Source organism: Xiphophorus hellerii, chromosome 3, assembly GCF_003331165.1.
Source record: "Xiphophorus hellerii strain 12219 chromosome 3, Xiphophorus_hellerii-4.1, whole genome shotgun sequence".
NCBI lineage: Eukaryota > Metazoa > Chordata > Actinopteri > Cyprinodontiformes > Poeciliidae > Xiphophorus > Xiphophorus hellerii.
Window position 1 is genome coordinate 22,754,624 of NC_045674.1, and position 121,896 is coordinate 22,876,519.

General features: G+C 37.9%; 3 protein-coding genes and 1 non-coding gene across 4 annotated transcripts; 3 read left to right on the forward strand and 1 right to left on the reverse strand.

Moving 5' to 3' along the window:
* The first annotated feature begins 36,571 nt into the window (after positions 1–36,571).
* On the forward strand, positions 36,572–84,958 carry adamts16 (ADAM metallopeptidase with thrombospondin type 1 motif, 16). Its single transcript, XM_032559626.1, has 24 exons — positions 36,572–37,141; positions 37,290–37,377; positions 41,603–41,961; positions 49,213–49,633; positions 50,491–50,693; positions 51,891–51,974; positions 52,408–52,567; positions 56,045–56,150; positions 56,612–56,749; positions 59,594–59,747; positions 62,887–62,982; positions 64,495–64,643; positions 66,245–66,417; positions 66,533–66,663; positions 66,980–67,103; positions 68,441–68,685; positions 68,767–68,908; positions 70,190–70,316; positions 81,588–81,792; positions 82,142–82,336; positions 82,466–82,522; positions 82,636–82,851; positions 83,241–83,388; positions 83,474–84,958. Exons 1-24 carry the CDS (start codon positions 37,052–37,054, stop codon positions 83,587–83,589), a joined length of 3,927 nt encoding a protein of 1,308 aa, XP_032415517.1. The 5' UTR covers positions 36,572–37,051; the 3' UTR covers positions 83,590–84,958.
* Positions 84,959–88,697: 3,739 nt separating this feature from the next.
* Positions 88,698–88,769, reverse strand: trnae-cuc (transfer RNA glutamic acid (anticodon CUC)). Its single transcript has one exon. It is a non-coding gene; the product is annotated as a tRNA-Glu (tRNA).
* A 559-nt stretch (positions 88,770–89,328) lies between these two features.
* ice1 (KIAA0947-like (H. sapiens)) lies at positions 89,329–99,288 on the forward strand. The gene is made up of 20 exons (XM_032559417.1): positions 89,329–89,551; positions 89,701–89,759; positions 90,262–90,373; positions 90,487–90,563; positions 91,049–91,086; positions 91,169–91,251; positions 91,351–91,427; positions 91,544–91,581; positions 91,726–91,808; positions 91,902–91,938; positions 92,124–92,174; positions 92,282–92,365; positions 92,462–92,817; positions 92,977–95,352; positions 96,384–96,552; positions 96,738–96,898; positions 97,265–97,455; positions 98,089–98,189; positions 98,297–98,395; positions 98,532–99,288. The coding sequence occupies exons 1-20, from the start codon at positions 89,462–89,464 to the stop codon at positions 98,711–98,713; spliced, it is 4,464 nt and encodes a 1,487-aa protein (XP_032415308.1). The 5' UTR covers positions 89,329–89,461; the 3' UTR covers positions 98,714–99,288.
* A 1,016-nt stretch (positions 99,289–100,304) lies between these two features.
* LOC116717768 (terminal nucleotidyltransferase 4A-like) lies at positions 100,305–109,831 on the forward strand. Its single transcript, XM_032559365.1, has 11 exons — positions 100,305–101,309; positions 101,436–101,559; positions 102,198–102,244; positions 102,581–102,701; positions 102,828–102,935; positions 103,014–103,142; positions 105,250–105,463; positions 105,879–106,002; positions 106,094–106,197; positions 106,349–106,530; positions 107,518–109,831. Exons 1-11 carry the CDS (start codon positions 100,633–100,635, stop codon positions 108,097–108,099), a joined length of 2,412 nt encoding a protein of 803 aa, XP_032415256.1. The 5' UTR covers positions 100,305–100,632; the 3' UTR covers positions 108,100–109,831.
* Positions 109,832–121,896: the final 12,065 nt, after the last annotated feature.

Sequence of the window (121,896 nt, forward strand, 5' to 3'; positions counted from 1 at the left end):
GTGTCAACACCCTAGATATCTGTACATACTTAGCCTTGGAATCAAAGCTAAGGTGGCAGCACCAGCTCACTACTTCGCCTTGTATATTCACAGAAGTGACATCGCTGCACGGTAAACTAAAGCATCTCTCAACTTTTACCCTGGGGAAGGCATAGACATGATTATGTACCACTTTGTTCTTTACAAAACATGATCATACAGTGGATCTTGTTAGAACACTGAAAGGGTGTGGTCGGGCAGCTTGTGGGAACAGATCAGAAAAACCCCTTACATTTACGTTTATTTGTCATTATTACTGGTGATGCAGTTATTACTGGGTTTGACAAGATTAGAAAATGAAAGTCTTTAGATTTCTTTTCCTGTTAAAAACTAATAACGGTCTATTTTATTTATCCATCCATCCATTTTCTGTACACCCTTGTCCCTAGTGGGGTCAGGAGGGCTGCTGCTGTCTATCTCCAGCTAACGTTACGGGCGAGAGGCGGGGTTCACCCTGGACAGGTCGCCAGTCTGTCACAGGGTAACACAGAGACAGACAGGACAAACAACCATGCACACACACACACACTCTCACCTAGGGAGAATTTAGAAAGACCAATTAACCTGACAGTCATGTTTTTGGACTGTGGGAGGAAGCCGGAGTACCCGGAGAGAACTCATGCATGCACAGGGAGAACATGCAAACTCCGTGCAGAAATACGCCAGGCCGGGAATCAAACCCAGGACCTTCTTGCTGCTACCAACTGTGCCACTGTGCAGCCCCCATTTTATTTATTTTCACTGTAAAATGGTTGAACAATGCGTGACACAATCAGAATCAATAAATGACTGATGACAGTTATGGATTAAGTAATGTAGGTGCACCATATGTTTTCTACAATGAGAATCTATTGTCCTTACTGTAGCAACTAAGGTAAAGCTGTCAAAAACCGTTGGTGTTCATGGTGACGAAGCGTGGATTATTAATATCCAGTCTTTAAGTAATCACACCCTACAGAGAAAGAGTCATATCTTCTTCACCTGACTTTTCAAATTGGTAGACTATCCGAAGCAACAGGATCATTCGGGAAACATTTCACGAGAAAAGAGCTTACTTATTCCAGGCAATGGCCCTTCAGCTTTCTCTTTTTTTTTTTAGATTAAAGAAAAAATAAATTTTAGCAGGATTCTGGCTCTAGTTAGCGAGTTTGTTTTACCAGAACTTTACTTATCCAATAAAAAAGTCAGAGTCAGCGTAATAGACTGCCTTTATGCCTACATTTTGAGTCATGTACTTCCACATTTTGTGCATGCTACAGCAAATCCCTCAAATAACATTTGATATAAAGACATAAAACAACTGTTTCAGCCTGCACTGCACGCTGCTGAAATGCTATACCGATTCACTGACACTGATAGACTATTGCCTGATAAGAAATGGTGACTATTTCCCAATATGCCTAGAGGTTTCCATGCTTCCTTCTGTTACATAACAAAAGTTGATGTTGAAAATTAGTTTTTGTAAATTGCTTAAGTTAGACTCTTCCCACCCTGATGGCAAGTTTAAATGTTTTGAAATCCTTCTAGTGAAATGCTAAAGAAGGTTTGGGTGTGACAAGTGTTTTCTGCCTGTTTGAAGAATAAAATGGCACAGGACTCTCTTCCGCTACCTGTTGCTAACCACTCCTGCTAAGTTTCACTGAAAGAGGGCCACACATGTTCCTAGCTTACAAGAAAAATGCATTTGGCAGTTTGGAAATATTTCCAGCCAGGAACAACACAGACTGTCATGGATTGGAGGACCACCCGTCACATGAAGTTAAGGCTGTTTTGAAACTGCAGTTGGCAAACCACAAGTGGTATGACTGTAAAGCAGCTAAATGCAGGCTCTATCCGGGCAGACAGCCCAACTAATTAAACAGCTTGTTATACAAGTGTTACTGGCTAAAAAGCAGAATTACAACAATGACTAAAATTCTGTGTAAAAAGCAGTTGGAAGCTACTAGAACATTTAGCAGATGTTAACGTTCTTCCTCATCGATGACTTAAAATATGAGTGGCAAAAATACTATACCTAAGATTATGAAATGATCCATTGATATTTTTCAATACTCTGGACAATTCTTGCTTTAGTCTTTTAAGCAATAGCAATCATCATCATATTTTGTTTTAAATATTTATTTTTAGGATGTACGCTTATTATATATTGCTTTGAATACAAATTGTATAAGCATAGTAGATGACGTAGAACATAATATTACAAATGTGCATGCATTGTAATTTTCACTATCCTTAAACGGATGCATTAGCATATGAAACATGAAATGTTCTTTCCTGTGTGTTGGCACTTTTTAATTGATCTTAGTGCTGTTACTTCAGATGATCCAGAAGAAAAACCTTGGATCAATCCCTTGCCTATTTTCAAAAGGCAGCTTCAGTACTAAATGGTTTCAATATTACAATGACTTGCCGCAATGGTTTTGCAGTTTAAACGTTGTTATAATTCAATATGAGATGCTTAAATGACTAACTATTTTTACAGTTATAGTGCTTGTGGCGTTATAAAACTCAGATATACAATAAATGTATCCATAAAATGTAAGACAAATTTCCATTTACATTATCATGCACATATGTTAAGATATTTACTCTTATAATGTAATGTGCATTTTTACATAAAAGAAAACAACAACATAAAATTACAGCCACCACTAAAGTTGCAGCCTGGAAGCTGGATCTTTAGAAGTTCTCTTAATCAAAGTGGAGTTGTGAGGCTAATCAAAGGGCTCTAAATAACTCCATCTCCCAACACATGCCATAGGAGGATTAAAAATCCACTAGTCAGAACTGGGTTTCTTCGATCTGGGGGCTGCTAGCGCCTAATGAGAACTCCCAGAAGCTCCAGATCACAGCTGAGCTGCTGGGCACAGCATGCTCAGGCCCCTCTTTAAATCCTAAAGAGATCCTATCAGGACAAGATGAAAATAGATATTGCCCTCTCTGGGTGTCAGATGATTAAAAGAACGGCAGGGGATTATAGAGACTAGTTTGGATGTTAGTTCTCCAATGGGAGGAAAAACAGACTACAGATGCAGTGTTCTTGTGTCTATGTATTACATGGTTTCAAACGTACAGCTAGAACCACAGGTAAATGTAAACAGAGAGCCTCATTATGGAGACTTAGAGGATCAAAATTGAGTTCACTTTGACAATATAAGGCTTAATGAATTGTTGTCTGACATTCAAACGTTAATGGCTTTTATTCTGTCAAAGGACATATGTCTGTACTGTCACATAATGACCACTGGAAACACTATGTGAAACCATTCAACTAAAAGATAATAAACAATCCACACAACCAAGTCATTTAGTCCTTTGCAGGACTTTCTGAAACATGGCTGCTTGCTGGAGAGGTAAGTTTAATATTTAGTTTAGGTGTATGGAACAAAACCTTTAGGACACTCAACCACCAGGACAGGAATTCGAGACTCTTGGTTTTTGATAAAAGTACATTAATGTTTTAGACTGAATTCTAATAACTGAGTCTAATAATTCTAAATTAGACAAAATCCAATTAAGAATACGTGAGAAGACTTAAAAATGGATGTCCACAGACAGACAGACAGACCCTTATATCTGATTGAATTTGAGCTATTTTGAAAAGGCACAAATTTCACTTCCTAGATGTGCAAAACTGGTTGGGACGTAACGAATTAAAGACTTGCCTCTGTAATTGCTGAAAGGCTAGTTTTACAAATTGTGACATAGGTGGTCAGAAATTGAGGTCAAATTTGTGACTGTTGCCTATGTTTACCTACTCTGAATGTAATACATGGCTGCCACTTAGATCATGCTATTTTCAATCCAAACAAACTCATTACATATAAAGTAGCTGAAAGCAATATCTCTTTTTTTTTAACATATTTCAATGTCTTCAAAAGCTTAGTTCTAAGCAACGTTTAATCAACAATGCATGTTTCTTTAATTGCTAATATTTTAACCTTTTTTAAAATAAATATATGGATTAATAAAAACAATCAGCCTTTCATTTATCCACATGCTAGCAACCGAACTACCTGTCTGTCTTTTTTAACGTGGACGATCTTTATGCTCTAACTAGACCAACACAGATCTGACAAGGTTGTGTGCACCTGTCATGTCCGACTCTCCCATAACTTTAAAATGTTCATGTCTGGGCCTGGCAGGTCATTATAATAAATGAGGTGGGCTCAGTGGACAGCCATGCCTCGTTCCTTCTCCCTAATGGGAGGGAAGAAATCTGCAAACCAATATTTTTACATTGACGGATCCTGAGAGGCTTATGGAAACTTGTTAAAGTGGACAATTAGAATTACGGGGGCGGGGTATGTCTCTCCTGCCCAGTCACATGAAATGTCCCTTGTTATTTTAATAATTTAGACAGCAGCTAATTTCTACAGCCCATCTATGTCAAGGTAATGTGCAGCTCGCATGTCCTAGATGTGTCACTTTGAACTTGGTCAGCGCCGCTTCAGGAGTGCCACAGACAGCTTCCGAGGAGAGAGAAACAGCTAGGCGTGTATTTTTTTTATTATTTTTTTTTCAATTAAAGTGAGCGTGTCAAGATGGAAAATATATGAAAGAAAGTGGGAATGTTCTTTGAATTGTGTGGTGTATCATCTGTGGTGATGCATTTTTCTGCCCTGTAGATTTACTTTGGTTTGTAGCCTTTTCTTGGTTTGGCAGGAAACATATTCAATGCTCGGCACCACTGCTGTCATTCACCAATAATAAGTTGAACTGAGCACGGAGAAGGCGTAACTTGTGTGAAATTCTGGCCCATGTCTGAGGCACATTCTGCCCTCAGTGCTTACACAGCTCAACAACAGACCTACACACATACCTTGATGCTCAAGTCTAAGGCTGTTAGACCCTCCACTCACATCTGAAGTGGCTTAGCACGAGTGCAAATCTCTCCAAACCAGACCCTAAGGACTCTATTTCATACTCCCAGCGTCTCTCTGCCTCTTCCTCTCCAAATATCCCTGACCTAGACGTCTGTGCTCCTTTTATCCACATTCCCATGGAAACTCATTTAGCCTAGCTAGAGGGAAAAGGGAGCCCTGGGTTCAATTGGCTGGATTTACACTTGAGATATTATTCATTACATTAGCTGCCATGCTGATCTCTTGCTCGGATGTTCTCTCCCTCTCCTCTGCTCTCCCTCTCTATCTCTCGCTCTCATTGTCTGGTGCCAAGGCTTCTCAATAATTTCCCTGTCTTAAAATTCATGGACTTCTCCTCGATACGTACCTACATCCCGTTTTCTCCGGCCGTCACCCTCTCTTTCCTATTGCCACATGGAAATTGCATTGTTAAATGTCAAGAGCAATATTTTCAAGGGCAAATTAAAGAGATGGCACAAAGCTGCCGCATAATCAAGTAAACTCGTCTTAGATTTTTTATTTATTTATTTATTTTTTTGAATTCCTGCCAGTGACGGTACGGTATGCAAATACAGAGATATCTTTTCTTTAAAAAATAAATAAATAATAAGTATAATTGAATTGTCGACGCTTGTTAAAACAATTCAACATGGTGTCCAGACAATGTAAACAGGAGTGGATTTTTTTTTATCTTCAGATGGCAATGTGTGGCTTTCAGTTCCACAGTATGTAATGGCTAATTGTCCTTGCTACTGCAAATTTTATGGTGCTTAAGCTTATTATATAATTGCTTGCCAGAGCCTCTTTCCTGCGGTGAGCAGAACCATAATGAGTTTGCTTCTGTGTTGTGTGTGTCTGGGTGTGTGTGTCTGTGTGTGTGTGCACACATATCAAAGGCAAACGTATGAGTCCTCTAATCCACATTTGTACGAAATCCTTATCCACTATCCATTCCACTATCTCAGCTGGCAGTGCATTTAATTGTCTAGCATTTCTGATGTTCTTCAGTGCTTAACGTCACATATGATGTCAGTATGCAATATATTGGAAATTTGACATCTATGGTTAAATAAACAATAATTTCTTGAACTTCAAACATTACTGGTAAATATTTAATGCCTATTGCTCTGTGTGCAAGCAGATGCAAAATCTTTTAGAAAAAAGCATTTAAAGGGTTGTAGCAGTTTCTGTTTTCAACAAACTGCGTAGAGCTAGTGACCAAGACAGTGCAACTCATCTGGTGGGAATGTAGGGCATACAAAGGACTAAGGTGATTTACAGTCTTTACCTGGAAGTAGACTGTAAAATGAAAATGAAAACCAGATGAAAACCTCAATCCATGACTCGTATGTAACGATGAGTCGAGAAATTGGTTACTTTTCAGAAACTGTTAAGTTTATGCTTTACCAATTCTGATTAGAGATTGGCAAGTCTAAAATTTAAAACATGCAGCTTATTTTCAATTGATTAACCCACAATATCTAAGCTTTAAAAGTTTGGCATTTACAACAACACTCTTTGGTGTGGAAGTTACGAAAGAAGGAATAAGGCTGAATCACGCTTATATCAGTATTTTTTTGTCCTTTTGAATATTTTGTTGGACAAAACAGTTTTTTTTAATTGATCTTATTGAAATCTTTTTTTTTTTTTTGCAATTCTAAATTTTGAGACATGTAAGGTTTACAACTATGTTGTAAAGGACTACACAACATGTGCTGTACTTTTACATTTGGATGGTAGTTGTGCAGTTTCCTCTGACCTGTAACCTTAAGGACTTAACCATATGTGTAGAGTTTTAGAGATTTTTTAAAATTTACAAAACGCTTTTGCTTGATTGGAAGTAGAAGGAAAGAGTACTGTTGTTGATATTCCCTAAGGTGTCCTGTACATTACTATTTTGATTTATTTTATTAATATTCTTAGTACAGCATCCATCCATCCATCCATTTTCTAACACCTTTGTCCCTAGTGGGGTCAGGAGGGGTGCTGGTGCCTATCTTTACCTAATGTTTCGGGCGAGAGGAGAGGTACACCCTGGTCAGGTCACCAGTCTGTCGCAGAGACAGACAGGACAAACAACCATGCACACACACTCATACCTAGGGAGAATTTAGAGAGAGACCAATTAACCTAGCAGTCTGTGGGACTGTGAGAGGAAGCCGGAGTACCCGGAGAGAACTCACGCATGCACAGGGAGAACATGCAAACTCCGTGCAGAAAGATCCCAGGCGGGAATCAAACCCAGGACCTTCTTGCTGCAAGGCAACTGCGCCACTGTGCAACCTAGCACAGCATCAAAATAAAAATAGTTTACTAAGTGCTGTAAAAGTCAATAAATTGAAACTGTTCATAAGAGTAACTTATGTTTTGACGTTCATGAATTAAAAATTACATTTTTAAGCTCACTGGTGGGGTACTGCAAAGCTGATTAGCATATTTATTATATGCCAGACCTTTCTTACAACACTTTGGAAACTGTACTGAAAATGTAATCCAAGGCCTTTATGTATAAAATAATAAGCAAAAAGGAAAAGTCTTCAAATCTGGCTTATTTTCATTCATCCATGTTGTGCCACTAACGCTCTTAATGTATTTAATAGGCATAACCTTAAAAACACAAGATTAAATCAATGTTAAAGCAATCATCTGCCCTTCTTAATTTACAATTTGCCTTGAAAATTATCTGTAAAGGAGCAGCAGGTATTTATTTATTATTCCTTCAAAGTGGCAGTTTTTATCTGTCCGTAAGTAAAAGAAGATCCAAATCATACATGTGTTTGGTGCATTTCTGTGTAGTCTTGGCGAGACATGCATAGTCTCTCTCACACAGAAACACATGCAGGTGTATTGGGTTTTTCTGGGCTTAAATGTGTTTTGTTTGCAAGTGCCCTTTCACACATCGCAAGTGCACATGCTTCATTGCCACAGAGAGAGAGCTGGGGGGGTGGATCCATCTTTTCCAGTCCATTTTTTGGGGATAATGACGACCATTTCTTCTTCTCAGTGACTGATGACAGGCAGAACTAACCGCTAATGGCATGCCAGTGCAGGAGCGTGCCACTTATGTTATTTTTCCTGACAAGGCTCAGGGGAAGACTTTATTTTTTTGACACTTGACCATGCAAATTCACTCTCGCTACATTATTCCACATTTACAACCCTCCTCCTCCCATTCCCGTGCGTCTCCATTCACCTTACCCCACCCATCACTTTCCCTCACAATTGCGCAGTGGTTGCCGATGGTAAAAAGCAAACCTTTTATACTTGATTTTTTATTTATTTTTTTTTTTTACTCATACTTCTCAAGCAAATGAGCAGATCGAATGCAATAGGATGCGATACATATGATTCTCCCAGGAGCAGTCGAGGAGAATATAAAAGCCACCAAATAATTCATAGACATGGGAAAGTTCAAATTGGTTTTCGTTTATTGCGATTCTTTTGCTTTGTGACATGCATGTTATAGAAACCTTACAGACTGTAGGAAACTACTAAGATGGTTGGATGGCTTTATGAGTTAGAAAACCTATTAAAAGAACATTGAAACAGCAAAAAACACAGACACAGTTTGGATTTTATGGCGTTTTGGGTTATTAGTACGTTAGTCGAACCTTTATTTCAAATATCAAGAGAGCATCTATTTCCCGCCGCATGACAACAACTAAATTAACTATGCATTTATTCCAGCAACTTTAGATCTTTGCAGGGGATCTAAAAAGAGGATCTGTCCTAACTAAGTGATTTTAGTTTTTCATCCAGTTACATCAGTGTATTGCTTAAAATGTTTGCACATTTGTGTATTCGTACCCTTTGAGATGCCGTTTGTTTGTTCGTCCCCATCAGAGCTGGGGTTCTGTATATGATGGGGAGGGGAGAGCTGTATAAGAGAGAAAGGCAGGAGGCTGGAGGGTCTTGGTGGGTCAGCACACCCGCTGTGGTTACAAGCACTCTGGGACAGGTAATGTTCTCTGAGCTGACAGGAATCTCCCTCACAACTCCAAAACCCGGCCCACCTTCTCTCTCCTTCCCCTTTAGCTCGAGCTTAGATAGATTGCCCTTGTAACGGGGGCTAATAACGTGCCACGAAAAGCATTTTAATAGGTAGGGGAGGTGGGAAGGCTTTGATAGGTTTTCCAGGATGCAACAAAAGTCATGCAGAGAAAGACATGTTATGGCCATGAAGATGAGCAACGGACTCGCACGTTGATGTGCATATGCATTCCTGCATAGCCAAAGTCTAAAACAAATGCATGTGTGTACGTGTCAATGCACACAGCCACACAAACTCGGCCTGTCGGTTTGTTTAACCATATTATTGCAGCTGGCAGGGGGTCTCTGGCCCGCTGCTGTTCTCCAAAGACAGCCTGGAATGTGTCACGGGGGGGGAAAAAATGAGGAACGAGGGAATGGAAGAAGGGAAAGAAAGAGGAAATGGAGGAGGAGGTAGACTGCCAGCTGACAATGAAATAAAGCCCATTAGAGAGAAGTAAAATAACACAGGGAAGGAAGTGACAGCAGGCCTGTTTCACATACAGCTTTACTGTCTTTAACTACTGTCAGCTCCACCGGGTGACAGCAGCTGCCATCTATCACACATGAAACAGGGGGATACACATGCACATAGGTACAAAAATATAAACCTGCAGACAAACATTTCAGGATTGCAGCTTGAGCTAATAAATAAACACACAAACAACACATCGATGCATATCGACTGAGGGGAAAAGTTGGTATTCTGAGAAACAATAATGTTTTCGAGCAAGTTATCAGACTTATAAAATTTTATCAAATAATGTGGCTGAGCTTCAGATTCAACAGCAAGGCTAATATGATGGCATTGTTTCATTTTTTTTTTTTTTTACAACCTGTAGCTGTGAGAGAGCTTCACTGATTCAGAAATGTTAACAGCCTGTTAAACCCTTTCACAGGCATACAGATATTTTTTGCCTGGAAAATACACTGACTACTTTTGCAATTTGCTTTGCAAATCACACCAACAACCCGGACTGATAAAACTTTTTAAAACTAAATAGTTTTTAAACTTAACATATGATTTTGACTCAGTTTCACTAAAAATCTAAATGAATGATTTAGTCTGTCACTTGGTGTTGCTTCTAAGACAAGAACTATTATGTATCCCATCTTTAGAGGACTGATCTCTTTCAAAAATAATGATTGGAACGTGCAAAATTATACTCACTGTGGCTTCAGGAAAAGAGTAGTCATTCCATTCTACAGCTTGTGAGTTTGGTCCCAGCCTTCTGCGTTACATGTCAGTGTGCCTTTTAGGTAAGATCAACAGTTTCACACACCACCATTGATATGTGTCATGACAACAGTTGTGTCAGTGACACAGAGCCTTTAACATTTGTTATTATTCTGGTCTTACTCAAGAGACGTCCCGTGAAGTTTCAAACTACATGCGACATCTGTGGGTAACGACTTCTTGCTTGCAAAATAACATCACTGAGATGGGTGCAAAGAAATTTTTTTCCAAGAAATCTACAAAAGATTGACAATTCTGTTTGGTCATGGCATGGATAATTGCAATGATCTGAGGCTGGAACTTGCACAATAAAACGAATGTCATGTAAAGGCAGATTTCACTAATGTCCTTGTCATCGTGGTCATTCAAATGCACATTTTAAAGAGACACGGGGAGGTGCTGTCAGGAAAAATGGACTTTTAAATGGTATAGACAGAAGTCCTGTCAGGCCAGGTCTCACTAATATCTTGAAATATTAATGTGTACCTCCATCAATGCATGAGTGAAGGATATTCTAATAGATGCTCAATTATTCATATCCACAAATAAAAATCTGCTTACTTAGATTAGGACCTTAAAATCCCTTCGTTGATGGCTTACAAGGACAGCCCAGTAAATGTATGTGTGCAAAGTTTGTGGTGTTCAGCTGTACCTGCGCATTAATTTTAGTCCACAAGCCGAGACAGACACGTGTCATGACTAAAAGCCTGACTGTCAGATTTATGTTCATTTTTTATTCACAGAAGACAACTTTCTGAACTCTCAAGGGTTTGCAACACTTCACTCTTCCATGCTTCATTAACAGGAAGGGAATATGTTGGTTTAGCACACATGGAGCATATCTCTATGTATACTACAGATATCTGTTTGCTCCAGTGACTATTTACTTTTCTTTCTTCTTTTCTTTTACTTCCAGTTTTTAATCACACCACTTTCATTCACTCCTTGTTGGTTCCTTCTGTCATTCCTGATGTTTCCTCGCTGGTATTTCCCCTGGATTTGTGTTTTTGTTCTTCTCTGACTCCCTACATTCCCTGACTTTTGTAAATTTTCATTTTTGTCATTAAACACATTCAAGAGGATCCAGGCTCCCAGCTTCTGTCTGCATTTTGAGTCCATTACCAAACACTTCATGACTCAGATAGCAAAAAATAAATAAAAATAAATAATAACGGTCCAACACACTTTGAAAACTTTCAGCCAGTTTCAGCATTTTTGTTTTAAAATATGTGGAACGTACAGATATTAACAATTGACAACTATGAAGATCCTCTTCTCAAGTGTCCAGAAAAATGAACAACAGGAGTCTAGAAAATATTTGAAATTTTGAATTTGTGTTGTCGAACAATTGTCGAACAATAATACTATGTTTAAAATTAAGAACTGGTTGTTACTGCTTCATAATATTTTACTTTTGACAGAATCAGAACATTTCCATGATGTTCTTTGATAATTACAGAAAAAACAAAGGGTGAACATTTAAAAACTCCCAGTGAGGCAATCCCTAAAATTATGTGAGGCCGTTTTTACTCATAATGAAGTCCTCAGTTGCGGAGAGCAGCCACAACCACGTGCATGACTGCGCGCACACTTGTATATCTTTGAATGGCAATCCCAAACTGTGTGGTTAATTAGGAACACATCTAAATAGAGAAAAGATTTTCTAACAAAGGCTTGAGATACAAGCAGAATGAAAAGGAGAAGAAGAGGAAGATATACAGATCATTTCTCCTTTGGTGCCGTTTCCATCTTAATAACACAGCAGGGCGAGAGATGGGCCTGCTGTGCCCTCCTGTGGCCAAACCAGTGAAATATTACCTGTCCCAGTTCCCTTCCTGCAACTAATTGCAGCAACTCTGGATGCCATTAATCTGGAGAAGTGCATAATGGAGAGTGATTTTGATTGCACTGGAAAACAAAAGTCTATTCTGTCCAGCTTTTTATTATATTATATTATATTATATTATATTATATTATATTATATTATATTATATTATATTACTTAGTAATTAAAAACATGCTGGTTTAAAAAGATACAAAGACAGGATGATTTTTAAAAGAAGGACTAAAGGAAATAAAAAGACCCTGACTGCGACTGGATGCGTCACTACTGCAACAAAAATTTAAAAAAATGCCTTATTTAGTTGTACTCAAACAAAACCTTCATCAATAATGCAACAATAAAAATTACGCTACTATAAGCTGATGACATTTTTTTGTCTTATGTTTGAATTAGTGAGCCATTCAACAATCAAACCAATGTGTAATATATTATCTTGGAGACAATCAAAACATCTCAACAATTGTCAATAAAAAGCACAAAATAAGGCTCTCTGTCCTAACAAGTCATTTAGATGCTCACCTAATCCTAAAGACAGCCAACCAGCCAGTCATCCGTCCAGTCAGCCTGCCACTCATGAGGTTAGTCAGCGAACATGCCTGCACATCAACCAGTCATTTAATTTACTTTCGCACAGCCACTGAAGTGGCAGCCAGTCTAAACTTCAGATATCCAGTCAGTCACTCAGCCACCCACACAGGAAACCAGTTAACCTCTCCTGATGAGTCAACTACTCCATCAGTATTACCAATACTCCACCTGTCAGTTTAGCACTGTATACATTTAGCAAGGCTGGAGAGCACACATGACCTTTCTTTCTTCCGCTGTCGAGGAGCTAAATCATTAATATTACCATGGTAACCACAGTGGGCCAATTCACACACCACGAACACAATAAGACAGAACCATTAAAGGGGTGGACTGATCGCATAAACATTTGTGCATATACACAGAGGCGAATCACACACAAACAAACACACACACATTATGACATGTGCCCATCTCCTCTATTTTGCCCTTGGAGAATCTAAATGCTAAATGTATGTGCATATTTTTTCATAGCAAGAGACATATTAGAATTTTTCCAGCGACCCCACTACCCCCTCTCCACATTTGCTGTCTCCCTTACGGAGGACATGAAAGAGTCTGAAGTGCATAATGCTGCAGGAATTAAGGGATTCCTTGGTGGCTCCGGGTACCAGGGGCTATCGTAATGACGAGAGGGCTCAAGCATTTTGTATCCCCCTCTTTTTACTGCACACTGTCTCTGCTGGGCTGACAGTTTGCTTGAATTTCTTTTTTTTTTTTTTCCCAGGGTTTACGCATCATTAAATATTCATCTTGAGGTAGAGACACATATTTTAACACTTAAAGAGATCGATGTTTGTTTTTGTTTAGTAAAAATTGTTATAAACATACCCATAACTTTGTGTACAGCTAGTCTGTTACTATGCAAATTAAGATCTGAAGACCATCGTTAAAGATGCTAATGTCATTTCCTTTACATTTTGTTGCTGTATTCTAACACATGTACTGGCAGACGGAATAAAAAGCAAACAGCCAAAAAAGACCCACTTTCCCCAGTGAGCTAAGATGATGTCACTCCTCTCTTTTATCACTCCTCCTCCAATGATGTCTATTGATCTGGGTCAAAGGTAGCAGAGGCAAATTGACTGAGAAACACTAGCCTGGTCAAAGAGGAAGGGTTCCCACAAGACCTGCTTACTCATGTTTGCGTTATATAGATCTTTCTCTCCATCAGGGCCCACTTAGTGTTCCACCATCGCTGTCAAATATTATATTCCAGACAGAAGGATGTCTTCTTGTTTTTGAGTCTTGTTTTTGTTTTTTTATTTGTATGTAATTTGTTTACTAGTATTCTTTGTGTGCTCATCATCTCATTTATTTAGTTTATTTGAGAAAGGTGCAGTAAAATTGTGGACTTAAATAAGAAGACAAATTATAATATGTAGAATTTTTTTAATGAATTTATTTCATACTAGGAGCAGTAAAACTATGTCTTCTGTCTGCTGACCATTGGAAACTGAAAGGTTTGATGTGTGGAGCTCAAAAACCATCATGACTGATGGTCTACGTCTTTACCAAAATGTGCCCACTAGAGGGAGAGATTGAACCTTTTACAGTTTCTATCTGCACCATTTCTTTATTTCTTTATTTGAATGGGGACAAGTGATAAGTAGAAACAAACACTGAACACTAATATTTTTAGCCTTACCTAGTTTGCAATACACGTCCCCAAGTAGGGAGACATGTATAGTTTTAAACCAATTTAAAAACAATAAAACAACATAGCAAGATAAATAACATAAATCCTAAATTACCTTAAAACACACCCTCCCATAAGTCTTGGTCAGAACATTTTTCATAATATTCTTTACAATCAATCTTATTTCTTTAATGTTGGCATACAAAACCATTCACAAGTATCTACAGTAAAATCGCATCTTCGATGATCTCTTTTAGACCGTATAATGACATCCTAAAAGTAATGCAGTTTCTTGCATTACTTACTGTATATTTGTAGACCCAACAAAAGATCTGAATTATAACCAGTCCAACAATCATTGCGTAGAAAGAGATACACTTTAGGTTTTTAGATATCTTTACTTTTCCTGTCACTGTGCTACAGTGAATAGTCGCACAAAATTCCACGTAACATAAACATAGCATCACAGGAACATAGAAAAGTGTGTAACTGAACTCAGGCATAATGAAAGCTTATACAACAGAGTACAGTCCAATTACATTTAGTAGCACAACTGCTCACTCAGATAAACCCACAAAGAGGAAAATAAAAATGGAAGTGACTCAGTGAATTAAGAATAAGTTTTAGAATGAAAGAAGAAAATCCCCCCATCGAAGTGCTAATCCTCCTTGTTGTTATCACTGTTAATTGAAAGACTCAGCGCTATAATACGGTTCCCTGCTGTGAGATTCATTAGACAGAGCAGAGCCTGGCGCAACGCATAAACACTTCCAAGAAAAGGAAGGCTGTTCTTTCTTCACATTTAATAAAGTAGGAAGGCTTCTACTTCTTGTAGAAGTGTTTGTTTGAAATCAATGATCAGTTCATGTGTGACTGCTTTATCCTTTCAAAGAACGGAATCAAAATTGATAGGGACAAAATGTAAAAAGAAAAACAGAAAGATTAAATAATTTTATGTTAAATTAGATTTTTTTGACCATTGCAGATTTTTAAAATGTCCGGACAGACTAAATCTTCCCAGATCAGTGTTTTTTTTTGTTTGTTTGTTTGTTTTTTAAATGTCAGAATTACCTTTTGGAGAACTTTTGATGACATTCTATAAATTCAGATGATTACATAAAGTAAGATTGCAATGTCTTTAAACAATTTAGGAAAGGCCAGATGGTGATGTAAGCTACTGACTCACAGCATTTGTTATGTACAGATGCATATCAAATCCACAGTTATCTTGTGGCATATCACAAAGAAAATCATCCAAAATACCACAGAAAGAACTGTTGACCACCAGCAGCAGGCTGAAGAGATTGCTGTTGGTTGCACAGCGGGTTGGAAAGCTTAGGATGCTGACCTGATGTCAAAAAGGGTCGCAATGAGGAAACATCTGCTCAAAAAAATGTTGCAAATTCTGCAGAATGTCCTAAGAATAGACAGCGCGGAGAGCTGGGATAAAAGTAATTTTGCTGTAGAAGTCCAGTTCAGATTGTTTGATACATATCACCTGAGATCACTTGTGTCTCATTCAGGAGTTTGCTCTCTCTCTCAGAGTTGACTGTGAATATATACTTTATTCACTGATATTAATAAAGGAATCGGGTCAACTTTCTGGTGAAAAATATTATTTCTAACACAGTAGATCATCATAGTTGAAAGTGGCAACTAAGTGGCTTAGGGGTCAAAACATTTAAATATAGAGGCCACTGACAAGAAATTCTCCAAATCTTAATCCAATTGAGACTTCATTGGAGCTTTCCAGAAACTTGGTGTATTTCTTAAATGAAGCTTTTAAAAGTATGCAGTGTTTATTATCTAACACCATTGAACTATCTGGTAAAAAGGACCTGGAGACCTGCAAGCAATAAATTTTGTAAAAAAAACTAAACTTCTGTTAGTCTCAAAACACTTGGCTATTATTTTTTATTATTTTTGTTGTTCCTTCACTTGGTTTTGTAGAGCGCTTTACTCGTGTGTCATTTGTACATTCATTGTTAGATGTGATCCTTCACCAAATAAATTTTTTTGTCTTAAAGTAAGTGCTATTTTTTAAGCCCTTAGTTTTGCTGTCTGGATTAATTCATATGGATGCAGTCCAGCAAGCTCTTTACAACACTGATTAGAAAAATCTTCCACTTCCAAATCCACCACAGCAGACTTTCTGGTTGAACTGTAAACAAACCTTCCTAAAAAAGATGGCAGAATAACTGTCTACATATTTTAACTTTAATGGTCTGAGAAAGGCTGTGCTGATATCTTTACCGAGGCTTACGTTTCTGGTGGTGCAGCTTTGAGCATATCTGTGAGGATCCTTATATGACTCTAGGGGACTCTGAGTGTAAGAACAAACCCTAACCAGCTGTTCACAGGATCTGTAGCAGAAATGGAAGGCATTTTTCTCAGTCATTTTCACCACATGAACAGAGCACATGTCACACCCAGAGAGTAAAATGCAGACATTCCTCACATCAAGCTTGAATAGTAACCTGGACTGCTTTTTTTTTCTTGACAGATATGCATTTGCCCCACTGATTGCACGTAAACAAGGTGGGGTATTTAATGCCCTGCTAAATTTGGTATATTTCATACAATATTATGTTTGTTTTTTTATCTGTATATATTATTATGTTATCACTAAAGTACTATTAGTGTTATTGACGCACTGCAATGAGAAGACGTTCTAAAATGGGAGGAGACGTAAGGCTTATCATTTTTCAAAGTGTTTGCACCCTCTAGTGGCCACAGAGCGTATAGTTACAAAGTAACGCTGTGCAAAGAAAAACATATAAAAATGATTTAACTGATCAGCAGCCAGTGGCGGGTTGCAACCTGCTATGAAATTAGCTCAGACACTGAAATCTTATCAGTTATGCATGAACAACAATGTGATTTAATGCCAAAGTGGAATTATTCTAAGTGTTTCAAGTTTACACCACAGGCAGATCATGCATTATCACTGATCTCTAAATTGTGTGAACAAATAGAATGCATTTTCTGTGCAGCCTTGCCCAACATCAGGTGTTGGTCATCCGTCTTGTCAGTTTTTCTTTTTTTTGTTGTTTTTTTTTTAAGTACAGCAGCTCCTATTATCCTACAATCAGAGAATCAAATTTTCTCCTTTGAAAACAAAATTACAGAGCCCACTCTCCCCCCTCCCCAACATTTTCAGTCAATGTGGAATGTGGCCTTGGCTCTAGAAGTCAGTGTGTTTCTGTGACTGTGTGTGAGTGTACGTGCATGAACATGGATGTCCCCGAGTCCATGCCTTTTACTTTAAACCCCGACACAGAATAAAAGGATGTCAGTCTTCAAACATTTGGCAAAGACCCAAGATGTGTTAGCATCCTAATTAGACCAATTGAAATGCAGCCTTGGATATCACGTAAAGGTTTCCACTTGTTTCACAAAGGCTGTTTGTCAAGGAGGAAAAGGCATTTATTCCACTATTCTGTTGTAGTTTCCATTCAGTCAGACTACAGTTTAAACAGTCTATTGATGAACAGCGTAGCTTTACAACATACTAAACAACATGCATAATGCACTCATCAAACAGATTTAATGTTGCTCAAATAGCGTAAATGGCTGAATGCTTTGAAATTGTGCTTTACTGAACAAACCCAGGAAGTAAACGACAGCAGACATTCATGTACAAGACTGTTCATGTTTGCTTTTCAGATTTAAAATGAATCAAATCTGATATCTTGAATATTTTTTTTGTCAACTTTTAAACATCATGAAATAACAAGGAATAAACTAATGATTATTATTTGGTTTCCTTTAGTTTATTATATAGCCTACTTCTTAGAAATCTTTTGTTCCACACACTCATTTAAACATCTGGTGGGGACTTAGTTGTTTCCCATAAGAAAGCAATAAAAAGCATTTCTCTTACACAAAGATTTGTTGTTTTTTTTTGTTTTTTTCATTTTGTATCTGCTCAAAAATAAACTGAACACTGGATGTTTAATGAAAAAAAAAAATGTTTTGTGTAGTAAAGGAATCTGCAGATATGAAATATCAAAGGCACTTTTATGTTTTTTCTTATTAATAGAAAGGCATACAAATAATTTTTGGAGCTGGGTGAGATGGGGCACGATTTTATATTTTTTTGGTCATACGGAACATTGAAGTAAAAATTGTTTCTATTAAAAATGTTTACTTTCTCTTGTCAACCTGATCTAATTCTGAAATGTGTGTATCCTGGAATTTTGTTGCAGAACAATGCAGAAATAAGATATCAGCTTTGGTTTTCAAGTTGAGAAAATGTGAGCATTTATTGTGTTTTTACAACACTCTCCCAATGTGCCCAGCCGTATTGCCTTCAGTGATGTATAAATGTACATGGCTGTAAAGAGGGAAAAAAAACAACATTACAGGCTTGCCTCTTTTAGTCTTTGATTTCTGGCCACCATTTGAACATCCATCCAAGCATATCCAGTTGATCCTTGAAAGTTTGCATAAGGCCTGGGGCTGCCCTTCACTGGTCTAGTGTAGATATACAGGAGACAGGCTACACCCTGGTCAGATAACCAGGTCATCGCAATGCAACACAAACACATCGGACTAACAACCATCCACATCAAGTTTCAGACTGCTTGGTTTTGGATGGAGAAAGAAAGTCAAAGTGCCAGAAGAGAACCCATGCATGTGCAAGGAGAAAGTGTGAGCTCCACACAAACAAGACCAAAGGCCAAAACTTGAATGGGTGCCTTCACTTAGATGCTTTGATATGACCATAATCAGGCTATTCCTGCTCTAAAAACCTCCCGTGTAGATAAACTAAAACAGTTTTGCAAGAATGCGTGACCCAGAATTCTTCCACAGAGATATATATAAAGAAAAAAAAAACTCATTGCAAGCTATCTCAAACTTTTGGAGCCAGTTGTTACTGCCAAGAGCAACTGCTCTATTTCCCCCCTTAAGAAATCAAATGATCATTTGAAAACTGCATTTTATTTGTTAGCCCTAGCCATGGGCGGAGACCACAACAGAACTTCACACAGAGAACAAAAGTCTTGTAAAAAGTCTGAATCCCCAAATTAACCCAAACAGTATTAACCTATTTTCATGACAGCTTCCAAAAAGGAGGAGTCACAGCTGGAATTCCCATGATGTAAGAGAGCTGCAAACCGCAGGTTTTTGCTTGCAGCACTCCACAGGCTGCACGGGGGAGAACACACCTATGAAGGAGGTCTTGATCTGGAAACTGGCAGTTTGAGCTCTTGTTGAACAAATATGGTCATTGACTCCCCAAGATAAGACGGTGTCCCTAATTAAGTTAACAAAGCATGTTTTCCATGACAAAGAATGGAAAACATGCTTTGTCTGGCAAAATTCAGCCGGTCATTGGACCGGTTGTATTTTGCATGTTTTTTTATACAACAGAAGAGTTCACGGGAAAAGGTTGTGTCAGGTCAGAGGAAATCAGTTTATGATTAGACCCGGAGGAAGCTGGATTTGAGGCTATTGGTGAATCCCCTTCCTCAATCATTACCCAGTATAAAATATGTCTGAATAGTTATTGTAAACATGTTAAATTGTGTCTGTTATTCTAGCTGCTAATGTTAAAGCTAAAAGCTCTGCTAATGCTGAGACAGTATCCGTGTAAGTTCTGCTGTGCTTAATGCGCAGCTTGCTCTGGACCATAGTCCATCAGACTATTCAATCAGTCACTGTGATGACAAGCTAACATAAGATTAGGTATCAATAGTTAAAAAAAAAGTTATTTATTTCTATCTCAGCAAATTCATTTCTGGTTATTTTGACACCTAGCAACTGTTATTTTTGTTAGCTTTCAGAGCTAATGTGGCTTTGTTCCAATTCTTCAAACAAACCTTAGTTCTTAAACATGAACTGTGATTTCACCGCATCATTTTAGTGACCATTGGTTTCAGCTTTATTCTTGCTTGTGCTTCTTATTCATTTCATTTGAACTTAGGTTAGTTGAACTTTCAACTAACTTAGTTGCATGTTACTGAATGTAACTTGATAAATTAACTTCTTGACTGAAGCTTCATTAATCACGCTTTTAATGTCTGTCAGTATTTTTGTTGTTGTTGTTCAAAGACCACAACTTCTGAAGAGGGTGGAAATAATGGTATGTGTCTGCATCCCAGAAATAAAGAGAAATGCTACTGAACGTCTGTCCAAGTCAACTAGGAGACTATTACACCTAAAGAGTGAATTATCAATAATATCACTACCGAAGAGGTGCATCAATTGAAATTGTTAGTTGTCCTTCAATGGGCTGAAATATCTAAAATCCTTTGAGTTCTTTACTATCAAAAAGTATAATTTTTTAATCTTGGTTTTCTCTTTTTCAAGCAAACATGTCTTAACAGACTTACTTAGAACCTAAACTACTTCGAGTAAAGGTGGACATAATGAAATTCTTGATAAAGATCTTGATCAATTCAAACAGCAGTTTGAGGTGCAGAGTTGCAGCCGTCTCTTAGTTTGATTTATCTATAAAAACATATTCAATCTCTGTTGCCATTAAACATTGACAAGACCATTGCAGTTATATTTCATTCTTGTCCTTTTTAAGGTAAGAATGAGGAATGTTTACATCTTTCACTTACTTTTTTTGATATATTTTAGGACAGGTGATGTACATCTTTAATGAGAAATTGTCGTTCTGTGGATAGACTTATGCAGACATGCCAACCAGTTGCATTTGTGGCAAAACCCCCATGAGTTCTTAAGAAAACATTTTTGTCTCAGTCACATGTTTCACCTTTGAAGTTGGCAAATATTGGAAAATTGCCATCTCATTCTCTGAAATCCAATGCAGTGTATAATTTAATCTTGTGAACTGATTGTCTCATTACACCCCAACAGTGATGTGGAAATTATGAACATATTTGGATTTTTGCCACGGGTCCTAGGATCAACAGCCAGGTTCCAACTGTTTTTAAAAAAAACATTATTATATGCTGCTTATTTCTCTTTGTCAGAGAAGAAAAAAAATACTCTCCAAAACAACAAAAACATAAACACAATCATATCCACATATGATTATAACATACCCAAACATACCCACATGTCCACTGGGTTTACTTCTGACTCCATTGACTGTTTACTCATTTCCTTTTATGTGCTTTGTGTACATAAGCAAAAAAGATCATTATTTACCAAATGATAACATGATACTATGCCATGGAGTGTGTTTCAGTTCAAAATGCAGTGATGCTACCATCCACCACATTGGATGATAGGATTCAGTAAACTTATTTAAAAATGCCCTGGCTTCTTAACCTCAGCTACAATAATATAATATCCGGTATTACTGAGATTACCGGTTTAATCTTGTTTATCATCTTGCCCTAGGGTAAAAGTGCTGCTAACTGCGCCACTAAGGAGCCTTTACTATAGTGACATACAAATTACACTTTTGCTTTAAAAATTTTTTTTCGGTTGATGTCATATCTCTTCACATAAAAAATTAAACTAGAAAAGATCATACTTTTACATGTGATACAATAAGCAGGTAAATACCCAGGTGTACTCAAAGTTCCTGAAACATTCAGACCCACAGCTGATGATATATAAATTACGCAGCTTCCCTAAAACCATACACACCAAGTGCCATTGTCTTCTTAGGTTACTGGCAACTGCAGGGTTTATATTCTTTCCATAGTGGTAAATTAAAACCATGACAAAGCAGTTCTTACTCCTATTTAATTGAACAAGGGCTGATATGTTCTTGCAAACTCATAGGCGGACCAGCTGCTACCAAAGGAGTCTGTTTCAAGTGGCAGAGATTAGTGAAAACCAGTTGTCAGTGGAAAATGAGAGTCATGGGAACAAAAAAAAAAAAACATACATGTGTACGAAATAGCCTTCAATTATCAATTGGCAGCTGAGTTCTCTCTTGATATGATAATAGTGCAAGTGAAACCCTTTTGCATCAGCGCAGTGCTCTGTATATGTTTGGCTTTGCAAAAAAAACTATTCTCAATTCTGCATTTAACTACAGAGGTGAAACAGTTAAAATAAACGGTTCTGATGGGAAATCTCTCTGTAATGGATGGTTTTTGATCAATTGATTTTTACATAAATACTTGAAAATCCTCAGATTCTAAAGCACAGGGCACTCTCTATTTTCTAGACATTTACGGAAGACAGATTTATAGCCTGTCGTCCCAGCAGCGCTCTTCCTCTTTATTTCAAACTGTATTAAAATGTCCCATTTTCTCCCCCTTTCACTTCCCTCTGAATCTGCAGAGTTCTTTAATGTGGAGTCTGCTGTAGAATGCTGATCGCACAAGGAGACAAATCCTTGACATTTACAGATAATGGTCCTTTATTTGCCCTAGTAATATGGAAAGAGCTTTGGAAATTGCCCATTCAGAAACAGCTTTTAAACAAAAATACTTTTTTGGAAAGCAAATGGACGCTGATTCAGTTTAATGCCTGATAATCTAAGGCTCAAGAAAACACTTTTTTCCTTCTTTTGTGTTGGTTATGGTAAATATGTGGGGCAGGAAAATAATGAGGTTGTTTATATTTCCCCTTGTTTACCAATTGTTTTCCAAGCAATCCGTTCTAGGCAACACTTTGTGGGTCCAGCTAATGGTCTGATGTGACTTCATGCGTAAAGTAGTCGCAGTTTTGAAGAACAGCAACAAAACAAAACTGAAACACATTTTCAAAAGCTATTTTTCATAATCTCTCATGATCCGTTGGACTCAGTTTGCCTATTTTGACTATTTGGGTCCATCTTGTGATTCCTGCCTCTCGACACCTGTTTTCCATCTGCTAATTTACTCACCTGTGTTGCATTCAGTAATAAATGTCACAGTGTTATACAACAATAATGCAATAATGTAATGGTCTTTTGTGTCTGCGCTGACACCAAGTGCGGTAAACTTTCAAATCATTTTATGCTTCTTTGCTTCTTTCACATCAGGTCTGCCTACTTGCATGATGAAGCTTATCCTGATTTACTGATACTGGTAAAAAAACAAAACAGCCCCTTGTCTTATGCTGTTTGCTTCGTACAGAGGATCTGGGCTCTCAGCTGTTGAGACGGCTGCTTCCTGGAGGCGTGGACTGTGTTGAGGTTTTAAATTTGACCCAATTTCTAACTTTTGCCCATGTCATATGTAACATGCCAGTTCGATGCTAAGAAGCTCACTGGAAATTGCCTCCTCCACTGAAAGAAAGACATGCCAATCCGAACGAGGGAGCTGTTAATTTTAATTCAATATTAAGAAGTCCAACATGGACTGAGTGGCTTTGTTCACCTCTTCCACCATCGTTGCTAAAACTATAATTCTAAATCGACACAGAAAATCAATGTCATATGTTCTCCTTCTGTTTGCTGATTGGCAGAGAATCTACCAGAGACAATCCAAGTCAGGGTGAGAAAGCACAGACTGTGATGTAAGCGAGAATTTCTTTCTGGGCGGCATTGGACAGGATAGCAATAGCCAGGCTATAGATATAGAAATAATATAGAATAGAATAATTTAGAATAAAGCCAATAGTGGTGCATTTAGTTGACTGTTGTTGGTTTGATTAATCCTGTAGTCTGTGATCACTGAACAGGCGCATTTGCCGTCTTCACACAGTTTTGATCGAGATGTACAGTGAATGAAGAGGATCAACATGTGACATGACTTTTTTTAAGCCATCGTCTGGAATAAAAATCTTTGTCAGTCTGCCTGGTAAAACATTTATTTAATTTGGGCACATTATCTAATTATAACTGAGTGATTGTAGGCATTAAATTTAATTTGATGTAGATAAGCAGCCAGCATTACCCATTTTGTCTCCAGTCAGAGAGGTTTTGTTACTTTCTCCATTGTACGGTATGAAATTCTGTACTCTGAGACGTTTATAATAAGATCATTAATATAATTGTTCTTATAACAAAGTGGTAGACTTTGGTTAGTTGAGACATGGCTACCGCAGAATGACTTCACTTTTTACAGGTAAATGGAACGTCAGATGTCAATTATATCTGATTCAGCCAAACAGTCTCCATATTTATCTCCAGGACTCTATTAAATAACACCATTACAAGCCAAAAATGACTGACAGCTCTAAGCTTGTAGTCTAGGAGCAGTGCAGAGATGCCTCAAGCATTTTTCCTTATGCATGCCTCCCTAAGCAAAAGCAGATCTAGGCACTTCCCATTTTATCCCCACAGCATACATATAGTAGGACTGGGTCTAAGAGCAACAGCAAGTGTTAACAATATGTTTAAAGGTTCTACGTAGAAACTGTGATTAAGAGGAAGGATGTGCAATGAAAAACTAAAACGCTCCAAGAACTGGTTAAAGGAAACACAGATCAAAAGCTTAAGCAATAAATTACATGACATCTGTATGTAAGCGTTTTCCCTCCTAAACCTTGCCCCCCCCCTCCGAAAAACCATCTGAATATCAGATCTGTTTCGCTTGCCAGCATCAGACCTGTCATCTTTTATCTTTGACCCAGATCAGAGGACGGAATGTGGTTTTAACTAGTGTAGACATGGATATGTAAACTCCCTGCACTGTGGGGTCACAGGGCAGACCGCATTCCAAAGGAACCCCTTAATATTGAAAGCAGAAATATATTCACCGTGGATTTATGGGAGATACTTTTTTTACTGTCCATTGTCATATTTCAAATCTCAAACGCTTATAAAAGCGGTCTTCTCCTTTTTGAGAAAGATCCTAAAAAAATTATAAACACAAGCACCTATAAGAGTTGTTACATCAAATTTTTAGCTTCTCTAACAGAATATAAGTACTTTGACATATTTCTGGGACTTCACAGAAATGTTTGCTTTTATTTTAGAGACACATTTTCCCACCAACAGGTTTCTGTTAGCGGATAGTAACCCGACAGATATTTTCTGGTTCACTGACCTCGCCACGCTGGCAGCCATTGCAATGTCTGCCGACCTGCGTCTCAGTATCTTTGAACATTGCAACCAAAATAGAACTTCCCTCCTGCAACAAATGGTCACCTATTCTGTCACTGATGAGAACACATGCTGACAGAGGTGGTGACCTGTGATGATTGTCCGTTGCACAGAGAGTGTTGGTGTTTTCTCTTTGTGTGTGTGTGTGTGCCTGGCTGTGTCAGATGAGTGACCCAAAAGAGATTGTTTGTAGAGTCTGGATGAGCAACTGCAAAGGAAGTACGTTGTACTTGGAGCTTTTCCACTGTGAAGGTTTTTGCAGGTTAAAGTCCAAAGTGACAGTCGTAACATATTCTCTAGCAAATAGAGAATAGAAAATGAAAAACACACAAGCTTTGATGTGTTTTGTGGAGATTTCATGTCAGTTCAGCACAAATTACATAATGATGAAGTGGAGGGAAAAAGGACATGTAGTGAAAATGTTTTACAAATAATAACCTGCATCTGATTTATATCCACCCCCCTGAGCCAAAACTTTGACTTCTTAACTTTTGTTGCAATGCCAGTGGCAAGTCTATAGATTTTAGTGTCTACATTTGAAAATCTAGAGACTGCATTCTTTTTTGCTAAATAGTTAAAACTCAGATTTAATAGAGATAATCCAAGTCTTAAAATACATTCTAAATTAAATGTGGTTCTATATTTATGATGATTGTCCTGCTGGCAGGTGAACCACCTCGAAGGTCTAAAATCATCCTCACCTTTCAACAAGGCTTCTTCCAGGATTACCCAGAACTTATAGGTTTACAGGTAAGCCCAGAAAGAAGGTTTACCTGGAACCTTCTTCCATCACAGCATGATGCTGCATCATGCATGATGCTTTCCCCCATCATGCTGTGGGGAAAAGCATCAGGTTTGTGCAACGTTCATGGTGATTTGCAGTTTGCACATCGACCTAAGATCTCATCTGACCACATCACCTTCTTGCCCTTCTTCCCTATTAGTCATTCAGTAAAACTTAGAGACATCTTTTTACAGAGAGACTTGACAAAACACTTTCAAGGTTACAGGTTAAAACCAAAAGTCATCCAGCTATGAAATATTTTTCCAACATCATTTAGTTTTTGTGGCTTTGCTACTAGGTCTCTTATTCATTGACAGTTCCTCACTGTGAAATCTTTGCTTAATTGCCTGGAAGTAATTCGAACTAAAACAAAAACAAAAAAAAAACAAGCCCTTTTAGCAAATTCTGTCTGATCAAAACCCAATCCTTTGACTTTAGAAACAAATAAATGGTTGTGGATATTTAACAAGCGGGGAGGCTCAAAGGAATCATTATTCAGTTGCAGGATAATTTCCTTGAGAGCTATGCCACCGTGTAGCAGAGCAGAACGTTTGTGCCAGTTCAGAGTGAGTCAGTGTGTAACAATGGGAATGTTCGTCTATAACTCCCAAAACATTTCTTTGATAGTCCTAAATTCAGCGGGGGTTTTTTTTGTTTGTTTGTTTTTTTAAAGACCTGCAGGTAAATACAAACTTCACATTTAGAAAGACAATTACTTCTGAGTCACATATTGATGGCGTGTCTCTGTGTGTGGCTGAGTGTCTTCCTGGGTGGTCTGAAAATGTTCTGTTCTTTGATTTCCACTGGTGGCAGAGTTGGATTGCTGGTTTGGTGACTATGGGCGAATTGATGTCTGTCAGTATTTTGTGCCAACAAAATTTTAATCCATTTGAGCAAATACAGTGCAGCTTTGAATAGTCTGGTGGCGTGACTCATTCCTCCTCATGTACTCTGAATGTGTTCTCCTAATGAAAGGGAGCAATTGTTATAGGCTATTACCATTGCCATTTTGACAGTGATCAGCAAAGATGTCCTAATCTAATGATAGATATTGAATTATGGCCCCAAACAAGGTATTTCTCAATGACCAGTGATAGAATGCCTGACTAAACGCAACACCCAAGTACTATTTTGTTTTTTATCAGCTGGACCATATGGTCTCCTTTTGTGCAAAGATTTCTTAACTTTTAAACATAGTGTATTTTTATGTGAATGACTTGCTAGACCATTAACATTATTTTCTTCACTTAACTAAGATAGGTCCCTAACTTTTCTCTTTTTGTCACTTTCACTGACATGAAAAAACATACTTGCTGCTATAAATCAGTCTTTGTCATTTGACATGTTCAAAGCACTGGGGAGAGAAAAGAAAGTTAAAACTTTCAAAGCAAAGTGTTTAAAGGCGTTCATTTATGTACTCACAAGTTTGTTGTTATTCTACTGCTTCTCAAAGGTACTAAATTTTAATGCATCTATTGTACATGTCCCTGACTTTACTAATCATTTGTAGAAGGAGCAAAATATTGGTACAATGGAAGTGTTTACCAGATTGGAGAAGGCTTTGAAACTTTAACAAAGTCTAAATTAGTGTGAATCTCACTGGGTGAGTTTTGAAAGTCATCAATAAAGGATTGAGGCCTCCCTAAAATCCTTTCTACAATGCTTGCTTACCAATATATTTTTTCCTTAATAAAGAAAAAGCTGTGTAAATATACATTTTATCCCATAAAGAGTCTATTAGTTAATGCATTAAAAATAATTTATTAAAAAAAGAGACTGTGGTTTTTGTACAAGACACGCATTTTGCAATTGCCGTCCTTCTCAGCAGGGCATTTTAAATGCATGAGGTTTGAACTAAATGAGGAGGTTTATGCTTTCCCTCATCTGTCCTCCATCAGATCCCGCTCCACACGTCCCTTGGACACTAGTGGACTGTATGGTCCAAGATTCTTGTCCAAAATATTAATTCCCACGTGGCAAAAATCTCCTACTGGCTTGTACACATGCAAAAGTTCGAGTGCAGAGACGAATACTCTCCTTCGGTTCTGGCACAGTAAAATAGACCCACTGTACAGCACAGGAGGAGAGACTGGCATTTGCATACCCAGTGAACAGACACTGCAGTTAGCCTGCGTTTTTGCATGGTTTGGGCAAAGCTTCCGGAGTTACAGACTAATGCAAATACTTCTCGATACCTACGCACTCAGTATCGCTTCAAGTTAAGATTTTGATGATTCCCAGTTTGGGAGGAAAAAAAAACTTTGGCTAGACTGCCATCTCTGATAAAATATTTGCACTTTTTGCCTGCCCAAGATAAAAGCAGCTTCATATAACAGGGCTGCTTACAAAATAGAGAGGTGGTGAACTTTAGCAAGCCTGCACCCCTGCAGAGTGTCATAAGACTAGCCACTTTGTTTTCATGATCCATCCCTCCAGAGATGCTCTTTCTGCCCCACTGATCACACATACAGCTGACTTCCAATAATTAGCACAATTTCTCTGTCCTTCATTTTATATTTTGGGCAAATCTGCAAGAGAGAAAAGCCTGAGTAGGTAGCAGGGTTTTCACAGGCAGCTTTTGAGCAAAAACATTTTTATTTACATGCAAGCAACTTTTTGCCTTCTCATTCATTATAACAAAAGTAAAAGAAATATATCTGTTTCATTTGATAGCTCGCATCTTCGTGAAGAAATTTGCCTTCAGCCATATACACACTATATGTCACATGCTTACAGTGAAGACAGTGTTTTCCTGGTAAAACTGTTGCTAAAAATAAACACACAGATAATTGGGACTAATTACCTAAAACCTAATTACTACTTGGAAAGAGAATGAACATCACAATGATTGCTGCTATTAATCAGATTAATCAGGACAAATGTCAACTTGCATCCCACTTTGAACTATAACTACTTATGGGGTCAAGCAGGGTCATGACAAGACCTCCCACATTGCAACACTTTGTGAACCAACCAATGTTGAGAGCTGACATCAGCACAATAGTTTTACTAATCAGTCATTATTATGGAGGACTAAATCCTGAGTCTGAGTGTCCCGAATGTTGTCCAATGTTAATACAACAGCAACACGTCTAAATTCCCAGTTGTCACTGAGGTGTTGAGAGGCATAAACAGATACAAGGTTTGCAAAGACTAAAGACTCTGTCGTGCACAATACATTGTTTTGTTTATTTATTTCTCTAATTGCTCCAGTCATTCCTGAAAGCCTAACATTTATGCACAATAGCACTAGATATACCTTGGTTCTACAAAGATAATAGTATGTGCACATGATTATGGCAACATTATGGAAAACTCTAGTAGCAAAAGAAGAAAAACATCCCATATCCCCCACAAGACAAGGTATCAGTGTTGGGATTGTAAATCCCGGATTTAAAGGAAATTGGCAAATGTGAGGTCCTTAAAGCCTTCTAAGAAATGAAATTACATTTAAGGACAATCTCTTTGTGACATTGCTTTTATGCTTAGAATTTTAAAGTTGATAAACTACTGATACATGAGTACCTACAGTTTCATACCTCTGGATTTGTTTGTGCATACATCAGTTGAACACCATGCAAGAGATGGTGTATGAACCCCAGTTCTTTTTTGTCAGAAAATCTTTTGAACCTGTTGTGTTAATCCATATCTTTTCTAACTGATCTGGGTTACAATAGTCATCCACTTGTCAATCCAAACTCTCAAACAACTGAAGTAATTGTGTTTGTGATTGAATAATTGGTGCCATGGCAAATACATTAAGATCATTTTATGTGTGTTGGGAAAAGAAAATATAAATTAAAATGAGAAAAAGTGAAACAAAGCAAACTAGGTGTAAGCACAGCTGGCTTATGGGACCACTAAACTGAACTGGAAACTGACCAGAGGATCTGGAAGCAGCTTATGGAAAACTGGAGTTTAAATTTGATGAAGGGTAATCAGGTAAGTGGATGCAGGTGTTCCTGAAGGAAACAGGGAGAGGTGGTGACTGACAATACATAAGAAACAAAGGGGTAAAAAACAAATTATGAGAACCTATGGAGGTTACTGATAATCTGAACAAAAACAAAATCTAAACAATAAATTCAATTCAAGGACCAGGGAATCCAAACAACTCAAAAATAGATATATATATTGTAAAAATATTGTACTCTTGCTATTGGACCTTTTTGTTTGTCTTCTTCTGGACTTTAATTCCCATTGTTGTTTTTTTTTTTTTTTTTTTTTGCATAATTTGTTATTGAATGAAATCAGTGTTTGTCTTCTGAAAAAAAAAACAAAAAAAAAAAACATTGCCAAACTTGGGCATCTGCAAGTATTTATGTAGGAACTGATTTACTAAGAGTTGATATGTCCAATGTGTATAGGTTAAACTAGATAAGGTTAAGATAAAAGCTCTAAACATGTCCGTGTTCTTTAACAGACTGCTGAGTTTTTCAAAGACTAAGCAAGCCCACAGTCATGAGCAAAGCTGGAAGCCACCACCTCCTCTCGTTTCACTCTCACCTTCATATTCCTTTCTTGCCTCCCTTCATGTTTGCTCCTTGTCAGCTCCCATTAGCCTCCCCTCTGTGATGCTCAGAAAGGAATTTCAGAGCTGCTGTCAGCTGCACACAGACACATTTAAAGACCAAAACTCTTAAGCATAAAAATACATGCATGAACACCCCGTCAAACTCACACACACACAAATCACGAGAGCGCATTAACTGAGGGTGTATGCACTCATGCACACACACGCAGACACACAAGTTCTCTAGATGATAGTATTAGCTAGCTAAATAGATGACTCAAAGCACCTAGAAGAAGCCAAAACAGAAAAGTGTAGTAAAACTACATAAACATGTCAAATCTTACAATAGATGAGTAGGAGAAGACCCTACCAGGTGCCACTGAGAACTCACATGGACTGTCCATTCCTGGTAAATAATAGACGTATGGTCCAAATAACTACAATTAATTTCACCTGAAACATTTGGATACTAGAGTCATAATAGAGTATAAACAATTTGAAAACATGAATAAATGTCTTCCACAGTCACCAGATCTCAATCCCATAGAGCAATGTTAGGAAAGTACAAAATGTCCTTCAAGGAATCTAGTGATATACAACTTACAAATCAAATCAAGCCCAGAACTAGCAAGGTGTACATAATAATGAGTCCCGTAAAAGTATTTGGGAGAACACAGTTCAGGTTAGAACTTTTCATACTATGTACCTGACCCACCAGAAAATACCTACTCTTGAATGAACTTCCTTTCTGAATCAGTGCCTTGCCTGTGTACATCCCAGATGATATTGAAGACAGACATTCTGGCAAATTGCCAAGCTGATAGAGACAAGCGGCCAGAAGAATAAGCAGTCGGACCAACAGAGAGGCTTTTACAGGAGCTGTCCAGTTCAGAGGTCAAAAACATTCCCAGCACATCCAGTAGTTCAATCTACTGGATGTGCTACGCTCACTTCAGCATCTTTTATTTATTTCTTTATCTCGTGATTTGATCTAACCCAACACCCCCATAAACTTCTGTACGCCCCAAAGCAAAGTTCTGAGACAGTTAAAAAGTTCAAATGGTTGGCTACGGCCCAATCAGCTGTCTTGGATTTGCAAAACAAATAGGAAAAACTGGCTCATGCAGAGCACTGAGGGTATTGCTTCACGACGTCACGTCACACCAGTTGCTCCATAGATACATAGTAAGTGTTGCACTACAGCTAGCGCACATGTGTGCCTGGCGTGTGCTATGTCAGAGAAGAAGGGATGCTTTACAGTGTGAGCCGCTGCTGACACTGTAAAAGCCCAAATTTCCTGAGTCTCCAAACATATGGTTAAAATTTGTTTTTTTATTGTGGTATTTTATCACTGATTGAATCCAGTATTTGGCAAACTTAGGCAATGTTTTTTTTTTTTTTTTCATACATATCAGTTGTACAGGCTTAGAACATATCATTCTGAGAATGTCAATGCTTTCATACTTACTTATCATTTCACTTATTTTAGAAGAGCTTTAGTCATAAAAAGGCTAGCTGTTTGGCTTTGATATCTCCATCATATCCTTCATCTGCCTTCTATATAAATTTTTCATTGTGCTGTGATACAATTGGTCATATATTTTACAATCACTAGGTTGAGTGTCAAAGTCAACTTGTGGTTGACTACTTGTGGTTTTTTTTATAAATATTTAATGTTCAGTGGAATTAAATATTTGATTGGTAGTTGCTTGTGTTTGTAATAAATTATCTCTTTACAAACATGAAATAGTTGCTTGTCTTTGTCATATTGTTTGACTTTGTTTTGGGTTATTTTGGTTAGAGCTGTCTTGTTCCTGTTTTCCTTTAGTTCATTTCTTCTTAGTGTTTCTGGTTATTTTTTATTTCTTATAGTTATTCTTTGTTACTTTAGTTTTACTAAGTTTCTTTAGTCTGGTTATTCTTTAGTTTTAGAACTATTTCCTGATCCCCGGTGTACTCTGTCTTGTCCCCTGTGCCACTTTCTCTCTCCCTATCATCAGGCTGCCTCCTGCTCCCTCCACCTGCACCTGCAATCTGGCTCATCAGCCTAACTCTTTTGTTCAGCATTCAACCTCTTCAGTATTTAAGCTTCTCATTTCGAGTCACTACTCACCAGATCCTTTTGTTTACTTCCGTCCCTTCCTCGTTCTACCTCGTGCTTCCTTGCCGGTTTCCTACATGTATATTTTGTAGTTTTTGTTGCATTTTCATTCAAATTCTCCCACACCTGCTCAACTCCTCCGTCATCTGCATTTGTTCAGTACATTCACAAATAATCACACATAAGCAGCCTTTTTTTTTAACAAACAGGTTGCTTTGGAACACAGTTGATTGCTATTTACTTTATTTATTGTATTTTTATTTAAAAATATATGCTATGCTATCAGAGTTTACCCAACCTTTTTTTCCAATGACTAATGGGATAAAATCTAAATCCTCTCCAGCATTAAGGATTAGATCTGATGGACACAAAATAAAATGGGGAGAAAATGTTAAAGTCCTCATAAATGAAACAACATAATAAAATGTTGGTCCATATTCAATGACAAAAGTCCATTTCATAAGTTGTCTATCAGGTACAGAGTCATAATGGAGTTAAGCTCTGCTGACTTGTGTTTGTAGCAGAACCAGATTCTTTTCACCTTGATGCACATATTCAGATTTACAGCTAAAAGGAACTCATCAACAAAACCTAATCCACATTTATTTCTGCTGCCGCACAGCAAACATTCTCATCTGGTTTTCTTTTATAGAGAGTAAAATGCTCAAGAATCATTCCACGGCCCTTTGGCTCCCACACTCTGAGCACTTCTATGAATGATTGTGGGGAGTTAGGAGACGTTGGCATGCTGCCTATCAGTGCAGCTGTGGAATACAGCTGAGACGAGGAGAATGACGAGAAGATTAAACGGGGTCAAATGTTACATTTTAGGCTTTAAACCCTTGCAAATTACTAATTACCTGCTTCAGGGTGTAACTTTCACATCAACTTTGGGTTACAAGTTCCAGATTACCAAGTTCAAGTTCAGATATTTCCTTGTAAGCATTGAGAAGAATTATTTCCAAATGATCTAGTGGAACAAAAGTAACAAATTCATTCAATTGCAATGCTATTGTGTTTTCCAGGCACGTAGTGATATTTTATAGCACAATCAATAAACTATGTTACCTTCAGTTGTTATAAAAAAATGCTGTGTATATGAAACATGACCTAAAAGAAATTTGACTTTGCAATTTGACAACTTAAGATTGGCTTCTGTCTCTTTAAGAAGCTCCTACTCTTTTCGCGACTTCAGCACGTCATCATAGCCTCACATTTCCATTCTTAGAAGAAGGGTTGGACTAAGAAGTAGTTTGTATGATGAGCTCAGCAGAAGAACAATTCCATCAGGTCAGTCACAGCTGCTGCTAGTCTTAAGTAGTTGAGTGGGGAAAACACTCAACTACAATCAGAAATATTAAAGTTTCTGATTGAGCAGAAACTATAATGTGACATGTGTCAAAGAATATTTAAAGAGAAAACATGCAACAACCAGGGCACAATAGAAAATATACAGTATGTCAAACCCACAGCCTGCCAGTCTTTTCTGTGGCCCTCAAGACTTCAGAGGCCCGCAGGAATAGAAATTCAAGATAACGACGGTTGTGTCCTTAAATAATATTTCATCACTTAAATCAAATCATATAGGAAGTGTAATGAAATTGTTGTTTAATATTGTTAATTTATTATTATTTAGTCTTAAAAAGTGCAAATTGAATGCAGAGAAAGCTATAACATTTTATAAATTTGGGTAGTTTTACCTTTACATTCTGCCAGAACCTGCCCTTTGAGGAAATTCGTGATCTAGATGTGGTCCGAAATGAAACAAGTTTGACACACCTGCACAAGAACCCATTAACTTTATTGAAGCAGCTTTTAATTCAAGTCCTGCATTCTGTCTTTGTTGGTAACAGTCTGGCAGCATACCATCTCTTGCCACTCAATCTGGCAAAAGTTCTTCTAAACATTGTGAGGACACATCTTGTCCACAGCCTTTTTGTCACTTTTGATAAACACAGATTTTCTGCTGAATTTAGTTCTGGACCCTGGCTAAGCCAATTCAAATCTTCTGAAGAAGCACATTTTCCTCTTATGAAGTCATTCTTTTGTTGAAGTGGACATGTGTTTGGACTCACTGTGATACTGGAACATAAAAATCGATCTTCATCTCAAGCTTTCCATGTAAAGTTTTAGATCATACAAAGTTTTGGTAAGTTTTTTCCCATTATATTTTTTGTCTTGTCATTTTGTCTATGCTGGCCAAAGCTCCACTTTTAGTGTCTCTGGTATTCTATATTTTCTAAAACTATTCATAACTAATTTTTAATAGAATATGCTGTATTTGTACAATAAAACCAGTTGAAGCTTTTGAAATCTCAGCAAATGAGCAAACACCAGAAGGATTCTATTAGAACTACTGAACTCTTATTTCAGCATAATCAAATTCACTTTAATAGATGCAAAAGGATGGAAATTAAATTCTATAAAATGACATTTTACTTTTTGTTTTGTTCTCAAGCAGATTTTCTTAGTTTTCACCTTGAATGTGGGGAAAAAAAGTTGTTTTTTTTAAAAAATCAGTATGTGCACAAGACAAAATGTCAGTCTGCCTGGCAGGGACCATGCTGTCGTTTCTTTTGTCGATAGATCTTGTAAACTTGGCCTTACAGTGGTAAAAAACAGGAATTTTGAAGTGCTTCTGCTACTGCAGTTACTCCTTTACACCAAAGGCAGGAGATTGTGCCAGTCGGAGTCAAAATGAGAATGTTTATGGTGAGAGTTGCTGAGTTTGAAATGTTCACTCGTTCACTCAGGCAGGGGGCAGGACCTGAGTTTATATTCTGAACACAATGTGAGTAGTGCAGTACTTTATAATTATGTGCAGCCCATTTCAAATAGCATGTTACCTCATCTGAGGAGACTGACAAAACGTCATGTATTTTGTCTAAATGTATGTTGTTACAAGAGATGCTACTTTTTTCTCCTGCAAAAAAACGTTGCAATCTGTGCAATGTTCCTGAAGTTGTTTTCCTTTTTTGCATTTAAGTGTTACACATTATTTCTTTGTTGAAATGTGTTGCTGATATCAGATCATACAAATGGTGCACTTGGCCTTGTCATTTCATTTGTAGCTCTGTCTCTATGGTGGACAAAGCAGTTGAAGGAGTTACTGTAGCCACAAACTGCATGTAGTTTGTTTAGCTGCCACTACATGGAGCTACCACTGCAAGGTAGATTTTTGTTAACATAGAAAGTGAACTCACACTGCTTCTTGTGTTTATTTATTTTTTTGTGTGTGTGTCTTTTCTGCCTTCTCAAGTCCCGTTGCAGCAGGTAGCCATTCAAACTGACCCGGCGTGTGCGGGCGTGTGTGTTTATGTAAATTGGCATTAAATAAAGTTTGACTGTACTGTATTGTAACCAAGCTTGCAGGAGAATTTGAATTTCTCTGGATGACTGACCTGATCAGATGACTTATTTCTGCAAATAAATTGTATCTATTAATCTAGTAAAATGTCTTAAAATTATATTTATTGTGAATTGCCTCTAGATAAATACACTGTACTGAAATAAATAAATTAACATATTCAGTTGCAATTAAGTATGGAAAGTGAATGTCATTGATTTTAGCTCAGTGCAATATTGATAAATCACTTAATTGCTAATAGAAAGCAAATTAACACATCTGCACATGGTCTCAGGGAGTTAAAAACAAACATCTTGGGAACATCTTGTGTAACAACAGCTTCTTTTCTGAGTAAAACTGTAGGCTACTGGTGATTGGTCATGCATATCACCAAGTAATCATGGCAAATGCTTTTTTTGTCATAGAGGCGAAGGACATCTACACAAAAAAAGTTTCAATTATATTTAATCCCAACTGATTTGATGGGATACAGGGACATTTTTTTTTATTATTGTTATTTTTGCCCATCAGTTACTGCCGTTTGTTAAGAATGAGTTGCGGGAGCGATCGATACAAACGCAGGTGCCAAACGTGATTGGCTGCAAGCCGGAGTCTAGTTATCACCACCCCCTGCGCTCACTCCTCTGAACACACACTGTTACGTTCAGTGCTGCCTCGGCAGACTCCACTGAGGAAAGGGCTCAGTGCGACTTTCATAGAAGTCTGCTATTGCCAATAAGAATCACGGCCTATATTTATGACAATCACATGATTTCTCTGGGAGTCCAAGTGGTCCGCAGGGGGTCACTGGGCAGCGAGAGACACGGAGAGCGGCAGAGGGAGTGAGTGCTGAGGGAGACTGGGGGGGAATGATTGTTGTTGGGAGAAAAGGAAACATGACTTAACAGGGGAGAGGACCTGAGTTCATGCACTTTCTTCTTTCATCTGGACTCTGCGCTTGGAGAGGAATGGATACCAAAGTGGTTCATTTAAGAAAGACTACATCTAAAACTGGTTGATGCTTTGTTCAACAAACTGCTGCAGCCGTTGTTTGACTTCTCAACTCAAGCTGCTGGAAGCTCTCCCGAGTCTTTTTTTTTTCTTTTCTTTTCTTTTTTTTTCTTAATATATACTGTATACATAAAAAGGTGATCCACAGAGATGGCTTTGTTGCGCCTTTTTCATGCAGTAGATATAACCCTGACGCGGTGGCTGATTTTGTGCTTCATCTGCTTTGTCACATCGAGCAAAGTAAGTCTACTGCACTGGATTAATTATCTCTTTAGCGCACGCACGCACATGTCTGCAGATCTTATTAAGTCACCACATTATAATGTAATTGTTGAAAGCATACCAGTAGGTTTCCGGGAGACACGCTCACTCGCCCTTTTCTTCGCAGAGCGTGCTTCTGAATAATGGTGCAGACCGTGCAGGATATCAAGGTGCCTCGGCGGTTCTACGGTCGCTTAATTTGCCTCTCCACACAGGTAGGTCAGGTGTTTAAAGCTAATAAATATCTGACTGATTAAATCCCAAATGTTAGTTTTCGTGCTGTGATGTGCGTGTGCAAGCATACTTTTATTATAGCGAGCTTTTCTGCAGTGTCCGAATCCAAGAAAGTCTTTCCGCTGCTGCTTGCATCTCTGAGTCACCGCTCACCTGTGCGGCGCGTTTCCTCTCTTCACCACAGGGAGGCGACACACAACCTGGCAGAAAATAGCCAGTGTCTGCTGCTGCAGCAGCTGATCTCTGTTATCCGCATTAAAATGATTTACCTTCTGTATGAATGAAGTTAATAAAACGAGACATGATAACTAAAATTATAGAATAGACTACCCAAAGACTTCTAATCTGTACCAAAGATCTGAGAAAAGGTTACAATGCACTGGTTAGCTAATAGCTAATTAGCTATTATCTAATTATTAGTGTAAGCAAGCATTTTCATCTGCTTTTTGAGTTTGGATTTCAAAGTTGAGTCTACTTTTTTTTTAAAGAAATAGTTTGTTTATTATATTGTCACTTCGATGTGTGACACTCCACTTCCTCATTATGCTTTCATTGGCATGTCAGATGTTCATCTATATCAAACATTTACAACATATTTGACACTGACACGATGTGTATATATATAAATTCACTGCTCACACCGGTGTTGACTTTAAGTCAGACTGCTCACTGTTTTATCAGTGCTAATGACCGTCAGGACTCACTAAACCAACACACTAACAAACTGCAAGATCTTGTCTCAGTTCAGCAGACGTCAGCAGACAAACTTTGTGTGTCTGTGTGCACTTTTCCCGCAGACTCTTTGTTTGAGTATTGTCAGACACGGGTCAGTGCAGCTATTTTTTTTTTTTTTTTTTACTTGGAGTGGGACTGCTAACTAGAAGAGGGGGTGTCTGCATATGGCTGTGTATGTGCGCCTGTGCTAATGATGCAGGACAAAGCTGTGACTGAGAGGATCCATTTTTGCTTACATCTACATGCCTTACCCCTAATCGCTGCATTTCTACTCAATCAGATTAATCCAATGGCTAATACTTAAAGACTCGATGGTTGCCTTCAGCTGTAGCTAGAAACTGGTGCAGTTTACGCAAAGCACGGTGCTTAAAATATATGTATGTGTTAATGAGAGTGGATGTATCTCATTCTGTGGGCAAGATCTTTACGACTGCCTCAAGATGGACTGCACAACAAAGTTCAAATCCCCAGTCAGTCGCATTGCTTGTGATGACACACTGTCTACCAACCTGCAGTCCCAAACCATGTGTCTGGACTATATTTACTTGCTATTAAAGCAGCTCACTCTGCACATGACCCAAAAATGACTGTAACTCACAATACATTCAAGATTACTATTATTAAATTGCCTTTTAACCTGACAAAATGACCCATGACTCCATCAATGCTACACTGTAATAATGTGTCTAATATCTTGCAGAAGTTTTAACATCTTGGAACATTAACTGTTGTAATAGTTTGTCATGTTCTAACCACAAACTTCAACATGTTTTCTTGTGTTTTTGTAAGAGAGGTCAATACTGAGTTCTTTTAAGCATTGTAGTCAAGACCTCTTGCACACAAGAGGTCTTGACTACAATGCGTACAAGAGGTCTTGACTAGACCTGTTGTAGTCAAGAGGATCTTGACTACATTTGTTCTAAGAGGTTTAGCTCAAATGTAAAGCTTTGATCTAAAACCTTTACATTTTAGCTGCTAGTCATTATTATTGTCCTACTGGAAGGTGAATCTCCACTCTGTTCTCTAGCAGCTATTCTTCCAGTATTCTCTGTGACTAGAATCATCTCTTCAACCATTTACTTTGACCAGCTAGCCTGTCCTTACTGAAGAAAACTCTTGACATGGTGAAGGCATGTCAGGGTGATTTGCCAAGTTAGCTTGCTGTCCCACTTTGCATGCAAGGCAAAAATGTTAGCTTTGGTCTAGTTTAACAGTACCTTCGGTCCTATGACGCATTGCCCCCAACGGTTGGTGGCAAACTGATTTCTGTGGCATTCTTTCAATGTTACTTTTCTTTCCTCTTGTTATTCTACAAGATCTGTTGATCTCTCCAACTCTTCAAGGGTTGAATGTTCAAGCATTCTTTCCTTTGTTAAATATTAAATGATTGGTGAACACTGTATTATACATCCAAAACTTGGAACATGGTTTTATGACATAAGGTTCACTGCATCAACATGACCTTGATGATGAGGGTGTATCACAGTGAAGACTTAAAACTGTGCTGTTCAAATGAACAGTGGGCTTTAGAAATTGATTTTTATTTCAAAACCAAAAATCTTTTACCTCCCAAATCAAAATCATGCTACATAAAACCCTTTTTAACTACTCTGAACTTTGTAGATGCAACATTACAACTACAGAGTAGGAATATTTTTACCAGGCAATTTAAATTGCAACTTTCTGCTACAATTAATAATAGAACTGTTGTTATTTTGGGGGGTGGGAGGTTTGTGCTTTTAAGGGAGTTACTAAGCGATCATCACATTTTGGAGAACTGTCCATTAGTTTCTCTTACCAGAGGACTATTGTGTGTATAAACGTTTGAGGGGACAGGCTTGTGACCCCCTACCATGCTCCTGTATGACCTGCAGTTATGCAGGCTGAAATGCAGTAAAACACTAAATCTAACATAACTCACTTTCTGCAGAGGGGTCTGTTTCGGAAAAGCCTGCTTTACTTGTAATTATGTCTTGACCCTGCCAGCAGAAATATACGAGTAAGGTCAAGGAGAACATAAAAAAGAAATGGGGAAAAAATGTTATACTTTTTTATTCTAGATGAAATAGGCTACAGCAAGGAGAACAATGTTCACTTTGTTGTAATCAGCACAGACTTAGGAGAAAAGTGTTTCTTTCTTGCCAAGGAATTAAAAAAGTGTTTTTTGCATTCCAGTCGTTTCTGAATCATTTCCCACAAAAAACTGAATATCAAAGCTATTAATATTGAACTTAATTGGTCAGAATTTATATTCAATGATTTTGACTAAAGATTGTCTAAAAGGAAATATTCTAGTAGCTAGGTAGGCAGTTGGGTCCTATGAGTTTAAACAGACCAAGTGTGAAAACAAAGATGCATATGTGAAAAAGGATATTGTGTGAAATTATATACCAATCATACTGGCAGAGCCTACCATATAAGACTGGAAGTATTGTTAAGACCTAGGGTTGTTTCAGTTGATTTAGTAATGCCATGGACCCAGTTTCATGGTGTCAGCCTATTTACAATGCATGTGGAAAGTATTCAGAGCGCTTCACTTTTTCCACCTTCTGTTGTGTTACAGCCTTATTCCAAATTGTATTAATCTCTCTCATAAAACATCTACACACAAATGCCCCATAATTACAGAAAAACCACTGCTCTCGTTTCTGTCTAGTCTAATAAAAACACTTTTGTATGTAGCGAGTTAAGTGGTATATTTGGAAATCAAAACAACGATACTCGCATGCTAACCATCCATGGTGAAACATGGAGGTGGTAGGTTCATAGATTGGATTCGTTTTGCTGCTGCAGCTGAATGATTTATCAGCATTGATGCCACAGGGACTTTTAAGTTTAGTTCTTGTATCCATGCAATTCTAAAATAAATGTAGAACTAGACAGACAAAATTTATTCGAACACACAATTCTGTGAAAATATTACAATATTTTAAACTTTAATCAAATGGTATTGGTTTGCAATAATCTGCTGTACATATTAGAAATTTCACCAACATTAACCAACATAGCAATTTAGGGGATTGTATAGTATAAATTAGTAGAACATGAACATTTTTGTTTTTAAGCGGACTGGATCATTATTGTGTTTTTTATGCTTAGATTCCCTTTACAACATCATAAATATATTGAATTATTATGGCATTATGGCAACATCCAAGATATTTGGGCTTAATTTGGCCTCTCTCACCGAGTAAAAAAACAAGTTTTATATTGTCACATATTTCTTAAATTGTGTTTTACTTGTTTAGCTTCAAGGCTTCCTTAAAAGTCTGAAGTTTTGAATAATAATCAAACAAAAACATTTTCCACCCCTTCTCTATGTCCAAAGAGTAAACACTGTCGTTAAATGACTGGGATACTTGTGCAGTTGCTTAGATTGCATTCTAATTCAAAGGCTTCGATATTTATACAATTTCGCATAAATAATTTTCTTTCCCCGTTTGTTCCTGTCCTCTTTTATTTCCCATCCAGAATATGAAATAGTAACCCCATATGAGGTTAACCACCAAGGTGTGTACATCTCTCATGAAATCGCCCATCATAAGCGTAGAAGGCGACGTCGATCCCTGACTTCAGGTGCAGAACATCCAGACACTGGACACAGCCGTGAAGCAGTCCACTTCCAGCTCAGGGGCTTGGGGCAGGATTTCCACTTGGAGCTGAGGGAGGCTTCGGAGAGCCTGATGGCACCTGGCTTCACTGTTCAGGTCCTGGGAAGAAACGGCACAAAGAGCCTGAGGGTTTACCACCAAGACGACCACTGCTTTTACCAGGGGTCGCTGAGGTCAAGGGTCAACTCCTCAGTGGCACTGTCCACATGCCTGGGAATGGTGAGTCTGAACACGCACAGAATCAGGTTGCAGCCTCTGCCGGGTAGAAAGAAGGGAGAATATGCGCTACCTAGCAGAACTATACAGGAACTTTTATTTAACTTTTTCACCTAACAACCGCACACCGTGATGTATTTAGTTGGGATGGTTGTGCTGTTTGTTCTCATGTTTGTTAGCTAAACTGTGAAACCATCAGAGAACAGTTGTGTTGTAGGCTGATTAAATGACACACAGCTGGACTCTATTTACTAATTAGGTGTGTTCACAAAGCAACTGGCTACACCTGAATATATGTGCCACCCATTCTTTCAGGCTTTTTTTTTGTGAACTGGTTTGAAAATCTATCCACTTCACAATTATGTGATATTTCGTGTTTCCATATCAAATAAAATACCATAAATACATCAATGTTTGAAGTTGCAATATGGCAGAATAGATAACAAACAGCTGCAAAGCGAACTTAATTTTTGTTTTGTTTTGTTTTTAATCTGTCAAGAGGTCAATTGAACTGAAAGTGCATCTCTGGGACAATCTTGATTTAGTTTAGGTTTTGGCAGCATTTACATTTGTCATGGAGTGCTTTAATCACACTCCCCGAACTACAAAAAATCAGGAGTTTGGGAGCCAAATAAACTTAACTGGTCTTGATAGTGTGATAATATAAACACGCTGAAGCCCATCACATCAAGAAACAAGAAAGTTAGCAACCCATTCTGGTTTTCATCTGAAAAAATGAGAGACTAAGATTTAATCAAAAGTAAATCAGAAAACAGGGTGAGATCGCAGTTATATTTGTAAATTGAGAGAAGAAAAGTGGTATTTAACCCAGAAATGCTTAATAGATACTAGGCACTGGATTACTTGCGGCTCAATGGAAACGTTGAAAACTTTATATGGTACAGTATTCCCCAAATAGCATTTTACGCGAGGTAATATCAGTGGAAATTTGCTGGAACACCTTATAGAAGTGTCACTTGTCTATGCAAACTTTTCAGAACAAAAGCAGTGTACATTCAGAAACCATAAACTGTGTTTAATCCCATCTAAGGGTGTGAAGCACCACCTGCATGTTTTGTTTCTGTTTTTTTCTGGTGGTTTGATAAGACAATTTAGTTTATGTCAGGCGTCCCTTCTCAGCTTAATAACAGTAATTTCATTCAGGTATTGCATTGCTGAAGAGAATTTTACACTTATTTTGCTAGTTTGTGCAGAAGCATGGCCTAATTTTAACAGTGACCACTGTGGTCTTTGTCTGACACAAATGTGATATAATACAAAAAATAATAATTCTGAAAGAATGACATTTGGTAAGTCAGCGTGCCGACCTCTAGTATTATTTGAGCCCTCTTATGCCAATAAAAAAAAACTTAACTTTTATGGACTTAGGTATGATCCTTTTAGTCTTAAAATCCTATACACATTATTTTCTCGGTTTTCACAAGGAACATTTCTTAACATAATAATATAACTCACTTTAACCACAGCCTGGCACTTTTCTGTCTTTAATTGTATTAAAAGCCTGAGTCATACTGGTAATGTTTAGATTTGTAGAAACCACTGCTGTGTCTGAGAAATGCCCTTTGAAACTAGAGGTTTCAAATGGCGCATCTCAAGGGACACTTGCTCATCTGTACGTGTGTATCTCCTCAGAGGAGTTCCAAATAAAAGATTTAGCCACGAAGAGCTTCAGTGCCCATAAATGTGGTTCTCACGGTTGATGTTGGTCAGGACAAAGTGGGCCATTGCATCCAAAGGGAATTGGAATTTTTCTGTGCAAGTTGGAAACTACAATTATTTGTCTGCAATCCAAGATATTAAAGCTTCAGGGGAAAGATAAAGATAAGGTTCCCAAAATATCCACATGTCCCATACCAGGCTCCGAACCATGTTTTTGTTTTTATAAACACGTATTTTCACAACATTATCTCACCAAAAGCAACTGATTATAAAATAAATATTAACATTAATCTAGCCTTTAAATTAAACTCCCCCAGAGAAGTACCTATAACACAAGTTTTATTTACTTTTATTTTTAGGGGTTTTTTTTAGGACGATTTAGCTAGTTTTAGGTTAGAAAGAAATAATTTTAGCATGTCTTAATGCATAGATGCATGTCTTATACATCAGCATCAATAATAATTAAGCAGTGAATACGTTTTTAATTCATTATTCATCATTTATTAGAGCGATACTATGCCACGGCCTACACAAGCAATGAGAAAACTGCTGACTTGACAATAATCCATAAGAGAGTCATTAGTTAAGTCTTTTTTGTCATTTTTTTGCTTCTAATGCTGTGGCTGATTGATGTACAAGTGCATCTCAACAAATAAGAACATAATCATAAGAGTTATTTTAGTCTAGCAACTCAAGTCAAAACGTGACACTAGCATCAATTCATTACATACAAAGTAGTGCTTCTTCAGGCATTTATTTCTGTTCATTTGGAGGAATTAGTTTTAAGATGTAGCACGGACATGGGTTACAACTGTTCTATTTCTTGTGTTTAACTACTCACCCTTAGACAACATCTGAGGTGTCTTATCTTGGTTAAGGAGAAACAAGGACCAGCCTGTTGCTTGGTGGTCTAATGTCTTTTCAGTCTTGAAATTGGATCAGAGACTGACTTAAGTACCATCACCCATTGCAGGCAAATTGCCTTATACTGCTACACTGTGCACAAGACAAGGGGCCACGCACTCTGCTATGACATGGAAATGCAAAGATTTTATTGGGAAAGTCATTACTTTCTCCTGCTCTAACAGCCCCTACACTTGGTGGACTGACATGATTGTACATTTTCTATTTCATTTCAAAATAAGGATCTCCTGGAACATAGACGTACTGGGACCAGGTGCTTGAGGTCTAGCGTGGCGTGTTCACATTTCATCTGCAAGTGTTGGTTCACCGTGTTTTTGTAAGTTCAAGGTCAAAGTAGCTTTCAACCAGCAAATATTAGACCACTTATTGTTTCCCTCTGCTGACAAACTGTATCCAGATGCTGTTTGTGTTTTACAACAGGACTTGGGATCTATTCAAACTGCCAAAGATTGAAATATCGGAATTAATCGATGACAACAAGAATATCACGCTTATTGGGCTGGCTTACCTGCCTGACCAAAACCCCATCAAATACTTTTGCAGTAATGAAATTTATGGGACACTAGACCTATAAAACAACAAGTCATACGCCCTTATTAAAGCAACTGGGGCTTCCTTAAAGCCTTAGCATTGTCACAGTCGTCTGCATCTTCTTTCTAAATGTAATTAATAGAATAAATGATCTTTTTAGCAATATCCTATTTTGTTATAGATGCATTTATATAGGCCAAGTTTGGCAACAAGCAAATACTGGCAACAATCTCCCTAGTGATCCTCAATTTACTATGTTACAACTTTGATCTGCTTTTTGTTAACCATTGTTGGGTCTTTTATCCTAAAAAAAATATTGTTGGTTCAAAGCCCTTACGGAGCGCAGATGTGTCTGGTTGGTAAATGTAAAATAGAAAGCATAAGAAATCATAGTTTAAAAAAAAAGATCAAGAGATGAAGGTTTTAAGGGTCTTTAAAACAATAAATCCCTACAAGGGTGAGTGATGGGAGAAAAGTAAAAGACGCCTTTTCAACTTTCCCCTTCTGGCAGCCCCGATGGTGGTTATTCCAGCTTTGATGACAGTAGAGATTAACCATGAAAGTCCCTTTTCTCAGAAGCAAGGCATTGGTGGAAGAAACTTAGCATGCCAGTCTCACTAAGCTTACAATCCACCTGCCAAATATTTTCATACTCTGGATGGTCGCACACATGTGAAAGGAAACGTCATATTTCTGTTCCTCCTTTGTGTCGACTTTCTGTTGCTGCATCTTGACTGGATTTTATTGGGGTGGGTATTACAGGGTCAGCAAAGTGCTTTGCAGAAATTTTCACTTTAGCAATATTAATCTTTTTTGTTTAGTTTTTATCTTGTAGTCCCTCTGTGTGGAGTTTGGCCATATTCAAAGGTAAAAAACAGGGGAATATTGCAACTCCAATATCAGTCTAGTATTTGAATATTTTGGGGAATAAAACCCGAATCAATATAGTTAATGTACAACTATTTTTTTTGCCAAATAAGGTTATGTTTATATAGTCATATGTGGTAAGTAGTAGTAGTAGTATGCGGAAAAATAACATTTGGAGATTTTTTTAAGACTCTTTTTCTAAAGAGCTGGTAAGACATTAGTTGAGTAGAAAATTTAGCATTTAAGGATTTTATTTTCAAATTCTCATTAATATTCTCCCTTCAAATTCTTCTGTATGTCTTTGTACAAAGTCACTTTCTCCCACTTCTACCAAAAACCTCTTTTTTTTTTCTTTCTTCTGAAAAAGTGCTGGTGTATTATTTTTGCCCTGAGGCTAGCAGAAGCAGTGATAATTTCATGCTGCACACTTGTCCCACCTCTGGGATTTCCAGGATTATATGAGGGATGCTCTACTGATCTGATAGAGCTTTGAAAAGAGAATAGTGTGGTCTTGACATGTTGCTATATCCAATGTGTTGCATACCATTCATGAACAAATCTGGAGAGAAAAAAAACAGTTTTGCCTGTTTTATCATGTGTGAATATCAATCATTGTTTCCCTAGTCAAGTAAAGTAGATTTCGGGTGGATCAGAGTCGTGTCCTGTTGGAAATCCCCAATTAATTTGGAGAACTAAATAAGAGAGACACATACTGCACATTCAGGTGCACCTTGTAATGCACTGAATGCCCCCTTTCCTTTCTGTTATAGTCTTCTCACCCGCCCACCCCCATTCCTGTTGCTGCTTGTCCGTGTGAGTCTTGACTCTGGAGAGCCCAGCTGTTTGCGCCCTCCCAAGTAGTGTTTCAGCATTTTATGACAGCTATTTGCACCTAGTGGAAGACAGTGTGTAATCTGATGACTCTGGCAATGTAGAACTGGGACCAGTGTGACCCAGTCTCCTGAGATAGACAAAATGTTTGCAAAAAGTCACGTTTTGCAGATTTTTTGTGCAAACTATTAAACCATTGAGAAAGCTGTGCTGTCTCCCGGCTTTTGAGGCGAGACAATGAAAATATATGCATAAGGGTATTATTATTTATTTTTATTTTTTTTACAAGGCTTAAGTCCAAGATTGTCTCCAGCTCTGAATGTCTCTCTCTATGTATTCTTCTGTTATGCTGGTTATGTTTGTCAGGAAACAGCAGTAACTTTATGGTTACTCTTGCAGCTAACAAACACCTGCAAACAGGAACTGCTTTCCATGAGTCTGTTCTGAGGGCATAAAAATGTACATATTTGAAAAAGTATGCACTTATATTTATACTCGCAAACATTCATCTAACTGTAACAATGTTTTTGCCTTTTTTTTTTGCATTTACGCATAAATGTTGTATTGTAGTCAGACTTTCATACTTGTACATATTACATATTCTCCAAACACTCTTTTTGTGTGTGCTTTCACTATCTGCTTCAGCCCATTTTTCTGTCTGTAGTGACAAAAGACCTCACACTCCACTCAGCAAAAGGAAAAGGAAAAAAAAAAGGGACTGCAGTCAATTAAATGTGTTTCAAAGAAATGACAGAATTTGCCAAATGCGTTAAGTCTAATGCTCCAAAGCCAGCTGACTGTCAGCACAGATATGCTGCATCTTTGGAGAGATTGAAAGAGACAAACATGAAAGAGGAGAGAAAAGTGCATCCAAGTCACTTAGTCTGCGGTAGTCATTAGAGGATTTTTTTTTCTTTTTTTCAGAAAAAGACAAAGATTAAATTTGCCAATAGATTAAGTATTTTAATTTAACCTCTAAAATTAAAACATTTCCTCTTTACCTAATCCTAAAAAAGGAAACTTGTAATCACTGATGTATGAAGTAGGGCATTCAAATTTTTGCCATCTTGATAAAAAAATGAGCTAATAGCCAAATAGTTGCTTTTTATGTTTTTTGCCACACTCCAATGATGCAAATCCCTTGTGCCACCACATCCTAATTGTTCTCAGTTGGATTGAGATCTGGTGTGTGTGGAGGCCACTTAAGTACCATGATCTCATTGTCACGTTCAAGAAACCAGTTTGGGAAGACTTGAGCTTTGTGACGTAGCACATTATACTGCTGGAAGTAGCCATTAGAAGACTGGTACATTGTGGTCATGAAGGAATAAACATGGCTATGATGTTTAGGCAATGCTTAGTTAATAGTAAGAGGCCTACAGCCAAATATATCCACCACAGCATTACCCCACCACAAGAGTGAGCCATGAATACAAGGCATGCTTTTATGTTTTACGACAAAATTCTACCATTGAAATGTTGCATCGAAAATTAAAATTTATCACAGCAGGGAAAATTCTTCCGATCTGTTAGTGTCCAATTTTAGTGAGCCAGCGGGAATTATAGCTTTAATGTTCTTAGCTGACAGAGGACCCGATACAGGCTGTTGCTGTTGTAAGCCATCTGCTTAAAGGTTCTGCATGCGGTGCATTCAGAGAGGGAGTTCTGCAAATCTTGGTTATAGCAAGTGGTGCTTATTCTCCTTTTCCCTTTGACATCAACAAAGCATTTTCATCCACACATAACTGGACATCCTCTTTTCTTCAGACCATTTTCTGTAAATCATAGAAATCGCAGTAGCTTGTTTTTTGTAATACTCAGACTAGCATGTCTGGCTCCAACAACCATGCTACATTCAAAGATTTGCAAAGTTATTTGAGAAATGTATTCTGAAACTTAATTCAAAACATTTAACACAGTCAAGGCAGTAAGCATGTCTAAGCTGAGTTGTAAACAAGAGTGTAAGTTGTGACTGAGTGAATGTTTCTCGCACTACGCAAGTCTTGCTGATAAGTAGCAACTGACCTAAAACAAGAAAACAGATGTTAGGGGTGAAGAGCCTAGGCTAATAATTGAGCTGCACAGAAGTTTAATGGGTTCAGATTTGGAGTGACCAAAGGTCACATTCTGTCTAATTGCTGACCAAGACAAGTTGAGGAGCTCAACCAACAGCAGAAGCGAGGTAACATGCTGGAGCTATTAAGTGAGTTCAGCCCTTAGGCTATGTTCGTTAGAAGAAAAAATTCTACCTCCCAAGTGTGCAGGATAATTTCCCCCCTTGTTATCATTTTTAACTATTTTTTGATGAAAAAAAACACCAAAGCCTGACATATTTATTCACTGCTGATGGATTCTTTGAAAAGTTACAGTCTGCCCAAGAGTAATGGAGTAAGCTGAGTCGACTTTTTGTTTTGTCTCTAGTCAGGTTTTATCCGAACGCAGGATACAGACTACTTTCTAAGACCAGTGTCACGTAGCCTGGCAGAGAAGGAGAACTTCACCGCTCCCGTCAGTCACCAGCCACACATCCTCTACAGGAGCGATGGAAACTCCTGGTCGAAGCAGAGCTATCACAAGCTGCAGAAGAGATCCACTGATGCATCTCATCACAAACCACACAGAAGCTTCCTCTCCTCAACAGAACCCACCTACAGGGCATATAAAGGAGATCAATACAGAACACCCATAAAGCAAAAAAGTGACATCCACGTAAACCCGGGTGAGAAAATTAACGGCACGAGTCATGGAGACCGACTGAAGCATCGAGAAAGCAGCCGTCACCACAGAGATTACAGACACGGAGAGAGGCAGAAGCAACACTTCTGTGGCAGAAGGAAGAAATGTATGTAAGGGCAATTTCTCATTTATTTTCCAAACTAGCAACATTCATCTTCCTCATTGTGTTTAGAAATATTTAAAATTTCTATAGTTGCTTTGTGCCGACATGTTAAACAGAGGACTTGGAATGAAGTACTGTAGAAATACCACATTAACATTTCTTTTTTTCACTTATGATGTAAGTAAATTTATTACTAGGTCAAAATACGTAACTTTTCCCCCACATTTAAGTTGTTTGTATTTCTATACTGGTCAATTCCATTCACAAATTTTAAAACATAGCAATGGTAGACTGTAACATTCAAAATTATCATGACAGTAAACGTTTCAAAATACAAGGTTCTGCACTGGAAGTGTTTTGCTTTCATTTTCCAGGATCATTATTTAAAGATTTGATTTAAGTGTTCATACATTTCATGGTAATTGTAATTTTTACCTGAACATGACGCTTATTTGAGGTGTTAAGGACTTAAGGTTTAGTTACTCAGTATTCATTATGTCATCCACATGAGCAGACATGAACCAGGGTCTTCTACCACCAAATAAACATGAGACGCAACTCACTTCTGTCATACTAGGGCCCAGAATTTAACCACACACACACACACAAACAGTCAGTGTGTGGGTTTTGCATGTGGAATTAGGGAGGATTGCCTGGCATGCAAAACCCACTCTTGCGTATGAAGATCAGTAAGCAGCTATGGCTGATAGTTCGCCAAAGTAAATGTTCAATAAGGACTCTTAAGTCAAATTATTTAACATTATCCAACTTAACTCAGTTGTGACAAAATGAAAAATTGGAATGAGTGTTATTTAATTTTAATTACTTATATTTTTTTGTCTTGTAATTACTTTTCACAGATATGCCTAAACCTCCACAGGAGGACGTTTTTATCCTTCCAGATGAGTATAAGATTGTCCCCAGGAACAAGCGGGCAGTGCTGATGAAGGATCAACCCAATCAGAAGCTCAATGTGGAGATGCTGGTTGTAGTTGACAAAAAGATGATGGACAACCACGGCCATTCGAACATCACTACATATGTTCTTACTGTGCTTAACATGGTGAGAGAAATTTCTATGCTGCTACTAACAGGCTATGGCCCATGGATGTTTGAATTAGTTGACACCAGACTGGCTTGGGAAAGTACAAAAAAGAAAAGCAAGCTATGATAGATCTTTGGACAATGAGTGCCGTTGTTTTTAAGATAGGCTATTCTGTGACAAGCTAAAAAAGCTTTATTCTGGTAGCTTAAAACTAGAAATTATGTATTAAATCAATACTGAGCAACATAATCATAGCACTGTAATATGGGAAATATTTAACCTTCAAATAGTGGTCCATTCCGTCATACATTTTTAAAATGTAGTCATGGTAGCCTATCATATTCCAAATGATCAAGACAGTAGACTAGTTTTAAAATACAAGGCTGTGAGCTGGCAGTGGTTTGTTTTCTTTTTTGGGTATATTTATTCAAGAGTCCTTTCATGTGTTGTCAATGCACAGATTGTAACTTTAGCTGAACATGCAGTTGATTTGAGGTGTGAAGGCTTAGGGTTTAGTAACTGGATATCCATGTCTTTTATAAAGTCTGAAAGACACAGACAGCTATCAGAAAGCACACATCTACAAACATGAAACTGATACAGAGTGAGGTCATTGGAACGGCTTTCAGTGTCCCTCTGCTGATCTTAGCTCATAATGCAAGCAAGGTCCGTCATGCTCGTTTTGCTACTTAATGACTGACTGACAAATCCAAAGATAATCCCTCTATTTGCAAAACATAGTTCTGTCTAGTAGACCCGCCATGGAGGAGTCACCTAAATACAGAGTGAAGATCCACAGAAAACACCCAAATCCTTAACTCTACCTGCCAGCTCTCTAGAGTGTTAAGAAGAACATTTGGTATTTGTTGAAAAGGTAATTAAATACATCACTCAAGTAATCACATAGGTTTCTGTCTTTCCTGAGGCAGAATGAAAAGGCAAATGTGTTTTATGATTACTAATTTAAAATAACGTACTTTATGTTGTGTACCTGAAAACACAGACGCTCCATGGAAACTGTTTCCTTCAGGTGGCAGCCAAAACATGCTGAATCACTGGGACTCTTTTGATCAGAGTAGGATGTGCAAATCTAAACCTCTGTCAAACACCGCGGCTCTGCCATTATGTGTCGCTGAAAAGCAAGTTATAGGTAAAAGAAAGCACGAACAAGGTGTGTCAATAAATGTTGTCTTCTTTGTGTGCTCTTCCTTGTAGGTTTCCAGTCTATTCAAAGATGGCACTATAGGAGGCAATATAAACATAGTTATAGTGGGTCTTGTTCTCTTGGATGAAGATCAGGTGAGGATATACATGCCAAATAAAATGTCCGCACATCATCAAAATTGAGCCACATAAAAGTAGTATGGAGCCTTGGAAAGAAAAAGACTGCATGTGTCAGGTCTATTATTCTAAAAGGCTAAATATTAGGATTATTTTCATTGGATTGCTGTAAGTTTTATGAGGGAAATTTGAGGGCAGGAGTAGAAATAAACATCAAGATGCATAGAGACGCATGCATCTTGGAGAATAGTGTTTTACATCCCGCGTACAGTAAAGTACATGGAATGGATTATCATCCTTCCTTGAAAATAGAAGGATGAAACTTATATCCATCCAAAGATCATTTTGATGGAATTAGCGAGTGTTGCAATAAATCAGACAACAATTCTTTATCTTTGTGAAGACTATACATTCTTATGTTCTACTTTTTTATCTACTGTCTCTCTCTCAGGATGGCTTGGTAATCAATCACCATGCTGACCACACTTTAAACAGCTTTTGCCACTGGCAGTCAACTCTTGGGGGCAGAGAAGGCCGACACCACGATCATGCCATCCTTCTTACAGGACTCGACATCTGCTCTTGGAAGAATGAGCCCTGCGATACCCTTGGTATGACTTCATTGCCCTGATTGCAGCTGGAGTGCTCAAAATTTGAAAAATAGCAAACACTTACTTTAAAATTTTGATGAGTAGTGATTGTAGTGTGGTGATGAACTCTTGAGGACGTAATATGCACTCTAACACAAACATCGGTACTTCAACTCACAAGTTTTTCTCAAGTCAAAGAAATACTCTGACAGCCTTTATTTGTGTAATGGAAACATGTGCTGTCCACATTGAGAGGTCTGGCAGCCATACAATGTGCTGCACAGAGGCCACTGTACAACAAGGCAAAGGTACAATGCCTTGCAAAAGTAGTTATGCTCCTCTAGCTTTTTAGCACTTTGAACATGCTAAAATCACAGACATGGATTTTACTGGGATTTCATGTGATAGAACAACAGAAAGTGGTATTACTGTGAAAAGTGGATGGAAAACTTTTTTATTATTATTATTTTACCTGAAAAGTGTAGCCTGCATTTGTGTTAGCCCTCTTAACTCTGATACTCCCAAACAAAACAGTGCAAGGAAATGTCTTCAGAAGTCAACTAATTAGTTATTAGACACTACCTGTGTGTAGTTTCATCCTAAATATAAATCCAGCTGATGGCCACAGAAGTTTGTAAGAGAATATTAGTGAACTAACAGCATCACAAATACTAAAACAAAGCAAAGAGATCTGAGTTTAATAGCAGTTTAAAGCAGGGTTAGGTTATGAGTCAAGATCGCAGGCCTTAAATCACTGGTCAATCTATAAACTGAAAATGAAAAGGATACGGGCCAACTGGAAATATTTTTTTAAACATTTTCTGCTAATCTGAGAAGCCAGGTAAGGAAAGCAATAAGCAGAAAAGGAGCTAAGGTGGCAATAGTAACACTCGAGGAGTTGCAAAGATCCAAACTTCTGCCAGGTAGGACAACTATTCGTCATGTACAAATCTAGTCTCCATGAAAAAGTGGCAGGACGAAAGCCACTTTTTATACAAAGCCAGAAGAAGTTACATTTGATCTAAATCCAATCAAAAATCAACGTATTGTAATAAAAATAATTAGCATTTCAGATTTTAATGTGAAGCAAAAGTGAAAAAAAATTCAAGGGCTATGTCTAGCTGACTGTACTTTTAAAATAATCACAAACATACACAGCATAGTATGGTGTCACACCAGCCTACTTTTACAAATCTGCTCTGATGTGTTCTGCCAGGATGCTCCTGTTCCCTCTCAATATGTGACCTGGCATGGTACTTTCCAAACCACATGGTAACAATTTACTAGCTTGGAAGGAATAAAAGTAAGGTTTTCCACTAGACATAATGAAAGATATTTTGCTAATCACAACCTCCAAAAATGTGCTTGGGACTGTCTCTTTAGACACACCTTTCACATCAAAGTTCCACAATAACCCCCCCCCAAAAAAACACAACATTGAGGACAGAATTAGTCTTGAAATCAGTGAGCAGGTCAACATTTTTCTCAGATCAGATGGAAACTGGAGGATATCTCCTCTGTACCCAGAGACAGAAGAGCTGATGCTGGCATCTTTGCAATGATTCAAGCTTGTTCTGCAGCTACATCTTACCCCTTGCATTTGGTAGTGATTACATGTTTATTACAGCCTCCAGAGGTTGGTCATTGGAGTAACATTGTTGGATCAGTTTTGACCCCCATTTCAAGTTGGGACCTTACAGCTGATCGAGAGACATAATAGATATAGAAATGAATGGATGATATGAAAGTGGGAACTGTTGGACTTCCTTACTGTCAGAAAATAAAAGAAAATGTATTCTTAGTGTTGAAATCCTTTTTATAAAACTTCAAGACAGGATTAAGGGTCATCTTTGAGGTCTTTGACTAAACCAGTAAGCATAGTAGAAGTCAACCTCTGCTACACCGCTGACTCAGGTAGTCAAAGCCCCACATCGGCTGGCTTGTAGAAGTGCATTTCAGCTTTGCAGATTGAAGGAGTGGTATGGAGATTATGTAGGATTTTGTGAACAACCAGCTGCAGGATTTGAAAGCATAAACAAACTCCAGAAATCCTTTTCAATTGGAAGAGTAAGCAGAAGAGATACAATTTAATTCTTAAGCATTTCCTCGGGCAATTAAAAGATTGCGGACTGAGTTTGTCCATTATTATTATTAGCAAAGGGGGACTTCTGTCGCATATTTTAAGCCTGATTCTGACCTCAGTGCAGCGAACACCTCCTCAAACTGTTTACCTATTGCTTCGGTTTTTGCTGTAAAGGCCTTATATATGTGATTGTGTGTGTAGGTGTCTGTTTTTTGTCAATCAAAAAAAGTTAGTGCTGACTGATTCTCAGGGATGCAAGATAACATGGCCCCAAATAAAAGTAGTCATCATATAACAAAGTTTGTTTGTGTTGCCATTACATCAATGTTTTCGACCATATTTCAAAAGCAATATATGATACATGACCTGCTCCTTTCCTGACATTTACATAGACTAAATTGTAGTTCTCACAGTCAATGTGCCTAGTTATGTTAAATATCATTACTCACATTAGATATATACATGAGGACATTACATTTGGAGTTTTGCACTTTGTGGCAAATGGCTCTAAGTCATAAATTAAGTAAACCATGAGGTTATATCTCCAAGAAACACTGAGACAAAAACAGTTAGGGGGCCCCCATATGCATTATCCTGTTTGATTCACAGCCAGGCATATATGTGTCTGCCAGGAAAGCAGAGACAGAGGGAGAGCGGACAGAGACGAGCACAAAGGCAGTTTAATAGAGAATGAGAGATATAAGAAAGAGGTTGGGATTTTATTTATTTTAAGTGGAGTAAAAAGTAGCATAGGGATTTGCAAAGTTAAGCATATGAGAGGGATTGTTGCTAAGGGATGTCCTTGTTTGATTTTCTTACACATACAGTTCATAGACAGTAGAAATTAGTGTAAGATTTCCTTTTACAATTTTGGAGTTCATCTTTCTTCGTGAATTGAGCTAAGAAACACAGTTTGTCAATGAGGGCTGTTCGGATCTGGATTTTTTAATTTGTCTGTAAAGATAGGCCTGCGGAGTCCCAGTTCCAAGAAAATAAAAATTTTATCCATGCTTTAAATGTATCAGTTTTTACATTTGGTAAAATATCACATTACATTCCAGCAGCTAATGCAGTCTCTCTGTCACTGTGAAGACAAATAAACACTTAAACAGATTTGTGAAACCAACAATATAGTATATATACTGTATAGTTATACTATACAGTTTTGTAAACCATGTACCTGTAAATAGACTGAGATTTTCTTAGAATTTGCCTCAGGGACGTCACAAACAACATCATAGATTTTGTAAGTTGAGCTTAGTCAGGATCTCCTTAGCTCAACTGGAATCATTTTCTGATACTTAATATGAGATGAAGATATTCCTATTGTCAAATGCTATTGTATTTAAAGATTACATTAGATGATAATAACATAAAGTGGATAAAAAAATGTAACTGCTTTAATTCCTTTGCAGGCTTTGCTCCAATAAGTGGGATGTGCAGCAAGTATCGCAGTTGTACCGTTAATGAGGACACTGGCCTGGGTCTGGCCTTCACCATTGCACATGAATCGGGACACAAGTAAGAACTACCATTACCTCCGCAGATCAAATTATTTCAAAAACTGGAAAAATGCTTATATCATTAGCTGAAGTAAAATTACCTCATCGTGTTTATTCTTATTTTGAAAACAATGAAAAGGAAAGGACTAGTGGTAATATAAATAAGTCATTCAAAAAACACTGATAATGAATAAAATATGAAATATATTAACAAATATTTGACGTTAATGACATTTCTCACTTAGTGTAAATAGCTGTACTTGTGCTTCCTCAGGCATAGTAAATTCTTATTGCTCTACATCCCTCTGCGATTTGCCTCAAAAAACGAAAAGCATTGTTTTTGTTTGGTCTTTGCTGTTGCAACAATGCAAATATCTTCTACTGACCAACAACTGTAGCATTTTTCTGTTCCACATTGTTCTAGTATAGAGCACAGATGTTTCTATAAGGAAATATTTTGTGCACTTGTCATTTCTTCAGCTTTGGAATGGTCCATGACGGTGAGGGCAACGTTTGTAAAAAGTCAGAGGGCAACATTATGTCTCCAACATTAGCCGGTCACAATGGTATCTTCTCTTGGTCTCCTTGCAGTCGCCAGTATCTCAGTCGCTTTCTGAAGTAAGTAGCTCTACTCTTTAATGCTACTGACCTATGTAAGAAGTCATTAACATTAAAATGTACATTTAAAGGTATGTGTCTTTGTTAGAGGCTTTGTAATTTTCCAAAACACAGTAGTGGTGTAACAAGACTTTTTGTGTCGATGTGGCACATGCACAGCACTGCATTGGTCTAAGGTCATATTAAACTGGGAATAAACATTCATTTGGATTATGCATCATTGATTGAGTACATTTTGTAAAGAAAAAAAAATATTGTCAGTCCTCCAACTGGAGTGCAGTGTGGCTATGTGAAGACATGCACTCATCTAATAGCTATTAGACGAGCTGGATCGTTGCATCTGATCCAGCTGAAATACACAATTAAGCTGGCATAGCAACTATATGAACTAATGCGTTGACGGTCTTCGCTTGTGATGTTTTACAGAAAGAATATTTATTATGTGTTGAGCTATGTGTGTTTTTGTGCAGTGACTGCATTTCCAGGCAAACAGGCTGCTCACCAAAGCAGAAACACAACCACCACTGACATAGCGTCCATATGTCTGGCGGTGTTTCTGCGTCTGTCGGGGTGTGTGTGCGTGCGTGTTCGTGTGTGAATGTTTGTGTGCTTGAAACTAGATAGCTCCGAGGCAGTGCCCTGCACTAAATTTACCAGTGTGTTAACTGAACTGTCAGGTCTCCCCTCTCTGAGTGGTGGAGACAGACAGTGTATTTCCTTGCTGAGTTATTAGAGCTGGAGTGACCTCAACCTTGTTAGGCCTGTCAGCCTTATATTAAACTCCCATCACCCATTCAAGCCATGTGGAAATGACCCCTAACATCACCGAATGCCCAGGATCTTCTTCCTGTATAACTCCTGCATTGTTCAACATTTTCCTTGTTGCAATCAACAGAAAGTTGTGATATATAAATATTTCTGAGATATATGTGTCTCTTTGAGTTTTGTAAGACTTCTTAATGTTTATTTTTTTCCTCCTGTGCTATGGAAGGAACCATAGTGACATCTTAAATCTAAGTTTCATTAGTCTGCTGCTATGGAGGTCTGAGCAAGTCTGGAAATTTAATTAAAGTCTGTCATGTCACGAATTGTCAGAGGCTAATATGAAAACCTATATGTTCCTTCACACGTTAGTGATATAGAAATTCCTGTTTAACAAAGAAATAGGTGTTCAATACAACATAGGTTTCAATATAAGTACAGTATCTTGTAAAGGTGTTTATTTGACTTTAGTGTACATTCGTGGACAATAAAGGTAGTGCATATGTGCCAACTGAAGAGACAATGTTTGTCAAAAGTGTTTGCTTGGTGCACTTATTTTTAATCCTCTGCTTAATAGTTTTATTTCCAAATTTCACTGGAGTTATGTATAGCTGGAAGACTTTTAGAGTGTGTCAATACCAGTTTCGCACATATAGAAATGTACATTTGTTTTTATCTTTTTCACATGACGTAAATGTTAAAAAGCAAATTTTTTTAAGATCTCATAGATTTTCAATTAGACTTAGGTCTGGATTGTGATTGGTTCATTCAAATCACATAAATATGCTTTGAACAAAATTACTGTATTGATTACAGCTTCAAGATGAAGCTATTACCAAATAGCTTATCAGTTACTGACTCAGCCAAGTAATTGATGTTCATACAAACCTCCTGGCTGCTTTTGGCTCTACAGAGCTAATGCACCAGTGTTCATCAGTGTTCCCTACGGTGGTTCTGTGGTTCGAAGTTGTTGTCGAGACCTTTCAGGCTCTTTTATTTGCCATTTAACGAGACATTGTTCACATCTTGCTTCCTGCGCCAGCAAACTGTGCCGAGTGTGAAAGGCCCAATCATTTCCCTCTGGCTTTTGAGTCAAAAGGTCTGTGGAGAATGTTAAAAAAGAAAGGATCTTTTTCAATATTCTTCTCTATGTTCCACATAATGTGTTCCAGTGTTCTTAAAGCAGAAAGTTTGGGGCAAACAGTTTATTTTGAGGATCATGTGGAGCCATTGATAAATATGAAAATGTGATTTTTGTCATGAGGTCCTTTTAAAATAACATTTTGTGGGATATTTTGTCTGTATAAATGAATTAATTCATTCATGTCTGTCCATGGTTATTATGTAATTTTCATTTTCCCTTTTAATTGAACATCACAGAATATCAAATGTGCGGAGCAGTCATTGTTCTCTGCAGACACATTGGACTCAAAGCCCTGGAATAACCTCATGTAGACACACGCACACATGCAGACACACGCACACACACACACACCCAGTCACACAATGATTCTGTTAAAGCAATCAGGACCACTCACTAACAATATTCCAACATATTTTTGCCTTTTCAACCTCTTTCCACCATATTTTTGCATTAGCTTCCCCTGACAGCTGTGTTTGAGCTGTAAAACATCTCTTTATAGAAACCATTGATATCAGTTAACATTGGAAACCAGTCTGGTTGTGGAAGAAAATGAGCGATATAAGCAAAGAGTTTTTATGTCTCTCATAATTGAGTGTCTGATGCATTAAAATGGTCTCTCAGGTTTGGCAGCATGTTATGTTACGATGGCAACATTCTTACAGTTGCCCCTGGTGTTAGGAGGAGTTGAACAGTTTGCTGCTTGATGTAGTGACTCCTCTTTAAAGCCGCTTAACTGTCATGTATCTGCATGGACCCCTTGACTGACATGAAAGCGTTTTGTGGGTTGTAGTTTGTATCTTGTCCTACATTATTTTTTTTTCTTGTCTCAATTTACTGCACTCTTATTTTCACTTATTTTTTCTTAGTTTCTTCCGCTCTCCCTTATCTCCTATACCCTCACTTACTTTCTCTGTGTTTTCCCATTTTTCAACAACTAGCACTGCCCAGGCTTTCTGCCTGTCAGACGAACCCAAAGCAGTCAAGGAATACCGGTACCCAGAAAAGTTGCCAGGCGAACTGTACGACGCAGACACACAGTGCAAATGGCAGTTTGGAGAGAAGGCCAAACTCTGCACCCTGGATTTCAAGAAGGTAAAATCCATTTTGTGTACACCTAATGTGTTTGACGTCATTACCTAATCTGTGATTCCTCCGTATGTTTTTTGGCAACTCACCTCAGGGGCATAAAAAAAAAAGGTTCTATGTAGCGTGTTTTAGGAAACACAAAGAAGTTGAGGGGGAGATGGGATGAATTAGGCAGACGGAGAAGAGGTGAAAAGGAGATGAAAGACAAGAAATAACTGGTTAGGATTACATGTCCTCATGGCTATAAACACTTACGCTTTGACTTTAATATCTCTAGCACACAGGCAGTCACACGCACACACACCCACACACACAATGCAAACAATAAGATGCTCCCCTTACTCTGTGGGAAAGATGACTAAATGTACTCTGGAACATTGCCAGTGGGAATCTCTTTTTGTTGCTCTCCCATTGTACCACTTTTACTGATGTTATTTAACTGACCTTGGCACATATTCAATAAATTACCATTTTTGATTTTACTACATAGTTAATAAAATATTAGTCAGTTGTGCTATTTTTGGCATCTGTCTAAAACCAGCTGTTTTTAGACAATTTTCACCTTTCTCTGTTGAGGGAAAGGTGTAGGTGGACACTTCCTACTCCCTAAACAGCGGCATTATTCTTATTTAGTAACTAAGTGCTGAATAATCATGAAAGTTTTCCAAAAATCCCATTGTGACCTTTAGTACTAGGAAATCACCTTTATGCATTTTTTGGGAAACCAACGCACATCATGTCCTGCTTTAATAAAAATTCAATAGATGAGAGATGAGTTTTAACTTTTAAGCGGTCTTGAAGTGGTCACAAAGCTGTTTTAATGCTTTTGCAATCGTTCACACAGTAATGGAAAACATGAAATAGGGATGAGCTTTTTTCAGGAGTGGCTGGTCTACGCAAAGGACTTCAAAAGTACATCAATGACTCATCCATGACTCAAACAAGTACATCTAAAGCACTGCAGACCTCACATGCCTCTGTTAAAATAAGTATTCATGTTTCAGCAATGAGAAATGAGTCTGGGGGAAAAAAAAACATTTCACAGAAGAGGTAAAAATCATTGCTGAACACACAAGCCCATTTCACATTTGCAAAAAACATTTTGATGATTCCCAAGACATTTTGGGAAATATTCTAAATAATATGTATTGTTTTAGAAAGTATGCATCATATTAAATCTTGCAAAAAACTTACACATTTAAGAAAAATATCATCATATTGACCATCAAAAATGATAAATGGAATGGAGTCATATAGCCAACATATATAGTCTAGCCAACATTCCTCAAATCCTTCCGAAACAATCTTTGTTTCATGCCAGGGTGCATTATCTTCCTGGAAAAGGTCACGGCCGTCAGGGAATACAGAAGGGTGTAGATGGTCTTCAACAATGTTTAGGCAAGAGGTACATGTCAGAGTATTCTCCACATGGATGACAAGGATCAAGGTTTTCCAGTAAACCATCACCCATGCTAGCTTTTCACCTCCACAAGTCTGTGTTCTCCCCATGTCCCATCACTGTGTCGTGTTCCTCAGGTAACCAATGTCCACATATCATAATATACATGACACTTAGTTTTCATCAGACTAGGCAACCTTCTATTACTCTGATAAGATGCCCATTGTTGGGTCTTTTGATGATTGATGAGATTAATTTGAAATATATGCTCTTGAACCTTTTATGACACATAAGGAGGAGACAAATAATACCTTCCATAGTGTATGTGGGTAAATATTGAAGGGTTCCCCAAACAAAAAGCAAAAAACGGACTCCCTGTAGTTGTTTTGTCTTTCTTTCTCAGATTCTGTCAAACTTAATCTATCATCTATCCCTGTCTCTGTGTCCTCATTCAATCACTGGACCTGTCTGTAAGTTTTGTGGTCTGAAAAATCCTGAGCAAGCAAAACAGCTGGACTAATATGCCTTGGGATGAATTCCATGGTGGCTCTTGGCAGCAACAAGCTAAGGCCAAGGTGCTTGTCAACATCTGCAGAAAGTTGTCAAAATCTGATATAGTCATTCAGACAGTTACAGAGTGGACATGTTAAAAAGTAGCAGGCTTGATTTCTCAGGCAATATTAGGAAGGAAAAGCCACCTGTTGATCCCATCTAAATCTTTTAGACAATGCAGAGCCATGACATCATGAAGATTTAGTCGAAGCGCAACTCTGTTATTTTTATGTTCCGTGGAGATTTCCTTTTAGATTTTCTTTTTATTTCCATTAAGTTTTTTTTTTTTTTTTCTGGGAGGTACAATACTCACGTACAGTATATAAGCTTGTTAAACCTTAGTCAGCAAAAAGCAGTCAGTCTCATACTCTTTTAAAATCAACTTCTTTTTCCATTAAGCAAATTCTGTTACTCGTTAAGGATCAGAAGATTGTTATGTATTTCTCAAGATTAGGATTGATTCAAGATCAATCCCTGAACTTTTGCACATCAAGTTAAATAGAAAGCAGCTCAGAAAATCACCAGGATTTGGTCATTAATAAGACAAATAAAAGCATCATAAATCGAGCTTAGATCTATTCACAAATCAATTTTTAATAAGTTTAATAAACACTCATATGAACAAGAGAGTCTAAGACTCCAACTCATTCAATGGGACTGCAACACATTTCAGAGTTTAACAATATTCAAAGTTAGAAATAATTTTGATTATGTTCAATACTTTCTTAATTTGTTCAAACTACTTTGGAGCATAACTTTTCAGTGTCATAAAATACACTGAAATTTTAGAGTTTCTGAGATAGTACTTGTGTGGAATAACAAGGTATGACTATATCTAAGGGTATTGCAAGGACATTGTGTTCCTAGAGTTCTAGCAGAAAGAAAAATGTGTTCTTGTGGGTGAAAGGTCAGTTCTGAAGTGTTCACATGGACTACCCTGCTGCTATCGTTGCTACAGAAGCATAAATATTTAGAAGATACATGATTGCAGCAGAGCCACAGCTTGCCAAATGATAATATATTCACACAATCTCTATTTTAGTAAGCATTTATCAACATGCTTTAAAAGCACCCAGGGGGGAAAATATCATAATAATGAATTATCGTTCCTCCAGGTGCTAGCTTTGTTTAACGCTGTTGGGTGGAGAATCCCGGACATCCCATCTCTGTTCTTTTTCTGTAATGTTGTTTCAGGATATCTGCAAGGCTCTCTGGTGCCATCGCGTTGGGAGGAAATGTGAAACCAAATTCATGCCAGCTGCTGAAGGTTCTGCCTGTGGCCCCAATATGGTGACTGAAAATGCTTAGTCTGTTTGCATGAGCTCAGTCATACTTTTAAATTCAGTCATACTTTTAAAGGTCTTTTCACTATAAAAACACATCACATGACCACAGTAGAAAACAGTTTTGATTCATTCATCTAGCAATGTCACATAGCACAGCTATCAAGTTTTTTGAAAAAATACTGAAAAAAGAGAGAAAACATGCATTTTTGCTATACGTTGACCCAAAACAAACTTGCATTTGACATACTGTACGTTTGGGAAAACTCAATTTTTATCAAATCAGGTCAGCTTTTTTCTTTTTCATTTACTTTTTTTGTTGGGGTCAATCCATCGTTCCATGGCAACATCTTACTAAATAAATCAGCAAACAAAAGGCACCAAACAAGAGCCTCTAAGACACATTGCCTTGTGGTTTGTGTAAAAAAGAAGAAAAAAAAAGAAAATCATACAATAGCAAAACACCAATCAAACGAGTACATAAAAAGTGACGGTTTTAAAGTTCTCCACTCAGAAATAATAGACTGAGCTGATTCAGGAGTAAATTTTCCTTTTGTGACAAGACTTTTTTTTTTTTCTTTTGTTAGTGTGATGCTTAACATTATGAACTGTGCTGCGTTCAGTTGGGGGTAAAGCTTGTAAAAAGTGATGTCTCATACAGAGACAAACACATTCCTTCTCCAAAGGATACCGCAGACCCCTGACTCAGTAAATTGCAGGAGACAAAAAGCAACAATAATTTACATTGTGGACAGCCTGCATCTATGCTATAATAAAAGCCTAAATTTATTGAGTGTTTTACTGTTATTTGGTGCTAATACCTCCACGGAGTCTTGCCATTTAAAGACAAAAGCCCTGAACTTGGTCACAGCGCACTTATATTCTAGGGTGAACTTTTTAATTCACTTAGATAGTGACGGAAGATTAAATCATTGCTTCAAACAGAAAAACCACCCATACTTTTCTTTATTTGAAGGAGCAGCTGGTTTGTAGCTGCTGCTGGAGACATATCCCACTGGGTTCCTTGTATATGCCTTAATTGTGCTTCTTTCTTTCATGACTAAGTGAAGCCCAAGACTCCCTGTCCTGACAGCCCATCATCTGTGTTTGCTCATAGTTTTAGACTTGAAATTTTAATCCTGCTCTTTCCCCTCACAATGCAATTAAGTGAACACAAACAATGACAGTCTTGCATAGGAATCCATGGCACTTAGCTGTAGGGGAAAACCTGTGGGGAAAAATCAGCTGTTCTAGTTATTAGTGAAACCATGAGAATATTCTCAGAGGCTTGTCTGTGTGTGTGTGTGTGCGTGTGCGTGCATGTGTGTTCATATTTTAGGACATTTAAAAAGAAGTTCTGCAAGTTTTATAACCTAACTATTTGGTAATTATTTGCATATTGTAAAACAAATTTATAGTTGCATTACACAGCCTTCCAAGTTGGATATTCCATCACCATAAGAAACTTTTCTATTCCCTAACTTCTGTTTTTTTGTTTTCATGTGTCCGTCGCCTTCAGTGGTGTCGTAGAGGTCACTGTGTAAAGCAGGGCGATGAAGGCCCCAGACCTCAGCATGGGCATTGGTCAGAGTGGTCATCATGGTCTACATGCTCTCGAAGCTGTGAAAGTGGTGTGACCTATCGAGAGAGGCAGTGTAACAACCCCAGGTAAAGCAAATCCTAGGTTTTGGTTTCTAATTTAAGACAATACTGTATTCCCACTACCTCTGTCACACTTTTGAGTGCCGATTGAATTTCTAAGACTTATGAGACATGTGACTTTAAAAAGATAAAAATATTTGACCATTGAATTTATCTGATTTATCTGCTTCAGCTATCTCAAATGTTCTGGAGGTTTTTCAATGTCTTCTCATGTTTTTTTTGTTTGTTTTGACGTTTTGTCAGTCATAAAATTAGAAAATGATTTGATTATCAAGATATGGAATATGATTATAAAGAGAAAAAAAATCAGTTTATAGAACAATTTATTTGCTTTATGAATTCAAAGTCTAGACTCTGTGTGTGAGTGTAACTAAACATCCCCATAAACTGGAATTAGAAACTGACACTCTGAATTTGCCTGGGGAGAAAACTGGAAGCCAGAGGTGTCGCATTTAATAGAAATTTAATGCTACAGTCCAAAAGAAATGACATAGTAATAACTCCAATAGAATTGCAATGTAACAATTCTCTGCAGATGCACTGTCTGCATCAATAAAGAGTTATTCAACTCAAAAGGCTGTTTCAAGTTGCTGAAACATCTTTCAACACGGCCCTTTCTTTTAAGTAATTTAACTAAAACTTATTTGACCACTTGGGGCACTAATAGAGGGTGTACAGAGGACTGAAGTTGATGTCATGTAAACAATGTGATAAACTAAGCTAATCTTACCTCACCATTATACAGAGACATAAAATTGATTGAATAGCTTTAGCACAGAAATAATATTATCTCAACATTAACCTTTTCTGTGACATTCCTGACTTATAAGGCTTAGCATTGCTTTAGTTTCCTGCATATTGATGGCTCAATATCCATAGTTCACGACCAAGAACATACTGGTATATGTTATTAAAATTGTAAAGCTCATTCACAAGTGTTTCATTGCTTATTGGTTCACCCATTCCCTTACTTATCCATCAACTACATAATTAATTGCACTGGCAGTCAGTCAGTGAGCCCACTCACAAATGTCATGACCCAATCTTTATCAGGCCTAGATCCTGACAAGTAGTAAGCTAATTTTCACTGAGAATGATGGGAAGAAAGAAACTGGAAGGACAGAAACCTGATGAAAGATACACAAAGACAGGCCTCAAGAATAAGCCAGACAGGCAACAAGAGGTACGTCTACAGAGAGGGGATTAAGAAAATAAAGGAATTAATGTTACGATATGAAATAATGGAGTTTGCGATTGAGTTATAGACAAGCAAAAATGTGAATTGAAAGACACATGGAGAGTGTAATTGTACCTTGGAAGGGATTTTTGGAAATGCAGCCTCAGGATATACACCTGTGATAGAAGCCTCAACAAAGGCACTCTCACAGACATTCATGCACAGATGGAGATATACTCTCATGTACTAGTCACTACAGGACAATGAAATCCAGTGTGGTTTGTGAAATTCCTAAGTTTAGCTTACTATGCACGTCAGAAGCATCTTAAGGATTTTCCTCTTCAGGACTATGCCAAACGTGTGATCAGAAATAATTTACAAGGGATGGAAACCTTGGCTACATACCATGTGTTTTCACTTGTCTTTACAGACCTACCAACGGTGGGAAGTTCTGTGATGGCTCCACTAGATCATACAAACTTTGCAACACTGTGGATTGTCCAACCAACACTGCTGATTACAGAGCAAAACAGTGTACTGAATTTAACAGCAGGCAGTTCAGAGGATGGCACTACACCTGGAGACCGTACACTAGAGTGGATGGTGAGACTCTTACTTTTCCCCATTTTTGTTTAACTTAAGGAAATATTAGATGTACCAACAAAAACACTATGTGTATTTTTGTCATCCTGTGGTTATTCTATCTATTTTCTTCTAGATCAAGACATATGCAAGCTTTACTGCCTTGCTGAGGGCTATGATTTCTTCTTTGCCCTGGCCAGCAAAGTTAGGGATGGGACACTTTGTTCAAAGGATAGCTCCAATGTCTGTATTGATGGGTTGTGTGAGGTAATGCTGTTTCAATGTTAAAGCAGAAATTCAATTTTCGATTTTTACAGTTGGTTTAGTATTTCTTACTGAAAGAGTGAGCTCAACAGTGAGGTCTTTTAGATTGAGCTGTAAATTTTACGAAAGGATTAAGAAGTAGGCGGTGTCCCTGTCTCACAGCTACTTTCATGTTCATGTACATGAAATGTTGACGTGTCACCAGCTCCAGAATACATTTTGTCATTTTAGACAATTTTCATCTGTCATGTAACATGACAGCTTATGTACTTAATCTCCCTAGCCTTAAAAAAATGTATGTATGTCTCTTTTTCCACAGAGAGTGGGGTGTGACCGTGTCTTGGGCTCAGCAGCTGTGCCTGATGCTTGTGGTGTGTGTAAAGGAGACAACTCCACCTGCAAGATCTATAACGGACAGTACACAAAGCAGCATTATACTAACCGTAGGTCGACCCAGTAAACTGTGACTACATTTGATGTTTTTATTTTAAAAAAAAGTTCAGTATTGCCCTCTTAATTTCAGTTGTACTCGTACTGTTTTAATGCAGCAGCTTTTATTTTTTTTAAGTTAGATGTATTTTTTTATATACGGTATATATTTTTCAGAACTTTTTTTTTTTTTAATGTTGGACTCTGCTGGGCATTTTTGCCCTGCTAAACTACACATGATAATAGCATTTCAAGGAATTATGTTATGTTAAAAGCAAGCATCAATTTGACTGGAATATGTTTCCTATTGCAAGGATTATAAAATCTAGGCTCAGAGTTGGTTGTAAATTAATTCGGCACCGATGTTTAACAAATAAATGCTAACAGAAAATACTTTGCTTGCAGAAATCCATAACAGATGCTAGCTTAAAACTTCACACACTTCACATGTATTTTGCAAACAATGTTGGCCAATCAGTTGACTGAAAATCCATCAGTCAATAGATTTCCATTTGGCAGCTAATGGAATGAGCAATTATATGAACTTTTTTCTAGTTGTGGATTGTTACGTCCACAAAGGGCACAACATATTTGAGGACACGAAGACAAAAATGAGGATTCAAAAGTAATTTTTATTTCAATTCACTCGACCTTTTTCTTTAAGATGAGCTTCTTTTGATTTTTCTGTGAAGAAAAAGAGAATTAAATCCTCGGTTCCCCGTGTCCCAAAAAAAAAGAAAACAAAAATCCCAAAGTATAAACAGAAAGTTGGACCTGATGAGCCGATCAAAAAGAACAAAACGGTACAGCAGGGGGTCAACCCTATACAGGGCCATCAAAGCCCCTGCTAGTACCGGACTACAAGAAAAAAGAAACTACTGCTAAAGAAAAATCGAAAACAGGTCAACCGGTCCCACCAGGTCAAAAATCACAACAAAAAAAAAACATCAACCAAGCAAACGGCTAACAAAAACTACCGTGTGGCAGGCTGGAGACGTGCGCACCGCGTCAGAACGCATCCTGGGTGTTGGTTGGGAGGGCGTTGCCTTTACCTGGCGCAACCCAGCCTATTTATAGGCGGTCCAACAGCGTCACAAATTAACGGACCAAATTACAAGAAAGAATTATCAAAACTCCAAAGTATATTAAACAACAACAAAAATCATACAACTAACTTCTATACAAAATGATCCAAGTGAAAAAAAATAGACAGAAATAAATACAATGTGCCGAAGCACATAACAGGATTTGTTTCCACTTCTCAGCTTTGTTTTTGTGCATTACTCTTCTTAAGTTAGAGCCCTAATTTGTTTTCAGCTTATCTGGTTAAAGATTGCATTTTGTTTTGTAGAGTACTATGGGGTCGTCACCATCCCAGCAGGAGCTCGGAGTATCCGTGTCATGGAAATGAATACTTCCAGCTCCTACTTAGCTGTCAGAGACACCCAGAGACACTACTATCTCAATGGTCGCTGGACAGTGGACTGGCCAGGTCGCCACCCTATTGCTGGAACAACTTTTGAGTACAAGAGACCATATAACAGACCAGAGAGTCTCATATCACCAGGACCAACAAATGAGACACTGGTGGTTGAGGTAAGCAGATAAGTGAACAAGGACATTTTGTTTTGATTACAGATATTAAACTTGATTGTCAACAAATGATTCCTCTTTAAGGTATTGCTGCAGGGCTGGAATCCTGGAATACGTTGGGAATATTCTCTACACAAAATAGATGAAAAAACGGCTAAGAACCACATTAAATACAGCTATACATGGGCTATCGTACGCTCCCACTGCTCAGCAACTTGCGCTGGAGGTATGTTTAACTTTTTGAATGCTGAGTTTGATAAAGTTCAGATTTCAAAGGCACTTTAATTCTAATTTTAATCTTTGCTTGATCCAAAAAAATAAAATACAAGAGAACAGTTTGAAGATGAACAGATGAGCTTATAAAAAGTCTGGCCTGGCCAACCTGTAATAAGGCCTCTAGCTGCAGGTTAAATGGAGAGGAGAGTATCTCCATCATTATTGATAAGACATCAGAGGCAGGGAGCTCCTCTACTACAGACCCTCTATTAAACACACTCTCAAAGCAAGTATGCACATTCTTGTATCTCTATCTTTACTACAGTTAGTCCCATCAAGGCCTGGTATTGTGCACAAATATCCATATATATACATGCACATATGCACATGAATGCAAGTAGATGTTGTTGCCTAGGCAGATAATATGCGAGCAAAGGTTAAGGGACATTGGTGAGCGTTTTTGCTTGGTCATGCGAGTTTGCGCAAATACACTTGTCTTTGTGAGTTCCTTAGACACATGCATATATATGTGCATGTGCACTTACTTGGCTCAATAAGTGTGAACAAAGCCCCCAGTGTAGCGTTCCTACTGGCTGACCCTGAAGGTTAGAGTTCCCATTCTTGTCTGTTGCAGTCCACTCCTAACCATCTCCACCTCTTTATGTCCTGATTGGAGGCTGTGATGGGTTGGGTGGATGGCAGGCTGCTTTATTAAAGGGTGTGACTGACTAACTGGCCTTTTTGAGTAAAGATGTGCAGAGTGACCTTGCCTTAGGGTGAATAACATCTCAACACTGGAGTACTTGGACATTTAACACCAGAATTTTACCTTCAGCAAAAATTACCAAAGCAAAGGGCACAGCATTTAAAAATGTTGTGTAGTTTAACTTCAATAAGGAAGAGTCACATTTACAATGGAAAAAATTTTATCAACATCTAATAAAATAATTTCTTTTCATGGCATATGTCCAAAGCGAGATATGGTTAATGAGCGCCTACGTTCTTTTCTCCTATTCCAATGGTGTTGGCTTGTCAGACAGAAACATATACTTTTCTGATTGTTCATAATTGTGAACATGTCACAATTATGTGACATGTTCACTTACATACTTTTGTGCAGTTTATATTATAATTAAATATTTGATGAACATACATTACTGGCCAAGCTTCAGCAACGCACAGTAAGATTTTACATTACAGTTTTGTTTGAATGTTAGTTCATTCTATCTGTGAAAAACATTAATTTTGTTATTCAAGAAATGTGTACTTAATGGTCTATGCCTCCAAACAGGACATATGAACACCAAGGCAGCATGCTACAAAGACTTGAGAGTGCAGGTTAATGTGACGTACTGCAGTCCCAGAACTAGACCAGGAATTGGAATGATACCCTGCAATACCCACCCATGTCCTGCCAGGTCAGTGTTGTGTTCAGTGCTTGTGTGGTATACAATTCATGTTATGTTAATACAGTTGTTGTTTCATAAACTGTGATTGTTTTGTTAAAGAATTGTGTGCCTTGTAAGAATTTAAGATCAAGGGTTTGCTGATGCCAAGTCCCAATATCGCCGTGAAGTGAAGTTCATATTAATGGCATGTGAATGTTTGAAAACTGTTGCAGTAAAATAACACTGCATCACATCAGTATTACGTGGCCTACATAAGGATTGTGACTGTGTTCCACTTAACTCACTTATCAACAATCTTATGGATGCAGTATTCTTAATGATGTGTATGATTTGTTTGTGAAATAAATGCCAACCAAACCATTGCCATTTTTCATCTTAACCCTACGTTTCCCCACCTGCGAGGTCAGTGTAATATATTTAATGTATAGAAGAAGTAAACAGGCAGAAAATGCCAATGCATCAAGTAAAGCCTTCAGGCATAGTCAGACCAGACATCATTGTTCAAAGCAGAACCTTTGCACTGGCAAAACAAAAGGCTTGTGGTGAAGTGGAAAAATAGGCACTGGATGTCATGGCTGCAAGCTCACCTCACAGAAGGTTGGAAACCTGAGCTATAGGGCACCTGGCAGGTTCAGAAAGGGCAGATGGATGGATGGTCTACAGGGTAGGGATCAACAACAAGTAGAGTACGAGAGATGCTAGCAGGCTCCAAATCTTGGTAAAGAAAATACTGATCACTCTAATACACTGCTTTTTGAGATTAACAAGTTGTTACTTTGACAATGCTATACAGGCATACAATAGGCATCATCCCTCTGCAACCCAAACAAATACTAAATGGGTACAGACCATGGATGGATAGATATACATATATGAACACCTTCCAGAATGGTTGCCCATTGGCCACTGTTCCAACTAAACTAGTTAAAGTTCCAATCAAAATCAATCAGGAAGGTACCAAAGAACACACCATTCAACCTCCAAACTTTTGCAATTACAGTCAGATGGTTCTGATGGCATTTCTGGAAAGATTACATAATTTTATGTTCAAAATTACCTACTGCTAAAGTCAGAGTACCACTCACCGCAAAATTGTCCACAAGTTGTTATTGAAGCCTTGAAATGTTTTGTTGGCAAAAGGTGGAACTACTGACGATTAGTTAAAGGCATGAGTCGTTTTAATATTATAGCTGATAGGTGAAAATATCCAAAATCACTGTCTGCTATTTATTGATGGAGGAAGAGATAATATATCTTTAGGGATATAACTGCTCCAGATTCCTACATGAAGTCAAAACCATTCGGGATTGTCATCTACAAATTCATTAGGTGACACAAAATTAAATAATTACGGCTAAATACCATTTCAGAGTGTACTCTGAGTCTTCATGACACCATCTGAGGGAGGGAAACAAATAGACAATAGACAACTCATGGGAAAATTGCATCATTGATAACAATCTGATAATTGTCCTGGGAGAAGGAAAGCTATCATAAGTGCTCAAGAATAAAACATTCTTAAATAATAACAGGACATAACAGATTAAAACACCTCCAAAACATTATAGCATTATGCGATCAAGATATCCCACATCATTACACTAATTCATCTTTGCTAATCTTCAACGTACAAAGTTTCTAAACACTGTCAATTACTTAATCTTTGTTGAAAAAATGAAGTTTAAACCAACTTCTTCCGACTATCAAAACATGCCTAAAACATTATATGATTCATGTTGATATTTTTCTGATCTTTTTGATATACTTAGACAGATCCAGTGGCCCCTCTAGATTTTACGATTGACCATTACATTTGCGGTTCAATTTAAAGTCTGGCAGCCATATTCTTTTAGATTTTTCTTATGTTTTGTTTATACTTGTCTTCCAAGTTAAGAAGGTACAAAATTAGCATGATGGCAGGGAAATATCCTTTTGAAGAGTTGTCATTGGATTTTAGGTCAACATTTGTATTTTATCAGCATCAGTTTTGCTATTTTACTGTTATTTACATTAGACGTATTATATGTACATTATCGATTCAATTAATCCATATTCTACTTCCTGTAAAAGTTTTTGTAATAATAGTGGTATTGATTTTTGGTTTGCCTGTTCCCCTTTTATTGAACACTCATCCATTATATCTTAATTTTTGTTTTGCTAGTCCTGTTGCAATTTTAGTAGTGTATTCATCCTTTTAATTCACAGCTTTTGAGTTACTCTATTTACGTGATTGCTACAGCTATCTAATTATTCTTCAGCCGTAATTAAGTTGTCATTGTTTTTTTTCCCCTGACATCAGCACTTTTCTTTTTGAGCCTCCCACCTCATTGTATCACATTTAGCCTTTCTATCTTCTTGTACTTTTCACAGTCTTTCTCCCCCATTCTGTTTGACTGCTATGTATTATTTGCCTGCAACACCTTCACATTTGTAGTTTCTTGATATGGCATATCAAAAGAGATGTTTATTGGGCAATTCCAGTTTTCCCAAGCTATCTCATGAAGGCAAATGAAAGTTGTCAGGCAGGTGAAGCACATGTTCTGTGAGAATGAAATTTTCTGCTCTGTATTTTAGAGCAACTTACATTCTGGTTAAAAATATGTGCAGAGTAGATGTAGCAAAGTAAACTTTCATAAGATTTTCTTGTCGTGTGAGCATAATATCTCACCATTCAACAGTGATGACGAGGTTCTGTGGCTTTTCAAAATCTACCTACTAAGGATTCATTTGTCTAAATTCACATTAGTTTGCAAGCTCCTTTGGAAACACTCGTTCTGTGACCTCGCTCTTTTAGAAATGTGCTCACAGCCAGTTTATCTGATGGGACATGTTGATTCACTTCTAAACGCGGGTGATCAGACATGTTGAGGTTTCCGTTGAAATGGCTGTGGGAAAGCAGGTGTTCCTCTATGTTGTAAACTGTCACTGGTATGTGTCAGTTTGAGTTTCTTTGATGAACAACAATGCCTGACAGAGCAAGAGTACGGTGGAAGAAGTACTCACGTCTCAGGGTGGGGTTATGTCAGATCTTGGCAAAATAAACTATTGCGTTGGTCACGGGACATACACTCCTAATAATCAGGGACAAGACTGTTGATCAGTCAATGGGTTCTGATGTTGCGGACATCATAAGGAGTGGTTCTCCCAGTGACAAACAGGACACAAGTGAAGTCATGCACACACAAGAAGAATGTTCCTGCCTTGTCTACACCACTCTGGACAGTGTCAAGAAGGGAAGCATAAAGGGCAGAAAATATAAATGAAAGAGGCACTTGGGAAAACAGTGGTCTTTAACAGAAAGCAAATTTGAGATGTTTTTTTTTTTTTGGTAATGATCATTTCTTTTTTGTTCTTAAAGCCAAACTACCTCATACAGAGCACTGAGGTTGGAAATTGCGTATATAACACTCATATCAGGTTATTGGCACCATCTCAGTTAAATCTGTGCAGGAACCAGCTGAGATATAGAATGTCATTTGTAAAGCAGCTGTTGCTCTCAGAGTGCTGCATCCCCAAGAAACGACTCAGACCCAATATCATGAACCTTTGGAACTCATGTAAGAGCTTAACCAGTACAACATATGGGGAAGGTGAGTGATGGTGAACTCTCTTAGGCATATAATGTATCATTCATTAATTTTCTAAAGTATACACATTGTATCTTGGCCTGGACTGGAGGAGACTGGAACCTGTCTTAGCTGTTACGGAATAAAAGGTGGGGTTTGCCCTGGACAGGTCAGGGGTCCAATAAAATGTGCAACACTCTTAACTCAATCAATCCATTTGGAATTTCTAATCAATCTAGCATATATGTCATGCAGTGGTGTGTTGGGGAAATTGTAGTGTATAGAGAAATGCCAAAGTAAACTCTAGACAGAAAGGCCAGCCGCAAAATTTGAGCCTCTTTCTAGTGAGGTTCCACATATAAACAAAAGCCACAACTGTGCTGATATCAAAGATTTGTTTAAAACAAGTTAGCTCTGCAATTTGCTTTGTTGCAATCGTCTGTATTTGGTAGGACATCTATTCCACATTATATTAATTTTGTTGTTTTTTGTTGTTATTACAAGGAAGTGTTGAATTGTTTTGCACCACAATTCCAAACAATTCAACACACAGTTGACTGATTCCAGCTGAAAACCTCTTTGCTGGAGAAATGTGTACTTTCTGCTGAAGTCACCACTTAGTGTGTGTTACAGATGCAATGTAGATTCTAGTCTTCATGGACTGGGAATTTATCTAAAAAACATTTGACAGTTGAAACTATAGTTCCTACATGTCTCTTTTCTAAATATCCCCATGTACATTTCTTAGAAATGGTATGAAACGTCAGTCAGCTTCATTTAAATGAAAGGGACAATTGTGACAAGTTTTGTCTTGATTTACTAGAAGAGAGGGATTCAAGTTGAGACGCTGGTGTAATTTCGAGTCAGAGCAGCATGTCCAGAAAAAGCACGTCTTCCTGCTTTTAAAACTGTGCTGTATCCCGAGATACAGCATCTCTTAAAAGTATTCACAACTCTGAGATTTTATTACATTGCAACCAAAGTCTTGGGTGTATATCTTATGATTTCAAAAGACAGATTAACCCAACGTGGGGCATGATTGTGAAGTGAAAGGAAAGGTATGTCATGCTCTATCTTTTTATTTGCACATAAATACCTGTATTATGATGTGCATTTTTTGCATAGGTATTGCCTATGTCTTTTAAAAATGTCTTTCTTCTTGGTACTCTCTAAAAAAGCCAGATTTGTGGAGTGAATTACTAATAGTTGTCGTTTAGATTGTCCTTCCTTACTACCCTTGCCCGGTCCTTTGCTCTCCTTTCTCAGATTCTCATTTTAGTGAGTGCCATCTAGTGCCATCTCAGTGAAGAGTGATCTTTGCTCTTTCAGTTCTGGTGTCTAAAGCTTTGTAATCTGAACCTGCTTTAAACGTCTCTTCAACTTCATCTCCGATCTGACTGCTATGTTCCTTGGTCTTCAGGATGTTGTTTGTTGACTAATTTTCTCTAAAAAAAATAAAATAAAATAAAAAAATAACTCGGAGGCCTGCACAGAACAGTTGGATTTTTTGTGAAATTAACTTCCTCACTTGTTGAACTCCATTTGCTCACTAATTGACTTTTGAAGCAAATTGGTTGGGCTGCACTTTATTTAGTGATGTTGGAGTAAAGAAGTTTCAGTAGAAATGCATGCCACACTTTTCAGATTTAATTAGATTTAGAATTAGTTGGGAAACAAATCATAAAGCCTGTATTATTATTCTTCCACTTCACAATTAGGCTCTGCTTTGTGCTTGTCCATAATATGCGTTTTATAAAACACATTGAATCATGTGATTGAATCATGGAGAAAGTCTAAGTGGTGTGAAAATCTTTCCCATTTCTAAAAAAGCCAAGCACCAGGTACGAAAAGGCTTTGGTGCATCTTAGCTGGTGGAAGAGTGTGACTCGTGCATAATCCATCATGTCTTGTTTTCTGTGTTGATGCCCTTAATGAAGTAAAATGGGAAAAGCATTTGAACTGTGTGATGCATTAAATGATGCAAGAAGACATACATGACCACAAAATTAAAACAAGTGCCAGAAATACAACAGTTTGGTCTGTGCTTGGATGCCTGTGTAATGAAACAGATTCATAATGTGTGACTCTGCTGCTGTTGCTGCTCCCAAAGTCAAAATTCCTTTCTGACACATAAGCACATACAAGTGGAAAGAGAGCAACATTGTGAAGAAATGGCAGTGGTGTTCAGTTACTCTGATTCCCTCATCTGTCTCTCTTCTGTCATATTTTAACAGCACCCCGCTTCCAATTCAGAGCAGACTGCAACCACAGCATTTTTTTTGTCTCTGTGTATGAATTGTCACTTTCCTTTTAAAAGGCATTCCAATAGAGAAATCATTTTCCTCAATACACCAGTAGCTCCACTACCTGGTGTAGAAAGATTTTTTTTTTCTCAGTGATATGTGCGGTATTATTTTGCGTACCAATATTATGTAATTACCCATGAAATCATGGAATCTTGTTATATTAGACTTTATAGCATGTTTTATAGTAACAAACAGCTGTTCAAAGGGGATTTTTTCCCCTCTGCATAGCAGTGAGACTGGCTGGATATTTCCATCGTCCTTAGTGTTGTATATCTCCATTTTGGAAAAGGTATCCTAGGAAAGTGAAGCGTAGCCACAGAGTTCTGTCATTGTCTGCGACAAATGACCTATGAATTATTGATTTCACTATATTGGTTACTCAGAACTGTGGCACGTGTTCTCCAGAGCTTTGTCAGACACTAAGCAAAGGTGGCAGGTTTGTGGTTAACTGCATCATGTGTAGTAATATGCTGTATGTCATGACCAACTTGTTTTCATTGCTAATTCAAGGGGGGGAAAAACTGATGCTTTAAGCACAACCCACATGTGCCAACTGTACAGATGATTTCCAGCAAGATGACAAACGTCAGCGTTGTCAGGCACTGTGGGTGAAAATGCTTGTAAAATGATCTGCAAGGGTGGCTACTACTTTCTGCTGTCTACATAATTAACTGCAGGACTGTATTTGGGAGATTTCTATTACCGAAGATTTTTCCAATGTCAAGAAACACTTTATCCTTGTTGCAGGATAAAAGGCTTTCCATACAGCAAGATGAGCTATATTTACTTGCTATTAGCCTGGAATAAGATGCAATGAGTGTGTTTTTTGAACATCGTAATTAGTTCGCTGTACTCTAAATGATTTATCTGTCTGTTCCTTTTACCTACGTAGGTATATTGAATTATATTTTGTAGATTTTCTTTAAAAATAAATACTTGCTATTTAGTTTGGTGTTATCTAAGCTTAAGCTGCTCATATATTACATCCTTAAAAGAACTCTATAAAAACAGACTTAATTATTTTAACTATGTTGTTAGATTACGATCTTGAGTAGATCAGATAATGCAAACTGACATGTTAATGCGTAAGAATGTTGTATGCACACGGAACAAGTTCATATACTGGATTATATTACAATGCCACAGTGAAAGTGGAACATTGAATTAGGCTCTTACTTGTAAATGAATCACTGTGAAGCACTGAAACTAAATGTGTTTGGAAAAGAAAATGCAAGCATTAAGTTTGTATTCTCCCACAGAGAAACTTTCAAAGATCAGAATGAGGAACTTAACCACCTTCAGGTTGTGTGTCATTCACACACACAATCTGCTGTACGACCCCCGCTGCTGTGTCCATTATCTTGGTGGTTTGAGGCTCGGCTGTAAACATAAGTCTAATGGCCTGGGCCCTTTGATGTTGTCTTTTCCCTTTATGACCTGTCCAGCCTTGTCCAGCTGCGCACACAGACTTATACCAGCTGGCGCTCAGCCAAGGATAACTGTCATTCAGTTTTAGTCGCGATCATGTCGCTACACTTTTAATCTCCCAGTGGTGTTGTGGCTTTTTTGACATTCGGCTGCTGTGTTTGTCCCACTGTCTGGATTGTTTTAGTCACTCGTAACTATGTACAGCTTCACATCCCCCACCTACATCTACCAACACCCCTTCTCACCTTTTTACTGGTGTTTATCTTAGATGTGGATGTTCCTCTCTCACATTTCTTTCCACTTTATTTTCCTTTCTGCCATCTACTTTCTCTTTAGGCACATCCCCGCCATTAGACGTTCACAGCTCTGATCAGGATTTACTCACTAATGGATCGGTGTGTTTACACTGGCTTTGGGAAGCAGTGATAGTGCCTGTAAAGTAATCCCACAACTGTTTACAGTCATCTCTTGGGCTATTTCTGCTTCATTATCTCCGCCATTTGCTACTTAGGTGTGCTTGCACATGCATCTCTATTTATATAGTATTTGTGTGAATGTAAACAGTAGTAAAACCAGGGATTGTTAAGACAATTACAGACAATTAATTGTTGGTTAATTACTTTTTGAATTCAGAAATTTTTTTGTTTTGTTTTTTTTTGATTGGTTAGACCATTATTTTAATGACACCCTTATTCTATAACTATTGTTATAAAATTTGCCAAAAATAAAATCAAAGTGAAGATTCAATAATGAATACTATAAGCCAAAGTTCACATATGAGGACATAACTTCTGCTCTAGTAAAAGAGATGTATTGTAATTCTATATATGTCAATTACTCAACTCTAATATTTTGTACTCATTTCATGTACTACTGTAACATAATACTGTAAGAGTCCTCCTGAATCAGGATAAATATTTTATCCTCAGTTGTTGAACTGTTGTTGACAAGACCTTGCGAAAGTATTTATAGCCCTTGAACTTTTTCAGGATTTGTCACGCTACAATCACAAAATCCTTTATATTTTCTTTGGGATTTTATGTAATGAAATGGCACAAAAATTAATTGGTAACTGTGGCAGAAAAGAAAAAATAATTACAAATTCATATCAGCCCTCCTGACTCAGCATTTTGTAGAACAATAATTACAGCTGCAAGTCTTTTCAAGTATGTCTCTACCAACTTCACACATCTGAAGGCAAAATGTTTTTTTCCCCTTTTTTAGGAAATAACTCAAGCTTAGTCAGATTGGATGTAGAGCATCTGTGAACAACAGTTCTCAAGTTAATCCCTTTTCAGTTGTATAAACATGCTTCGTCTGCTCTAAATCATTCCATTGTGGCTCTGGTGGTATGTTTGCGGTTGCTGTCATGAAAGAAAGTAAAATTCCCTTGTGTTTTTAAGTTATTTACTGCCTTGAGCAGTTTTTTTTTGTTTCAGCATTACCTGATATTTAAGTCCATGCATTTTCCCATGAACTGAATACAGTTCCACTGACTGAGCATGTCACACGTTTCAGAGTTTTTTTTGTTACATTTTTTAGAAACTCCCCGCATTGCGAGTTTATGGCGTCACATTGGCCCAACCGAAAAAGTTTAAGTAGAAAAGATGCATTGCAAGACAATTAAATTTCAATTGTTTTTATAAAAGTGGATAACTTTCATTTTGAGCAGCCAACACTTGGACAGCTTTTGCGATGTGATATATTTTTTTTCTTATTCATTGGACCCCTTCCTGGATGAACTGTGAGCAAAGATTAAACACATGTTGTGCTGACCATAACATGCTGGGTAAAGCAAGCCAGCTGTGGTCATCTCTACATGTAATGCTATTTTGAGACGTTGTAGCTATTTAATTTTGCTGTCTGCTCCCAGTGATTTGTACATAATGTGCATTACATCATGGGGAATGGTTCTCGATGTCCACTTATAATTATGATATGATATCATACTATTTCTTAGTGTGCTTGTGCATTTGGACTACCACAGGTAAAAAAAAACCCCACTGATATCCACTCGTGAAAGTTGAGCCTCGTTGACAAACACATACCCCCAACCGCCCCCACACACACACAGCAGGAGAGCTATAAACACTTGTTAGCACTTATTAATGCCACTACGGTCCGTCTCCTCAGAGGCACCTGACACGCTCTCGACTGGACATCTGAACCTTGTGGTTCTGTCTGGAGAGTTTGACCCTTACTCATGGTTAGATCACGCTTACAGACTGCTGCTGAGACTAAAATAAGAAAAATTACTTCAATGAATATTTAAATTCTGTGATTAGGTTTCAATATTCTGGTATGTTTGAACTTTTAGATCACCAGCTAATTATCCATTAAATAGTTGAATTTTTATTAACATAAAAAAAAGTCACAAACACTTAAGTAATTCAAATGAAATGTTCTGCAGTTAAAGTAATTTTATTGCTTTATTCGCTGTACGTATTCCAATGACAATACTTCAGCTTAAATTTCATAATTTTCACTCCAGTTCCAGAACTTGCATGTGCCACGGTATTTTAAATGTTTTGAAATGAATGGCATTCCTTCTGAAAGGCAGCCATAATTTAAATTGATTTGCAAAAAGTTGTCTCGGTGTTGTGAGAGAACTTACGATATACACTCACTGCCCGATTTATTAGGTACACCTGTTCAAATGGTAAACGGAAACTATAACCCAGCCAATCGCATGGTAGCAACCTAATGCTTTTGCCTCTTGAAAAATTTTATGCTCAGTTGAAGCAATTGGACATCGGTTATGCACCTCAGTCAATCTGAGCATTGTTGCTAACCATATCCATCATTTGATAACCAGAGTTATCAAATGATGGACAGTTTCTTAATGTACCACAAAGGTCAAACTGTCTCAGATTGGTTTCTTGAACATGAACAGTGTACTCCAATCCCCTCCACAGTCACCAGATCTCTAGCCAATGGAGCGCCTTTGGGAGTTAGTGTAGTGATAAATGCATGATGGTCTCACATCAACATGGACTCTCAGGAATATTTCCTATGCCTTGTGAAATATTTGCCATCAATGCCATTCTGAAGGCCAAAAGGGGTGCAAGTGGCCAGTTAGTAAAGGACATAATATATATAGAAAAAGATCTTAGTGCAGCCAGTTCAAAAGAAGTTTTAACAAAATCAAATCAAATTCTTGATATCATTTAACCTCCACAAAAGCCTGATTGCAACCTGATAAACATTACAAATTACTGAATTTACATGCTTGTTTTATGCCTGCATGCTTGACCAGGTATTTCAACAGTCTGTCAAATACATGGTAAACATGCGTGATAGGTTTGAAACAGTATGGGTACATTCGGATGAGGTCAGAGATTGAGCTGCTTGAACCATGCATGGGGTCAGCAGGAGGTGCAAAAAACTCTGAGAGAGCACTTGGGGATTGTGCAATTTATTTCTTCCGACTCAAGCATGAACTGCAATGTTGGAGACTGAGGAACAGTAGACTGAAGGGAGCTAAATAAACAGTTTATTTTAAGCCAGAAAATGTGTTTCAGTCTTATGTACATTTGCTTAAAAGTGCTCAGCACAAATGGAGGTCATAACAACAGCAATATTTCCTGATGTTTCAGCAGTAGCGTAGGCTGGCTTTGGGCAAGCAGGGGGTAAAAGTTTTTGAATTAGGATTTAGGATGCTGTTTTGACATACAGTGCTATATTTCTTTACACCCTCTGGAGTTAAATCTGGACTTGTACATGTCTATAAACTGCTATTAAAGTACTTTTCATGCTTTTCAAGAAGCATAAAGCACCACATATAAGATTTACAGTCACCCTTCCTTTGAATTACTCTCTCAAAATGGAAAATAAGTAATTGAATCTCCCCAGGTGGTCTTCACCAACTGCTGTTGTACAGTGATCATGCTCTCATTCATGAAGTCCTTCAAGCTTGTCTTGAGTAAGTGATTGAGGAGCTGCGCATGTTTACTCAGTGTACTTGTGTTGTGTTGTTCCAGCTGGTCTGCAGGGGAGTGGGGGGCATGCAGCCAGAGCTGCGGAGGAGGGGAGCAGACACGGCAGGTTCAGTGTGTCCAGAAAACCAGTCAAACCAATGCAGAGACCCTGGCAGATTCTCACTGTCCACATTCAGCCCCGGCAACGAGGCAAACCTGCAACACACACAGCTGCCCACCAGTCTGGAGCGCTGGGCCATGGTCTCAGGTGAGTATGTAAAATATAACATTCACTGAGAAAGACTTTTTCTTTTTGACAGATGTCTGTGAATATAAAGAAATTTTCTTGTAGCATAAAGCTTTAGTCCACATTTAAGGAATATAATGTCTGCACTTAGTACTCCTGCGCAGTACTAAGGAGTAGTACTGCACTAATAAAAATAACATGGCTGTTGTTTGATGAACCTACTTTCTTACATTTGTGATGATGACAAGCTCAGAAGACCTCCTATCTTTTGGTCACGGATAAAATCTATATGTGATTAAAGTTTTCCATTTATTGCCACGTGATCTTAAATAGCACACATAGCATGTTCATGCTGCTTTGCGTTTGGCAGTGCTCACCCAAGTGTGGCCATGGCCTGAAGAAGAGGAGCGTGCTGTGTACGAGCAGCAACCCAGGTGCTCAGATTCACACGCTGCCTGACAGCGAGTGTGCAGGCCTGCAGAAACCTGCCACTCAAGAATCCTGCTTCATCAAACGCTGTCAGAAACAACGTAAGACCCAGTGGTTTGTCTCCACATGGCAAGAGGTAAGGCAACAGTACAATGGCAATGATTTTTAGAACAGTCTTTAGATTGTTGTATTTGTTCACAAACTTTGTTAATTTTGTGCTGATGTGATCTGTTGCTTCTCTCTGTGATTTGTTGTGGCTGTTCAGTGTTCAGCAACATGTGGCCGGGGTTATCAGGCACGCTTCATCAAGTGTGCTGAGAAGGTGTGTATTGTATGTGTTTAGTTTAGTGAGCAACAAAATTGCCACTGCCGTGTTTACGTTCACTCGCCATGAACATTATTGAAAATGATCCTTACTCACTTTTCATAACAAAGAACACTGCAGGAAAGTACAGAGAACTTACTGCCAAAAAGTGCCACCATGTCCCCAAGCCCAAAGTGGAACTTCAAAGGCCCTGCATCCTGGCTGAGTGTCCTACCCGCACTACTCCACCACTCTACCGATGGAGGACGCCTCATCACCTCTATCCACCTCAGCCTCTCCCTCAAGCTGCACCATCACCAGAGTGGGACTCGTCTCCTTGGTCTCATGTAAGATGACATGAAGATTAGAAACAGACTGATCCGAGTTTGGTATCCAAATTTTGATTTGCTTACATGGATTATTGTCTTAAAATAGCTAACCCCAAGTCTCCTTCAGTCAGTAATAAAGCCCACTCTGAAGAGCAGGACTTGGCATTGTTGGCATATTGGTGTTCACTGATTTGAAAAAGATCTGAATTTTCTTTGAAATCTTATGATCAGTTGGTCATTAATCAGGGCTGATTTAATGAGAATCCAATTTAGTAAATCTCTAATATAAATATGCTTCGCAAATGAGCAATTGGTGATTAACAAGAGACAAGACAGTAAAGGCCTTGTACTTGGTGCAATTGTCTACTTTGTTTTGTTCATTTTAAGGGACTTCTTTTCTTGCACAGTGCTCAGTAACATGTGGAGGAGGAGTACAAGTCAGGACAGTGCAGTGTCAGATCCAGGGAAAGCCTGCTATTGGCTGTGTCCTCCATCTTCGACCCTCATTGTCTCAGGCCTGCAACACAAACTTCTGCCCACAACCAGAGAAGAAAGGTACTAACGCCCTAATTTACTAACCTTCCCTAAACTATGACAGAAACATTGAACAATTTGTTTTCTATTTTTGTGTTTTCCACAGATGTGGCTTGTAGGGATTACTTCAACTGGTGCTATCTTGTGCCTCAACATGGAGTCTGCAACCACAAGTTCTATGGCAAGCAATGCTGCCACTCCTGTTCAAATTCCAACTTATAACCATTCAAAGCAACTGTCGGTGGTACATATGTAGCTGAATAGTCAACGGACTATATTGATGCCCATGCATGAAAAGATATGTTTTTGTCATAAGCATGTGGCAAGCACTGAAAAAGGTTTAAACACGCAAAGGAGATGTTGTGGCTTTGGTTCTCTCTGTGATGCCAGACATCTGAATGATGTCCGATTCTGACACAAAGATTGGGATGCATTGGAGAACAGAATTCAGAGAAGGAAATATTAAGATGCAAGCTAATAGGAGAGATGGTTTCTACCTAGAAGATTCACAATCCCCTGGACAAAAAGCAACAAGATGAGGTTTTAAACACTGCAAGGCATCAACAAGTGTTATGGCGTCTTTCTTTATTGACTTGCAAAATACACAAGGTGTTATGAGAAAAAAAGGATACTTTAAGGATGCATTTACAATTAAAAATGTAGCCAAATACTGACATAAAAATATCCTGCGAAAAGTTAGAATTTCTGGAGTCAAGTACCTTTGAAAAACCAAACGTCATACATTAGAGAGCTATTTTGAAAGAAAACCTATCTGTGTGAACTGGCCTTCATACTTAGTGGTGCTACAAGTTGTCACTTTGATTTCACAGAAACAGTGATATCCTTAGGATTCAGGACAGAATTGTGTTACATGTGTACAGTATTGTTTGTTTTATTTATTTGCTTTACAATACAGCATTGCTGAAAGACTGTATTATTAAGCTCTATACACACTCTTTCACAATACCTAAAGCTGTATACTTTCATGTGTTTTGTCACATACTGACCAAACAACTTTTAGCCTTTCATTATATCCTAACTTGTGTTTAACATAAACAATTAAGTTAAATCTTCAATGGTAGCTTTGTTGGCATATTATTTAAATTGTCTTGCGACCTTTGATATGTCTTAAATATGGCACAGCAATGCATTACATATTACTATGGTCTGAAAGCAATTAGGCAATAGTTAATGACTGTCTGACCTTTTGCATTTAAAATGAAATAACATCAACAGTTGTGTGCCATAACATGAGGTCTGATGTCATCCTGTTTAGCTGAAAGTGGGACTGAATGTATTCCTACAGGGAGTATAAACTTTGAATCTCTAAGTGGATAGATGCAATGTGGAGGAAAAACTCAGGAGAGAAATGTGAGCTCTTTAGTTGTATTTCTTTGGCTTATGTTTTAAACACTGCAGGGTGTTGTCACCTTGCCCTCATAATGGGTTGAAGTTTTTGTCTGTTTTTATCTTCGTCCCAGGGGCTAGACTGTTGTTTTGTACTGCGTAGTTTAATACTCTGCTTTTACCAGTTGGTTTTGACAATTGTATTTTAAGTTTGTAAAAAAAAAATAAACATGTTCTAACTCTCTCTTTGTCTCTTTAATTTTGAATTCCTGCAATTCACTGTATTTGTTCTGTGTGGCGCACGTTGAACACATTAAACCCCCATGCTATCTCGTTTTGCTTTGAAATACATAAATTACATGCACACATTCAGTTAATGCACAGATATTTTTTTCCCATGGTCTTCATTTTTTGATCAACTGATGAGCAGCATACTTGACTTTAAATGCAGTTTTGAGTCATTTGCCTACTCTGATTTTTGTCTCTTGAGATTTTAATCAGCAGTGCGTGTTTAATATAATATATCCTTCTATTGCTTTCGGCTGAGGCTGACAGTGTGAGGCACAGTGCGCTGACTGATTGGGATCTTCCAAAATCATGCAAAGCTTTGGAAATACAATGCCATTGGTCTGTGACATTTTTATTTTAAAAAATATGTTTTCTGTTTGCACTGGTTTAAGCCTCTTGATGGGACTCAAACAATGTGATACTGGGGAAGAAATTTCCATACCAGAGTTTGTGTTCTCCAGCAAATCCCAAAACCGGGATAGTCCTAATGCTTAGACCTAGTTTTCAGCATGGTGGCTTGCAGACATCCAAGCCAGGACTCTGACTAACAGAGATGCCAATGTGGTTTTGGGAATTTCAGCACCTATGACATATTGTGTCTGGAGTGGACCCTGCTTTTTCCTCATTTCAGCTCTAGTCAGAGAAACACAGACAGTTAAAACAAAATAGCCATTGTCATCAGCCTGCAGGCAGTCATAAGGCCTTTAGATGAAGAGCGAGGCAGGAAGAGGAGAAGTATGAGATGACAGAATGTAGAAAGAAACAGTGGAAGGGGTAGATGGTGATGTCATAGATGAAGATGAATTAACCAGGAGGAGGCAATCTATGCACTAAAAAAGACATTTTCATCTGTTCATCTGCTAAATTTTCTTTTGTGAAAAAAAGAAAGGTTTTATCTCAAATTTGCTGACAAAGCAACGCAACTCTTCAAAGCATAATACTCTGGCTAGCAGAGTATTATGCTATTAATAATACTAATAATGCTATTGTTATTAAAATAGTTATTTCCAAATGCATTCACTAGAGCAGGAATGCTCAGTTGTAGCTATGGTTGTCCTGTCACACATGTTTAAAATGTTTCTTTGCCTGAACATTATTATTTTGAATAAATTGGTCATGATAATGCAATCATCTCCATCCTAGAGAATATGGATTACTTGAGCCACCTGAGACTTCCAAAATGTCAAAAGTCCTAAATTCATCATATTCCTTGTCAGACATATTGAAAGCTTAAAGGGATAAAACAAAGCACCTCTGGATTATTATATTTAGCCTTTCTGTTATCTGCTAAAACAAGTCTCCTCTATACTGTAACCTGAAGGAAACACAGACATGTGTGGACGTGTCATAGAAAAAGCGGTATCGTTTATTTAGCCCTGTGCTGCTTCCATCGGCTTCATCTTTAAACACCTTATTGGTTCTGAAAACAGCTAACTTTGAGGTTTAGCTGGTGGGGTTATCACACTGTTGTTTTTGTATCTGGTGCGATTTACCTGAGTCATCCAATTCTTTCAGCAGCTAATTTGTAGAACTGCATACCTTTTTACCCTTAGTTAAATATCACTTCTGTAATTCCTTAACCTTTTAGAAAGTATTTCTTGTGACTTTTCTTATGCAGAGACTGTTATTTTCATAATCAGCCAAAAGGAAGAAAAATCAAAAACAAACCACCCAAAAAGAAAGAGATGAGAAGGCTGAAGCATTTGTGTTTACTAAGAGATAGTGATCAGATAAAGGCTTCCTGTAGGTAACAAAGCTGATAGATACCAATCAGGCCACATTCAAAATGCTACCTTACTCATGTCAGGTAGCACAACAGATTATCTGTAAGAGACAGACGGGAAGATAGGAAGCTTACACAGCACTCACCTTTCCACTTGAAAGAAGCTGGACTATCTCTAACAGCATCTGTTTGGAGAGAGAGGTGGCTCTTTAGCCTTCAGGCTACACTCAGAAGGTTCATCTGAAGTTACAGGCTTATTATCATTCCATCAGGATGCAACTACAGCAAACCTGACAAACCTTCCACTCAAAACTTCAAGCAGGAAAAGCAACAGCAAGAAGAAAAGACAATGTGTCCCTTTATTTCTAAAATATGATTAACTCACATCCTAAATGATTTGGGGAACTATTGGAAAATCTTAGTCTCAAAGGCAAAACTGTGCTAATACCAATTTCTTTTTGCAATATGTCACTTCCCTAACCACAAAGTTTGGGATTTTTTCATGCTAATACCCCTACAGTGATTGGATAGTATCGATGAAAATCTACATATGGCAAGGTTACAAAGACATGACTCACTTTCACAGACAATTCGGCCTTGAAATTTTCTCCACATTACCTACGTGAGTTGCACGTGAAAACAAAAATGTTAAATTCACTTAATCTAGCTAGTCTCTATTAGGCTTAGCAATATGCTCTAATTTTAATCTTTGCATTATGAGCAGCTGATATCAAAACCCCAGGGACGGATGTTGATAAAACCAGCCTTTTGTACTGTCCTTTGAAAACTGTTATCAGAACAGAAATTAAGGTGTCTTGTTTTCTTCTTGCAATGTCGCCCATCTGTTCTTCCTCTTCCCCAAGGTACCACTTTGCAGTATTCATAACATTAAGAACATGTCTCCTAGACAGTTTGCTGCTGTAGAGTACATCTAAATCAAATACTGTGGGAAATGTCTGGACCTGATTTTAAAAACCAAAAAAAAAAAAAAAAAAAGACCAGGGATCATGAATCAAATTGTCTTTTGTCTTTGTGGGAAGGAAAAATTATGCAAAATAAGAATGCCATAGACCTTATATTATAGTTGTTTAGTAACTGGAAATTACCTTCAGCTAGGCTTGTTTGCACATCTAAACACAAAGTGTTAGTCTTTCATTATAATTCCATGCGATAATAGATCCTGTGTGTTTAGAAAGAGAGGTTGAGAGTTAGAGAAGGGCGTAAGCAATGCAATATCACCCTCTAATGGCAAAACAACACATTTCAAATCAAAGGAACAATATATGGAACAAAATATGACTGGTATTTAGAAATGATCATGTAGACTAGAGTTTACTTATAAACCAGAAGGCAACATAAAGGTGGCTTCATTCTAATTTTTATGAAGAGTAAGGTTGGGGGCACAAAGAAGGCTGTATTTTCTGAGAAGACTAAGAAGTGCCAATCTATGAGTAAATCTGTTGTTCTTCTACCACCGCTCCATGACAGTTTCCTCACCCAGAGCATCCTTTTGGGATTTGGTAGCAGCTCTATAGACAAAGAACAAGACCGAATAAAGAACAAACCAAGAGTTGTCTTAAAAGTCTGCTGCCTGTAGAAGACGTGCCACATTTTTCTACCATGCTCACAATCTTTTCAACATGTGTCCCTCTGGTTTATGCTTAATGTCACAATAGTCCAAAACTTTTTTGCCCCAGAGCCATCTTCAAAATGAAATTGAACTAAAAAAAAAACAATACCAATATGCTGTAATTACAGGGCCAAACAGTTCTTTATGCATGTTCTAGTACAGACTTGAGAACACATTGAGAACTGTGCTTCTCACAGAACTGGTGAAGGATGAGTGAAGGAGCATAAAAATGGTAAAATGTTTTTCAATTTTATCAGTGCTCTTTGGTATGCTGGACTCTCTGTTTAGCTAAATGTAATTCGTCTGTTGTCGTAAAGGCAACACACAGTGTGGAAAAATTAGTTCCCTGACCGGGAATCGAACCCGGGCCGCGGCGGTGAGAGCGCCGAATCCTAACCACTAGACCACCAGGGACAGTTGCTGCAAAAATACTCTCGATATTTTTATCAGGTGACCTAGATCAAGTCTGGTACATGCCACTCGTACATGCGTTTTGCAGTATATTATTTGGTAGCATTTCTTTCATGTCGGCCTGACATGAAAACAGTCAACCATCATTACTGCACTGAAGAATACAGTTTGACACCAACATACTTTCCGCTGTTTCAATATAAAAGGTGAATCACTTTTTTTTTATTATCACTATGTCAAATTTAAGCGCCGCAAATTATAATTCAAACGGTAAAATGAAACTTAAATGCGGCCCCTACAGGGTACATGTTGAGTCGCAATCGTATCTTGTAGAGTCTTTCGCCACAACAAACTGCCTGAATGAAAATACCATACCATAAAACAAATCTTAAACTCAGAGCTAGCACAAACACACAAAAAACATTAAACCTTTATACGGATGCTATTGTTGTTTTTATGCAATAAAAAGGAAGAATATACCTCATAGAGAGGTATAATTAAGTGACAAATTTTACAGGCGTTTTCCGAAGCTCCTCAAGCTTGCAGGGTCCAAACTGGGGCCTTGATCAACGTGGGAGACGCGAAAACGTGAAGTTGTTTTGGTCCTGTTTGAAATGTGTGACACCGACCGTTGATTCTTTGAAAGTCTGTTTATTAAGTACATTGTGCTTCGTTGTGGAAGTAATGGTCCTGCCATGATGCCAGGAGACACTCAGGCCAAAACGGCGGCAATTGCCGCGGATGCGACAGTTGGGAGTTGTCAGAACTGCTCTGTTTTGCACCAGGTTAGTCTTGGCTTCTTAGACAGGAAAGACTCTTTAAAGACTCTCTAGTCATTAACCACGTTAACGGTCTCAAATCTGAATTTAGCATGTTGATGATTACACATACTTACACCTTTATATTTTTGTGTGTCTCTTATTTTATTGAGCAGAGCCTAACGGAGTACGTCGCATCATTTCTTGCTCTGAAACAGAAAATAGCAGCTACCGAGTGAGTATCGGCTTCAAGATGAGTTGTCATGGTGACAAGTCAGCCAAACGCAGATAAATCCGCTTACTTCAGGAGCCGAGATAAAAGTTTTAAAGGAATAAAAGATAGACTAAGCTTATCGTGACTAAATTGTTTCTATCTATTGTTATTGTTATTGTTATTGTTATTACATATGTTTCATTGCTTTCATAATTATAGCCAGAAAATAGACTTAAGGGGAAAAAAAATAAATTCCATTCTGTTATTTCACTCAGCTAATCTCTATGCAGATAGTTTTACTTTGCACTTACTTAGTATTACTTAACATCTCAGAAGTAAAATAAACAAGTATGAACTTAAAAGCAGACAAAAAGCAAAACTTTAAAAAACAAAATGTAGAATAAAAGCATGCAAAAGAATTAATAATAATGAGTGAAAAACAGCTTTTACTATAACTCTTTTAATTGTTTCCTTAAATTTGATAAAAGCTTAAATTTTTTTCATTACATATCAATGTTTGCAGTGACTCCATCAGGCTTCGAGAGCAACTGGAGGAACTGCAGATGCGGTTGTTTACATTGGAGAAAAAGACAGCAGATTATGAATCTGTACAGGCCGAACTGGAAGAGAAGACGGTAGATCTTATCTCTCCTCAAATAAAATAAAGAAAATAGTTTTCCTTAAATGAATCTGCCTTTTGCTTCTAATGTACAAAACTTAACTCGCCTATATTTTTTCATTTTTATAGGGTGCACTTAAGGCCTATGAACAGCTGTCTGAAGACATGAACAAATTAAAGCAGGAAAAGAGCAACATGTTGACTGAGTAAGTGACCGTTTTGGTTGCAATTCCAGTTCCCCTACCCTTTGAAATTTTCCATATTGTGTCATGTGGCATACAGAAACTGGATTGTATTTAACTGGGGTTGTGTCTGATTGATCACCATAAAGTAGTATTTGCTTGCATTCATTTGGGCGGAATATGTCAGACTTGTGATTTGTAAATTTAGGAGAGGAGAGGTATACCCCAAAAGACTTGCAGCGATAAGTGCAGCTATAAGGAAGTTGGATTAGGACTGAAAATAAACTCACTCTATAGTTTTTATAATTTAATTTTATTGAAAAAAATACAAATCTGAATTCTCATGTCCTATCTATGCATTATTTTCTTCTGGTCTGTCACATAACATCCTAATAAAATAGAATATGAACAAAGAGGTCCAACAGCTATTTTGAGATATTGTTAGGGAGTATGGATAAAAGGGTCTCTGTCATGGTGAAAAACTCACTGTAACTCTTCTTATTTCTTAGGAATGAAACGCTTAGAGATGAGCTGAAATGTTTGAAAGGTAAATTGCAGTTATTTTCAGTAAATTCTACTAAGATATTAACAGTATGCTAAGTATTTCTTTGTGTGTGTTGAACTCTTAGATTTAACAGAAACACAGGGTCTTGAAAATGCACGTGTGAAAAGAGAGAAAGCAGCTGTTGAAAATGATTTATTAAAAACTCAGGTAAAACGTAAACAAACATCGAAAATTCATGATTATTTTACTGACCAAAACATTGATCTCCTCAATATCTTTGTAAACCTTTTTTTTTTTTCAAATCAGGCATCTTTAAAGGAATCTCAGGAACAAGCAAAGAAGGTTGATAAATTGACAAAGGAGAATGCCATCATTACAAACATGTAAGAGTTCAGCTTGTTTTGTTACTGAAGAACAACTATTTCCATGCTACTCACACTTGGTGTGTATTTTTGTTGTCGTGGGTAATGGTTAAGCAATGTTCTTTTCTGATTGACAGGAAGGATAGTCTGGAAAACAAAGTTAGCGTGCTCAAAGGTGAGATTTAGACATTAGTATTTTCAGAAGTATTTTCTGACATGAGCTGAAACTTTATCTGCAGAGTCTGTTGGTTGGAGACAGCTTGTTTTTTATTTTTTCTTTGGCGGGTTCTTAACTCTACTTCTTCTAAAATTATTTCAGACTCGATTTCTAAACAGAATTATCAAATATCTCAGCTGACCAATGAGAAGATTCTGCTTGAAAGGAACGTTAGTGACCTCCAGGTACAGTGAAAGCACTAAAGGGAACTGCAGACTTGGGGTCAAAGGGGGGGCAAATAGTCAAACTGACTGATTGTCTTTAAAATTTTCTTGTAGGTGAGACTGATAAAACTGGAAAGAGAAAGATGTAAAGGTACAGAATGCATAACCTTTTTTTTATTATTCTTAATTTGTGATGGCGTCTCATTTTTACTGTTTATTGGGAATTAAGAAGCAAAACAAACGTGTCAAAGCGTTTGCTTAATTTTTGCTTATAAAGTAAATAAATATCCAACAAAAACATTGTAAATAATCTAATTGTGTCTTTAAAAAAAACAGACTATAGGAGCTCTACAACTCAAACAAGAGCAGAACCAAAAGTTGACAAAGGTATGATGATGGCTCTTTTTATGATGATTCATTCGATTTGCATCATGACTAAGCCTAAAACCAAAATGAATTTTTCTTTGTAAAAAATCTGTCTACGTACTTTACAGGAAAGGTGCGACTGCTGCTGCAGAGTTTATGGGAATGTGTGGATTCAGAGCACGAGCAATCGTCAAACATATCCATGTCACCTGGTGAGGTCATCATTAACACCTCTTCTGCACTTGTATGATAAAACAGAAATGCATGTCTTTTTATGTTCTCACGGTCTTGTTTGCCTTTTATGTTAGAGTTTGGTTATAGGCGGGCCCTTCCTCCTTCTCCACAAACCAAACTGCAGGCTAGTGAAAGGCAAATGTCAACCTCTGCTTCTGAGACCATCAGGGTATCGACCGGTCTTCATGTCGAGACCAAATCTGCTCTCACAAAGTTGAAACCTTGTCCTCGAGTGCAGGACTCGTGCAAGCACCAAGCATCTACCCACCACTTGAATCAAGACAACACACTGAAAAAGAGCAAAGAGTCACCCCAAAAAAATAAAAATAATGAGTCATCTCCCATCAAAGACAACCTTTATGTATCTATTGATGAAATAAGGGATTTTTTAAAACCACTGCCCCCCTGCATATCTCCGCTTTCAGAATCGGTGAGAAGTTTTTATTGTTTTTTTTTTTAGCTATGTGCAGCTTCATATGCTTTTTACTAACTGAAGTCACCCTTTTTGTGTACAGTCACCTATTAAACAATTCTGTTTTTATACACATAAAGTTTATTTCACTGCTATACTTTTGCTTCTATCTTTCAGGACACCAGTGTAGAAGATGGCGCAGCACCAACCATCTCACCAAAAGAGATGGATGGTGAAGAAAAGAATGACAGTCCTGAACTTTCTGAGGATGTTCAACTTCCTAAACAAGATCAGCCTTCAAGCTCTAAAACATCACCACTACATCTCAACAGTCCAAAATCTCTGTCACTTTACAAAAAAGATAATGTGGACATCCTGGAACACATTTCAGATAAAAAAGACATTGGACACTGTGGTTTGGGCGGTAGTGCTGAACTGAATGAAAGCTCAAATAAAGCTCATAAGAACAACAGTTCTCTAAAAAACGTGTTCCCACCCAAACTGCCACAGTCTTTATTATTACTTAGTAATGTTTCAGAAGAAGCTCTCGCATTACCAGATGAAGATATGGAGCATTCCCATAGTGAAAATCCCAACAACCAAAGTACAGATATCTGTGATACTGGAACGGTTTTTGAAAAGGCAAAAGAAAACAATTCGGATACTGTTATAAAGATGGATGTAGATATGAGTCCAGGTGACATTCCTGATGTCACAACAGTTGTTACTGATGGGGAAAGAGATGCAACTGCAAACTCTGGAGAAGCAGAAAATGAACAATGTGTTGCCCAATTTAAAAGCAAAGAATCTTTGATAGACACCAGTGTCACAGACAACCAAAAAGGTCATGTGGATTCTTGTCAGGACAGTGCAAATCTCACTGCCTCAGGGGCTCTCTGCAAAGACTCAGAAATGCCAGAGGAATCCCCACCAAGCAGCAGTGACAGCATGAGTTGTGTCTTAAATAAAAACCTTGAAGAGGGAATGGAAGTAGATGCTGGAGTCCATTGCTCTGGGGAGAATGAAGGGAATGCAGTGCAAGTTCCTAGAGAAGTTGATGTGACAGCTTCACCCTCAGACCTCAATGTCCGTGATAAACCTTTGTCTCCTAAAGAGTCTCCGGTTTTGAACAGAGAAGTTGAGGGGTCCCGTTCTGACCTGGAACATGAAAAAGCAAATTCTATAGCTCTATCGCCAAAGGATTTTGACAAAGAGGAAACAAAAAGTACCAGTACACCTGATAGTGCTTCTTCATTGTCCCCAGAAAAAATAACTGTTGACTGTAAATCTTTGGAAGACAAAATACATTCTGTTTGTAGACAGTTAAGTCCTTCATGTCGGTTATCTCAAGTAAAATTGCTTCCTGTGGAAACTGACCCAAACACGGAAAAAGCTAACGACAAAAAGAAAGTTGCAAAGAACAATCTACTCACCTCAGAAAAGGAAATTGTCAACAAACTTCACTCTGATCCTACTACTTCAAGTCATAAGATTTCTTCTGCCACAAAAGAACAAAACCAGAGCTTGGAGACATTTACACCAGTCCATGAACAGCCAGATTTACATACAAATGGTGAGGAAAATGTTACACCAGTGGGCAGTCCAATGGCAACTCAAACACCAGAGTCCATCAGCCATCTTCTCTCGGAAATGGGTCCTCCACTTCCCCCAGTCCTGACCCCTATAACAACACCTCCTAAGGCAGTAAAGCCAATCAACCCAAGCCACGCAATTGGAAAACTTTCATTTCCTTCACCGATGGATAGCTCAGCTTCTACCACTCCAGTAAAATTCCTTTCAACACCCAACAGTCAGCAGCTCAGCTATTCTTCTTCCCTGACCAGTCCAACCCATCCAAATGGAGTCCCCTCCTCACCACTCCAGTTTAGCTCAGCCACTCCAAAACATGCATTGCCAGTTCCTGGTCGCTTGCCTGCCAAAGCAGTTAATTCTTCCCCTTCGTCTTCGACCAGTCCACCTCAAGAAAAGTCCATGAGCATTCTAAATACCATGGACCCCGGTTCCTCGGCCTGTACCTGGACTCTTAACATTTTGAAAGGTAATGTCAATCTTAGCATGTGTTCATCAGAGAATCTAGTATTACCTAAAACAACGGACAATCAGAGATCAGGCTTCAAAACCATCAGCTCTGCTTCAACAGCCTTCACAAAAACAGAGACCAGGGGAGAAAAAAGACCTGCTGGCGATTCGTCCCAGTCCAAAAACAGTAAATTCCCAAAGCTTGACAGCAGTTCTGCAGATGTTACTGACAAACAGGAGTCTTCCTTCTCTTTACACAGTGGCAATGAGGCAGCCTCTTCCAGTACTGTGGCAAAAGATCCGAAGAAAAGCAATACATCATCTCCATGCATAGAATTTGAAGAACCAGCTGAGCAGGATCTTATTGTTGACTATTTAAACAAAATTAAAAAACAATGCTTCGATTTGCTGCCTGTTGTCCAGAGCCACCTTTATGTTGGTAATCTGCCCAAAAAGCCTATCCTGAGAGAAGAGGAGAAAGAGGTCATCTCTGGCATATGCAGACATAGCTTGGTGAGTACAGTGGTTAATGGCTGACTTTGGCTAAGCCTGGAATGCAGACTATTTCTTAAATTCTCTGTGTCTGTTCATTTTTGACAAAAGAAGTGCCACAGTTTTAGGCAATCCTTGATTAATCAACAAAATTAAGTTAGGGTTCATTGCAAACAGGCTGCAAAATGATTAACATGCAGCGAGTTTACACTGTTTTATGTAGAGCAAATTTAAACTCTCCTTGGATGATATTAATAATGTCTATTTCCATTTTGTTGGTATTTTTTGTTTGAGTTTCTGCAGGGGACGGATATTGGTCATATAGTATTTGTTTTTAATTGAAGCAGAGAAGCAAAGTCAGCTGTTGGGTCATTTCTTCAAGGTGTGAAAAGCGTAGAGAAATATGCATGTCTAATATTGGCAAAAATCAGTTATTGGCCACAACTACAATATTAACATTGAATATCAGTATTGGAGTAAATGTTCATGTCGGTACGTCCCTACCAATTATAGTGTTTTCTCTCATCTCTTTAGCTGAATAAATTTTTTCACCCCTAGATTCAACACAATTTTACTTATTTAATTTTCTAAAAGATAAAAACCTTATTCATATATTTTTTAAATTAATACTTAAATTAGTTTCATCGTCCTTGATATGCCAAATAAAAACTTAATATATACTGTAGGGTAGCAGTACTTCAGTTTTCGAATGTCTGGCAGAGAACACAGAAAAGACTTCGAATGATGCACACTCTTTTCGAAGTCACAAATGGAGATTGAACTTCCTGTTTGACCTTGCTGCTGTCGCTAGTCTAATAGTGGCATAAACAGGCAATGTTCCTCCGAATGGCTACCACAGGAGATTCAGGGATTTCTCAAACATGCATGAAAGAATCAGCAACACTCCAGGTGTGTTTTTAATGAGGGAATAACACTATAACATGATATAAAGTTGTTTTTTTTAAAATGTTAACTTTACATAATACTGCCACTTTAACAAAGAAATATATTGTTCTTATGCAAATTTTAAATGTTGTCTTTTCTCTCACCAGCTCCAGGTAGATGAAATGATTGTGGCCATATTGACCAAACTAAGGGCTGAAAAGAATGCCCTTTGTCTAAACTACTTACAAGCCCTCTGTCGAGTCTACATAGGCATCTGTAGACAGAAGAAGTATTGGGAGAAGGCTCGTATCCTAGCCTACAGCATTCTTGTTGAAGGTGGGCAGTTTTTTTTTTCCCCTTACAGAAACCTAATATTCATATTTGTGTACTTCCACTTTAAAACACGATTAGGTTTAAATTATCTAACATATAAATGAGTCCTAAAATCTTTTTTTCTTGTCTTTTTATGTCTAACTTTCAAATTTTGTGATGATTTATTTTATGCTGTTTTACCTTTTCAGATTTCCCAGATTCGGCAAAACTGGTCTTGTTTATGGTGACGACATGGCCCAATGTTCTGTCACACGGCAGCTTACTGTGCCAGGCCATTCATGTTATTACCCAACTGAAAGCACCAGAAGGGCTTCTTGGCTGCCTGTCAGCTTTCCTTGGATGGGAAAAGGTATACTGCTAAAGTGACTTCATGCAATTGGTTCTTTTGCAAATATTTAAGTCGTTTAATTGTATGACACATAGCAGCAACAAAGCAGTTAAAAATGCTGTATATGATAAAATCAAAACACAGTAACTGATTATTTTAGAATTAACCCATGCTCCAGTTATTATTAATCAGAGGCGACTCTCAACAAGTGGGGTTTTAGTGGCTTCAATTAGTACAGGAGCCTCACTCTTTATTCAACTACAATTCGATTAAAAACATAACATCAGTATGATGCTCAGTGATGGCGTCATTAGTTATATGATGTTAGGCAATGTGAATCTAATGTGATTTACTGAAACCACGTCTCCCCTTCTACCATCAACATAGAATCCTCCTTGTGACCTTGACCAGCTGATCCTTAGAACTCTGACGGAACTCAGTTCAGGAAACAATCGGTCTTTTACGAAGCACATGCGCTATGGAGAAGACCTTGGAGCTGGAGCCTGGGAACAAATCTTCACACTGCATCTCCTGTGTTCACACAAAAAGTGGAAATGGACCTATGAGCACATCCTGGGGTATGCTCTTATCTTTTTCTTTCTTTCCAACATACGGACCTTCTTTGTATTTACAAGTTCAGTATCTTTTGTTTGTTCTACTACAAAAGGTATATATATATATATATTAGAGTCATTACACACAACTGAAATATTTTAGGGCTCTTTTTCTTATCATTTTGATGTTTATGGCTGACGGATAATGAAATCTTAATTTCTCTGAAAATTACAATTTTACAACAAAACAAAAAAAAAAACATTGAAATTTGAATTTTAATAGGGGAGAGTTATGTTTTTGTAATGTTACGGCATACAAAATCATGGACGATTCATCTACCGCCACCTCATGTCAATATGCTCTCGGGTGAGGTATACAAAGATGTGTTTCTTTGTATCAGTATATGAATATGTAAGCGTTCTGAATGCAGTTTGGTGAATATGACTAGTGTAAAGCACTAGGAGTGGGTGGTATGAGTAGAAAAGCGCCAAAGCATTTAATCTAGTTACATTGTTTCAGAAAATATTGGGTTTTGTTTAATTGTTGACCAAAATCACAACAGTGAATAAATACTTGACATAGGACATACTCATGATAGAATACATTTTTTATAATATTCTTATTTATGGATGCTCTTGTTCATTGTATTCTGTCAGCAAAGAGTTGTGGCCGTTAATGAACGCCTGGGTTCTACAGCCAAGAGATCAGCAAGAACCAGTTCGAGATGAGACTGTTGCTACTGTACTTCGACTCATAGGTCTGTGGTTTGTTTCTTTGCTTGTATATTAATGCCAACTTGGACTAATGATTAAAATGGATTATGATTAGACAGAGGAGAGTCTGATTACATTTGTGTTTAAACAGGACGGCTCGGTCAGCTGGGCCTTAAAGAAGGTTCTGTTTCCTCTTTGGTCACTGTGGCCAATATCATCAACACATTTGGAAGGCATGGACAAGCTGAAGGTATGGGGCTTCAGCGAAAACTGACAAATTTTGTTCAGCTGTAGTAACCCAGCCAAACAGACCAAAACCGTTAAGAGTAATGGTTACGCAAAGATCCTCGGAAGTGTTCTAATCATGCAATATCATTTTCTTGCAGGGGTGCCTTGGACGGTCCAGTTAGCAGCTATTTATTGCATCTATGAGCTATCTCCCTGCAATCCCAAACAAGCCCTGGATGCTTTGGCTGAGTGGAGAGGCGAGGCTCCACAGAACGTCCCTCCTGCTGTCGCAAGTTGCATTAATCAAATAGCATCTATTTGCAGAAATGTCAGGAGCTGAAAATGTACTAAACCACATTAACCATCATTTCTGTGCGTAACTATTTTTAAGACAAGACAAATACCTCAATATTGATTTACAGCCTGCATCCTTAATATAGTTGTTTACCATGTAAGCAGGAGTAGCGACTAAAAGGTTTGTATTCTTTGTAATACTACAGGGTGTATTGAACTCCATTTTAATATTTTTGTCCACATTTAAAGAAGATTGTTTCAAATAATTTCAGACTTTATAAATGTAATTTGTTTTTAAATTGCATTTAAATTTGCAAGTCTTTGGAGCAAAATATTTTCTTTTATGGGGGTCCAAGAATTTTTATTTTCTAAAGTTTAGTCTACTACATCCTGCAAAAAATGCACTAGAGCTAGACATAGTAGACTATTTGACATTGTACAATTTTCAGGTAACAAAGTACGGTATAATACTTTACAATATGTACAGTGTGCTAAACTGTGAAGCTGGTGTATATTAATTAGAAATATTGAATTTCTTGTTTTGCCAAAGTAAATGTTTTGTACAGTTTTCTTCAGAAGCTTTTATCTTTTCTAATTAAAATGAACACATCTTGCATAAATAGATCTTTTCGCTGTTGTTTCTAATTGGTATGTTCTTAATGTGCTTTTTATGTTTGACCCTTTCAGCCATGCCCTCAAATAATAGGAGGAAAAATACAGGTTTGTATTTTGCAAGGATTTTTGGTGTTTTGTGACTTTAAAGCTACATGTTGTTTTAAAGAACCAATGGAGGATAGAGAACTGACAATCCTAACAAACCTTTTAGGAGGCCCTTAGATTGACTACACCACTCAAGAAGAAGAAACAAGAAAAAATTATTTGACAAAATAGATAAAACGCCTGCCCGTGTGGTGTTTTATTTCTTACTGTTTATTTTTATTCAAATGAATTTTGGGGTGGTACTGATTCTAATTTTAAATTTGATCAAACCATAGATGAGATCAGTGTAGATAATCCAGCCTAAAAGTTTTTTGATGAGCAGTTGGAAACTGTCCAGTATGAACTGTGGCTTTCCTTCATTGTTTATGGGAGGTTTATGTTGTGTATGTAAACTCTGAATTTGACGCTTAACATTTACAGAAAAACGAAACTTGCTCTCCAGGATCCCACTAAATACTGGAGAGGACTTAGTGGGGAACTCTTTGCTGCAAAGCAAAGAGTTCTAAATCCACTTCTGAACAGCAGTTGTGATGTCATCTGGTGAGTTTTGGACAAAACTCTTATCAATGAAATAACATTTAAAAATGTGCAGTGTGAATTAATATGATTGAGCTTTGAACAGGCTGCATATTCGGTATGTTGCTTAGTATCTAGGTTTTCTAAGTCTATGTTCACAGACATTAATCTCACGCATCCGCCTGTATTTGTCACATAGAAAACGATTTGTTTCCGGTTTTGACTGCCAAAATAAGTAGAAAAAAACAACAAATATTGCTTAAAAGTAACCTTATTGTTAATGTATGTTTCTTATGCATATTTTTTTATAGTTTATTGATATGTATTATTATTATTATCATCAATGTTATTTTAGTGGTACAACAATGTACGCCTTTGTAAAGAGAAGCTTTAATAGTCTAACTTCCGGTATTTCTGGTTACATGTGTCTAACTCGACACTTCCTCCAGCGTAGTGTGGGTGTGTTCAAAGATTTAAATCCCTGAGAGATGAGCGGTTGGTGAACCGTAGTGGTGTTGCTTGCGCCATATTGCCTGCCTTTTAAGGGGAGAGGAGTTCGGCCGACCCGCTTGACAAATCAAACCAGTCTCCAGACATGAAGCTTTTTGGAAAAATCTTGTAAAACGGCACCGCGTGATTCTTTCGTGTCCTAGAGTGTAAAGTGTCAAATTGCGAAGTTGCTTGCGTTGGTTATTTCTGTGTGGACGGTTCTCGGTAAACTCGAGTCCAATGGATCGCAGGACCGTTTGGATTCAACCGGAGCAGAAGGGACCGGCCAATTCCCTGTGGATGCAGATTTGGGAGCCCTCACAGGCATTCGGAGCAAATTCCGGCCTCGACAACCAGCCTCACCACCAGCGCAACTTTGCGGTACTAAATGCAAACTTGGGCTCTTACGTCGAGAGCTGCGGGCATGTAGTGCCGACACCCGGGACTGTGTTTGGTAAACTGCCGCGGGCAGACAGCGGCGGCGGAGAGAGGGGAAGTGTCCGGAGGAAGGGCTCCTTGTCACCGTCCTCCTCCTCTCTGGACTCGGAGGCCGACAGCTCCTCTCCCCACGGCTCCTCGCTTCAGATCGACAGCGCGGCGGACGAGGCCGAGCAGTTTTTGCACTACGGTGAGCGGAAGGTGAACGAGAACAGCCTCAGACAGCCTTTTCACGCTGTTCAGCAACACTGTCGCAGCATGCAACAGCCCGGCGGCCACACCCCCACAGGGATGAAGAACCATCCAGGGAGCAAGCAGCACCACTATCAATCACATCCACCCGGCCGCAGGAGGCAGCTGAACAGGGCCAACACTTTCCACGGCTTCAACCCGCTCCTCTCCTACGACATCAATGCCCACTACGTAGACTCTTCCTATAGCCTGTGGAAAACCCGGCGCTACAGCCCGGGCATTAATGGGTAAGAGAACATAATGGTTTATCATTACCACCTGCCGTATTAATGGATACGGAACACGTTGTCTCCTTTTTCACGTGAGCATTTTAACGTGTTTAAATTGAGTTTTTTTCTCTCTTTCTTTTTCAGTTTACACGAGGAAATAATGGACTTCTTCAGCTTCATGTCCCCAAGACCCGAGGAGGAGGCCATGAGAAGGGATGTAGTGAACAGAATAGAAAGTGTCATCAAGGATTTGTGGCCTACAGCTCGGGTGAGTGGAACAGGAGAGTGTAGCACAGTTGAATACTGGGAGTATCTCTGGTGAATCCTGCTTTGATTCGTCTGTTTGGGGGGCCATATTTCACTGAAGTGTTCTACTGAATTCTCAAGTTAATCACCAAAAGGTAGTGCTGTTCACATCCTAAGCAAATGACATAGCTCCAATTTTTAACCTTTTCTCTTCAGTGTTTTCTAAGCATTCACTTGAAACATTCTACAATTACAGTGCCATCATAACACTAATGTAAGACTTCTTGAGCATTAGCAAGAGTTCATTTTGGATAGCTTTGTACAAATGTAACTTTGCAGATCACAAGTCAATTTTGTTGGACAAACCTAATTTATCCATCAGTGTCGATAAATGATTTTAAAACCAATGCCACTGAATTATCTTTTTGCTAGCACTGTCTGGATTTCCAGCCATTCTTATAAGCCTGAATATTCTCCACACTCTAGCCTTATTTGAGTCCTCAGAAATAGATAGGCTTCAAGACTGGCATATTTTATTAAAGTGATACACTTTCCCACTGCCTGAAAGCCTTAGCATGAAAAAAAAGCTTTGTCTATATTGAAAATGATTTAAATGTATTAGAATTTAAATCTGGTTTGTATTGTTTCATCTCTCTGCAGGTGCAAATTTTTGGCAGCTTCAGCACAGGTCTATATCTTCCTACAAGGTATTTTTTTTTTTGTTTGTCCCTGCATCTCTGAATAAATATTTCTTTTAATGATTTTATTTTTTTGGAAGTGGAACATCACTAAATACTGATGTACCAAAAGTAGAGTTATTTGTTTTTGCCTGCTTCACTTTGGTCTGCATGGAAGCAGAAAGTTGATTTTTGATATTTGTTATATAATTTTCCACAGTGGAGGTGGAGATACGAAATGAGATGGATAATATACATTTTGTGCAGTTGTTTGCTTTGAAGCACCATAAAGTCTGTGTACTAATACCTACCACAGGTATAGATAAACCTTTAGGTAGCTGATGTTTGCATGTTTTATCTCCTCAGTGACATTGACCTTGTGGTGTTTGGGAAATGGGATCATCCCCCACTTCAGGATCTCGAGCAAGCTCTTAAAAAACACAATGTGGCCGGCAATTATCCTATCAAAGTCCTTGACAAAGCTACGGTGAGTAGTCTAAAGATTTTCCTTTTTTTTGTTCTTTTTTTTTAAACCTTTGACGGGTGAGTTTATTCAGAAAATTGTCAAACGAACCTCTTTTAAATGATTTGCATGTGTAATTCTTGATCTCAGGTTCCAATTATTAAACTCACTGATCATAAGACCAAGGTCAAAGTGGACATCAGCTTTAATGTGGAGACTGCAGTGAAAGCAGCACAGTTCATCAAAAGCTACCTTAAGGTCAGTTTCAGGTACTTCATATTTTTAAAGGGCCCATTATAAATGTTTGGATTTGTAACCTTCCTTTTGGTTTTGTAGAAATACACAGTTCTTCCACCCTTGATCTTCGTTCTGAAGCAGTTTCTCTTGCAAAGGGATCTGAACGAAGTCTTTACTGGAGGCATCAGCTCATACAGCCTTATACTAATGGCCATCAGCTTCTTGCAGGTGCGCAAACACACATGCAGTATTCATGTTACAAAAATGTGCCTTTCCATTGTGACATGCTAATACTGACTCGCTGTTTTTGTGATGTTGTATAATCTGTTGAGGAAAAATGTCGTACTATTAAAAATGTAATGTAAAAAATGCCAAAGAAAGTGAGCTCAAGGCTCCATGGCATATAGAACATTAAGCTTGGGAGTTGATGATGTTTATCTCAATAGCCACCCAAGAAGATGGTGATGGGAGTGCCCTATTGTGAGTGCTGTGGCTTACACCGAGTGGTTTTTATATGGTCTTTTGTCTGGTAAAGTTGAGTAGAGATGAATGTTGCCTAGTTTGGACACTGATAAGCCCTGCACCCTACCTAGTGATTAAAAAAATAAATAAAAAAATGCTCCATGGACCTTACCAAGCTCCGCCCACAACCGACCCACGTGACAGCAAGTCTCACAAACACAGCCTCGCGGTGCGTTGTTTCTATGTAAACATGACTCGATTAGTGCATCATTTCTACCGGATTTTCACAATATATCAGCTACTATAATGGACAGAGTAACTAACAAGTTCATGTCATCATCTGGGAGGAGGTTACTGGTTTCTCAGTCACAAGCTGGTTGCAAACCTGAGGCCAGCAGGTGTCAGTCAGTTATGGTAGATCTGAAATTTTTTTTGATGACCTCAATATGAGAAGCTACAGACTGATAGGAGGAACCAAAGAGCTCTGTAAAGGTAAAGGCAAATCTTCTGAAGCTGGGATATAATTCATTTAATTTCACATAATTATCGCGGTAGAAGCCATTTGTTTGTTAAAATTTTATGAAATATATTTGTTCTATTTGATGTTTGTTGTGAATGACGTAAACTCACAAACGAATGAGGTAATTAGTCCAACGTTTAGAAACTACAGCGGCTGTAATGCGCCACAGCAAAGGTAAACAAAGGTAAAATAACCCGAGCAGGTGATCAACTCAAAACCACTCGTACCTTTTTACTCTCTCTCTCTCTGTAGTTTAAGCACACCTGTTACCGTGGCAACCGCCTGCTCCCCGCAAGACGAGCAAAGATTACGTTAAAAACATAACATTCAGTCCGTTACAATATCAAGTTTCCAGGCTTGATATTTATTTCTCGATTATTCATCAGCGCTTCCCTGAACACAGTGATGGTTGATTGACTAGCTGTACTTGGTGCTAGCGTGGCTAACACGAGTAACAGTTTAGTCCAAAGCCTTTTCTGCTAAAATAAAATCTTTAGTGTATGTCAGATGCAGTACACATTGCATATTGATCTGTTTAGCTAACGTAAGACTGTGTAGCAGACAGGCTTCAAGGTGTAGAAGTTGTATCAGTTCTGCCATTATGCTGTACTTAGCTAACGGGAAGCTAAGTGTGTTTGTGAAATGGCCACGCACGTGACCACGTAGAATGGGCATCAGCCAATGAAAAGCGGCTCCTCTGGTAAGGTCCATTGGATTCCAGTTTGCTTGAAAATTGCCATAGTGGAAAATGATGTGTTTTGACAAAGTTTCTAATAAAAATAAAATTTTAATTTTCAAATGTCACCCAGCTGGGCTACATTTTGCTCAAGTTCTGACCAGCATTCTTACCCTGATGTGGAAGGAGATGCGGCAGCATTTATAGCAAATGTGTCAACAGAGCACTTTGTTGGTAAAAGAGTCGACAGTCGCTTTTGGTGTTACAGAGCTGTTTTCAGGGCACACTAGCTGAATAATTAATTGAATACTCAAATGCATGTAGTTTATTTGGATACAAATACATTTTGCTGATTTTTTTTATTATTTTGAAAGATTATGCTGCAGAAATGTAAGCCTCTTGGAAGAAACTTCTCAGATAAAGCATCCGAGCGTCACTGGTGTGGCTCAGTCAAGTTAATTTGTGAAAGGCAGAGGCACCTAAATATGAGCTTTCATTTTGTCATGGAATTAAGTTAAAATACATTTTAGACATTTCGCGATATGATTTCCTGAATCAAAGTTGTTCAGCAGGGATAATGAAAATTGCAAAAAACAAATTTTTTCCAGCACATGAGCTCAAATTTTTGAGGTTTCTTTTCTACTTTTAACTGTTATGGTTGCTATCCTGTCAACTAGTTACATCCTCGGATTGACACACGGCGCACCAACATTAACCTGGGCATCCTGCTGATTGAGTTCTTTGAGCTCTATGGTCGTGACTTCAACTACATGAAAACAGGCATCCGAGTGAAGAATGGAGGAGCTTACCTGTCCAAGGAAGAGATGCTGAAAACGATGGACCACGGAAACCGGCCTTCCATGCTCTGCATAGAAGATCCTGTGCAGCCAGGTCAGAATTGGACGGAAAAGTGTAATTAACTGCAGTGTTTGGACAGAATCAACCCTGTGAAAGTGTTATCAGTGCAATCAGACTGAAGGTGGAATTGATATCTGCAACTAAATGAACAGTTCTATGATCATTTGCAGGGTAATTCAGTTACAAAAAGCAGAAAATTAAGTATTTCTGAGATTCAACATGGGTAATATGAGGGAGGGAGTTGAACATTTGCAGCTAACCAATTTTGATTGTGAACTTATTTTAACCATTGATTTTTCTTTTTGAAAACTTTCTGATTGAATCCTTTATTTAAAAAGTGCTGCTTGAACATGTTTGTATCGAATGGCCTTCACTTAAATCCTACTTGTATTCAGACTGACTTTGTCCTACTGATGCATAGCTGACCTCCCTGTTCCGATCCTCACAGGGAACGACGTTGGCAGGAGTTCATATGGTGTCCTGCAAGTCAAGCAGGTCTTTGATTTTGCATATATGGTTTTGAGCCATGGTCTTTCTCCTCTGTATGCATACCCAAACAAAGAATACGACAGGTTGGTGACTTGCATTTGAATGCCAAAGTCTCTCCATGGTTTAGTGTGTGGGAGTAACCTGCGTTTTCTTATATTTTTGGGGTTGCTGCAGCACTTTAGGACGGATTGTTAAAGTTAGCCCAGAGGTGCTGTCCTACAGGGAATGGATAATCAAGAAGTGGGGAGCCAAACAGTGTGTCAAGCTGGAAAACAATGGTAAGTCTGTGTTCCACTTTGGATTGCTTTTATGTTCTGTTTGGGAAATTTAATTTTATTATTGTAAGATGACATTTTTGTTGGTCTTAACAAGATGTCTGGTCATAACGAACATCTCTTAACTAGATGGTTGCTTTTTTTTTTTATATAGATGTAGAGACCTGTGAGCAGGAGCTTGCCAGAATGATGCTGATTGAGGATCAAAGAGACTCCCCCTCTCCTCTGAGCTCGGACTCCCTTTCACCTTCTCCCGTGTTTCCTCCCAGCCCTCAACACCATTCTTCGTCTTCCTCAGCGTGCTCACTTTCATCTTCTTCCTCTGGGAGCGACATTGTAAGGCCGTATCCGTTTATGTTTTCATTTGAAGAAATGTAATGCTAGCACCACTTTTTATATATTAGAATATTGTTACTAAGTTAATATAGTTTAGTAATTCAATGTAGAAATTGAAACTATCAGAGTTATTTGAAATGCTCATTTCTGTAAAGTGATTAAGGCTTACATCTAATGAAAACATGCAAGTCAGGTAAAAGTTTAAATGTTAATTCTTAAAATAATACAATTTTAAACCTGAAATGTAAACCCACAGAAAACTACATTCATGTAGTGAACAGTATTTTCAGTGGGTGCTTGGTCCAGACTCCTTTTTTTACAAACTTCTGCTGCAAAGCAGTTTGGCATGAAGGGGATCAGGTAGGGCCTTTCTGGTTGGCACTACCTCTCAATTCCAGTTTAACCTTCAGAAAACACTTATGTGATTGCACTTAATGATCTCCCAATAAAATGCATAATTTACCTGCACCTGAAAAGAGGACATTGAAATACTGAGCGATAGGTTTGTACATTTTTCTCCTTGACCCAAGTTAGACATCTTTCTACTTAAGAAATGGCTCAACAAAAGGACTACAGAAGTTGTAGCCTATAAGTTGGATACATCGGTTTGTGGTAGCTACTGAAGTACTGACACCTGCCATAGTTCACACATTCACACGTCTTTTCCAAACTTTTGACCTCCCCCACAGAAGTCTCCATTGATAATCTTGGAGTCTGTAGGTTATGCAATGGCAGTAACATTCTGTTTAAAACCACACTTTATGTCCTAAAATTATATTCTGGTTTTCATCAGCTTTTAAGCCATAATCATCAAACTGAACAGAAATGTGTGCTTAAAACTGAGTAACTGTAAGAAATCTGAGTTTCACTTTTTAAATTGGGTTACTAATAATGTTGTTAAAATTGAATGAGAAACCCTTATAGATGCCGCCTTCTATTTCACCTTGTTTGAGCCTCAATGCTTTCTGTTATTCTGTCTTTCATTAGGAGTCTGACTCTCCAAAAAGTAGCAACAGTTCTATCCAGCTCCATACTCTCACCTTGGCTTCAATCCATTCAGTGATCCAGGTGGCTACTGACCTGGCGGCCACACATCCAGCGAGCTTTTTGCACACTTCTCACCCCGCACCCCATGTTCAAATGCCTCTCCCGGAAAACCTCACCATCCCTCCTTCCAATTGCCAGTTCTACCACGAGAACCCTCCTTCCATTAGCGTTGTGCACCATCACACGACGCACGCCGCACAATTCCCCCAGCAAACTAAGCCACCAAGCCCTCTCCTTGCCCACCTAAACCACTCTCAGATAGGTGGGCTGCTGCACCACCCGTATGCCCAGAGATCCTGTTCCCAAGGCTCACTAGAGCCTCACAAGTTTGGCTCAAAGCACAACCAAACTGGTAACATCCAATGCCATAATATCTCTCAAAGCAACTTCAGTCTGCAGCACAGGCTGGTTCACCAAGCTCACAACGTGGTGCCATGCTTCAGGAACCAGCACCAGTACAACCGCAACACGTGGCGACGCAGAAAGAAAGACATGGTCCCAGCTCTGAATCAGAGCCAATGATGGAAGTCAGTCGTAGCACACATTCTGCTGTTGAAGGGTCTCCGAAGCGCATCTGCACTTGTCCCCCAATTCACGAGTTGGTATGAGGCGTACCCCATTGCTTACTAGGACCATGCAAAAGAACAGAAAAAACTCTTAAGGTCTTAACCATGCTCATGTTGGTCTATCAGTCTAAACTCAGTGGCCCTCAAACCAGCCTAAACTCAGTTGATGAATTGGTGATCAGCCTACTGGGCCTGCCTCACCGGCCTCATCTCCAGATTACAGAACCGTTAAGTATTTAGTGTCCATGCAATTTGAACATCATGTGCCATAGTACTGTTGTGGTTCATTTAAGCCTGACACTCCTTGAACTTTTTGATTTTTATTGAGCCTTTTTTTTATTATTAGGTTTTGGTCTTCTGAATGTGTCTCCCTCTTTAGCTCTAATGCTTATTCGGAGCTCTTAAAAGTCCAGCGTCTCTTCTAGAAATTGTACTCTGGACCGAAGCGAAGCACTACACTTTCCTTCTACCTATGCAGTGCAATGCTGACAATGTTTTTTGATGTGATGGCACAAAACGGACATTGTCTCAAGTGCTTACACTGTGAAGACTGGTCTGAATGTACACTTTTTGTGTGTGGGTATGTTGGTCATAAACTTTTTTTTTTTTTTTTTTTTTTTCCCTCTTGTTTTAGACTCACCAGGATTTTTAAAATGTTTTTGTTTTCACATTGGTACCATCGATACTGCAGACTTTGCCACCTTATGTTTTTGTTGCAACAATGTGCAATATTACCGAGATTTTATTTCACATATAATTTTTTTTAACCTTCGTTGATGTGTGCAATAGATTGATTCAAGGGCCTAGACAAAGCAAGTGTGTTTGTGTGTGTATGAGAGACCTTCCTGTAAAAGGAGATGGTATGGTATAACGTTAGACATGTGCCAAAAACCCTTGACAACATTTACTCACTTGAAATTTTCCACATTATCACTTGAATTTTGCCAACTGCCTGTCCAAAAGGTTTTATTTTTATTTTAAGCCCCAGTACTATTTAGCAGAGCTCAAAACCATCTTCAGTCATGTTTTTCTCATGACATTTCAGAAGTAGTTGGTGCTATTTTATACCAGCAAAGTGCTTGTTTTCTGCCTTATGAATGCTCTGATTCTGTTAAAGCAGCAGGTTAACTGCCTTCTTAACTGACCAAATGGTTTTTTTTTGTTTTTTTTTTTTCCTTGTGTGGAGCCAGAGCTTTCTGTATATGTTTCAGTAAGCACTGCCAGGGTTATTGAGGTGCAAGCTCAGTGAGCAGACTACTATTGCTGTTGGTAAATGTCAGTATTGCCATCATGTTTTCTTTTTTTTTATTATTATTATTCTGGTAAGTAAATCTGCGAAATGGTTGTAGGTCTTAATATTTTACAATTTACACATTGGTTTACTGAAATGCGAGGGCTTCCACATATGGAAGTTTTTTAGTAGATTCACAGCGAAATTTGAGAACTTGTTTTGAAAGTCGAATGTGCCTCCTGTGTACAAAACCCAACATGCTTTTCTTAATATTATTCCTTGGTTTTCAATGCTACTTTTCAAACTATTTTCTGGGTTATTACCACATTGCATCACACCAAATCCCCAGATGTATGAAGGATGGGTTATAATGTGTAAACAACTTGCATTTCAATGCATAACTTTTTTTTAAATGTAAGTTTTCTATTTTTTTAATAAACATTTTAAAAAGCTATAATTTGAGTGAAGTTAGATTTATTTTTTTGTCTTATCTGACCAGTGTTCATTGCTTAATTTTATACAGTACAGACCAAAAGTTTGGACACAGCTTTTAATTCAATAAATTTCCTTTATTTTCATGACTATTGACATTGTAGAATCACACTGAAGGCATCAAAACTATGAATAACACATGTGGAAATATGCACTAAACAAAAAGTGTAAAACAACTGAAAATACCCCTTATATTCTAGTTTCTTCAAAGTAGCAACCTTTTGCTGTGATTACTGCTTTGCACACACTCTGCATTTTCTTGATGAGCTTCAAGAGGTAGTCACCTGAAATGGTTTTCACTTCATAGGTGTGCCCTGTCAGGTTAATAAGTGGGATTTCTTGCCTTATAAATAGTCATGAAAATAAAGAAAACCCATTGAATTAGAAAGGTGTGTCCAAACTTTTGGTCTGTACTGTATTTAATGAGCTGCAATGATTTAGTGTTGAAGAGTTTACATCATTGCCAGAGGTGTGCCGATCGATCGGCCACCGATCATAGTCGACCGATTTCCGTGAAAAAATGTATGATCGGTGATCGCCGATCACATTTACCTCACTTCGCAGCCTGCGCGTGCACTTTATTTCGTGGTTCCTTCACAGGGCGCAAGTGCGCACAAATCCTGTCGCGTTGAACTATAACGCTCAAACTACCTCGGGGGTGAAGCACGTCAAAATACATCAACACAACAAATCTGATATGGCATTAAAAAAAAAAAAAAAAAACAAGCACCTGACGGAGTTTGGCTACATCGAGGCTCAATGCAGGGGGAAAAAAAGGACATCCGGAGCGGCCAGATAGCAGGTAAAGCAGCGCACAACTACCAACACTCACCCGGATTAGCATCACGGTCAGAAAGCTAAACAAATAACCCGAAAAATAATTCAAGTCTTGGAGCTGGCGGTGTAAGACGCTGGGTTCCGCTCTGGCTCTTGCACCGCTGCTACGCGCCACTGGTAGTAATATTTCACAGACAGAGCGCCGCTCAACCTCCGCCAGACAATGAACTCTCACACCGAGCGTCTGCTTAAAGCTGCAGCATGTAACTTAAAAAGAAAAAAAAAAAGATTTTAGATATGCATTAAAATATGTCTAAATTAAGTGAATTTATTGCTAGATAATTTTTCCATTTTGCCAGATAACATAGTATCATTTATATCCAAAGTGAAAAAATGAACAGCCATTCCAGGCGATCGGAATCGGCAGCAAAAAAAAAAAACTCGATCGGAGCATCCCTAATCTTTACATTAGAGACTAACATGTCAAAATGAAACCTGCGTGTCTGGTACTATTTATACACAAATATCCTATGTGTAGCAATAATTGAATTCTTTCACTTTCATGGGACAGCTGCAGTAAACTATTTACAGTAATGTTTTAAGAGAGATGGATGGAGAGCTGGAGTGTGTGTGTGTATATATATATATATATATATATATATATATATATATATATAAACTAAACGCTGTCTCCTATTGGTCAGTTCTGCCTAGTTGTCCAGTCTGGAAAATGGAGCCTTGAGCACCTTGTGAAAATACATTCTTAGATTTTTATTTTATTTAAATGACAGAACTACTGTAATTTGCACAGCACCAGATGATGCCATTTGATTACAAATAGTTTCAGTGAAATGTGTGCGATTAATGAGCTTTGGATTCACATGGCACCGGAGGACATTAACCTTATTATAAAACCATGTAGGTAGATGTAAAAATAAACATAAATGCTTACTTGTATTGAATAGAAATTTGGTCCATTTTGGTCATAGAGCAAACATGAGCCAGTGGTGTTTTTGTTTGTTTTTAATAATTTTTTTTTTTTAAAGTTAAATGGCAAACATCAACCATATTTGTTTTTTAAAATGGTGTAATTGAAGTGAAGTGAACATGTTTTTTTGTTTAGAATTTTAATGTGAAAAGTTTTTTTTTGTTTGTTTGTTTGAATTTGAACAGTAAAACGCAGCAGGTCCAACAGAACCATGAACAGTGGCTGTGTAACCAAAATAGGAACACCTTACAAGCGTCAAGTTAAGAGTTTGGACCATGTATACTTTGTCTTGTTCCCTACTGGCACATATTAACAGGAATTTCTTCATATCAAGGTGCAACACATTTTAACAAAAAGAGGCAATGCTTAACTAGGGGTCAGTAATGAGGTTTAAATTAAATAAATCGTGATGGAAAAGCAACATGAAATGAAGACAAAATTGTTGTGGTAGAAAGTTGAAAATGTCTGTTTTTACAACATTTATTTATTTCAGGAAAGAAAAACTCAGATTAGAAGCAAACTGCACATTTCCAAATAGTGTTATTAGAAGAACAAATGAATGTGAAACAATACTCTTAAACATGATTTCAATAATTTCAGTTTTTTTTATCTACTTATATATTTCATAGCCTGCATTGTCATGGGTCCTAAGAAGCTGTGCGTTCAAATGTAATACCTCATTATTACTGAGGGGGGCAGTAGTGGAGCGTGGTCTGCTGCAAAGGAATCAAATCAACGCCAGAATCCAGCAAATATGACAGAAAGGAAATATTCTGCGCAAAACACATTCACAAAAAAAAAAAAAAAAAAAAAAGACCAGAGTGGCTTGATGTCTGAAACCCTTTTTTTTTGGGACTCTATAAAATCTTTAGGTTTAAACTTGTTGACAATACCACCAGGATACTGAATAATACATTCACTTGCTTTTAATATCTTCCCTGACGATTAAATTTTTTGGCACCGCTACAGCTCGTAATATTGTTAAAAGCCAGCTCTCTATCCTGATGGATATATTATCCTGATTAGATGAGCTCAGGACAGCACTGAAACCTAATAATGCGGGATATCTGCAAAGAAAAATCTCCACACCCAGCTAAGAGGATGCATCTCTGAGAAATTTAGTCTCCTCTGTAAATCGTGTTAACCCATGCAGCTAAAGTTGGAACAGGGTTTCTGTCTCCATCTAAATGCACGTTGTCAAATAAATAAATAAATTTTAAAAATCGATGACGTCGAGTCCTTTGAGGGGGTGGATGGTGGAGAAGTAGTTACAGCTCTAAACCTGCTGCTGAGATTTGTATTACCTCACAGAATAACAACATAAATATTTTCACTGTGCTAAATTCTTAAAAAAAAAAAAAAAAAAAAATCAGGACGAGTTCTGTCCTTAACTCTTCCTTTTGACCTAGCCTTAGGAGAACGAAATGTAAGCTCTTTGTGACTTTTACTCCCAAATCAATACACCACCAATGTGCTAAAACCCGTCATATTGAAACAATCTCCAAAGTTCTGTCTTCCACATCCCACAGGCATTAAAAATAAAGTTCTCACAAGCGCAGATCAATAGTTTTGGACTCTTTGCAGCTTTTAGCGTCTTTGTTGCTGACAGTTAAAAATGATTTGCATGTCACTACAATCAAACGCACTCGCTGGCCCTCAGCAATGAGCCATGATTAGGTTGTTAAAGTAAATTGATTTTGCAAATAATATTGCACAAATTACAATAATACAAAAAAGAGGTGGGTCAACTGGCATGCTAATAAAAGATTTGAGTGAGTGCATTTCTCGACTTTATAGTGAAGCCTTGCAGCAATGTTAAGCATTTTATGAGGCCTTTGATGATTTAACAGACTACTTTCCACCCTGAGTTGGTTATACCCACTGAGAGGGTTAAAATGCACTCCAACAATGATCAATTTGTTACAAACTCCGTTCAGTCTTTGCATTACAGTACAGATCTAAGTAAACAATTCATGCAATGCCCATTAAAGAGCTGAAAGCAAACAGCTGTAAAGTAAAATAGAGGTGTGAAGCTGCACTGGGGAAAACAATGGGTTCCAATAACCTGACAATTTCAGAGCAGTGGTTTTGACCTCTATGAGAATGAAAGCATTTGATGTGCTTAGAGATTTTAAAGAATACAGCGCTGGCTCTTGACCAAACACAGCTTGCGTCAAGTGCCCAAAGGACACAATTCTGATTGTGCTGAAGAAGATTCCTAAACACCTGAAAGGAAATGAGTGTCAGCTTTTGACTTTTCCACACACCTGAATGTAATAGCTATTGCGGTTTAACCAAAGTTTTAATTTTAGGGACTGCATTTTAGATTTTTCAACCAACAGGGGAAGCAGAATCAGAGTTAATAGCTTTTGTCTGAGTTCTGTTCAACTGGCTCACCAGAAGGCTGTGTGCTCTCACCCCTGTTGTTAACTTTGAATACCAATATGTGTGAGAGCAATTTCAAAGACCGCTTGATTATTAAGTATGCTCACCACCATAATTGTAAGTTAGCTCCATGGCAATAGGTGCCGGCAAGGTTCAGTCGTGAAGACTCGCATGTCTAAATCGACACCTAAAGAAGAAAGGACATGGTCAATACCCCAGAGTCAACCATAATTAATGGAAAAACCACTGAGCAAGTGCAGTCATACAAATATCTAGGGTGAGTGTTTGATTCAAGCTAAATTAAAAAATAAAAGTGCATGTGTGCAGAAAGGAACAGGGCTTATACTGTCTATTGAAGTTGTTCCACTTCCAAATTCAACAGAATTAATAAAATTATTTTACAGAGCTTTTATTGAGTCGTTTTTTGTTTGCTCGTTTCTTTTTTTCTTTGGTGTAATGATTTGGCAACCTGCAGCCCACTAAGCCAAGTGGTGAAATGGTCAGGCTGATTTACTTGAGATTCTTAGATGAGGCTGGAGTCACTGTACAAAAGACTGTTGTTGCTCATACTGGCTCCTGCATGTTGAGAGCTCCTACTGTGTCCATGTTAACATCAGACCTGGACCACAGAGCAGCAGAAGGCAGCGAAATTGTATTGTCTTTCACATCACGTAGTTGGCTTGTTGCATATGAATAGATCAGCTGGGGAAGAAGTCAAGCTATCTCTGTGAATGATGTTTCGACTCCAACTAAGCAGTGTTGAAGACCATGTACACAACCTTTTCTGGAAAAACTACAGCTTGTTCCCCAAGATCTCAGTCCAATCAAGCACCTTTGGAAAAATGCCCCACCTTTCAACTTAAACGATGTAAAAGATTTGCTGCCAATATCTTAATTCTAGATGTAATGATAAAAATGTAAAGGTCTTGTGGAGTTCATCCCTCAACAGGTCAGGGCTTATTTGGAACCAAAATGGGGACAAACACACCATTTGGCATCATGTCAAAATAGCATACCTCATCGGTTTTTATTTATTACATATGTAATGTTATTAAAAGGTTTTAGGCCTTTTGGTTCACAGAGTTTCTGGCAGAACTTCTCCCCCATCCAAGATGCAAAGAGAGCCAAAGATCTAGTGAGGTAAAGACACCAGCAACACTCAAAATACTGAAGAAACATTTGCATTAGCATTTTAAATTACAATATTAGCTGCCATTGAACCTAAAATTGGAAGCAACTCTTTCGAGAACAAGGCCTTACCTAAGATAAGGATGTAAAATGTAACAGTCCCAACATTATCTACTGTCACTTAGCTAGAGATATTGCACAGAAAACTTGCAACACAATCATTTTTTGTTGTTTTGTGGCCTACATTTCTTTCCTGTAAATGCTAAAAGCTTATTGCTGACAACTGATGCTTATTGTCACAGAATGAAAAGTGCAGCTATGCTCTTATCTGAGCTCAAATCAGGAGTGAAGCCTATTTGCTGGAATGTCTCAGGTCTGTTGCTAAGGCAAAGATAATCGCTACTTGAAAAAAAAGAAAAGATTGATGCAGTGAAATAAACCAAAACATGCAGCTGATACTTAAGTACAGCCATTATGTTTGGGGTGTGTGTTTTTGTGAGCTTTTATTGGGGCCTGCCATGCAAAGCAATGGCAGGAACCTATTACTATTCTCCCAATTCTTTATTTTTCATCCGTAACCGTTAATGTGGCTCATACCGCTGCGTGCACACCTACAAATGAGGTATCAAAACGTGCAGAAAATTCACGCCATTGGAGCTATTACTTTTGGTGGGATTCGGGGTTAACATGGCGACATAATTCGCAAAAAACTACGACAAAAACCCCATTATAAGTCAATGGGAAAAATCCTTCAAATACCCTATTTTTGAGGATTTTCTGTGTCGTCACGAATTCACGTAGAAATGCCATTCAAATTTCATTTTGTAGATACGTCTGTGATCTCTTCGAAAGTGAAGACGGCTCGTCGATACCAGTTACGGTTTGTCCACAATTTGTCTCTAAGCGACCCAAAGTTTTTCATTTTTCCTAAAATTAGAGTGAGAGTCAGGGCCTTTAGATCTCCGCTAGAGTGAGAAATGAAGACAATTTTTCACCCCAAAATAATTTTGAAATCGCCATCACGCCCACAAATATCGCACGATTAGTATCAAAATCGGTCCTGACATTGATACGCATGTCTGCTCCGGTAAAATGTTTTCGAAATTTATCTAGACCGTACGGTTTTCTGTCACGGTGCTTCAGAGCAAAGTCATGCGACAGGATTTTCTGAGGCTCTCAGGCTCTTTCACTAGCAGTTCACACCTTGCTGAGAAACTTATTTAACATAGCAACGGATCTCAAGAGGCTATTGGCTGCTGATTAGGACTACAAATACGCATCACTGTAGTTCTAACTATAGTGGAACACTCAGTTGAAACAGATCAGGACTGAACTGGCCTTTAGAACTATTTGCTGCTATGGGCTGTATATAACTGATTTAACTCAGTAACTGTTACACATGGGATTAGTTCGGAACTTTAAAATGAAGCATAATAATAATTTCAAAATAAAAGCTTTGAATATTTTTAAATCAGGTTAGTGCTCTGTTGAGCAGTATATAACTGATTTAACCCAATGACTGTTATACATGGGATTAGTTTGGACCTTTGAAATGAAGCTCAACAAAAAATTTCAAAATAAAAGCCTTGACAATTTTTACATGAGATTATTGCTCTTTTGAGCATTATATAACTGATTTTATCCAATGACTGTTATACATGGGATTAGGTTGGCCCTTTGAAATGAAGCTTAACAAAAATTTCAAAATAAAAGCCTTGATAATTTTTACATAAGATTATTGCTCTTTTGAGCATTATATAACTGATTTTATCCAATGACTGTTACACATGGTATTAGTTTGGCCCTTTCAAATGAGGCATACTGAAAATTTCAAATTAAAAGCCTTGAAAAGTTTTAGATCAGGTATTTGCTCTTTTGGGCATTATGTGAATTTTTTATCCAAAGCACTGATACACATAGGATTAGATTGGTGCTTTGAAATGAAGCTTAACAAAAATTTCAAAATAAAAGCTTTTAATATTTTTACATCAACTACTTGCGTTTTCAGCATTATATAACTGATTTAACCCAATGACTATTACACATGGGATTAGTTTGGCCCTTTGAAATGAAGTTTAACAAAAATTCCAAAATAAAAGCCTTGACAAATTTTAAATCATACTGAATGGTGCACGTCCACCTTACTTAACGTTCTTATGATTCTCCACATGCTATTGATTACATTGCAGCGTTCTTTAGCATCGATGCTACTTTCTAGCATGACAACGCCGGGCCCATACCGACGGACACGCTTTGGCAGGCCCCGGTTAAATTTCTTCAGAAATTTTCTAGTTTTATGAGATTTGCTTATATTTTCATTAAGTGCTCCAGACCCTAGCTCTGAGAGCTACCCTATAGGAAAAAAAAGTCTGATCTCTGTGCTACTAATTATCTGCAAATATATTTACGATACTGAGGGTTATTTGAGACAGAGTGAGATAATGACCAAAAGGTCTGTTGTTTTAGGTCTGAGAGACCAACCACATATTCTTCAAACACTCCATTAAGCTCGAGACTCCAATGTCATTTAAAGGGTCAAGTCTAAAACGTGTTTATTTGGATATTAACTCCTATGGTTCATTTTATATCCCACACACTTGATTTGTCAACAATTAGCTCTCCCCTTGCTTATTCAGGGAATAGTGATGGCAGGTTTTTTCCGTTGCTTTGTTTTTCCTCCCTATTACTCTTTAAGTCTGCCTCTGTCTGCTACTCTTCCTTTGTATTTTCAGGGGATACAAAAGGAAATGTGATCAAAGGTGGTTCTGGCTGATTCCATCTGTTGTGCACTCAAGACATATGGAAGGGACATTTTTCCAATTATGTTATTTACCGCATAAGGGCCAACAACATGGCGATGATGAACCCATAATCTCCCAAACAGCGTTGACTAATGCAGAGCGCATAGCACAATGTGAAGGATGACTTTGTCAAATGAAACCCTTACTTTGATATCTAAATTATCTTTATACTAGCCATAGTCTTTACAGTCATGCACTAATGAAACCATTCACATTTATTCTTATTTCCATTTCGTGTTTTTACCACGTTTTCTTTTATTGGCTTCAGTGTTTTGACCATTATTTTCTTTTCTATAATTTATTGCTTGTAGCCCCAGATATTTATATTTTTCAGTGATTCTGTGCTCCTTTGGATGTTAATTCAGTGTGTTTGGCTTGGTGAGCGCATTAGAGGGAATTGTTCAACGTGGCCATGTGGTTCTTTCTTGTTTCTCAAAGAGCCCTGATGGATTTCTGTCTCGGTTTGTCAAAATAGATCCATTCATGGTAGGATAAAAATCCCAAATGAACCAGAGACACAAGTATTCAGCCAGTTTTACAAAAAGTCTATTATACTTCTAATAGTGGCACTATTTTTCTGCAGCCTAAGGTTGGATGAACTGAGTGAATAAGGCCATAGTTGCATCTGTATTTGCAGAATGTTTCTCTTATTTTTTGACATTTCCTTTTGTAGCCTGTACACCGCGTTCATTTCTTCAGGTTTTCTTCCCTCCTGTGATGTGTCAGAAATTTGTTTCTGAGACGTGACCCTTGTGAACTAGCGTGTTAGCTGAAAGATGTTTGTCACAGATTTTCTGAAGGCAAGAGGTATAAATATATCGAGCTCAGAACTAGCAAGGTCAACGTGTGCAGCTAAGATTTGTATGCACCTGCATGGAAATACATGCACATATGTCAGCACATTCACATGGTTAAAATAAAAAAATTCAAGTATGAAGTCTGAAAGTCAGTGAAAACAGTAATGGAGGAAGTATGTGAGCACGTGGTAATGGGCAATCGAGAAAATCTCTGAGGCAAAAAGGAGCAGTATGCCTGTGGAAGACAGCAGAGACAAGTTCGTTGGGACTCAGGTTAGAAACCTGAGGGCCGTACCACATCCTTCTGTGTCCCCTATCAGTAATTAGTGTTGCATCTGAAAGGTAAAGGACCAACCTAACCACAAAAGGTCCTGAAGGGAGTCGCAACAATTAACGCACAATTCTAGTCGGACACAAACCAGCAGGATTTCATTTTGGGAACAGCCACAAGGTCTGCACCTTATAACCTGACAGACTGGATTGCTTCACAGACTGTCCTAATTGGTCTGGGTAAGGAAATTCTTCCACGCTTTGTTGACTATCAGTAGGTTTTGAGTCTGATTTTTAATTGGACTGGGAGCCAGCGATATAATTTCAATACCCGTTACTAATTTTCACATTTCTCAGCAAGAATTGTAGCTGCTGTATTCTTCCAAGATACCTTACTTTTTGTCTAACATTTTTTATTTTATTTTTTTTTTTACATAGTTGTCTAGTTTACACAGTACAGTTGCATAGGGTTGGACAAATGCTACAGAACAAACTTGGTAATGTCAGTGATGAGAATGTGTCTAAATCACACTTCATCACTGTGCTTTGATGAAGTTTAGCAAATATTTCAGTGTTGTATTTGAGTGTCTGCACATTCAGCAGTTAACAATTTGCAAGAGTCAAATAATTACGTATAATTGCACCTGCCATCCAGAGAAAGATACAAAGAGCTTCATAAATAATAATTACTTTTAACAGTATAAATCAGGGGCATGAAAAAGCTTCATTCATGTCTCCACTAGTCATTAGCTAAGAAGGAGCTGGTTCACACATCATCAGAGTCACACATGGGACAAACACACACACACATCTGGCATGCATGTGTTTAAACTGTGAGAGAAAGCCAGAGTAGAAAGCACGAATGTCCCAGCAGAACGTCCAAACTGTGTGGGAAGGTCCAGGCCAGGATTCAAACCCAGGACCTTTTTGTTGTAGCTGTTTTAGCAAGTGTCACACTGTACAGCCTCATAACAGAAACTATGTTTTCTGCAACATTTAATCAATAAAAATATATCCAAGTGATTTTGGGGAGATTGAATCGAGTTCTGTATAATTTAGGTGAATAATTACTTTCACACATAGAATTTATGACCCATGTGTTTGCAGCAGGATACAGAACTGATGCAGATGGTTTTTTGTGCAAAGTCATTATTTTGTGTATTAGAAGCATTTTGAAGAAGGAAAATGGATAAGATTTTACATTTATAAAATGCAACATCTGAGCTGAACCTATAACAGGAATACATTTGTAGTACAGTACAGAATAAAATAAATGAGTCACTGACACTGACATTTTGTTTCTTCATTTGAGGTGTCTGTGACTTCCTTACCCTGCTTTTTAGGTAGTGAAACAGGACATTATTTTAATTTAAACCCCTCAAAAAGTAGAAATTAAAACAAAGATACAAAGAGCAGCATAAATAATAATTACTTTACCATTGTATGGATTGTAGCAGTTGTTTTCATTAACTGCATGTAAAAATCCAAGATTGTCTCTATTGACACTGTAAATGAAAGACGACATTTTTTAAAAATTTGTTTTGCTGGAATAATATGTGGAGAGACACATACTTTTTTGCAAACTCTAATATAAATAAAAATATGTGTGAAGTAAAAATAGTATAGAAGATATAAAAAAACATATAGTTCAGATTAACAATTCACTTTAATGCCATGGACATAATTTAATGTATGCCTGACAGCCAAAGGAAAGTACATCTTTTACAATGTTGTAAAAGATTTTTTGCTAAATTCTTTGTTTGTTTGTTTTTTTAAATGTTATTACTTGAAATTCAAACAAATATTGTTCTAATATTTGTTTTATGGTAGAAAAATAAACACATTGATAGCAGGAAGCATCTGTCTTCATTTCAAGCTGGTAAACATTGCAGAGCTTTCTGCAGTACCGCTGATTAACATTTCCCTCGGGAGTTTATAGATCAAAAGCATTTTCAACAAGCTGGAAATATGTGGCCAAATCATTGTGGATTATGGTATCTGCTGAAAGTTTAAAATATGCTTACAGCTTGTTTGTTTATGTTTGCAGGCTGTTAACTCTGAGGTTTTTTTTCTATTAATGTGTCATCTGTTGACGACACATGACAAAATTTTGGTTTTTATCTACTCTGAGTGGAAAGGAGAAATAAATCCAACTGGTTCCTTGCAACATGCAGATCAGTCTCAGAGCACCAAAACAGCAGCAAATAAGTTAAAGGTAAAGACATTTTTACTGCATTTAGCAACAATACACTCCATATATCGGATTAAACGTAGCATAATATTAAATGGAGAAAGTTGTGACAATGTTTTAGTTCCACTACTGAGTTAAGAAATAGGCTGCGAGAAGAGTGACAGGTAAATTATGTGTTGGATGATTAATTTTTCTTGGCAAAGATTCAGATCGTTCTCAAATGTCACTGGAAAAACAGCTTTATGACAGCGGCTGATGCCTTTTAATTGCCTAATTTTCTTATGAACAGGTTTGAGGCGAAATAGATTAGAAGATAAGATATACCCATCAAATTTCTGACCCTCGGAGATAAGGGAGGGCAACATTTGGAGTGTCTGCACTCGGGTGAGACATCAAGCTTCTTGCATCACCTGTCACAAAGTTTCAGTTATCGATTTTCTATTGATAGCGATGACCATGAATTTGTTGCACAGTCATAAATCAATGGCCTAATGCATTTTTTTTTGTTTTGATTTTTATTTACTTAGGTGGGTTTAGAGACTCCGGGGAAACAAATCTTGTATCCTTGTAATCTTGTCACACCACTAGTCTTGCTTACTTGTATAAAATAAATTGAGTACAGTACAAACTAGACTGGGCTGGTCTTCAAAATTGACTTCCTCTGGCTTTCTTTCACCAGCGGCATTCTTCTTA

Bases quoted from the DNA above. Each gene is read 5' to 3' on its own strand.
- adamts16 (XM_032559626.1), top strand. From the start codon at position 37,052: ATGGCTTTGTTGCGCCTTTTTCATGCAGTAGATATAACCCTGACGCGG. The intron at 49,634-50,490 runs GTATGTAAGGGC...TACTTTTCACAG, and splicing joins CTGTGGCAGAAGGAAGAAAT to ATATGCCTAAACCTCCACAG. The intron at 81,793-82,141 runs GTGAGTATGTAA...TGCGTTTGGCAG, and splicing joins GCGCTGGGCCATGGTCTCAG to TGCTCACCCAAGTGTGGCCA.
- ice1 (XM_032559417.1), top strand. From the start codon at position 89,462: ATGATGCCAGGAGACACTCAGGCCAAAACGGCGGCAATTGCCGCGGAT. The intron at 89,760-90,261 runs GTGAGTATCGGC...CAATGTTTGCAG, and splicing joins CAGAAAATAGCAGCTACCGA to TGACTCCATCAGGCTTCGAG. The intron at 92,366-92,461 runs GTGAGGTCATCA...CTTTTATGTTAG, and splicing joins AAACATATCCATGTCACCTG to AGTTTGGTTATAGGCGGGCC.
- LOC116717768 (XM_032559365.1), top strand. From the start codon at position 100,633: ATGGATCGCAGGACCGTTTGGATTCAACCGGAGCAGAAGGGACCGGCC. The intron at 101,560-102,197 runs GTGAGTGGAACA...ATCTCTCTGCAG, and splicing joins ATTTGTGGCCTACAGCTCGG to GTGCAAATTTTTGGCAGCTT. The intron at 102,936-103,013 runs GTCAGTTTCAGG...TTGGTTTTGTAG, and splicing joins TCATCAAAAGCTACCTTAAG to AAATACACAGTTCTTCCACC.